Source organism: Eptesicus fuscus, chromosome 1 (assembly GCF_027574615.1).
Source record: "Eptesicus fuscus isolate TK198812 chromosome 1, DD_ASM_mEF_20220401, whole genome shotgun sequence".
In the NCBI taxonomy this organism is placed as follows: Eukaryota; Metazoa; Chordata; class Mammalia; order Chiroptera; family Vespertilionidae; genus Eptesicus; species Eptesicus fuscus.
The window spans coordinates 70,486,646-70,630,824 of NC_072473.1; the positions used below are offsets into that span (position 1 = coordinate 70,486,646).

Genomic DNA, 144,179 nt, shown 5'->3' on the forward strand with positions numbered 1-144,179 from the left:
TGGAGGAGGTTTACTCCAGCTGTCCATATCTAACAGATAGGCCTCAACAGAATCCAGCTTAGTATTATTCCCAGACAGCAGTGGATTCCTAGATGAAGGAAAAAGATGAGCTGGGTATGCAGTGGTATCAAACTTTGAGATAATAGAACCATAGGCCCTGCCTGAAGGATGGTCAGTGCAGAGGGTAGAACTTTGGGCCCTAGTCAGAGCCTTAAATCTCAGTAAGGATAAGTGCACCAACATCTACACTGACTCATGCTATGTCTTCACTACCCTGCATATCCATGGCGCCATATACAAGGAAAGGGGCTCCTGACGGCCAGAGGAAAAGGAATAAAAAATAAGAATGAGATCTTGAAGTTAACAGAAGCAGTCTGGGAGCCCAAGGAAGTAGCAGTCATTCATTGTAGAGGACACCAAAAAGGAAAAGACTCAGTGTCAGAAGGGAACTGTCGCACAGACGCAGCGACAAGGCTAGCTGCTAAGGAGCACGCAGCACCATCGCAGATCATGCTGGTTCCTGAATTACCTGAACTTCCAAAATACACCCCTCAAGAAGAAGAATGGGCCCAGCGAAAAGGGGGTAAAAGGATGAAGGAAGCTCTCAACGTTGCAGGACTGATCACCTGAATCCACCACTCCTGGGTAAAATCAGCCCACCAGCTGGACAATCAGCATCCAGAGTGGAAGGTGACCTCTGACCTGAACCACCCCCTGTGGACCATCTTCAAGAAGATGGCAGATCCAGCTGACCGACCTGAATCTGTCTTCTTCTTTTTTTTATTTCTTTATTGATTAAGGTGTCACATATTTGTCCTCATCCCCCCATTCCCATCCCACACCCCTCCCCACGGATGCCCCAACCCCCTGTTGAACTTAACCATTGGATAGGCTCATATGCATGTACACAAGTCCTTTGGTTGATCTCTCCCCCCTACCCCCACCCTCCCCTATCCTCCCTCTGAGGCCCGATAGTCTGATCGATGCCTCCTTGTTTCTGGGTCTGTTCTTGTTCATCAGTCTATGTTGTTCATCATTTCGCCTAGATGAGCGAGATCATGTGTCACTAGAGATATACTTATAAGAACTGAATGTGAGACGAGCAATAATAGTTATGCTGACAGGCAAATGAATCAGTCTGTAGTGAGTTTCTTTCTGGACCAACAGTTCTTTTGAGACCCAATTTCAATGTCCACCAGTTCCTTATGTGTACATGTCAGCACTGACCTTTCAGCTCTGGATGGTGGACAAATGGTGGTAATGCAGGTCCGACTCCCTCTGGTTTGGTCTCGGCCAGACCCAGGGGCACGGCTTCACCCGGACTCAGGGGCACGTGGCCTCACCCAGACCCAGGGGGCGCGTGGCCTCACCCGGGCCTGGGACCCAGCCTCACCCGGATCCAGGGGCACACAGCCTCAACCGGACCCAGGGGCACGTGGCCTCACCCGGGCCCAGGGCCCAGCCTCACCCGGATCCAGGGGCACACGGCCTCACCCAGACCCGGGATCCAGGTTCACCCGGACCCAAGGGCGTGTGGCCTCCCCCGGACCCAGGGGTGCATGGCCTCTCCCAGACCCAGGGGCGTGTGGCCTCACCCGGACCTAGGTGCGCATGGCCTCACCCGAACACGGGACCCAGCCTCACCCAGATCCAGGAGCACATGGCCTCACCCGGACCCGGGCTCCAGCTTCACCCAGACCCAGGGGCGCATGGCCTCACCCGGACCCAGGGGCGCGTGGCCTCACCCAGGCCCAGGACCCAGTCTCTCCCGGATCCAGGGGCACACGGCCTCACCCGGGTCCAGGGGCGCGTGGCCTCACCCGGACCCAGGGACACATGCCCTCTCCCAGACCCAGGGGCGCGTGGCCTCACCCGGACCTAGGTTCGCGAGGCCTCACCCGGACCTGGGATCCAGCCTCACCCAGATCCAGGGTCACATGGCCTCACCCGGACCCGGGGGCGCGTGGCCTCTCCCAGACCCAGGGGCGCATGGCCTCACCCAGACCTGGGTGCGCGAGGCCTCACCCGGATCCAGGGACACATGGCCTCACCCGGACCCAGGGGCGCGTGGCCTCTCCCAGACCCAGGGGCTCGTGGCCTTACCCGGACCCGGGACCCAGCCTCACCCGGATCCAGGGACACATGGCCTCACCTGGACCCGGGGGCGCGTGGCCTCTCCCAGACCCAGGGGCGCATGGCCTCACCCGGAGCTAGGTGCGCGCGGCCTCAACCAGAACCAGGACCCAGCCTCATCCAGATCCAGGGACACATGGCCTCACATGGACCCGGGAGTGCATGGCCTCTCCCAGACCCAGGGGCGCGTGGCCTCACCCGGACCTAGGTGCGAAAGGCCTCACCCGGATCCAGGGACACATGGCCTCACCCGGACCTAGGTGCGCGAGGCCTCACCCGGACCCGGGACCCAGCCTCACCCAGATCCAGGGACACATGGCCTCACCCGGACCCGGGCTCCAGCTTCACCCAGACCCAGGGGCGCGTGGTCTCACCCGGACCCAGGGGCACATGGCCTCACCCGGGCCCGGGACCAAGCCTCACCTGGATCCAGGGGCACACGGCCTCACCCGGACCTGGGATCTAGCTTCACCTAGACCCAGGGGCACGTGGCCTCACCCGGACCCAGGGGCACGTGACCTCTCCCAGACCCCTGGTTGCGTGGCCTCACCCGGATCCAGGGGCGCACGGCCTCACCAGGACCCGGGACCCAGCCTTACCTGGATCCAGGGGCACACGGTCTCACCCGGACCCAGGATTCAGCTTCACCCAGACCCAGGGGCGCATGGCCTCACCCGAACCCAGAATCCGGCTTCACTTGGACCCAGGGGCGCGTGGCCTCACCCAGACCCAGGGGCGTGTGACCACACCAGAGCCCAGAGGCTCGCAGCCTCGCCCGGACCCGGGTCTTAGCGGGGTTTCGTCTTCTTGATCCCAATTCCTGTTGGTCAATTCCCTCTCAGCAATTCCTTCAGCCATTTTCTCAGAGTTCCAGGGCGGCTGCCGCAGAACTCGTTGGGCGGCGGGCTCGGCGAAGCTCCGTTGTGCCCGGTGCACGGCGGTGGGCTGGTCCGGTGTCACTGCGTCGGCCCTTGGGTCTGCAGCAGTGGCCGGTCGCCGAGAGTGCGCACCTGGCCGCTTCCGGGGCACAGAGATTCTTGAAGGACTCGGAGGTCAGCAAGCACGGAGTCTCCCACCCCATGTCTCCCAGGGGCTCGTCTGTCCATGCTTGGCAGCGAGTGGAGCCGTCCCCTCAGCTGGAGACCGCCGGGGGAACTGCGCCAAGCACGTTCCAGGCCGCCATTGTGTCTCCTGAGCCGTAGTTCTTAAAGTGTGGACTTTGGGTCACCAGCATCAGCATCATCCCGCGTACCCCTCTCTTTTATTCTACTTGTAGAGCATCTGCTCAGCCAGCCCTCTAGTGGTTCTGGATGGTGTCTGCTCTGCTATCCCGTCGTAGTCTCAAAATTGTTGTGGTAGGCAACGATCAGGCTTCTGCCCTATGCCTCCATCTTGGTTCTCCTTTGTATAGTTAAGTCTTGATTGTTGTTGGTGTCACTGGGAGGAATTGTCCTCCAGGCCAATTGGCCATGAGGACCCTCTTTGTCTATATAGGAAGAGTTGCTGTGCAGGAGACATGTTTATTGGCCGGGTCTTGGTGCAGCAAGGCTTTGGCGCTCACTGAGTCTGCCTCTTGAATGTATCCCTTATGCGAGTGGTTGAAATCTGGTGTCATCTCACACCGACCACTAGATGCCCTTGTTTCTGGGTCTGCAATGTAGTGTAGGTCAGCTACTGCCTGAGGCACTCAGCAGGGAAAAGCCTCTGTGCTCAGCTTGGATGGGGCGGAGTTACAGGGTGGAGCCTACAACCTTGGCTTCCTGTCAGCCCCGCCCTATGAGGTTCCTTTGTCTGTGTCCCTCTGTACTCCTTGCAAACACCTCTGAGGGAAACGCGCCCTGGAGTTTCGCCCGCTGCCAAACAGTCTAGTCTCTCCCCTAATGAATCTGGATTCCCAGATTCTCGCTTGGAACTGGGTTTCAGTGTAGTTGGAACTGGGTCTCAGCGCAGTCTGGCGCTTTTGTCTCCTTCCCAGCAGGGCAATTCAGCGGCACAGGCAACCTTCCCTCCTCTGCGCACCTTCCCGTGCGCACCTCTGGAGCTCTGCCTTCCGCCGCTCCTCTGTGCCTGCGCCCCACAGCCCAGATTCATTCCCCCAGCATGCGCCTGGCTTCCCAGGGTTTTGCCCGGAACTGGGGTTCAGTGCAGTCGGAGCTGGTGTTCAGTGCAATCTGGAGCTTTTATCTCCTTCCTGCTAGTGAATGCCGGCCAGGCCGTCAGCCACCCCTTCCTCTCCGGCTCTGTCCTCCCCGCACGCGCACGTGCTCGTGTCTCCGCCCGTGTCTCCATACCTCAGGCTTTTACAGCTCCTCTGATTATCCTTTTGGTTTTCTCTTTCCTTCTAGTTGTGGGCATTTCAGTCCGCCAGCTTTCCTGTGGTTCTGGATGATGTCCGTTTTGACTTTTAGTTGTATTTTTGAAATTGTTGTGCCCGGCTATAGGTTAGGTGTTTAACCTATGCCGCCATCTTGGTTTCCCCTTGAATCTGTCTTCATACAAGTGTTGCCGGAACTCCAGACTGGTACCAGGAGAACTTCTCTGCTCTTGCTACTCCGACGACCCCCTTGGGGAAGATGGGGAAGACTTGGGATACTGAACCCCCTTTTTCATTGCCCTCCCCGCTTCAGCAAGAAGTAGCTAGAGTGATCGTTGACCTTATCCCAAATTCCTGAGTCTTTTGTAATCCCCAAGGCTAAGAATAGCTTGTGGAACAAGAGGGGGGAATGAAAAGGAAAATGGGGTGGCTTGCAATCTAATTCAGTATCTGGTTAAAACTGTAGTCTTACTTCCCCACTCTGACTGACTTGGGCGGAGCTGTGGAGCATGCCCCCAAGGTCCCACCAAGACTGACTTGGGTGGAGTTGCGAGGACCCTCAGGGGCCCGCCACAGAGGAGATACATAGATCAGAGCCTCCCCACGAGTTCAGTTCAGGCTTTGGATCCGGAATTCCCCTGGACTAGCAGGTCTGCAAAATAAAGGTTAAACTTTCCTCCCTCAGAGTGCTAGCTGATCGTTCTCAGGTGCATTCTGCCACAACAGTGGGACAGGTGGGCACAAGAACCCTCAATGGCATACAGGACAGACTGCCTGCAGCCATTAGTGGGGTCTGCTCCCTGCCTTGGAAAGCTATACAGAGAGAGACAGAAAGCAAAATTGGGGCAACTGGGTGTGCAGCCCTAGGAGGGGATGAGGAGGGGATGCAAGCCTGGGACCTGCCATCAGTGCAGCCAGATCCAGGCCATTCCAGGCCCCTCTTCTTTGAGTCCCCAAAGCCCCAAAGCTGCCCAGCCCCTACAAACAGAAATGAGAGGAGAACCAGTGGTCCTTGAGAAGGGGAATGGTCTGCAGAAAACCACCCATGTATCTAGTGCTACCCACTCTTCCCCCAGGGCTGGAGGATCCAAACTCCTGACTCCAACCACCCTGCATCTTGGGTGAAAAAGGAGAGCATCTTCTGCTGTCCCTTCCCCTCAGATGTCCAGGAACCACTCCAATGAAATGCAGACACCCATGCCTGCCACCTGCTTCTGGGGACAGCAGGAGGGTTGAGGCAGAAAGGCTGACCAGGGGTCCACAGGCCTCTCCTTCTCTGAGTACTTTGCTGACATCACCTGGTAAATCTTTACTGATGGCCGAAATTTGGGTTTCTGACAGGAAGGGGTACAGAGAATGAGAGCTGTTATCCAGCTTTCCAGGCCTAGAAATCATCCCTTCATACCACATCATTTTCACAGGTGCACCTAAAAGAACTGTAGCCATGGACCTCTTGACCTGTGCCTTATTCCTTTAGCTATAATCACAATGTCCCATTCCCCTAGCCCAGTGGTCAGCAAAGTCATTAGTCAACAGAGCCAAATATCAACAGTACAACGATTGAAATTTCTTTTGAGAGCCAAATTTTTTAAACTTAAACTTCTTCTAATGCCACTTCTTCAAAATAGACTCGCCCAGGCCGTGGTATGTTGTGGAAGAGCCATACTCAAGGGGCCAAAGAGCCACATGTGGCTCACAAGCCACAGTTTGCCGACCACGGCCCTAGGCCCTTTCTTTCACATCAATCTCTGTGGGCAAGACAGGTGAAGTTGTTCGAAAGAAAGCAGCGGGAAGTTCCTGCTGTTAGCACAGAGACAGTATCAGCTGAGAGTCACAGGAGTCAGGGGGCTTATAGTATCCATGCCTGTTCCCATGAAGTGCCTGGTTTGGGTCCAGGCAGCCCAGAAGGTTCTGCTGTCGGGTGTTGGGCAGAGCCATGTTAACAAAGCACTCAAACTGTGCTGTGCGATGATGACTCAAGGAATCCCACACAATCCCACACTCATGCTAGTTGCCACTTCCAGAAACTAAAATAGACCTCTGGTGCTAAGAGACAGCAGGCCTTTTATATCTGCTCAGAAAAACATAAGCCCCCCCCCCCCAAAAAAAAATAAGCCCAGTCCTAAGAACTACCATGCTATTCCATACAAAGGAATGTCACACCCATCACCATTAAACATGACAATTATGTGCACTGTGTGGGCAGGAACCAGAAAGTGAAATAATGTTAAGTGAAAACAAAAATAGGAAATAGGTACACATGCTGAGCAGTTATGAAAAACATACATAGAAGAGTTCATCCCTAAAGAACTTAAGAGAATGAAGTGCACCAGAGTCCTTATTTACATTCCACCATTCCGCCAACACCTTTTATAATCACACATTTTTAAAAATTGTCATGCTGGTCATACTAACTAATTGAGACACCTGCCATTTAAATGACACCAGTTACCTCTGCAGGTCATTTGATTCAGAGAATAGAGAAGAACTCAATGCTAAGGGGGTTGGAACTTTAAAATGGCCTTCCTCTTCTCACGCCTTCTCACATTCAGGGCACAGTTACCATTTCAGATTTAGTAGTACTATGAGAAATTCCTTCCAAACACCTAGCTGACCAAACTCTAAGATTGCAGCTAGGAAAACATCTACTTGGACCTCTTTTAAATCAGGCTGCTGTGTTTTCAAGCAGGCTAGCTTATACAAAGAGAAGGGAATTATTTTATAGGCTGCCAAAAATTCTTTATTGTTAAAGAATTGCCACATGCTACTCCCTTCCCCTTGTCACCTTGTCAGGATAGTGCTTACATCTGGGTATGTGGGTGAGCACTATTTTCTCCCTAGAGCCCTGGTCTCAACACCTACCCAGACTTAGTTTCTCTAGAATTAGTTTTCAATCAGTATATTTAGGTTTTTTTTTAGCTTCCCCTAACATTAATATCACACACAACTTTGGTATGTTGATCAAAACTATGACATCTATACTAATAAAAGAGTAATATGCTAATTAGACCAGGAGACCTTCCAGACATCCTTCTGGACAAAGCCATGGTGGTGGGGCTGACGCAGAGGCTGTTAGGGGCGATCAGGATGGTGTGGGGGAGGGCAGTTGGGGGAAACCATGCCAGCAGGGGGGAGCAATTGGGGGTGAGCAGGCCAGCATGGGGAGGCAGTTAGGGGTGAGCAGGCTGGCAAGGGGGGCAGTTGGGGGCAAGCTGGCCAGCAGGAGGGGGGCAGTTGGAGGTGAGCAGGCTAGCGGGGGTGCAGAAGGGGGCGATCAGGCTGGCAGGGGAAGGCAGTTGGGGGCCATGAGACCTGCTGGGGAGGGCAGTTGGGGGCCATCAGGCCAGCCGGGGAGGGCAGTTGGGGGCCATCAGGCTGGCCAGGGAGGGCAGTTGGGGGCCATCAGGCCAGTAGGGGAGGGCAGTTGGTGGCCATGAGGCAGGCCAGGGAAGGCAGTTGGGGCCATGAGGCCAGTAGGGGAGGGCAGTTTGGGGCCATGAGGCTGGAAGAGGAGGGCAGTTGGGGCCATGAGGCCAGCAGAGGAGGGCAGTTGGGGGTGATCAGGCCGGCAGGCAGGTGAGCGGTTAGGAGCCAGTGGTCCTGGATTGCGAGAGGGATGTCTGACTGCTGGTTTAGGCCCAATCCAGCAGTCGGACATCCCCCGAGGGGTCCCAGATTGGAAAGGGACAACCCCCCCCCCATGCATGAATTTCATGCACTGGGCCACTAGTTAATATTAATATAATACTATTTACTAAATTACAGACTTTATTCAGACTTTATTCAGACTTTATTCAGTTTTTTCCATCAGTGTCCCTTTTCTGACCAAGATCTAATCCAAGATCCCGTGCAGCATTTATAATATGTTTAGTTTTATAAAAACCCATCCCTAGAAACAAGTTTCCTTTTAGGAGATGGAAAAGGTAAATAAATAGATGTTCTGGTCAATTTATGATCCTGAGCTATGCTACTCAGAAGGGAACTCCATCACTTCTGTACCAAAGCCCTTAATTCATGACACCTCATCACAGTTATTTTACATGTCTTATATTAGCACTTCTCACAGTAGTACAAAGGGATTGGATTTGACAAGCGAGCTATTTTAGCGGCCAATATTATGAGGGTGATAAAATGAGAGGTTTGGCCTTATCTGTTTTCTATGCTTCATTTTTCTTCAAACTGTATTTAAACTTTTTACTAGAAGTTGTAACATTTGACTATAACATAAATGCGGAGCAACACCCACACCAACAGGGAAGGGACTCTTTACAATGTGTGTTTGGTTTTGTTTACCTGAAATTAACTATTGAAATCATATAGAAACTGACTTGATTAGGTTCTTTTTGCTTGATAATCTCAAGAGAGGGAAGGAAAAGCAGACTATGGCATCCATTTATTCCTTCAACAAATAATCAGATTATTAAGAATAACTCTCTCAGCTGGCTGGTTGGGCGTGGCTCAGTGGTTGAGCCTCAACCTGTGAACCAGGAGGTCATGGTTCGATTCCTAGTCAGGGAACATGCCCAGGTTGCAGGCTTGATCCCTAGTGTGAGGCATGCCTTCTATCTCTCTCCTTTCATCTCTGAAATCAATAAAAATATATTTAAAAAATAACTCTCGCATAATGTATGCCAATTATGTATCAGGCAATTTGCAAAGTTTTTTACATATATTGTTTCCCTGAATGCATCACTACAATCCCACGAGGTAAGCACTATTAATACCCTTCTTTCATAGGGAGAGTGGCAGGAAACAGAAGGTTGTAGAGGTTAAGTAACTTGCCCAAGGTCACACAGCATGTAAGTGAAGGAGCCAAGATTCAAGGCCTGGTCAGCCTGATTCCAAACCTGGTCTTCTTGGCCAGTATGCTAAATTGCCACTCTGAGAACCTGCTACTTTTTAGATACAGGGCTGGGTAAATAGGATACAGCCCTTATCCCCTCAAGCCTTATACTCTAACTGGAGGAGAGAGACTAATAAACAGTTAAACTATACAACCCTGTCTTCTCAAGCATTCCTTGAATTGGTTACAAGCAAAGGTGATCAGTAAATGAAAGCAGTGAATGTCCAACACCTTCAAATACTTAAATTCCTTTTCAGGTCCTCACAGCAAAGACCTCTCCCTTCTATGTACCCTGAAGACCCTTAGCACTTAAGAATGGACTTACAGATATTGATATGTTCCTCCATTGTGTGGCTCTGGCTAGATACTGGCATTGCCATCACATTTACTCTCCTTTGAGGAAAAATGATGAGAAATATAATGTGCAAGTACATACAATGATGGAATTTGTCAACGTAAGAAACATTCAAACCTGTAAAGAATTTTTGTGAATTTCTTTGAGCCAAACTGTGGACAACTGCTGGGAAGCAAAATCACAATACCTTGAGATAATGCTCCAGAGAATGGCAGTTTTTCACCTTATTTTATACATTACAGTCAAAAGAGAAGGCTTTACTTAGCCAGTTTGGCTCAGTGGATAAAGCGTCAGCCTGTGGACTGAAGGGTCCTGGGTTCGATTCTGGTCAAAGGCACATGCCCAGGTTGCAGGCTCATTCCCAGTGGAGGGGGGGGGTGCATGTAGGAGGCAGCCAATCAATGATTTTCTCTCATCATTGATGTTTCTATCTCTCTCCCTTCCTCTCTGAAATCAATAAAAATATATTTTAAAAAAAGAGAGAGAAGGCTTAAATGGGTTACATGAAATTCATTGGTGATAGATTAGGGAGGTGGAAAAAAGGAAAGCAGTGAAATCTCTGGAACTGGATAAAAAGAAGGCTATGTCTTTTACATAAGTGGGTACAGGATAGTTAATAGTCAACAAAATAACATCATAAAAATAACTATGAGAGGATTTGTAGGTTCTGTTGTGGTGCATTGGTTGTGCCCTGAAGTGTCTGGAAAATGGAAAGTTATACTGACTTTCCAAAGGTATGTTATGGTAGTTGCAAAAGATAATAGGCTCAGTTAAGGTAAAGATTTTTAAAAGAGTGGACTTTTTAAATATGTTTTTATTGATTTCAGAGAGAGAGAAAGGGAGAGGGAGAGACAGAGAAACATCAGTGATGAGAGAGAATCATCGATCTGTTGTCTCCTGCATGTCCCCTACTCAGGGATTGAGCCCGCAGTCCAGGCATGTGCCATGACTGGGAGTTGAACCATGTCCTCCTAGTTCATGGGTTGATGCTCAACCATTGAGTCCTACCAGCCAGGCTAAAGATTGACTTTTAGCAGGGAAGATTCCAGCCTAGGGCATGATACCTGTCATAAACTGCTTTTAGTTTAAAAGTTTTAAGTTCAGAGAGAAACCAAGATGGCAGCATAGGTAAACACCTCGCACAACCACTTCAAAACTACAACTAAAAGAGAAAACGGGTATCATCCAGAACCATAGGAAGGCTGGCTGAGTGGAAATGATACAACTAGAAGGAAAGAGAAAAGCACATTGAGACTCGGAGGAGGTGCAGAAGTGAAGTGCAGAGGTATGGAGGTGTGCGCGTGTGGAAAGGGCTGGCAACTGAGCACGCTGTTGTCTTTTTCAATCGGGAGGTAGATACAAGTTCCCACCTGCTCTGAACTCCAGTTCCTGGCAAGACTCTGGGGACCCAGACTCATCTGGGGAGAAACTGGACTGACTGACATCGGGTGGAACTCGAGGGCGACTTTCTCTCAGAGGTGCTTGCAGCGATCATTGTTCCTGCATGGTGCTATGGGACACAGAGACACGGGACCTCTTCCAGGCAGGGCTGACTGGCAGCCATTGCGGTTTGCTCCACCCTGGTGATTCCCTGAAACTCTGCCCCACCCAATTTACAACCCCACCCAAGCTGTGCACACAGGCTTTTGCATATGAATGGCCTGGCCCTTTGCAATCTGAAACCTAATGTAATGCAGCAGGGTCAAAGAGCCCCAGAGCCTCCAAAAGAAGACCCAAGCCTTGACAGCAGCTTGCATTGCTTCACAGCTGGGCCTCATCTGGGCACCTCCAAACCCCAAACAAAGAGAAGGAATCTTCAGATCTCTCTGTAGCTCCTGCTGAGCGGCCCTAGAAAGTGGCTGACTTTGCACCTCCTTGGAGATCTAAGAGCCAGTGTACCCAGTGGTCAGTGTGAGACCATACCAGATTACAACTCTTCACATCCATAAGAGACACACTCAAGGGGCAGACTCAGTGAGCACCTAAGCCCCACTGAAGCAAGTCCTGCCCCATAAGGGTGTCTCCTGCACAACAGATCTTCCAGTGTAGACACAGCTGTTCCTCACAGCCAATTGGCCTGGAGGTCAATTCCCCCCAGTGATACCAACAGCAATCAAGGGTTAACTGCAACAAGACTGTGCACACAACCCACAAAGCAGTGCACCAAGAGCGTCCACCTCAAGTGACTGGGGAGGCTGAACCACTGGGCCCTATAGGACACCTACCACACAAGGCCACTCTATCAACTCAAGGAGACTTAGCAGCTACCCAGTACATAGAAACAAACCCAGGGAAGCAGACAAAATGAGGAGATAAAGAAATAAGTCACAAATGAAAGAAATGGATGAAAGCAAAATACTGGATATAGAGTTCAAAACCATGGTTATAAGGTTACTCAAGAATCTTTTAGAAACTTCCAAGGAATTTAATGAGACCCTCAAGGAGATGGAAAAGGACCAGTCAGAAATTAAGCATACACTGACTGAAATAAAGAATAATGTACAGAGATTCAACAGCAGACTAGAAGATCCCAAGAATCAAGTCAAAGATTTGAAATGCGAAGAAGCAAAAAACACCCAACCAGAAAAGCAAAAAGCAAAAAGAATCCAAAAATATGAAGATAGTGTAAGGAGCCTCTGGGACAACTTCAAGCGTACCAACATCCAAATTATGGGGGTGCCAGAAGAAGAGAGAGAGCAAGATATTGAAAACCTATTTGAAGAAATAATGACAGAAAACTTCCCCTACATGGTGAAAGAAATAGACTTATATTTCCAGGAAGCGCAGAGAACCCCAAACAAAAGGAATCCAAAGAGGACCACACCAAGACACGTCATAATTAAAATGCTAAGGGCAAAAGACAAAGAGAGAATCTTAAAAGCAGCAAAAGAAAAAAAGTTAGTTACCTACAAGGGAGTACCCATACGACTGTCAGCTGATTTCTCAACAGAAACGATGCAGGCCAGAAGGGAGTGGCAAGAAATATTCAAAGTGATGAATAGCAAGAACCTACAACCAAGATTACTCTACCCAGCAAAGCTATCATTTAGAATTGAAGGTCAGATAAAGAGCTTCACAGATAAGAAAAAGCTAAAGGAATTCATCACCGCCAAACCAGTATTATATGGAATGCTGAAGGGTATTCTTTAAGAAGAGGAAGAAGAAAAAGGTAAAGACAAAAATTATGAACAACAAAGTGACAACAAATACATATCTATCAACAAGTGAATAAAAAGTCTGATGAACAGAATAAACTGGTGAATATAATAGGATCAGGGGCATAGAAAGGAAGTGGACTGACAATTCTCAGGGGGAAAGGGGTGTGGGGGGTGTGAGAAGAGACTGGACAAAAATCATACACCTATGGATGAGGACAGTGGGGTGGGTAAGGGCAGAGGGGGTCGGTGGGAACCGGGTGGAGGGGAGCTATGTGTGGGGGGGAGAGGAACAACTATAATAATCTGAACAATAAAGATTAGTAAAAATAATAATAATAAATAAAAGTTTTAAGTTCAGGCCCTAGCTGCTTTGGCTCAGTGGATAGAGCATCAGCCTGTGGACTGAATGGTCCCAGGTTCGATTCCGGTCAAGGGCACATGCCAGGATTGCGGGCTCGATCCCCAGTGGGGAGCATGTGGGAGGCAGCTTATCAATGATTCTCTCTCATTGACATTTCTCTCTCCCTCTCCCTTCCTTTTTGAAATCAATAAAAATATATTTTTAAAAAGAGTTTTAAGTTCAGACCATCCTTTGTGGTTACTTTAGGTGCCTGAGTTTGTAAGTCTACCACGCAAGCCTTCCCTGAGCTTGTCAGGTTAGGATGCTCCCCCTATTAGTCCACACATCCCCCTTTTCATCATAAATTAATCCAAAGGATGCACTGATGACAAACTTTTTGGATGGATAACGAGGTTCCACAGTGCTAGGAAGGCTCATTCATAGGAAGTCTCAGTGTTAGTATATGTCTTGCTGAATTATGGACCATTGGGGATGGGGCAAGATCGTAACCTTGGATGAAAGTCAAGGCTGAATTTTTTTTCCTCCAAAGTGAAAAATAGGTAAATGGAAGGCAGTCATATTTTATGAGCCTTTATTAAGAAAACACTCTAGATTATTTCTAAACTACACACTATTATGATCCAGGTTTTGTTGCCTGTCTCACATTTTTATAGTTTGTATCTAGTATAACATTCACTTATACTTTGAGGGCATAACATATACCTTTTCAGTTTTTATAATCTGACCATTAGATGGTTTTCCATTTACTATGGCCCATATACTTCCCATTGGAAACATTTAGGTGCTGTTATTAATTTGATTACTGCTAGTTATATAATAGGAAGCTGAAATCTTACTTTTTAAAAAAAATTGAGGCCAAAGCTATAAGAACATAATACTGTATATTATAATTACTATCCAAATTCAGAGGCCTGGAGGACAGTAAGAGTTTCATAAGTAAATTTCTTGTGTTTTGGCAGCAGTTATAGAGGGCCGTGTTTTTATAGCCATTACAGCTTCTATTGGAATTGATATGGTGGGGATGAAAAGAGGCCACATGCTAACTTGACAAACTCAGGGAAGGCCTGCTTGGTGGCCTTGCAAACTCAGACACCTAAAGTAACCACAAACAATGGTCTGAAATTAAAACTTTTTAATTAAAAGCAGTTTAGGACAGGTAGTCATGCCCTAGGCTAGATTCTTCCCTGACAAAAGTCAATCTTTACTTTGACTCAGGTTATTGTCCTTTGCATCTACCATAACATATCTTTGGAATGTCAGGGTAACTCCCTTTTTTCCAGACTCGTCCAGGCAACAACCAATGCACCAGGGCAGAGACCATAAATCCTCTCATTGTTACTGTTATCATATTAATTGTTGACTGTTAACTATCTGTTATATGTCTATCATATTACTTTTTATCCAATTCCAGAGGTTTCCTCACTCCCCCCGCCACTTTGCCTTCTCTCACCTCCCTAATCTATCATCAATGAAATCATAACCCACTTATGTCTTCTCTTTGGATTGTAATGCATAAAATAAGGTGCAAAACTGCCATTCTCTGGAGCATTACCTCAATGTGTTGAGATTTTGCTTCCTGGCAATTGTACACAGTTTGGCTCAAATAAACTCACAAAAATTCTTTACAGGTTTGAATGTTTCTTACATTGACATTTACTTAGTGTAGTGCAACAGGATTGCAAAGAAGCTCACTCAGGACCACCACTCAGTCCCAGACCTGGTGCTGGGATCCAGAAAAGGGTCCATTGAGCCTTCCAGATGCTGCCACATCAGGTGAACTTGGGTGAGTTGTCTCTTGGATCCAGACATTCCCTTGCTTGTGGTAGAGGGTTTGACTTTATTTGAGCTTGTTTTTTTTTTTAAATCCTCAAGGTGGAACTAAGGTTATGGGTTGAAAGAACCCAGGCTAAAGTGAGACAGGAGGAAAAATGAGTGGCTGGTTTTTAACTTTGGCTTTTCCATTAGCATTACTTTCTTAGGGTCTGAACAAATCCTTCACTGTATAAATTAAAGCTGAAGATTTAACTAAAAATGATATTAACTTAAAACAGCCACAATATAGTTGTCTTTGGGTGACTAAATTAATTTTTAATATACTTTTATTGACTTCAGAGAGGAATGGAGAAAGAGAGGGAGATAGAAACATCAATGATGAGAGAGAATCATTGATTGGCTGCCTCCTGCATGCCTCACACCAGGTATTGAGTCTGAAACCCGGGCATGTGCCCTGACCAGAATCGAACTGTGAACTTCTGGTTCATAGATCAATACTCTATCACTGAGCCATGCTGGCCAGGCTAAATTAAATTTTTTCATGCAACAATCAGAAGAATTATGGCTCTAAAATTAAACTAAATGAATGGGAAGCATATCGTGATTTGGAAATTAGAAGGTTTTAGGAACAGCACAGATAAAAACTTTTTTTAAAAATAAGATTTTGGAGACTGTCTCTCAACTCTTCTGAAGCTAATAATTGCTTACACCCCATTTCTCTGCCTTCTATACCTCCTCGACTTATGTCCATTGCTCTCTGAGCTTCCTTTTCTAGACTTTCACTTCCCCTCCCTTCTTCTTTCCCATTCTATCTCCTCCCCTACTACTCCCTACTGACTTAAGGGAAATTGACAATAGGAATTCTAACAACTCCCTTTGGAAAAAAGCTGGTCTCAGGCAGAGAAGAACCAGCAATTGTTCCCAATTTTCTCCAGGACCCTGATGGGTTCACAAAGAAATTTAACTGTTAGAACATGTAATCCTGCTATTTTAACCTATTCTAATTAATATATCTAAAACCAACAGAATTACTAAATAAGGTTCACAGGAAAACTCCTGTAGAGAAGTGTGTCCACTTTAAGGATAATAGGAAGCAATTCAGATTTAGAAAAACAAAAATAGGAATAAGTATAGGGCTGCTCTGAGGACTAGGAGAAGGTATTTCCCCTTCTCCTTCCTTATTGATAGTTTAGGAAAAATAAAATCTACACTAAAAAAAGAGTAACATGGTAACTGACCGTACCTTCGTGATGCCCACCAGCCAATCAGGAGTGAGAATGCAAATTAACCCAACAAAAAATGGAGGGTTGATTTGCATACGCAGGCGCCGAGTGGCCGGGGGTGGCGGGACGCTTGCCATGAGGACGATGCAGGCGTTCTGCACCATCCCCACCACGCCAGGCCTCTGGGAAGAGTGGTAAGGTGGAAAGACGGCTCCGGGCCGGAGCAGAAAGATAGCTCCAGCCAGAGCTAAGGGAGTGCCGGCAGCCAGGGGAAGGAAGGCCCATTCTTACACGAATCTTCGTGCATCGGGCCTCTAGTAACATATAAAAGGGACAGCTTAAATTACATGTATGAGCCCCTGTAATTTTCCTAACTTTTCAGTAAAGAAACAAAATGGAAAAAGATGGAGATTTGTACAAAGTCTCTGAGCTATAAGTAAGCTAATTATTCCCAGACATCCTGTGGTTCCAAATCCACATACCTTATTATCAGCTATTCCAGTGACTGCCAATATTTTTCAGCAATAGATTCTTGTAGTGCCTTTTCAACATACCCATTCACCTTGGAAAATTACAAGTTTACTTGGACAGCAATGTCCCAGGGATATACAAAGAGTCCCACCTATTGTCTTAGATATTAAAAGCTGGTTTAAATGATGTTAAATTTCCTAGAGATTCAACTCTAATCCTATATGTGGGTGATTTAGTTTTAGAATTTAGAAAATTACTACTCCTAAAACAACACAATATACCTATTACAACAGCTAGATATAAAGGGACACAGATATAAAAGAACAAGTTCTGGAACTGTGGCAACAACTGAAAAGCTGCGAGCCCCAGAACACTGGACCCCAATTAGCGCAAACACGCTAATTCAGAGGAGATCTACACTCCACCATGGAAAGGAGAGAGAGAACTACATAATGATACAGCCGGAGAAGAGAGACCATGGGGAGACAAAGAAACAGCCCTCATGTGAAAGAACAGCAGGCATCACCAAAAAAGGAAGTAAACAAAATAGAGGCAAGCAACCTGTCAGAGAAAGAATTCAGAGAAATGGTCATAAGGTGGCTGAAAAGAATGGAAGACAAATTCGACAATATGAGTAAGAACCAAGAGGAAATGAAGAAGAACCAAGAAGAAATGAAAAATGACATCGATGCTATAAAGAACTCAATAGAACATCAAGAGTAGACTAGAGGACTGCATCACTGAGCTAGAAGACAAGGTGGGGAAAAATACCCAATTAGAGCAGCTTCTAGAAAAAAAAATTAGAAAGCAGGAGGAGAGCCTAAGGGAAATTTGGGACAACAAGAAACAAAACAACATCCGCAGAACAGGGGTTCCAGAAGGAGAGGAAACTGAGCAAGGAATAGAAAAACTGTTTGAAGAAATAATGACAGAAAACTTCCCTGATATAGGAAAGAAAACCCCCACACAAATCCAAGAAGCTCACAGAGTCCCAAGCAAAATGAACCCCAAAAGACCAACGCCAAGGCACATTATAATTAAATTGGCAAACACCAATGACAAAGTAAGAATCTTAAAAGCAGCCAGAGAGAGACAGAAAGTTACATATAAAGGAACCCCCATCAGACTAGCAACTGATTTCTCAACAGAAACTCACCATGCCAGAGGGAATGGAATGAAATATACAAAGTCATGCAAAGGAAGGGTCTGAATCCAAGAATACTGTACCCAGTAAGGCTATCAATCAAAATTGAAACTGAAATCAGGAGCTTCACAGACAAAATAGGACTAAGGGAATTTATCACCACCAAACCAGCAATGAAAGAAATGCTAAAAAATCTGCTGTAAAAAAAAAATTATATATATATATATATATATATATATATATATATATATGTGTGTGTGTGTGTGTGTGTGTGTGTGTGTGTGTGTGTATACATATATGAAGCGAAGAAGGAACAGAGGGGTAAAGAACAAAAATGGTGATAAACAAGTACCTATCAATAATAACTTCAAATGTAAATGGATTAAATGCCCCAATCAAAAGACACAGGGTAATGGACTGGATAAGAAAACACGACCCATATATCTGCTGTCTACAAGAAACCCACCTCAGAAAAAAAGATGCACACAGACTGAGGGTGAAGGGATGGAAAAAGGTTTTCCAGGCGAATGGAAATGAAAAAAGAGCTGGGGTAGCAATACTTATATCTGACAAATTAGATCTTAAAGTGAAGGACATAATAAGAGATAAGGAAGGAGACTTCATAATACTAAAGGGAGCAATCCAACAAGAAGAAATAACTGTGGTAAACATATATGCACCCAATACAGGAGCACCCAAATACATTAAAAAAAACTCCTGGAGGATATCAAGGGAGAGACTGACAGCAATACACTCATAGTAGGAGACTCTAATACCCCACTATCACCAATGGACAAGTCCTCTAAACAAAAAAATCAGCAAAGAAACATCAATCTTAAAAGACTCACTAGATCACATGGACTTAACTGACATCTTCAGAATATTTCACCCCAAAGCCACAGAATATACATTCTTCTCAAGTGCACATGGGTCATTTTCAAAGATAGACCCTATGCTGGGACATAGGCAAAGTCTCTTCAAATTCAAGAAGACAGAAATCATATCAAGCATCTTCTCAGATCACAGTGGCATAAAACTGCAAATCAAATACAATAAAAACAATCCAAAAAAATCAAACACATGCAGACTAAACAGCATGCTATTAAACAATGACTGGGTTACCAGAGAGATCAAGGAAGAAATAAAAAACATCATGGTAACAAATGACAATGAAAACACAACAATCCAAAATCTATGGGACACAGCAAAAGCAGTCTTGAGAGGGAGGTTCATAGCTCTACAAGCCTACTTCAAAAAAAAAAAGAAAAAATGGTAATAAATTACCTAATCCTTTAACTCAAAGAGTTAGAAAGAGAGCAACAAAAAAGCCCAGTGTAAGCAGAAGGAAGGAAATAATAAAGATCAGAGAGGAGATAAAAGACATAGAGACCAAAAAAACAATACAAAAGATCAACAAAACCAAGAGCTGGTTCTTTGAAAGGATAAACAAGATTGATGAACCTATAGCCAGGCTCACCAGGAAGCAAAGAGAGAGGACCCAAAAGAACAAAATCAGAAATGAAAGAGGTGAAATAACAACAGACCCCGCCGAAATACAAAGGATTGTTAAAAAATACTACTAACAACTCTATTCCAACAAACTGGACAACCTGAAGGAAATGGACATATTCCTAGAAAAATATAACCTTCCAAAACTCAATCAGGAAGAATCTAAACAGCTCAACAGGCCAGTAACTATGGAAGAAATTGAAGCAGTCATCAAAAAGCTACCGGCAAACAAAAGCCCGGGGCCAGACGGCTTCACAGGGGAGTTTTACCAAACATTCAAGGAAGAACTAAAACCTATCCTCCTCAGACTATTCCAAAAAATTCAAGAGGAAGGAATACTTCCAAGCTCATTCTATGAAGCCAGCATCACCCTAATACCAAAACCAGATAAAGACAACACAATGAAAGAGAATTACAGGCCAATATCCCTCATGAACATAGATGCCAAAATCCTCAACAAAATTCTAGCAAATAGGATCCAGTAGTACATCAGAAAGATCATACACCATGACCAAGTAGGATTTATCCCAGGAATGCAAGGATGGTAATAATATCCGCAAATCAATAAACGTGATACATCACATAAACAAATTGAGAGATAAAAACTACATAGTCATATCAATTGATGCAGAAAAAGCACTTAACAAAGTCCAACACCCTTTCTTGTTAAAAACAGTCAACAAGGTGGGAATAGAAGGATCATACCTCAACATAATAAAAGCTATATATGATAAACCCACAGCTTACATCATATTCAAAGGGCAAAAACTAAAACCATTTCCCCTAAGAACAGGAACAAGACAGGGATGCCCACTCTCACCACTCCTGTTTGACATAGTACTGGAAGTATTAGCCATTGCAATCAGACAAGAAGAAGAAATAAAATGCATACAAATTGGAAAAGAAGAAGTAAAGCTGTCCTTATTTGTAGATGACATGATATTGTACATAAAAAACACGAAAGACTCCATCAAAAAACTAACAGACTTAATAAAAGAATTCGGCAACATAGCAGGATACAAAATTAACGCCAAGAAATATATGGCATTTCTATACACCAATTGTGAACTTACAGAAAGAGAGACTAAAAAAGCAATCCCTTTTACCATCGCAACAATAAAATTAAGATATCTAGGAATAAACTTAACTAAGGAGGTAAAAGACCTATACATGGAAAACTACAGGACACTGAAAAAAGAGATAGAGGGACACTGAAAAAAGAGATAGAGGAAGACGTAAACAGATGGAAGAACATGCCATGTTCATGGATTGGTAGAATCAACATCATTAAAATATCCATACTACCCAAAGCAATCTATAGATTCAATACACTCCCAATTAAAATACCAATGGCATATTTCACAGACCTAGAAAGAACTCTCCAAAAATTCATGGAATAAAAAAAGACCCTGAATACCAAAGCAATCCTGAGAAAGAAGAATAAAGTAGGAGGGATCTCAATACCAGATTTCAAGCTGTATTACAAAGCCACTGTTCTCAAAACATCCTGGTACTGGCACAAGAACAGACATATAGACCAATGGAATAGAATTGAGAATCCAGATATTGACTCAAACAACTATGCTCAATTAATATTTGACAAAGGAGGCATGAACATACAATGGAGTCAAGACAGTCTCTTCAATAAATGGTGTTGGGAAAATTGGACAGATACATGCAAAAAAATGAAACTAGATCACCAACTTACACCATACACAAAAATAAACTCAAAATGGATACAGGACTTAAACATAAGACAGAAAACCATAGAAATACTAGAGGAATCCACAGGCAGCAAAATCTCAGACATATGCCGAAAAAACTTCTTCACTGAGACTGCTCCTAGGGAAATGGAAGCTAAAGAGAAAATAAACAAATGGGACTACATTAAAATAAAAAGCTTTTTCACAGCAAAAGAAACCATCAACAAAACAACAAGAAAGCCCACTGTATGGGAGAACATATTTGCAAATGTTATCACTGATAAAGGTTTAATCTCCAACATCAACAGGGAACTTATACAATTTAATAAAAGGAAGATAAATGATCCAATAAAAAATGGGCAACGGACCTAAATAGAATCTTTTCGAAAGAAGACAGAAGGAAGGCCAAGAGACACATGAAAACATGCTCAACGTCACTAATTACCCTAGAAATGCAAATCAAAACAACAATGCGGTACCATCTCACACCTGTCAGAATGGCTATTATCAATAAATCACCAAAGACAAGTGTTGGCAAGGATGCGGAAAAAAGGAATCCTCGTGTACTGCTGGTGGGAATGCAGACTGGTGCAGCCACTGTGGAGAACAGTATGGAGTTTTCTCAAAAAACTGAAAATAGAACTCCCATTTGACCCAGTTATCACACTCCTAGGAATATATCCTAAGAAACTAGAAACACTAATCAGAAAGGATATATGCAGCCCTATGATCATAGCAGCACAATTTATAATAGCTAAGATTTGGAAACAGCCTAGGTGCCCGTCAGCAGATGACTGGATCAGAAAACTATGGTACATCTACACAGTGGAATCCTATGCTGCCACAAAAAAGAAGGAATTCTTACCATTTGCAGCAACCTGGATGGAACTGGAGAACATTATGCTAAGTGAAATAAGCCAGTCAATGAAAGAAAAATACCACATGATCTCACTCATTTATGGATAATAAAGAACATTATAAACTGATGAACAAAAAGATAGATACAGAGGCAGTAAAGCATCAAACAGACTGTCAAATTACAGTGGGAAGATTAGGGAGAGGTGGGGGAGATAAGAGTTTAACTGAAGGACTTGTATGCATGCTTATAAGCATAACCAATGGACGCAAAACACTGGGGCGTGAGGGCATGTATGGGAATGGGGTGGGGGGGCAATGGTAAGATATGTACACATATAATACCTTAATAAAAAAAACAAAAAAACAAAAGAAAACAAAAGAAAACAAAGAACAAGTTCTGATTATGTTTACCTCAGGTAAAATAATGTATTTTTTCATGTATAAGATGCCCCCATGTTTAAGATGCTGCACACTTTTCCAACCCAAAATTAAGAAATCAATATTTTAAACATAAAACAGAACACATTTTTATTTAGTAACTACAGGCCCGGTGCACAAAATTCATGTACGGGGGAGGGAGGGATGTCCCTCAGCCCGGCCTGCACCCTCTCGCAATCCGGAACCACTGGCTCCTAACTGCTCACCTGCCTGCCTGCCTGCCTGATTTCCCCTAACCACCTCTGCCTCGGGCCCTGCACATGGGACCCAGGCTTCCCTCCTCTGGCCGGCCACAAGCAACTGGGACTTGGGCTTCCCTTCCTCTGGCCAGCCGCAGGTACCCGGGACCTGGACTTCCCTCCCTCTGGCGAGCCACAGGCACCCAGGACTCCCGGCGGCTTCGCCCAGGCCCCGGCTTTGTCAGGAATGACGTCCAGTCGATCTGGTCTAGTTAGCATATTACCCTTTTATTAATACAGACTAGAGGCCCGGTGCACAAAATTCATGCACTGAGGGTGGGGGTGTCCCTCAGCCCAGCCTGCACCATCTCCAATCTGAGACCCTCGGGGGATGTGCGACTGCCTGCAGGGATTGGGCCTAAACCGACAGTTGGACATTCCTCTCACAATCTGGGACTGCTGGATCCTAACCACTCACCTGCCTGGCTGCCTGATTGCCCCAACCACTCTGCATGCCAGCCTGATCACCCCCTAACTGGTCCCCTGCCAGCTTGATTGACACCTATCTGCTCCCCTGCCGGCCTGATCACCCCCAACTGCCCTCCCCTGCAGGCCTGGTTGCCCCCAACTGCCCTCCCCTGTAGGCCTGGTCCTCTCCAACTGCTCTCCCCTGCTGGCCACCTTGTGACAATGTGGGGGTGGCCATCTTGTGATGACATGGGGGCAGCCATCTTGTGATGACGTGGGGCAGCCATCTTGTGACGATGTGGGGGCACCCACCCATTTTATGACAACGTGGGGACGGCCATCTTGTGACGTGAGGGTGTGAAGGTCAATTTGCATATTACCTCTTTATTATATAGGATTACCACAGGCAATGTTTACATACCAGTACTATAATATTATGCAGCATATCACTTTATTCAGCCTCTGTTACATCACTACTCTCTACTTTATCACTCTTAGTTCCAGACATATCAATTTCTTCAACTTCTGTTGTATCACTGCTGTCTTCTGAGTCAACTGTCTATATATGTGAGATCATCTGCATAAACTGGTGGCATTTTCTGAGCTAACTTTGTTCGTGTTCTCATGGCCAACCCTTCTCTCCTCATGACATTGAAGCACCATTTTTCCTTTCCTGTAAAATCAACAATGTTCATTTCACTTGCAAACATTCTTTCCTGACATTGAATAAGCTTGGTTGACACACATAAGCCACTCTGGCATTGCTCCATAATCCAAGTCTTAAGCCTCTGCTCCAAGTTTGCCCATTTTGCTGGTTTTCCTCTTAAGGCCTCCTTCTTTTTTGGCATCTTAAGTTGTTCTTCCTGTTTTCTCCACTGTCTGATCATACACTCAGTGGAAGGAGGTCCAAATTGTCTCTCTGCAGCTCTATTTCCATGCTCTTTTGCATAGCTTATTACATTCGGTTTGAATTTTGCAGAGTAAGACAATTACTTACCGGTATTTATCTTTTTATTTTTTGACCTCTTTATGGGCTTAGAACACACGAGTTCCTATTACATCTGTGCACTCTCCACCTCCACCTCCAATTACGGCATCAGCTGATGTCAGTGACAATAAGGCTCATTATTGGAGGAAGCCTGTTTGACAAGATATGGACAGCTACACACTCGCTGGGCTCCCTCCTTGGCTTACTTCCATGTATAAGATGCCTCTCGATTTTCAGTCTAACAATTTTAGGGGAAAAAAAGTGTCTTATACACAGAAAAATATGGTACTTTGGCTATTTAATATCTAAAGATAGGCTACTAAGTAACCCTGAAAAACTCTGAGGAATCCTATCTTTTCCTCTTCAAAAAAAAAAAAAGCAAAACACACACACACAAGAAAGCAGCTTAGAAGATTCTTGGTTTGACTGGGTATTGTCACAACTGGGTTCCATTTTTTTCATTAATGACTCAGCCTCTATATGACTTATTTAAATCAAATTGACCTGATCTAATTCAGTGGAATCCAAAAGGGAAACAAGCCATACAATCTCTAAAGAATTATCTAAAGCTTCTACTCTGGGACACCTTAATTATAGAAATTTTAGCTAAAAAATATAGATCATCATAGACCTTTGGCTATTATAGTCACCAACTAGACTCAGTATCCAAAGGCCACCCTCCCTGCATGACAGCCATTTTGGCTATAGACATGTGATACAAACAAACAAAAGATAGTTATGGGCTCTCCTTTGTTTATGTTCCTCATTCTATTAAATCTCCGCTGAATTCTCATCACATTCAACACTTCTGTCAGCCAACTGGCTCTTGTCTTCTTCACCCAATTGCACTTAAACTGGATGTAACAGTCTTAATCCAGCAACTATACTACTTTCTTTGCAGAATAAAGACCTAACTCAGGCTTGTCAACTGGTCCAGATTAAACAGCCATTTACACCGATAGTAGCTATTTCTTTGGTGTAGGCCACAACTTTAGAATGTTGTGAAAACAGCAAGGCTTATTAATTTTCTGATAACCCATAAAGAATGGAAAATAGGTTGCAGATCTAGTAGATGTCATACAGAAATTTAAGCAATTGGTAATTGTCAAAATTTCAGGACATTCTCAAACTATCACCATGGAAGCAAAAGGAAATTATTTAGCTGATGCTACAGCTAGACCTGTTTTACCATTACCAAGGGAAATGGATAGGTTCCATATATCCAAACCTTTATGACAATCAGAGGCTACCCTAAGCTATGTGCTGTCTAACCAAAAAAATGTACCCAAATGTAGAAACATTCCAAAAATTGGTGAATGGATTTGTTAGTCCATCATCAACATTTGGGTGGTAACACAATTGTTGAAGTTAAAAAAACAAACATCCACATCTCAGTAAATCAATTTAACTTATTTCAGCTATTCTTTCTAAGTTAGTAATTTTAATAAAAGTTATTGAATATATAGATATTTTAAACTAACATGAAATACTAAAACATTGATTGCTAAAAAAATCTTGGGTTCACCTGCTTTTGGCTCATGTTTCATAGGGGCTGTCAAGTAAATTTGGAACTGTTGCGTCATTGGAGATGTGTTTCTTGAAAGTGTGTTTGCCAATAGAGGAACACGTGTTTCTAAAGGTTATGAAATGTGTTCATAAAAGTCAATCTAAGCAATACTGGTTGCTTACTTTTTTGGTTGTCATTGGAAATCAAGGTTTCTAAAAGTTAGAAATTATAATTAAGTTTAAAGAAGTATATGGTTTTAGTAATAGAAGGCATAAGGTATGGAGATTCATTTTCGAGGGAAAGGAAAGAAAGTGAGTTGTTCTAAGGATAGTTCTTTCTTTTTTTTAAGGATAGTTATTTCTGAATGCATAACAAGGTTCGTGAAAGTTGTAGAAAGGTTTGTAAAAGGTTGTGAAGGCTACAAAAGTTTGTGAAAGTTTTAGGTTTATAAAGAAAAAAATCCATCCCAGCTCTCTAATGTTCCTTAGATTGGAGGCAAGACTTTTTTTTTTTAAAGAATTCCAGTTTAATTACATCGTTATCAACACCTGAGATGATCAGTCATTTTTTTCCCCCTTAAGGTATGTTTTTATTGATTTCAGAGAGAAAGGGTGAGGGAGAGAGACAGAAACATCAATAATGAAAGAATCATCCATCAGCTGCCTCCCGCATGCCCCCCACATGGGATCAACCCCATAACCCAGGCATGTGCCCTCACCGGGAATTGAACTGTGACCTGCTGGTTCATGGGTCCATGCCCAACCATTAAGCCACACCAGCCAGGCTGGAGCTAAGACTTTGTTTCCACAGTTCATTCATAGCCTTTGAAACTTTTATTGCAAGTCTCAACAGATCTTCCTGCTTGGTAATTGGGACATTCCCTCCCCTCTTCCAGTCTTCTTAAGAATTATCAAGGGCAAATGAAAAAAAAAGAATTTTCTCTGCAAAAAATAGTAATTCAAATTATGTGTATGGTCTTTATGTGATATGTGTTCATCTATATATTATGTGTGGTGCTTTTTCAGTCTCCTGATGGCATTACTAGAGTGTAATCTTTTATTAGCCTAAGGAGATTAAACACTTATATAAATTAAGCTGAATTCTGTAGTCTGGACAAAATATTTAATATTAAAACTACTTTAAGTCTGACAACTTTTTAAAGTTATTACCACAAAAATGGGTTTCTTTTACCCAGGTTTACAAAATGTATGTTATATTTTTTTGGTAAAGTTTGTTTGACAACCTTCCCAAAGTTTAAATTATAAGAAACTTTTTTAACCTAGATGACTTTGAGTTATTCCAATGGGCTCTGGAATACCTCAAGGATTTATTCTATCTCCTTATAAAAGAAAAGTTTTTAAAATAATGAGGCCTATTTATTTTAGTATGCATGAAATTACATGGGAAGCTTTACCAAATAAAAAATAGTAACTTCTACATATATGAACTTTATATTATTCTATGTCATTTTACAGTAATTATTATTTACCAAGAAATTTTTGTCTTAGAATGTTATATCTTAAAGAAAAGCAAAGTTTTTTATCAATTACATTATAATCAAATCTATAACCATGCCACTTTAAGTTTTGTCATTTATAGACAGTCGTTGTTTTACTCTTAGAAAGATCCATGAAAAAAAAAATTTGACTTACGCTAGATTACAGGTTTCTAAGCAGATAATATCTTTGTACTAGATGAAGATTTTATGGAACTCTAAGGAATAACTGAATTCATGAAAATACTGGCAAATAATCAAGATAAAAATGGTTGTGGGACTAAATGAACTGAGGATAATTATTATTCTTATGACTGTTTTAAATATTGTTGCATTTGAAATATTTTCATTTTCCAAATAAAGCATTCTGTATTATTATCAATGGCTCAATTAACAAGGTTATGGGGACTGATAACTTAGTAACATTCATTTCAGAGTGTGTTCCTGGGAGACGAAGACTTCAAAGACAACAACTTACAACCAGGAGATTTTTTTGTCTATTGGGAAAGACATTAATTAAAGGCTCTCTCCAAGAGTGTTGGAAAGAACCTTACCTTATCAGGTGCCTAACTGTGAATGGACATCTGCCCCTATCTTCGACATTTGCCTCCATCTACAGTGGAGATCAAAGACTTTTCAAACCTCAAGCCTCAGAAATAGACTGCCATCCTGAGACACCGACAAGCCTGTATACATTAATATTTCTTTTTCACTAATTTTTAGCAATACCATTTGCTCTAAATTTAAAAAGTGAAACCATAAAAAGAATACTACTGATAATACAAAAAGTTCTATCATGTACCTTCAGTTATTATTAAGATTTGGACTATATACGTAGGGTTTGAGAAAAACCTAAAGGACAAGTATTATTATTATTATTGTAATTATTATTATTATTATTATTAGCAACATTTTTTTAAATTTCACCTTTTTAAAATCTTTATTGTAGAGAATATTATAGATATCCCCCTTCATCACCCCATAGCTCCCCTCCAACCCATTCCTGCCCCACCCCAGGCCTTCACCACTCTATTGTCTGTGTCCATAGGTAATGCACAATGCATATAAGATCTTTGGTTAATCTCTTCTCCCCTCTGGTCCCCCTTCCCTCTGAGATTTGTCAGTCTGTCCCATGTTTCCATGCCTCCAATTCTATTTTATTCATTAGTTTATTTTGTACATTAGATTTCTTATTCGTTTATTTTGATTTTTAGATTCATATATATGTATTTATCGCCATTTTATTGTTCATATTTTAAATCTTTTCTTCTTTTCTCTTTCTCCTTCTCCTTCTTCCTATTCCTAAAGAATACCCTTAAACACTTCATGTAATACTGGCTTGGTGATGATGAACTCCTTTAGCTTTTTCTTATCTGTGAAGCTCTTTACCTGAACTTCAATTCTAAATGAGAGCTTTGCTAGGTAGAGTAATCTTGGTTGTAGGTCCTTGCTATTCATCACTTTGAATATTTCTTGCCACTCCCTTATGGCCCTCAAAGTTTCTGTTGAGAAATCAGCTGACACTCATATGGGTGCTCCCTTGTAGGTAACTAATGCTTTTCTCTTACTGCTTTTAAGATTCTCTTTGCCTTTAACACCTGGCATTTTAATTATGATGTGTCTTGGTGTGGTCCTCTTTGGATTCCTCTTGTTTGGGGTTCTCTGAGCTTCCTGGACTTGTAAGTCTATTTCTTTCAACAGATAGGGTAAGTTTTCTGTCATTATTTCCTCAAATAAGTTTTCAATATCTAGCTCTCTGTCTTCTCTTTCTGGCACCCCCATAATGCGAATGTTGGTACGTTTGAAGAGGTTCCTTACACTATCTTCATATTTTTTATTATATTTTCTTTTTGCTCTTCTGATTGGGTGTTTTTGCTTCCTCATAGTCTAAATCATTTATTTGATTCTCAGGCTGTGAGTTTGATATGCTTTCCCTACTCTACCATTGAATCCCTATAAATTATTCTTTATTTCAGTTAATATATGCTTAATTTCTGATGATCCTTTTTCATGTCTTTGAAATTCTAAAATTCTTTTTTTTTTTCTTTACAGAGAGGAAGGGAGAGGGATAGAGAGCTACAAACATTGATGAGAAAGAAACATTGACCAGCTGCTTCCTGCACACCCCCCACCGGGGATGTGCCCGCAACCAATGCACATGCCCTTGACCGGAATTGAACCTGGGACCTTTCAGTCCGCAGACCAATGCTCTATCCACTCAGCCAAACCGGTTTCGGCAATTCTAAGATTCTTTAAGTGTCACTAAGTCCCTTGAAGCTCTCATTAAGATCCTTGAGAAACTTTATAATCATTGTTTTGAACTCTGTATCCAGTAGTTTGCTCACTTCCATTTCTTTCATTTGTGACTTGTTTGTCTTCATATTTTGGCTGCTTCCCTGTGTTTGTTACTATGTGTTAGGTAGATCTTCTGTGTCTCCCAGACTTGGTAGAGTGCCCTTGTATTGTAGGTGTCCTTTAGGTCTCAGTGGCTCAGCCTCCCAGTCACCTGCACTGGGCCCTCTAGGTGCACCCCTGTGTGGCCTGTGTGCACAGTTTTGTTGTAGTTGAGCCTTGATGGCTGTTGGCATCACAGGGAGGAATTGACCTCTAAGCCAACTGGCTTTCGAGGACCAGCTATGACTACAGCAAAAGACCTGATGTGCAGGAGACATCCCTATGGAGAAGAACTTGCTTCAGTGGGGCTTTGGTGCTCAGAGTCTGCTCCTTGAGTGTCACTTGTGAATGTGTAGAGTTGTAATCTGCTATGGTCTGAAGCTGTCCACTGGGTGCACTGGATCTAGGACCTCCAGGGAGATGTAATGTCAGCCACTGCCTGGGGCCACCTGGCATGAGCTACCGAGCTATCTGGAGATGGCTGCTATTTGTATTGTGCTTGGAAGTGCCCAGGTGAGGCCCAACTGTGAAGCAAGACAGCCTGGTGCTAGTGCTGGGTCTTGGGCTTATTATTGACAGGTTTGGGGCATGCTGACGCCAGCTGCTGCTTGTTTGAGAGATGTTAGAAAAGTCTGAAGTCTGAGCGAGGACAGGCTATTCACAGGAAAAGCGATTGCAAACAGCTTGGGTGGGCTTCAAATTGGATGGGGCAGGGTCTCAGGAAATCACCACTGCAGAGTGAACAGTATGGGTCACCCTGATGGAAACTTAGAAACGGCTCCCAGTCAGCTCTGCGACATAGGAGATCCCATTACAGGAACAATGACCCCTCTCTTTCATCCCCAGGGAGAAAGCTGCCCCTGAGTTCCTGCCCTGATGACAGACAATCCAATTCTTCCCCATATGTTCCTGGACCCTCCTAAAGGCATTGGAGTTCAGAGGAAGTGGGACCCTGTAAGAACTGCCTGGGGCTCTAGCCACCTCCATGTCACTCTGCCAGAATCTCTGCTATATTTTACAGCCCAATGTTACAGGGACTTCTCTTCCCAGCTCTGGAATCCTGGGCTAGGATTTTGGTGTGGGGCTGGGACCCTTTGCTTCTCATGAAAGGCTTCTGCAGCTGAGATATCCTCCTGATTGAAAAAAATCCCACACATGGGTGTCAGACCAGCCCGTTCTGGGCCTCTGCCCCTCCTACCAGTCTTGATATATTCTCTTTACTTCTCTAGTTGTGGGACTTCCATTAAGCCAGCTTTAAGGTGGTTCTGAATGATGGTTATTCTGTACTTTACTTGTAATTTTGATGCGGCTGTGGAAGGTGGCAAGTACCAGCTTTTACCAAACCACCATCTTGGTTCTTCCAACAGCAACATTAATTTGTAGGTATCTTGGGCTTGCTGGTGTCTCAGGACGGCTGTCTATTTTTTTTTTTTTTACATCGATGAGAGAGAAACATCCATCAACTGCCTCCTGCACACCCCCGACTGGGGATGTGCCCGCAACCATGGCACATGCCCTTGACCGGAATCGAACCCGGGACCCCTCAGTCCGCAGGCTGACGCTCTATCCACTGAGCCAAACCGGTTTCGGCTATTTTTGATGTTTGAGCTTTTCATCCTTGAAAAGTCTTTGATCTTCACTGTAGATGAAGGAAAGTGTCAGAGATAGGGGCATATATCAATTTGCAGTTAGGTACCAATAGGGTCCTTTCCAACAATGTTGGAGAGTCTCTAATTTATGTCTTTTCCAATGCACAAAAATCTCCTGGATGTAAGTCATAATCATTGAACCCTTCATCTCTGGGGAGCACCTGTTGAAATGAATGTTACTAATTTATCAGTCCCTATAACTTGGTTATTGAGTCCTTGATAATGATGCAGAATATCTCCTTTTAGTTTTCCTTATATTTGGAAAACAAAAAGATTTAAAATGCAGCAATATTTAAAACAGAGTCATAAGCATAATAATTATCCTCAGTTCATTTAGTCCCATAACCAATATTTTTATTTATCCTGATTATTTGCCAGTATTTTCATGAATTCAGTTATCCCTTAGAGTTCTAGATATATCATCATCTAGAACAAAGATATGACCTGCTTAGAAACCTGTAATTTAGAGCAAGTCAGAGTCCTTTTCATGGATCTTTCTAAAGATGTAGCATATTAATTCACTATAGTTAAGATTTGGAAACAGCCTAAGTTCCCATCAACAGGTGAGTGATTTTAAAAACTGTGGTACATCTACACTGCTGTAAAAAAGAAAGAACTCTTGAGGACCAAGATGGCGGCATAGGGCAGACGCCTGATTGTTGCCTACCACAACAATTTTGAAACTACAACTGGAAAACAGAGCAGACACCATCCAGAACCACCGGAGGGCTGGCTGAGTGGATTCTCTACAACTAGAATAAAAGAGAGGGGGACTCGGGATGATGCTGATGCTGGTGACCCAAAGACCACACTTTAAGAACTACGGCTCTGGCGACACAATGGCGGCCTGGAACGTGCTCGGCACAGTTCCCCTGGTGGTCTCCGGCTGAGGTGACGGCTCCACTTGCTGCCGAGCACGGACAGATGAGCCCCTGGGGGACATGCGGTGGGAGACTCCGCGCTTGCTGACCTCCGAGTCCTTCAAGAATCTCTGTGCCCCGGAAGTGGCCAGGTGCGCACGCCCGGCGACCGGCCGCCGCTGCAGACCTGAGAGCCGTCGCAGCGACCTCAGACCAGCCTGCCGCCGCGCACCGGGCACACCGGAGCTTCGCCGAGCCCGCCGCCCAGCGAGTTCCGCGGCAACCGCCCCGGAGCTCTGAGAAAATGGCCGGAGGAATTGCTGAGAAGGAACTGACCGATGGGAGTTGGGATCGGGAAGATGAGGCCCCGCTGGGTCCCGGATCCAGGTGTGCTCGCCCAGCGACTGGTTGCCGCTGCAGACCCAAGTGCCACCGCAGCGACCTCGGACCAGCCCGCCGCCGCGCACCAGACGCACTGGAGCTTCGCCGAGCCCGCCATCCAGCGAGTTCCGCAGCAGCTGCCCTGGAGCTTTGAAAAAATGGCCGAAGGAATTGCTGAGAGGGAAATGACCGACAGGAATTGGGATCAAGAAGACGAAGCCCCGCTGGGTCCCGGGTCCGGGTGAGGCTGCGCGCCCCTGGGTTCGGGTGAGGCCGCGCACCCCTGGGACCAGGTGAGGCCGCGCGCTCCCGGGTCCAGGTGAGGCTGGATCCCGGGTCCAGGTGAGGCCGCACGCACGTGGGTCCGGGTGAGGCCACGAGCCCCTGGGTCCGGGTGAGGCCACGCGCCCCGGGGCCCGGGTGATGCTTGGTCCCAGGTCCGGGTGAGGCCGCGCACCCCTGAGTCCGGGTGAGGCCGCGCCCCTGGGTCCGGGTGAGACCAAACCAGAGGGAGTCGGACCTGCATTACCACCATTTGTCCACCATCCAGAACTGAAAAGTCAGTGCCGACATGTACACATAAGGAACTGGTGGACATTGAAATTGGGTCTCAAAAGAACTGTTGGTCCAGAAAGAAACTCACTACAGACTGATTCATTTGCCTGTCAGCATAACTATTATTGCTCGTCTCACATTCAGTTCTTATAAGTGTATTTCTAGTAACACATGATCTCACTCATCTAGGGGAAATGATGAACAACATAGACTGATGAACAAGAACAGACCCAGAAACAAGGAGGCATCGATCAGACTGTCGGGCCTCAGAGGAAGGGGAGGGGAGGGTGGGGGTAGGGGGGAGAGATCAACCAAAGGACTTGTGTGCATGCATACGAGCCTAAACAGTGGTTAAGGATAACAGGGGGGTGGGGGCATCCGTGGGGAGGGGTGTGGGATGGGAATAGGGGATGAGGACAAGTATGTGACACCTTAATCAATAAAGAAATTTTAAAAAAAAGAAAGAAAGAAAGAACTCTTACCATTTGCCACAGCATGGATGTACCTGGAGAGCATTATGCTAAGTGAAATAAGCCAGTAAGAGAAAGATAAATATCACATGATCTCATTCATTTGTGGAATATAATGAATAACATAAACTGATGAACAAAAATAGATACAGAGATATAGAAGCATCGAACAGACCCAACAAACCTCAGAGGGAAGGCAAGGGAGGGTGAGGGGTCGGATTTAAGAGATCAACAAAAGGACTTGTATGTATGCATATAAGCATAACCAATGGACACAGACAGTAAGGGGTTGAGGGCATGTGCTGGGGGCAGGAGTGGGTGGGAGAGGTCAATGGGAGGAAAAGGGGACATATGTAATACTTTCTAAAATAAAGAATTTAAATAAAAATAAAGATGTAACATTTGTAAGTGTATTAGAATAGAACAATGTCTATAAATGACAAAACTTAAATTGGAATAATTATAGATTTGATTATAATGCAATTGATAAAAAACTTTGCTTTTCTGTAAGATATTTAATCTTTGTATGCCAATAAAAGACTACACCCTAGTATTGCCTTCAGGAGGCTGAAAACGCACCACATAATACACAGGTGAACATGTATCACATACAAACCATACATATAAAGACCATACACAAGAGAATAACTCACTTTTTTCCTTTTCCTTTAAAAATGCATCTCCATATTTTATATTTTCTATGATCAAAACTATATAATTTATTTCAAAATTAATTAGAATTTCTAACATTTAGAAACCTGAATTTCCAATGATAAACAAAGAAGTAAGCAACCAGTATTCCCTAGATTGATTTTTATAAATACACTAGTGGTCCGGTGCACGAAATTTGTGCATGGGGGGGGTGTCCCTCAGCCTGGCCTGTACCCTCTCTAATCTGGGACTGCTGGCTCCTAACTTCTCACCTGCCTGCCTGCCTGTTTGCCCCTAACCACTCTGCCTGCTGGCCTGCTTGTCCCCAACTGCCCCCCAGCAGGCCTCCTCACCCCCAACTATCCCCCCACCGGCCTGATCACCCCCAAATGCCCCCCCTGCCAGCATGATCGCCCCCAACTTCCCCCCCCCACCGGCCTGTTCACCCCCAACTGTCCCCCCAGCCGTCCTGCTTGCCCCCAACTGCCCCTCCTCTTGGCCTGATCGCCCCTAACTGCCTCTGCCTTGGCCCCGCGACCATGGCTTTGTCCGGAAGGATGTCCAGAAGGTCTCCTGGAAGGTCTCCCAGTCTAATTCACATATTATCCCTTTATTAGTATAGATTTCATAAACTTTGGCAACATAGGTTTCTCTATGGGCACACACTTTTAAGCAACACACCTCTAACAAAGCATTAGACATGAACAATTCCAAATTTACTTGACAGCCCCTCTATAACAAAAGCCAAAAGCAGCCCAGCTGGTATGGTTCAGTGGTTGAGCATTAAGCTGTGAACCAAGAGAGGTCATGGTTTGATTTGTGATCAGGGCACATGCTGGGGTTGCAGGCATGCAAGAGGGAGCTGATCATATGCATATAATGATTCTTCTCTCTCATCATTGATGTTTCTATCTCTCTCTCCCTCTCCCTTCCTCTCTGATATCAATAAAAACATTTAAAAAAAATAAAATAATAAAAAGGCAAAAGCAGGCGAACCCAAGACTTGTGTAGCAATCAATATTTTAGTATTTCACATTGTTTTGAAATATCTAGATATTCAATAATGTTTATTGAAATTACTAATTTAGAAAGGAATAGCTGAAATAAGTTAAACTGATTTATTGATGTATGGCTAAGGTTTTTGTTTTGTTTTTTAACCTCAACAATTGGGTTGCCACCCAAATGTTGATGATGAATTGACAAATCCATTCACCGATTTTTGGAATGTTTCTTACCATTTGGTTACTTTTTTTGTTGTTGTTGTTAACAGACAGCACATAACTTAGGGTAGCCTCTGAGAGTCAGAAAGGTTTGGATATATGTCCATTTCCCTTGGTAATGATAAAACAGGTCTAGCTGTAATATCAGCTAAATAATTTCTTTTTGCTTCCAGGGTGGCAGCTTGAGAATGTCCTAGAATTTTGAAAATTGCCAGTTGTTTAAATTTCTGTATAACATCTAATAATAATGCAACCTGTTTTCCATTCTTTATGGGCTGTCTTAGAAAATGAAGAAGACTTGGTTCTTCCACAACATTCTAAAGTTGTGAGCTACACTAAAGGCATATCTGCTACCAATGTAAATATTGGCTATTTAATCTTTGGCCAATTGACAAGCCCGAGTTAGAACAATTAGGCTTGTTGGGCAAATTTTATTTAGGTAAATAAGAACCTTCAATTATGTTCACTATGGAATTTATTTCACATCCAGCTCAGTAACATTCTTGTTTATCCTTTAAAGATCCATCTGTAAACCAATTAAGTCAGCAAAGAGTTTCCTATTAACCATTCCTAGGAATAAGAAGGTGGTCATTTGGCAAAATGCAATTCTGGAGGTCTTTATTCTGCAAAGAAAGTAGCAGAGTTGCTGGGTTAAGACTGTTACATCCAGTTTAAGTGCAATTGGGTGCAAAAGACAAGAGGCAGTTGGCTGACAGAAGTGTTTAATGTGATGAGAATTCAGTGGAGATTTAATAGAATGAGGAACATAAACAGAGGAGAGCCCATACTATCTTTTGTTTGTTTGTGTCACAGCAGAAATGGCTGTCATGCAGGGAGGGTGGCCTTTGGATACTGAGTCTAGTTGGTAACTATAATAGCCTATAGGCTTATGATGATCTATATTTTTTAGTTAAAATTTCTAATAATCAACGTGTCACAGAGTGGAAGCTTTAGATAATTCTTTAGAGGTTTTATAGCTTGTTTCCTTTTTGGATTCCACTGAATTGGATCAGGTCAATTTGACTTTAATGGGATCATGTCAATTTGATTTTAATAAGACATATAGAGACTGAGTCATTAATTAAAAAACTGAAACCCAGTTGTGACTACTTGCCATAAACTGCTTTTAGTTAAGAAGTTTTAATTTCAGACCTTCCTTTGTGGTTACTTTAGGTCTCTGAGCTTGTAAGGCTGCCAGGCAGGCCTTTTCTGAGCTTGTCAGCATGTGGCCCCTTTTTGTTCACAGATGGAATTAGCTGATTGAAAACTTCTAAGTCTGAGACATAATAAGTATATTTCATTTCAATTGTCCTTTTGCCCTTGCATTAATTGGTAAGCTCTAAGAGAGCTTCAATTGGTTCATGACTGCACTTTATGGGCATGCCATTTTAAAATATATTTCTCAAAAAAATGACCATGACCCTGTAAATTATAAATTGGCAATGTGATTTTGAAGGTGAAGGGTTGAAAGATTTAAATCTCAGCAAATGCCAATCATTCTTTTCTCCCTTCCAACCCCAAAACAATCAAATACCCTATCCCAGGGTTCTCAACACTGGCTGCACATTGAAATCACCAAGGAAACTTCAAAAATTGCCAATACCCAGAGATTGTGATTATTTCATTGGCCTGGGGTGTGGCCTGGGTTTTGGAAGTTTTAAAAGATCCCTAGGGGATTTTACCTGCAAACAAGTTTGGGAACCACAGCCCTAATTGGAGGACCATACTCCTTGCTGCATATTCCAAGCACCTTGGGGGATCATTTAAAAATTCAGATTCTTAGGCCATACCCAGACCAATTAAATCAGAATATCTAGGGGTAGGGCCAAGCCCCAGTAACCAGGATTTTTTTTAAAGTTCCCACAGGAGTCCAATGTTCATCCAAGACTGGGAACCACTGCCATAGGTGAAAATCCCAAACTTCAATAAAGGCAAAATCAGCTACTTGAACATGAACCTAATGAGAAGACAGTTCTGGAAGACAGGTTGGAAGCATGCTGAGGACAAACCCTTAGAGCAATTGTCCTAATTTAATATTAAAATGAGCTCACTTTTTTCTTGTCATGTAGGAAAGTTAATTGTAATGTTTAGCTGGGATTACCAGCAATTGATTGTCTCTAAACCCCACTCTCTACCACAACCATCAAAATAACTGCAGGAAGAATGGGAAAGGGAAGGCTTTAAGGCATGCAAACCTTTAATAAGACAGGCAAACCAGTGCTCAGAGACCCAGGGTGGATCTAGACAAGGAGGAAGTAGAAAAGCAAGCTATAGGCATACCTTGGAGTTATTTTGGGGTCAGTTCCAGACCATTGCAATAAAGTGAGTCCTAATCTTTTTGCTGGTGGAGGGTCTTGCCTTCAATTTGTAAATCAAGATGCAATAAAATGGGGTGTGCCTGTATTTAGTCTATTGGTTAGTATTACCCAACTAGTTAGTTTTTATCTGCAAACTGATGTGCACTTTTACTCATCAAGCCAAATACTAAGCTTGGAGAAAAAAATCCTAAACCATGATTCTCATGCTTACCTGCACATTATAGTTATCTGGGGAACTTCTAAAACAGTGATGCTAGGACCACACCCAAAATGAATTAAATTAGAATATCTGAAGGGATGATGCCCAGAGGACTCATTTAAATGCCCCCCCACAAAAAAACACAGTCCCCCAGGCGATTCTAATGTGCAAGGCTGAGACCAGTGCTCTAAACCAGTGGTTTTCAAACTTGAGTGTGCATCAGAATCACCAGAAGGGCATGTTACCAAAGTTTTCTGGGCCCCACCCAGAGTTTCTGATACAGTTGGGGTGGAGCCTGAAATTTGCATTTCTAACAAGCCAATGCTGCTCATCGAGGGGCCCCACATTCTGAAAGGTAAAGACCTCCTAGGCCACAGGTTCTCAACCTTGGCTGCACTTGAGAATCACTGGGGGCATTTTTAAAATACTGATGCCTGAGCTCCTCCCTAAACCAATTATATTGGAATGGCCAGGGCCCAGGGACAAGCATTTTTTAATTTCTCTCTAGGTGATACTAATGTGTAGTGAAGTTTGTGATCCCCTACCCTAGACCTAGACATTGTACAGCTGGAAGAGATCATTTAGTGCAAACCCTTCAATCTCCTGGGAATTTACAGCTACTTCAGCTACTACTGATTCACATGTCCCAACTCCAATTTCCACTATTCCTCCTTAACCATTACTATGCCTCAACAATGTTATCAACCTAGGTGATCAACTTTTTTCCAGGCTTGCCTGAGATACTCCTTGTTTTAGCTCCAAAAGTCCCAGCTTCAGAGTAAATTGGGACAGTTGGTCCCTGTACTGTTTTACAGCTCACAGACTTGATTGTGGTACTATTAGATTTTGCTTCTAACATCCAGTATCCAAATCTTGGTTTCTAAATAGATTCTCTGTCCAAAGGAACCAGGGCTCCTTGGAAATGACTGATTCCAGGACTAGGACAGGGAAGTGTAAGGTGAAGTTAGAAATCTTTTTTTTTAATATTTTTATTAATTTCAGAGAGGAAGGGAGAGGAGGAGAGAGATAGAAACATCAATGATGAGAGGGAACCATTGATTGGCTGCCTCCTGAAGGTTGGACCAAGCCCGCAACCCAGGCATGTGCCCTTAACTGGAATAGAACCTGGGACCCTTTGGTCCGCAGGCCAACGCTCTATCCACCGAGCCAAACCGGCCAGGGCTGAAGTTAGAAATCTTATGCCAACATCTAAGGAAGTGCTCAAAGACTTGTGGGTGCTTATCAAAGGGACATGGGAGCCAGCCTGAAGGGACTCCACTAGTGAAACTGGAGAAAATTTGAACATTACAAAGAAAATTATTGAACTGAATGTAAAACACTGAAATTAAATAAGAAACACATTACTACAAACTGCCAGTTATAAAATTACCACATAGGACCCTGGCCAGGAAACTCGGTTAGAGTGTTGTCCTGATATGCTAAGGCTGTGGGTTCGATCCCTGGTCAGGGCACATACAAGAATCAATCAATGAATGCATAAATAAGTGGAACAAAAAAATCAATGTCCGTCTCTCTAGGTCTCTCAAATCAATAAATAAAAAATAAAGCACTGTATAGGGAATCCTATATAATAAAGAGCTAATATGCAAATGATCATCACGCCCTAACACCATCATACTGTAACAGTTCAGATAACACTGGGGAGAGAGGAATGGGGACCAGCCTGGCACAAATGAGCCCACGAGAGAGGAATAGGGGCCAGCCAGGCACAAATGAGCTCGCGAGAGAGGCATGGGGACCAGCCAGGCTGTGGCCTGAGAGAAGGACAAGTCGCCTGGCCTCAGTCCTGGGCGCCAATGGCTGCGCCTATGCCTGGGGCCCGGCCCAGGAGAGGGACAAGCCGCATGCCCCGTGGTCCCAGGTGACAGTGGCTGTGGCTGTGGCCTGGGAGAGGGAAAAGCCACCTGCCCCGTGGTCCTGGGTGCCAGCAGCTGGGGCTGCGGCCCAGGAGAGGGACAAGCTGCCTGCCCCACAGTCACAGGAGCCAGCGGCTGTGCCTGCACCTGCGGCCTGGGAGCGGAACCTGGGCACCAGCAGCTGCACCTGTGCCTGCGACCTGGCCTGGGAGAGGGACAAGCTGCAGGCCCCACAGTCCTGGGCGCCTGCGGCTGCAGCCCAGGCGAAGCCAGCCCGGGTCCTGGGTGCCTGCAGCTGGCCAGAGGGAGGGAAGCATGGGTCCCAGGTGCCTGCAACCGGATGGAGGAGAGAATCCTGTGTCCCGGGTGTGGGGTGAGGAAGCGGTGGTTAGGGGCGATCAGGCCAGCAGGGGAGCAGTTAGGGGTGACCAGGCTGGTAGGGGAGCAGTTAGGGGCGATCAGGCAGGCAGGCAGAAGGGTTAGGGGAGATCAGGCAGGCAGGCAGGCGAGTGGTTAGGAGCCAGCAGTTCCGGATTGCTAGAGACAGTTACATCTCCCGAGGGGTCCCAGATTGGAGAGGGTGCAGGCCGGGCTGAGGGACCACACACCCCCGCTCCCCCCATATAGTCAATAATATTGTAATAACTACTGTATGTATGGTGTCAGGTGGATACTAGACTGATTGCAGTGATCACTGAGTAAGTTATATTAATATCTAATCACTATGTTATATACTTGAAACTAATATAATATTGTATGACAACTATAATTAAAATAAATTATAAATAAAAATATTGAGTCAAGTGATATTCAAAAAATAAATAAAACTACTTTGCTACTATTGGAAGTAACTACTGTAACAACTTCTTGCTCTAAAAATTGGTATTCAAGGGGAAAGAATTAAGCTTTTACCTCACCTGTTTGGTTCATATCCTATAGATGAGAAAATGCTCATCTTCACCAAAAAATGCCAGCTAAGAACCAAAGACTGGATGACAGAATTAGGAAATTACCATTTTGCAACCCTCCATTAAAATACCAAGTCAAGAAATACGGTTTAAAAATTAGAAAAACAGTTGAGCTGGCATGGCTCAGTGGTTGAGCATCAACCTATGAACCAGGAGATCATGGTTCAATTCCTGTTGGGGCACATACCCAGGTGGTGGGCTTGATCCCCAGTTTGGGGCATGCAGGAGGCAGCCAATCAATGATTCTCTCTCATCATTGGTGTTTCTGTCCATTTCTCCCTCTCCCTTCCTCTCTGTGAAAAATAAAAATTAAATTTTTTTTTTAAATTAGAAAAACAAATATTGAGTCAGGAAACAATAATCGATGGATGCTAAAATCTTTAGGTGAGAGGTTATTGGGGAACAGGAAAGTAAGTCACATGGTATCAAAATACCACTCCACAGATTTCTTGTTAATTATAAAGAGAAAATCACATGGAGAGTTCTGAGGGCCATCGCCTTAACCATCACCTTTACTAAGAGTGGACACCTGATATTACATGCCTCCTGATGTGATATGACAGTGGCATTTACTAATGAGGCATTCTTGTAAAAAATGGTTTAATCTTAATCTAATCAAGCCTCTAGACCCAACAACTTCAAGTTTACAAGAAATCTGAGGATTGGAGAAGGAGTTACACACACCATAAGGAAATAAACCATCCTGGCTTGCTCAGGAATGAGGGGTGTCCTGGGATGCAGGATCAGGGCTAAAACCAGGGTTGTCCCAGACAAACCAGGACAGTTGGTCACACTACAATCAGACAGACTCCTAGTGTGGAACAGAATTGGTCTCTAAAAGTCAGTGCCATTTTAAGAATTGGGGAGACTGTTCTAGACAGAGACTAAAAAGGATGGAGGGATGGGCAAAACAGGGGACGGGATTAAGAAGTACAAACAACCAGTTATAATATTAGTCTGGGGATATAAAATACAGCATAGGGAATATAGTTCATACTACTGTAATAACTACTAGTATGTATGGTGCCAGGTAGGTACTGAAAATATGACTGTCTAACCATTATGTTGTACACCTCAAACTAATACAAAATAATATTGGATGTAAACTGCAATTAAAAAATAAAAAACAACTTGGCCATAAAAAAGGAAAAAAAATTACCTTTTGTGACAGCATGGATGGACCTCGAGACCACTGGCTAAGTGAAATAAGCCAGTCAGAGAAGTACCATATAATTTCACTCATACATGGAATTTAATTAACAGACTGAATTAACAAGCAAAATAGAGGCAGACTCATAGATAGAGAGCAGGGAGGTAGCTCTGCTGGGGAGGTGTTGGTTGGGGGAGTGGAGGGAATGAGCAAAAAAAAAAAAAAAGAGAAATATCTCATAGATACAAACAACAATGTGGTGATCGCATGGGGGTGAAAGTGGAATACAGTATGGGGGGGAGGGGATAAATGATGATGGAAAAAAATAAAATAAAGAGAAGAAAAGTAAAAGAAAAAAACACTGATTATAAGGATGCTTAGTGAACTCAGGGGAAGGTCAGCTCAGTAAGAACTTCAACAAAGAGCTAGGAAACATAAAAATTGAGATAGAAAATATTAAAAAAATGATCAGTCAGAAATTAAGAATACAATAACTGAAATGGAGAATACAGTAGAAGGAGCCTGGCTGGTGTGCTCAGTGCTTGAGCTTCGACCTATGAACCAGGAAGTCACGGTTCGATTCCTGGTCAGGGCTCAGTCCCCAGTGGGAGGTGTGTAGGAGGCAGGCAGCTGATCAGTGATTCTCTCTCATCATTGATGTTTCTCTTTCTCCCTCTCACTTCCTCACTGAAATCAATAAAAATATATTTTTAAAAAAGAATACTATAGAAGGAATAAACAGTAGCTTAAATGAAGCAGAGGATGGAATCAGTGATTTGGAAGATAAGGTAGCAGAAAATACCCAATGAGAACAGCAAAAAGAAAAAAACTAATTAAAAATAAAATTAAATAAATTAGTTAATAAATGAGAGACTAAAGAGATACCACATCTATATATATAAAAGACTAAGCGACCATTGCATCTGAAACAACCGAATGGATGACCGAACAGGCTGCGTGGGGCAACCAGGCCGGAAGGGGGGTTAGTGAGGGGCGACCAAATGACTGGGCAGCAGGCTGTGTGGGGCGACTAGGCTGGCAGGGGGGTGAGGAGCGACCAAACGACCAAACAGCAGGCTGCATGGGGTGACCAGGCCCGCAGGGGGGGGGGGAGTTGGGGGCAACCAAGCCAGTGGAGTGGGGGGCAGTTGAGGGGTGACCAAACGACTGAGCAGCAGGCTGCGTGGGGTGACCAGGCCAGCAGGGCGGGCAGTGAGGGGCGACCAGGCCTGCAGAGGGGGGCAGTGAGGGGCGACCAGGCTGGCAGAGGGGGGCAGTGAAGGGTGACCAGGCTGGCAGGGGGGGCAGTTGGGGGTGACCACCCCGGTAGGGGTGGCACTAAGGGGAGACCAGGCCGGGGGAGCAGTTGGGGGAGACTATGCCAGCGGGGGGGGGGGGGGGGAGCAGTTGGGGGTGACCAGGCCAGCAGCGAGAGCAGTTAGGAGCGATCAGGTGGGCAGGCAGGTGAGCAGTTAGGAGTCAGTGGTCCCGGATTGTGAGAGGGATGCCCGACTGCTAGTTTAGGCCTGATCCTGGGGATCAGAGGATCGGGCCTAGACTGGCAGTCAGACATCCCCTGAGGGGTCCCGGATTGGAGAGGGTGCAGGCTGGGCTGAGCGGAACCCCCTACTGCACAAATTTTGTGCACCGGGTCTCTATCTAAATATAATATGTGAACTGGAAACAAAAAACATTTAGGGGACAGCTGGGGAAATCTGAATATAGAGCAATACAACTCAGCCAGCCCATCGATGTAAATGAACTATGTCACTAGGCACACCATTTAATTTGGCTGACATTTTTGTGGTAACAAAATGAAGAATATGACTCACTGATGCACACTCTGGTACAAGCTCCTTATCTTTCTGTGAGCCATCAAGCAGTCTGCAGACCACACTTAAGGAAGCATTGGACTAGATATTAGGTAATATTCGTGAAGATCAGTGAAGCACTGTTACGTTTTTTAAGCTGAGCTTGTGAAATTGCTATGTAGAAAAATCTCCTGCTTAGAAGATTTATGCTGCGGTATTTAAAGACGAAGTGTTATGTCTAGAACTTACTTTCAAATGGTTTATCAATGAACAGATACACACACAGATAAAGCAAATATAGTAAAATGTTAAAATTTGTTGAATCTTGGTGGTGGATATACTTGTGTTCATTGTACTATTCCTTCAACTTTCTTGTATGTTTGAAAGTTTTCATAATAAAAATGAATGAAGCAAAATGAACTAGGGAAGAATTTCTATGTTTCAAAACTGGAAACAAAGACCATAGGCCTTTTGCCATGTAGTATTCAAACTAGTCCCAAGTGAGATTTTCTTTTTTATGATAAACTAGAAGCCCGGTGCATGAAATTCATGCACAGGGGTGGAGGGAGTGTCCCTCAGCCAGGCCTGCACCCTCTCCAATCTGTGACCCCTTGGGGGATGTCTGACTGCCAGTTTAGGGGCATTAATTCCAGCCATTAGGAAATCACACAGAATGTCCTTGACATACAAACAGTGTAGTTTTATGAGTTGTTTTAATAATGGCCATTCCTTTAAATAATATCTGCTTACATACAATACAGCTGGTACTATGTGAATTCAGAATGTTAATGTCACAAAATCATAGAAGGTTGTAGTGGAAATAACCTTGAATTGTGTAGTCCAAACTTTTATAAATATTGGAATTCCCTTTTCAAAGATTTTGAATGCTTTTTGTCCTAAGAAGCTTAACCAACTTTTGAGGCAACCCATTTTCTGTGCCTGCTGCCTTCCCCCCATCCCCCGCTGGTGGGGCTGAAAGGACTGGGGGTCTGCGGCAGGACTGAAGGAACTGGCTGCCGCTTTGTGATGGTGTGATGGTCAATTTGCATATTTCCTCTTTATTAGATCAGATTGCTTTCTACTTTTTAAAAATATTTTTTATTTATTTTAGAGAGAGAGAGAGAAACATTGATGAGACAGACCACTGATCAGGTATCTCCTGCACAATCCCTACTGGGTATGGAGCCTGCAACCCAGGAATATACCCTGACCCAGAATCGAACTGAGTGACCTCTCATTGCATGGTACGACACTCAACCTACTGAGCACACTGGCCATGGCAGTTTCTTTTTTTAAATATATATTTTTATTTCAGAGAAGGGAGAGGGAGAGAGAGATAGAATCATCAATGATGAGAGAGAATCATTGATCAGCTGCCTCCTGCACGGCCCACACAGGGGATTGAGCTCGCAACCCAGGCATATGCCCTGACAGGGAATCAAACCGTGACCTCCTGGTTCATAGGTCGATGCTCAACCACTGAGCCATGCCAGCCAGGTACTTCCTATGTTTTTAATTGACATAATGTTGGTTTATACCATTACATAAGTTTTAGGTATGGAACATTATAATTCAACATGAACTTTTCTGACAGCCTAAATGAGTAGTTTAATACTGTTTGGATTTTATATTGGTTTGTAAATGTGTTGTTTCATTTTTTAAAATAGAGAAAAACAAGGAATATTTAGAAGGCTTGCCTGTATCAACTAGCTAACAGTTTAACAATTCATATAGAAATACACACATAAAAATTACACTGTCACCCTGGCTGTTTTGGCTTAGTGGATGGAGCGTTGGCCTGCGGACTAAAGGGTCCTAGGTTCGATTCCGGTCAGGGGCACATGCCCCGGTTGGGGGCTCCATCCCCAGTAGGGGCCGTACAGGAGGCAGCCGATCAATGATTCTCTCTCATCATTGATGTTTCTGTCTCTCTTTCCCTCTCCCTTCCTCTCTGGAATCAATAAAAAAATATATATATTTTAAAAATGACACTGTTGACAGCCACAAAAAATGACAGGAGCATGATTCCAAAACCATCTGATGTACAAAGTATAACTAACAGAATTATCAGGAAGCTGATTATCTACAGTCAATCCTACATTTATTCAGTTGATATCCCTTGGTGACTATCTAAATTAAAAACAGAAAGATGACTAGAATTAGCCAGAAGATGTAAGAAAAAGCATATTCCAAGCTGAGGAAATAGAATGTGAAAAAGACCAGAATGGGAAAGTTGTCTTTTTCAGGGAAAGAAATTCAATGTGTATAGAAATGAGGCTGCCCAGATTATAAAGAGGATTTGAGGCTGCATCAAAAATATTTTTCCTACTGATTTTTAGAGAGAGTGGAAGGGAGGGAGGAGGATGGGAGAAGGAAAGGGAGCTAGAGCTAGAGACAGAGATAGAGATAGAGAGACATCAATATGAGAGAGACACATCAATTAGTTGCTTCCTGCATGCATCCCAACTGGGGCCGGGGATCAAACCTGCAACCAAGGCACATGACCTTTACTGGGAATGGAACCCGCAACCCTTCCTTCGACAGACTGACACTCTAACCACTGAGAAAAACTGGTAGGGCTGCGACTTTATTTAAAAAGCAACAAGATGCCAATGACAGACAGATTTTAAGCATTGGAGAAACACAATGAGATGGGCATTTTAGAAAACTCACTCTGGTCATAGAGGATGAAATGGATCGGAGCAAGAGTGGAGAAAGCAGCAGCAGTTGGGAAGATGGCCCTGTCAGTAATAATCTGGTGAGAAATGATGGTAACCTGCAGGATGGAGACTCGGTGATACATTGGATGTTGGGTAGGAGGTAGAGGAAAAGGACTCAGAATTCCCAGACTTCTGACTTGAGTGACTGAGTAGATTGGTATATTCTTCCAGGTTGGGAAAGATGTGAAACATTCAACATGAGATATGTTGAGTTTGGAGGACCTAAAATATAGCCAGGTGGAATCTACCTTGTAGGCAGTTGGATACAGGAATGAGAAAGATGGGTCTGACTTAGATAACTAATAGATGGGATTGCCATTTACAGATATGGAGAAGAAAGGATGCAAAAATAAGTCGCTCTACATTTAAATATTTTTCAATTATAAAATAATATAACCCCATCACATAAAATGAAATATAGAGAAATGGAAATAAAACTTATATAGCTATCATATATCAACATTTCTTATCATTTTAGATTGTTTTTCTTGTATATGTAAATGGATATTTATATATTAGCTTTAATAGCCTTTTTTTTCTGAGAAGGAGGCTTTTCCAGAAGTATTTAGGATTGATAAGAATTAAAAACACTGATTGGCCTGATATCATTTTGTAAATCAAACAATGTTTGCTAACTTACACGTCCTAGGGCTGCAAGGAAAATCTAAATTGTTGGGCAAGTGTCCAAGAACAACTCCAGAGTTGAATAAAGAAATCATGCACCAGAGAATGTCATTTTAAATATCCAGTTTATTATAGTACATACTAGATCAGTGATGGCGAACCTATGACACGCGTGTCAGCACTGACACGCGTAGCCATTTCTGATGACATGTGGCCGCTGAGGCGGCCGCATGCCGAGGATGAAACATTCGCTGCTCCTGAGGATGAAACATTTGTGAAATAATGTTTTTTCCTCTAAGTGACACACTACCCGAGTTATGCTCAGTTTTTTTGTGAAGTTTGACACACCAAGCTCAAAAGGTTGCCCATCACTGGACTAGATCATTAAGGGGGTTCTGGAGCTTTTTGTCTCTACACTATGCAGCACAATTGTAGGTAGTCAGTCTCTTCTCTGAAGATCTCCTTTCCCATGGGGTCTCTATTAGACCAATTCTCCCTCCACAGGTGAGAACTAATTGGTGCTATTGTTCCTAAGAGTAACCACATTTTAAAAGGGTATTCTGGAAGCCTCAAAGCCTAGAAAACCCAAAGGACTGAAGCTCTACTGAGTTCATGCAGTCACCCTGAAATCACTTTATAGCTTACTCTGCTTTTTGAAAAATGCTAGATTTGATTCTAGTCCTAATTCTTGGTAACTCAAGAACACAGAACATATCTAATAAAATCTCTGGGCAAAGAGAGACCTGAGACAGTATGACGTTATTATGAGATGCTGAGAAAAACTCAGTTGTCGCCACACCACAGGCAGTTTCAGACTGAGGGAGCCAGGACAGGCTGACAACAAAAGGAACAGTCCAGATCCAGGGGCAAGGAGTGGTCACAGCAAACAAACACACATGAAAACAAGGGAAGCTGAAAACGAAGGTAATAAATCTGGCTCATGTAGGAAGGTTTACTATATGCTTCCTACTCATGATCCAAAGATTATTTTCCCCAGGAACCCTCTCAGGGTCTGCAATGTAACAATATGCCAAACCTGGAAGTTAATGAAATTTCAGCCTTAATGAAGAGCCCACCATCTTGAAGGAGGCTGCTTATCGAGTAAAGAAGAACACCAGCTCACAGTGTAGGGTGTGGGGGAACAGATCCACAGGCACAGCTTGTCTCAGGACAAAAGGCTTGCCAGGAAGCTTCTTAGCAGAGTTTGGGGGGCAACACAGCCTGTAGAACAAGATGGAAATAAGATCAGTTCCTAGAAACCAAGGAGAACTTCCAGTAACACAATTTCTTACATTTTAAGCTCTGCCTCTGTGTTCCCACAGTCCTTTGTGTTTTTCTCTATAATAGCATCTATCATATTTAATGTAACTACCTGTTTTTTAAAGCCATCTTCCTCACTGGAGTCTAATCTTTTTGAGGTAGAAATGAGGTGAAAACTGCTTATTATTCATCTCTATGTTCCCAGTATGTGACACAGACTCGGGGTTAAATGGTGAATGGAACAAGGGACCTAGGTCATATACTTTTCTATATGATTTTCACACAATAGGTAATTAATAAATATGACTGAGTTAAATTATTCTATTGAAATGTTTCAAAGTAGATTACTTTTCCCCTCACTTCAAAGGCAGTCAAGCAAAAACTGAAAACAGCAATTCACCTATAAATTCACCAGAGAGGATAAACACTGTTAACATTGCAGAATATACCTTTCCAACAATGGATACTTAACCTGGTTTCTTAAAATGGAGTCACACTGTGTAATATTGTACATATTCCTTTACAACCAGTTTCTTCAGTTAATAATACATCATGATCATCTTAAAAAAAAATCCTCACCTGAGGATATGTTTTTATTGTTTTAGAGAAAGAAGAAGAGAGAAAGAAGCATCAATGTGTGAGAGAAACATTCATTAGTTGCCTCTCATACGTGCCCCAACCAGGATCGAACCCATAACCCAGGTATGTGCCCTGACTGGGAATTGAACCAGCAATCTTTTAGTGTATGGGACAATGCTCCAACCAAGTGAGCTACCCGGCCAGGGCCATCATGAGCATTTCTTCACTATATTATTATGTGTAAATCTACCTCACTTTTTTTGGCTATATGTTATTTCATTAAGTTAACTGAACACAGTCTAGTTATCTAGTTCCTTGCTATTGGAAATTTAAGCTGTTTCTAACTTTTGGCTATTTAAAAAAGTCACTTCATAAATACTCTAGTTATATCTTTGCATACATTTTTAGTTATTTAATGGAACTGCTGAGTTGAAGGGGCTATATGTTTTTAAGGCCCTACAACATATCCCATTAAGTTGTTCCAAAAAAGGTTGTACCAATTTACACTCAAACCAACAAAGCAGAAGAGTTATTTCCCTGGCTAACACTCACTAGTTTAACTATCATTGTCCCATTAAAGTCAGATTTAAGTTTGTTTAAGGTCGTTTCTATAAATGTTAATGTTATTAACAATGGCTATTAATAACTGTTACTTTTATAATGTTATTAACAAATATTTCCTCAATAAATTTAATTTTAAAAATGAACTCTTAAGGTAAAATTTGGACATTAGTTAATAATAATGTAGCAATAATTTTATCAAATGTACAACACCAATGCATGATGTTAAATGGGGGAACGAGCCCTAACCAGTTTGGCTCAGTTGATAGAGCGTCGGCCTGCGGACTGAAGGGTCCCGGGTTCGATTCCGGTCAAGGGCATGTACCTTGGCTGCGGGCATATCCCCAAGTAGGGGGTGTGCAGGAGGCAGCTGATCGATGTTTCTTTCTCATCGATGTTTCTAACTCTCTCTCCCTCTCCCTTCCTCTCTGTAAAAAAAACAATAATATATATATATTTTTTAAAATGGGGGAACTATTGGCAGAATGGGGTGAATATATGGTAACTGTATTTTCTGCTTATCTTTTCTACATACCTAAAACTACTCTAAAAATAAAGCCTACTGATTTAAAAAAGTAAAAACAGATAAGGAACAAGACAAGATTTTCACTAATACTCCTACAACAGAACATTTTTATCCAATGTAACCAGGGGAAAAAGTATTGGAAGAAAATAAACAAAACTTTTTTTTTGTGGTGATCATATGACCAGCTACCAAGAAAACCCAAGAGAATAAACTGGAAAACAAACAAAACTAATAAGCTGAAACTAAGATTGACAAATAGTCAGTTAGAAAATGCCACAAAAAAGATCCCATCCATAACAGCAATAAAAACTTTATAATATCTTCTCTTAACCTTAAGAAAGACCTCTGTTGGAAAAAATGTGTGTGTATGTGTGTGTGTGTGTATCTTTAAAATTACATAAGACTTGAGTAACTGAAGAAACATACCACATACCTAGACAGAAAAAAATACTGTAAAGATTGTAATTCTCCCTAAATTAATTAATAAATTCAGTATTCTTGTAATCACAATCCCAAAAGGTTATTTTTGATAAGTTGATTCTACTACAGCTCTGTTAGAAAACACACAGAAGAGGAATGGCAACATGAGAGATCCTCTTGGGCTCTCCCCTTGAAATTTCAACTAGTTATCCAACTATAATTCAACAAAGAAATCCCTGCTTAATACAGACACCTGAGAGACCTGTGCATTGAAACATTTGAAGGTGGGAAACGGAATAAATGGGAAGAGGACAAGGGAGGAAAGCGCAAATGGCCTACAGATGAAGCCCTGGAGAGGAGAGAAAACTGGTAGTAGCAGGTGCTTCCTTTGGCTAGCACTGCAAGCCTACCTCAAAAAAAAAAACACAAGAAAAATCAACAATAAACTAACCATACAACTTAAATAACTAGAAAGAGAACAACAAGAAAAGACCAGAATAAGTAGAAGGAAGGAAATAATAAAGACTAGAGCAGAAATAAATGACATTGAGATTTTAAAAATACCAAGAAAAAATCAATGAAACCAAGAGCTGGTTCTTTGAAAGGATAAACAAAATTGATAAACCATTAGCCAGACTCAGCAATAAACAAAAGAGAGAGGACACAAAGAAATAAAATCAGAAACGAAAGTGGACAAGTAACCACTGATACCACAGAAATACAAAGGATTTTAAGGAAGAAAGAAAACACACACACACACACACACACACACACACACACACACAAAAAAAAAACCACAATGGAGTAAAGAGAGTCTCTTCAATAAATGGTACTGGGAAAACTGGAAAGCCACATGGAAACGAATAAAAGTGGATTAAAGTTTGTCCCTAGGTACAAAAATTAATTCAAAATGGATCAAAGACCTAAATATAAGACCTTAAACAATAAGTTACATAGAAGAAAACATAGGTACCAAACTTATGGACCTGGGTGGTAGAGAACATTTTATGGACTTGACCCCAAAGGCAAGGGAAGTAAAGACAAAAATAAATGAATGGGACTATATCAAACTGAAGAGCTTCTGCACAGCAAAAGAAATAGACAACAAACAGGCAGCCAACCAGATGGGCGATGATATTCACAAACAGTAGCTCTGACAAAGGTTTAATTTCCAAAATATATAAAGGATTCATAAAACTCAACACAAAACAAACAACCCAATCAAAAAGTGGGCAGAAGACCTGAACAGACAACCTCTCCCAAGAAGACATACAAACAGCCAATAGATATATGAAAAGATGGTTGACCGCACTGGCAATCAGGGAAATGCAAATCAAAACTACAATGAAATACCACCTCACACCTGTTACATTGGCAATTAGCAACAAAACAAGCAATATCAAATGCTGGCGAGGTTGTGGAAAAAAAGGGAACCCTCGTTCATTGCTGGTGGGAATGTAGACTGGTACAACCACTGTGGAAAGCAGTCTGAGGATTCTTCAAAAAAACTAAGAATAGAACCAACTTCTGACCCAGCAATTTCTCTCCTGGGTATATATCCGAAAAACTCAAAAACATGTATCTGCAAATATACACTGAGTGGCCAGATTATTATGATCTCTGAATGCATAATAATCTGGCCACTCAGTATATATATATTAGAGGCCCGGTGCATGAATTTGTGCATGGGTGGGGTCCAGCCAGCCTGGCCAGGGAGAGGTAACATGGGCGGTTGGCCAGCCTGCCTGCTGGTTGAACTCCTGGTCGAGGGGACACTATGCATATTAGCCTTTTATTATATAGGATATACACTGAGTGGCCAGATTATTATGCGTTCAGAGATCATAATAATCTGGCCACTCAGTGTACATGCACCCCTATGTTCATTGCAGCATTTTTCACAGTGACCAAGACAGGGAAACAACCAAAGTGTCCTTTGATAGAGGACTGGATAAAAAGAAGTGGTACATATACACAATGGAATACTATTCAGCCATAAGAAAGGATGAAATACTGCCATTTGCAACCATGTCGATGGACCTTGAGAATATTATGCTAAGTGAAATGTCAGTCAGAAAAAGCTGGGAATCATATGATTTCACTCATATGTGGGATATAAAACTGAAACTCATGAACACAAACAGCAGTGTAGTGGTTGCCAGAAGGAAGGGGATAGGTAGTGAATGGGGTCCTAACATATAGTGATGGGAGAAGATTTGACTTTAGGTGGTGGGCACACAGTGCAATATACAGATCTTGTAACATAGAAACCCACACCTAAAACCTATATGATCATATTAACCAAAGCTACCCCAATAAATTTAATGAAAGGGGGGGAATAAAACACATGGAAATATTAAGAGTATATAGATCCTTTAACCTGGCAATTCCACATCAGGGATTTAATACATATACTATCACATACACTTACTTATTCATCACATACACATAACATTCCACATATGTGCAAAGATATATGTACAAGGATATTCACTGAGAAAGGGTGGTAAAAAATAGAGTACAAACAACCTTAAAATTCACTAGTAAGGGACTAGATAAATGACATATTTGTGAGAAGAATGTTTACAAGCAAGTTCATTAATTATTTCATATCTGGAACTTGGTTTCATTTTTTAATAGTGATAAGAATGGTGCAGGACTAGGAAAGTTATGGAAAATGCTGTCAATTTTACTTTAAAGTGAGAATCTGGTGTCTCTGTATTTTATTGTTTTCAGTAAAACTTCATATGTGTTTTGGACTTTTTGAGAGAAAAAAAAAACTATATAGCCTATTTTAAAAATCAAGTAGACCTATAAGTATTGATGCAGATTCTACATCACTGTAGAAAAAAACGCCAAAATTTTTAACTGAAAAGCATGGTGCAGATGGTGTTAACAGTCTGTTTCTATTTTTTTGAAGAGAGAAGGATGGTATGTACACATACATGTATGTGTATACACACACATACAAACACTTGTATAGTCACAGAATATCTCTGGTAGACTACACAAGAAACTGGTATGAGTGGTGATATCTGAAGGAGAAGGGGTCAGAAGTAAAAAAGAGACTCACTGAATTTATTCTACCATATGCATCTACTGGCTTTTCAAAATAAATATTTCTTGCCTTTTTGAAGGCATGTTTATTGTTTTATGCAATATGAATGTTAGGAGAAATAAAATGGCGGCTGTATAGACAGACATGTCCTGAGGCTTGTCCCTAACAGATAGAAAGAACAGCTGAAGGTCGCACGGGGAGTGTTTGTTGGTAAGTTGAGGGACAGCTATACTCCAGGCGAAGGTGGGGGACTGCTGGACAGGGGTCCCCTGACCAGGCAGCCCCCACTGCAGCTGGGTTCCCTCCCAGAGCCACCAGCTCAGATGCAGAGACCGTGCCATCTTGAAGGGGAAAGTGGATGTTATCGGAAGCCTGAAAATCTACAACTGCGGCACCCACCGAACAGCTGCGAACACCAGAGCACCGGTCCCCAATTGGCGCAAACATGCGGATTCAGAGTAGCTCCACATTCCACCACAGAAAGGTCATATTTCACCTGGGATAAGGTGAGGTCTCTGATCCTGGCAGAACAGAGAAACACGTGCACTGTGGGAGCTGGAGGACCAGGGGAAGTCTGCACCTAGAAAAATCCGTGGCTGTTGGGGCTGGCGTGATCCGTGAATGTGGAAGGGGGTCCTCAGAGCTGCTAACAGAGGGGATCTCTAAAAAGAAACCCATTTTGATCTGACGCAGAAGGACAGCCTAAAAATTTTAAAAGTGTGCGGGCTGCTTGGACACAAGGCGGGAGGAAGGTCTGCGCAGACTTGTGCGCGGCCCCGGAATTCACACACTTGCACATTTTCCTCTTTAAATCTTTGCTTCTGATTACTAAGCCCAATACATAGGATCACCCAGTTGGGGACACCCTAGGAGACTGCAGGGGAAAGTTGTTTTTCTGGAACCTGGGGATCAGAGCGGGGAGTGACCTTCGGAGAACCAGCTCTGGGGCAGCCCACTCCCACAAACTGGTATTGAGTGCCACAGGGAAAGCAGGATCTAAGCACTGGCTAAGAGGACCTGTAGATCTGCAGGTCAATCCAGAAACACTGCCACCCAGGGGCTGAATCACAAATTAACACTTGTGTAATCACAAATAAAGGAATACAAGAAATTAAGACACACTGCCTGCTTAAAAATCAGGACTGGCTTATAACACTGAGGAGCAGTGGAACGCAGGGAACTGCAACACTGTCCTGACTGGGAAACAGGTGTGCCAAACAGAACAATAGAGTAAGTGAATGACCTTCACTACTGCACATTTTATTTTTTATTTTTATTTTATCATCTTTTACTTAACAAACTAATTTTTTTCTTTTTTCCTCACTTAATTTTACCTTTTTAATTATTACATTTTTATTTTCAATCAGTATTATTAGTACTACTATTTTACCTTTTTTTTTTAAAGTGTCCTTTTATTTTCTCTTTATTTTACTTTGGGATTAGTGTTCTACATTCTATTTTCATCTTTCCTTTAACATCATTCTACTCTATCTCAACTCTAACTTTATGACATCACTCGCTTCCTAACTTTTCCCCTTTTGTTGTCCTGTTTCTCTTACCCTTTTCCTGCTTTAGATTTTCCCTATTCTGTCTTTTTGCCCCCTGCTAAAATTTCATCCTACTTATATATCTAATTTCCAATCCCCTGCTCCAAGTCCATACACACCTCTCTCTTCTCTGTCTTCACTATCCAAAAATTGTTTTTCTCTCTGTCCTTTTGTTGTTGTTTGCTTGAATGTTGATTATATCGATTTTTATGCTTGTTTGTGAGATTGTTTTGCTTAGTCTTTTTTTGTTTGTTTTGTTTTTTGCTTGTTTTCCCTCATCTTGCTTAATATTAGTTGTTGTTTGTAGTTTGTATTCATCTCCAGGCACTTGTTGTTGGCATTAGTGGCTGTTCTATTGGAGTTTTCTCCTCATATACATAATTTGTTCCCTTTTTCTTTCCTATTCCCTTTCTTTTCTCTCTTACTTTTTTCCTTTTCCTAATTTCATTTTCGCACTCATTTCTTTTTTTTCTCTTCTTCTTTCTCTTCTATCCTCCAATTTGCCTTTCTCTGGTGGTCACTGTTATTTGGGGTTATTAATATCGTGAATACATTTCTGTTCAGTGCCTTGTGTGTTGTACCTGGTTGTATTGTATTTTGTGCCATTAAATCAATGCAGGAGAGAGAGAACTAACTAATCAGACATCTGCAGAAGAGAGACCATAGGGAGACAAAGAAACAGCCCACATATGAAAGAAAAGCAGGCATCACCAGAAAAGGAAGTAAACTAAATGGAGGCAAGGAACCTGTCAGAGAAAGAATTCAGAGAAATGGTCATAAGGTGGATGAAAAGAATAGAAGACAAATTCGACAGTATGAGTAAGAACCACGAGGAAATGAAGAACCAAGAAGAAATGAAAAATGGCATCGATGCTATAAAGAACTCAACAGAAAGCATCAAGAGTAGACTAGAAGAAGCAGAGGACCACATGAGTGAGCTAGAAGACAAGGTAGGAAAAAATACCCAAGTAGAGCAGCTTCTAGAAAAAAAATTAAAAAGCAGGAGAAGAGCCTACAGGAACTTTGGGAAAACACGAAACGAAACAACATCTGCATAATAGGGGGTTCCAGAAGGAGAGGAAACTGAGCAAGGAATAGAAAACCTGTCTGAAGAAATAATGACGGAATACTTCCCTGATATAGGGAAGGAAAAACCCACACAAATCCAAGAAGCAGACAGAGTCCCAAGCAAAATGAACCCTAAAAGACCGGTGCCAAGGCACATTATAATTAAATTGGTAAACACCAACGACAAAGTAAGAATCTTAAAAGCGGCCAGAGAGAGACAGAAAGTTACATACAAAGGAATCCCCATCAGACTAGCAACTGATTTCTCAACAGAAACTCATCAGGCCAGAAGGGAATGGAATGAAATATACAAAGTCATGCAAAGGAAGGGTCTGAATCCAAGAATACTGTACCCAGCAAGGCTATCAATCAAAACTAAAGGTGAAATCAGGAACATCAAGACAAAAAAGGACTAAGGTAATTTATTACCGCCAAACCAGCAATGCAAGAAATGCTAAAGGGTCTGCAATAAAAAGAAGAAATAGGAAGCAAAGAAGGAACACAGGGGTAAAGAATAAAAATGGGGACAAACAAGTACCTATCAATAATAACATTAAATGTAAATGGATTAAATGCCCCAATCAAAAGATATAGGGTAACGGATTGGATAAGAAAACATGACCCATAAATCTGCTGTCTACAAGAAAGAAAGAAACCTCAGAAAAAAAGACGCACACAGACTGAGGGGGAAGACATGGAAAAAGGTTTTATAGGCAAATGGAAATGAAAAAAAAGCTGGGGTAGCAATACTTATATCTGACAAATTAGATATCAAAGTGAAGGACATAACAAGAGATAAGGAAAGCCACTTCATAATACTAAAGGGAGTAATCCAACAAGAAGAAATAACTGTGGTAAACATATAAACACCCAATACAGGAGTACCCAAATATATAAAAAAAAAACTCCTGCAGGATATCAAGGGAGAGATTGACAGCAATACAATCATAATAGGAAACTTTAATACCACACTATCACCATTGGACAAATCCTCCAAACAAAAAATCTGCAAAGAAACATCAATCCTAAATGACTCACTAGACTAGATTGAATTAATTGACATCTTCAGAACATTTCACCCCAAAGTCACAGAATATACATTCTTCTCAAGTGCACATGCGTCATTTTCAAAGATAGACCATATGTTGGGTCATAGGCAAATTCTCTTCAAATTCAAGAAGATGGAAATCATATCAGCCATGTTCTCAGATCACAGTGGAATAAAACTGCAAATCAACTACAATAAAAACAATCCAAAACAAATCAAACACATGGAGACTAAACAGCATGCTATTAAACCATGACTGGGTCACCAGAGAGATCAAGGAAGAAATAAAAAACATCATGGCAACAAATGACTATGAAAACACAACAATCCAAAATCTATGGGACACAGCAAAAGCAGTCATGAGAGGGAAGTTCATAGCTCTACAAGCCTACTGCAAAAAAACAAGAAACAATGGTAATAAATTACCTAACCCTACAACTCAAAGAGTTAGAAAGAGAGCAACAAGAAAAGCCCAGTGTAAGCAGAAGGAAGGAAATAATAAAGATCAGAGCAGAGATAAACGACATGGAGACCAAAAAAACAATACAAAAGATCAACAAAACCAAGAGCTGGTTCTTTGAAAGGATAAACATGATTGATGAACCTCTAGCCAGGCTCACCAAGAAGCAAAGAGAGAGGACCCAAATAAACAAAATCAGAAATGAAAGAGAAAAACCAAGATGGCGGCATAGGTGAAACACCTAACCTGCAGCCGGGCACAACAATTTCAAAGGCACAACTAGAGGTCAGAACGGACATCGTCCAGAACCACAGGAGAGCTGGCGGACTGAAATGCCCACAGCTGGGGGGAAGGAGAAGGCCACGGGGACAATCGGGGGAGCCGTAAAAGCCTGAGGTATGGAGAAACTGGCGGAGACACGAGCACGCGCGCCTGCGGGGAGGATGGAGCCGGAGAGGAAGGGGCGGCTGACGGCCTGGCCGGCGTTCACTGGCAGGAAGGAGATAAAGGCTCCGGAGTGCGCTAAGCGCCGGCTCCGACTGCACTGAGCGCCAGTTCCGGGCGAAACCCTGGGAAGCCAGGCGCAGGCTGGGGGAATGAATCTGGGCTGTGGGGCGCAGGCACAGAGGAGCGGGGGGAAGGCAGAGCTCCAGAGGCGCGCACGGGAAGGGGCGCAAAGGACGGACTGTTGCCTGCGCCACTGAACTGCCCTAGCGGGAAGGAGACATAAGCTCAGGACCGTGCTGAACCCCAGTTCCGACTGCACTGAACCCCAGTTCCGGGCGAAACCCTGGGAAGCCAGGCGCACGCTGGGGGAATGAATTTGGGCTGTGGTGGCGGAGGCACAGAGAAGCGGCGGCTCCAGACGCGCGCACTGGAAGGTGCGCAGAGGACGGACTTTTGCCTGCGCCACTGGGTGGCCCTGCTGGGAAGGAGACAGGGACGCCAGACTGCGCTGAGACCCAGTTCCAACTGCACTGAAACCCAGTTCCAGGCGAGAATCTGGGAGTCCAGATTCATTAGGGGAGGGACTGGACTGTTTGGCAGTGGGCGAAACTCCAGGGCGCGTTTCTCTCAGAGGTGTTTGCAAGGAATACAGAGGGACACAGACACAGGAGCCTCATAGGGCGGGGCTGACAGGAAGCCAAGGTTGTAGGCTCCGCCCTATAGCTCCGCCCCAGCCAAGCTGAGCAGAAGCTTTTTCCTGCTGAGTGCCTCAGGTAGTGGCTGACCCACACTGCATTGGAGACCCAGAAACGAGGGCATCTAGTGGTTGGTGGGAGATGACACCAGATTTCAATCACTTGCATAAGGGAGGCATTCTAGAGGCAGACTCAGTGAGCGCCAAGGCATTGCTGCATCAAGACCCGGCCCACAAACATGTCTCCTGCACAGCAACTCTTCCTATATGGACAAAGAGGGTCCTCACGGCCAATTGGCCTGGAGGACAATTCCTCCCAGTGACACCAACAACATGCAAGACTTAACTGTACAAAGGAGGACCAAGATGGAGACATAGGGCGGCAGCCTGATCGTTGCCTACCACAACAATATTGAGACTACGACGGGAGAGCAGAGCAGACACCAGCCAGAAAGACCGGGGGGCTGGCATAGCAGATGCTCTACAACTAGAATAAAAGAGAGGGGTACGCAGGATGATGCTGATGCCGGTGACCCAAAGTCCACACTTTAAGAACTATGGCTCAGGCGACACAATGGTGGCCAGGAACGTGCTCGGCGCAGTTCCCCCGGCGGTCTCCGGCTGAGGGGACGGCTCCACTCGCTGCCGAGCACGGACAGACGAGCCCCTGGGAGACATGGGGTGGGAGACTCCGTGCTTGCTGACCTCCGAGTCCTTCAAGAATCTCAATGCCCCGAAGTGGCCAGGTGCGCACGCTCAGCGACTGGCCACCGTTGCAGACCCAAGGGCCGACGCAGCGACACCGGACCAGCCCACCGCCGGGCACCAGGCACACCGGAGCCTTGCCGAGCCCGCCGCCCAACGAGTTCTGCGGCAGCCGCCCTGGAGCTCTGAGAAAATGACCAAAGGAATTGCTGAGAGGGAATTGACCAACAGGAATTGGGATCAAGAAGACGAAACCCCGCTGAGACCCGAGTCCAGGCGAGCCTGCGAGCCTCTGGGCTCAGATGTGGTCACACGCCTCTGGGTCTAGGTGAGGCCTCACGCCCCTGGGTTTGGGTGAGGCCACGCGCCCCTGGGTCCAGGTGAAGCTGGATTCCGGGTTCGGGTGAGGCCAGGTGCCCCTGGGTCCGGGCGAATCTGAACCCTGGGTCCGGGTGAGGCCGTGGGCCCCTGGATCCGGGTAAGGCTGGGTCCCGAGTACGGGTGAGGCCGTGAGCCCCTGGATCCGGGTGAGACCACGCGACCAGGGGTATGAGAGAGGTAACGCGCCCCTGGGTCCGGGTGGCTTCGTGCACCTAGGTCCAGGTGAGGCCACGTGCCCCTGGGTCTGAGAGAGGCCACGCACCCCTAGGTCCGGGCGAGACCATGTGTCCCTGGATCCGGGTGGGGCCTCGTGCACCTAGGCCCGGGTGGGGCCGCGTACCCCTGGGTCTGGGGGAGGCCAGGCGTCCCTGATCCGGGTGAGACCGTGTGTCCCTGGATCCGGGTGAGGCCTCGTGCGCCTAGGCCCGGGTGAGGCCACGTGCCCCTGGGTCTGGGGGAGGCCAGGCGTCCCTGGGTCCGGGTGAGACCGTGTGTCCCTGGATCCGGGTGAGGCCTTGTGCGCCTAGGCCCGGGTGAGGCCACGTGCCCCTGGGTCTGGGGGAGGCCAGGCGTCCCTGGGTCTGGGTGAGACCGTGTGTCCCTGGATCCGGGTGAGACCTCGTGCACCTAGGCATGGGTGAGGTCACGTGCCCCGGGGTCTGAGAGGCCAAGCGTCCCTGGGTCCGGGTGAGACCATGTGTCCCTGGATCCGGGTGAGGCCGCGTGCACCTAGACCCGGGTGAGCCCAAGTGGCCCTGGGTCTGGGAGAGGCCAAGCGTCCCTGGGTCCGGGTGCGACCATGTGTTCCTGGAGCCGGATGAGGCCTCGTGCACCTAGGCCCGGGTGAGCCCAAGTGGCCCTGGGTCTGGAAGAGGCCAAGCGTCCCTGGGTCTGGGTGAGACCATGTGTCCCTGGATCCGGGTGAGGCCTCGTGCACTTAGGCCCGGGTGAGGCCACGTGCCCCTGGGTCTGGGAGAGGCCAAGCGTCCCTGGGTCCGGGTGAGACCATGTGTCCCTGGATCCGGGTGAGGCCTCGTGCACCTAGGCCCGGGTGAGCCCAAGTGGCCCTGGGTCTGGAAGAGGCCAAGCGTCCCTGGGTCCGGGTGCGACCATGTGTCCCTGGATCCGGGTGAGGCCTCGTGCACCTAGGCCCGGGTGAGGCCACGTGCCCCTGGGTATGGGAGAGGCCAAGCGTCCCTGGGTCCGGGTGAGACCATGCGTCCCTGGATCCGGATGAGGCCTCGTGCACCTAGGCCCGGGTGAGCCCAAGTGGCCCTGGGTCTGGGAGAGGCCAAGCGTCCCTGGGTCCGGGTGCGACCATGTGTCCCTGGATCCGGATGAGGCCTCGTGCACCTAGGCCCGGGTGAGCCCAAGTGGCCCTGGGTCTGGGAGAGGCCAAGCGTCCCTCGGTCCGGGTGAGACCATGTGTCCCTGGATCCGGGTGAGGCCTCGTGCACCTAGGCCCGGGTGAGCCCAAGTGGCCCTGGGTCTGGGAGAGGCCAAGCGTCCCTGGGTCCGGGTGAGACCATGTGTCCCTGGATCCGGGTGAGGCCGCGTGCACCTAGGCCCGGGTGAGCCCAAGTGGCCCTGGGTCTGGGAGAGGCCAAGCGTCCCTGGGTCCGGGTGCGACCATGTGTCCCTGGATCCGGGTGAGGCCTCGTGCACCTAGGCCCGGGTGAGCCCAAGTGGCCCTGGGTCTGGGAGAGGCCAAGCATCCCTGGGTCCGGGTGAGACCATGTGTCCCTGGATCCGGGTGAGGCCGTGTGCACCTAGGCCCGGGTGAGCCCAAGTGGCCCTGGGTCTGGGAGAGGCCAAGCGTCCCTGGGTCCGGGTGCGACCATGTGTCCCTGGATCCGGATGAGGCCTCGTGCACCTAGGCCCGGGTGAGCCCAAGTGGCCCTGGGTCTGGGAGAGGCCAAGCGTCCCTCGGTCCGGGTGAGACCATGTGTCCCTGGATCCGGGTGAGGCCTCGTGCACCTAGGCCCGGGTGAGCCCAAGTGGCCCTGGGTCTGGGAGAGGCCAAGCATCCCTGGGTCCGGGTGAGACCATGTGTCCCTGGATCCGGGTGAGGCCGCGTGCACCTAGGCCCGGGTGAGCCCAAGTGGCCCTGGGTATGGGAGAGGCCAAGTGTCCCTGGGTCCGGGTGCGACCATGTGTCCCTGGATCCGGATGAGGCCTCGTGCACCTAGGCCCGGGTGAGCCCAAGTGGCCCTGGGTCTGGGAGAGGCCAAGCGTCCCTGGGTCCGGGTGAGACCATGTGTCCCTGGATCCGGATGAGGCCTCGTACACCTAGGCCCGGGTGAGCCCAAGTGGCCCTGGGTCTGGGAGAGGCCAAGCGTCCCTGGGTCCGGGTGCGACCATGTGTCCCTGGATCCGGGTGAGGCCTCGTGCACCTAGGCCCGGGTGAGCCCAAGTGGCCCTGGGTCTGGGAGAGGCCAAGCGTCCCTCGGTCCGGGTGAGACCATGTGTCCCTGGATCCGGGTGAGGCCTCGTGCACCTAGGCCCGGGTGAGCCCAAGTGGCCCTGGGTCTGGGAGAGGCCAAGCATCCCTGGGTCCGGGTGAGACCATGTGTCCCTGGATCCGGGTGAGGCCGCGTGCACCTAGGCCCGGGTGAGCCCAAGTGGCCCTGGGTATGGGAGAGGCCAAGTGTCCCTGGGTCCGGGTGCGACCATGTGTCCCTGGATCCGGATGAGGCCTCGTGCACCTAGGCCCGGGTGAGCCCAAGTGGCCCTGGGTCTGGGAGAGGCCAAGCGTCCCTGGGTCCGGGTGAGACCATGTGACCCTGGATCCGGATGAGGCCTCGTACACCTAGGCCCGGGTGAGCCCAAGTGGCCCTGGGTCTGGGAGAGGCCAAGCGTGCCTGGGTCCGGGTGCGACCATGTGTCCCTGGATCCGGATGAGGCCTCGTGCACCTAGGCCCGGGTGAGGCCACGTGCCCCTGGGTCTGGGAGAGGCCAAGCGTCCCTGGGTACGGGTGAAGCCAGATCCTGGGTCCGGGTGAGGCCGTGCGCCCCTGGATCCATCCGGGTGAGGCTGGGTCCCAGGCCTGGGTGAGACCACGCGCCCCTTGGGTAGGGGTGAGGTCACGTGCCCCTTAGTCTGGGTGACGCCGTGCCCCTGGGTTCGGCCGAGACCAAACCAGAGGGAGTCGGACCTCCATTACCACCATTTGTCCACCATCCAGAGCTGAGGGGTCAGTGCTGACATGTACACATAAGGAACTACTGGACATTGAAATTGGGTCTCAAAAGAACTGTTGGTCCAGGGGGAAGCTCGCTACAGATTGATTCATTTGCCTGTCAGCATAACTATTATTGCTCGTCTCACATTCAGTTCTTATTAGTATATATCTAGTGACATATGATCTCGCTCATCTAGGGGAAATGATGAACAACATAGACTGAGGAACAAGAACAGAACCAGAAGCAAGGAGGCATCGATCGGACTATCGGGCCTCAGAGGGAGGATAGGGGAGGGTAGGGGGAGGGTGGGGGGGAGGGGGAGAGTTCAACCAAAGGACCTGTATGCATGCATATAAGCCTATCCAACGGTTAAGTTCAACAGGGGATTGGGGCATGCGTGGGGAGAGGGGTGGGATGGGAATGGGGGGATGAGGACAAATATGTGACACCTTAATCAATAAAGAAATTAAAAAAAAAAAAAAAAAAACAGAAATGAAAGAGATGAAATAACAACAGACCCCACCGAAATACAAAGGAATGTTAAAAAATACTATGAACAACTCTATTCCAATAAACTGGACAACCTGGAGGAAATGGACATGTTCCTAGAAAAATATAACCTTCCAAAACTCAATCAGGAAGAATCTAAACAGCTCAATAGGCCAATAACTATGGAAGAAATTGAAGCAGTCATCAAAAATCTTCCAGCAAACAAAAGCCCGGGGCCAGACGGCTTCACAGGGGAGTTTTACCAAACATTCAAGGAAGAACTAAAACCTATCCTCCTCAGACTATTCCAAAAAATTTAAGAGGAAGGAACACTTCCAAGCTCCTTCTATGAAGCCAGCATCACCTTAATACCAAAACCAGATAAAGACAACACAATGAAAGAGAATTACAGGCCATTATCCCTCATGAACATAGATGCCAAAATCTTCCAACAAATTCTAGCAAATCGGATCCAGCAGCACATCAGAAAGATCATACACCATGACCAAGTAGAATTTATCCCAGGAATGCAAGGATGGTACAATATCCGCAAATCCATAAACATGATACATCACATAAACAAATTGAGAGATAAAAATCACATAGTCATATCAATTGATGCAGAAAAAGCATTTGACAAAATCCAACACCCTTTCTTGATAAAAACTCTCAACAAGGTGGGAATAGAAGGATCATACCTCAACATAATAAAAGCCATATATGACAAACCCACAGCCAACATCATACTCAATGGGCAAAAAATAAAACCATTTTCCCTAAGAACAGGAACAAGACAGGGATGCCCTCTCTCACCACTCCTGTTTGACATAGTACTGGAAGTATTAGCCATTGCAATTAGACAAGAAGAAGAAATAAGAGGCATCCAAATAGGAAAAGAAGAAGTAAAGCTGTCCTTATTTGCAGATGACATGATATTGTACATAAAAAAAACCAAAAGACTCCATCAAAAAACGAATAGATTTAATAAATGAATTCGGCAATGTAGCAGGATACAAAATTAACACCAAGAAATCTATGGCATTTCTATACACCAATAGTGAACTTACAGAAAAGGAGAGTAAAAAAGCAATCCCATTTACTATCACACAAAAAAAACTAAGATACCTAGGAATAAACTTAACTAAGGAGGTAAAAGACCTATACACAGAAAACTACAGGACACTGAAAAAAGAGATAGAGGAAACGTAAACAGATGGAAGAATATACCATGTTCATGGATTGGTAGAATCAACATCATTAAAATGTCCATACTACCCAAAGCAATCTTTTCGAAGGAAGACAGAAGGAAGGCCAAGAGAAACATGAAAACATGCTCAAAGTCACTAGTTATCCGAGAGATGCAAATCAAAACAACAATGTGGTACCATCTCACACCTGTCAGAATGGCAATCATCAACAAAGGACAAGTGCTGGCGAGGATGTGGAGAAAAAGGAACCCTCGTGCACTGCTGGTGGGAATGCAGACTGGTGCAGACACTGTGGAGAACAGTATGGAGTTTCCTCAAAAAACTAAAAATGGAGCTCCCATTTGACCCAGTAATTCCACTTCTAGGAATATATCCTAAGAAACTGGGAACACCAATAAGAAAGGATTATATGCACCCCTATATTCATAGCAGCACAATTCACCATAGCTAAGATCTGGAAACAGCCTAAATGCCCATCAACAGATGAGTGGATTAGAAAACTATGGTACATCTACACAATGGAATACTACGCTGCTATAAAAAAGAAGGAATTCTTACCATTTGCAGCAGCATGGATTGACCTGGAGAGCATTATGTTAAGTGAAATAAGCCAGGCAATGAAAGAAAAATTCCACATGATCTCACTCATTTATGGAAAATAAAGAACATTATAACCTGATGAATAAAAAATAGATACAGAGGCAGTAAAGCACTGAAGAGATTGTCAAATTACAGTGGGAAGGCTGGGGAGTGTTGGGGAGGGAGGGAAATAGATCAACCAAAGGACTTGTATGCATGCATATAAGCACACCAATGGACACAAGACACTGGGGGGTGGGTGGTATAAGGGCATGCGACAGGGGGTAGGGGAGGCTGGGGGAAGGTCAATGGGGGGAAAAAAGGAGATATATGTACTAATATATGTAATACTTTAAATAAAAAATATGAATGTTAGCTGAATCCTAGGTTTACTCTTTTTTTTATTTTTTTTTTTCCTTTTTTTTTAAATTTCTTTATTGATTAAGGTGTCACATATTTGTCCTCATCCCCCATTCCCATCCCACCCCTCTCCCCACGCATGTCCCAATCCCCTGTTGAACTTAACCGTTGGATAGGCTTATATGCATGCATACAGGTCCTTTGGTTGAACACTCCCCCTCCCCCCACCCTCCCCCTACCCTCCCCTATCCTCCTTCTGAGGCCCGATAGTCCGATCGATGCCTCCTTGCTTCTGGTTCTGTTCTTGTTCCTCAGTCTATGTTGTTCATCATTTCCCCTAGATGAGCGAGATCATATGTCACTAGATATATACTAATAAGAACAGAATGTGAGACGAGCAATAATAGTTATGCTGACAGGCAAATGAATCAATCTGTAGCGAGCTTCCCCCTGTACCAACAGTTCTTTTGAGACCCAATTTCAATGTCCAGTAGTTCCTTATGTGTACATGTCAGCACTGACCCCTCAGCTCTGGATGGTGGACAAATGGTGGTAATGGAGGTCCGACTCCCTCTGGTTTGGTCTCGGCCGAACCCAGGGGCACGGCGTCACCCGGATTAAGGGGCACGTGGCCTCACCCATACCCAAGGGGCGCGTGGTCTCACCCGGGCCTGGGACCCAGCCTCACCCGGATGGATCCAGGGGCGCATGGCCTCACCCGGACCCAGGATCTGGCTTCACCCGTACCCATGGACGCTTGGCCTCTCCCAGACCCAGGGGCACGTGGCCTCACCCGGGCTTAGTTGCACAAGGCCTCACCTGGATCCAGGGACACATGGTCTCTCCCGGACCCAGGGACGCTTGGCCTCTCCCAGACCCAGGGCCACTTGGGCTCACCCGGGCCTAGGTGCACGAGGCCCCATCCGGATCCAGGGACGCATGGTCTCACCCGGACCCAGGTACGCTTGGCCTCTCCCAGACCCAGGGGCACGTGGCCTCACCCGGGCCTAGGTGCACGAGGCCTCACCCGGATCCAGGGACACATGGTCTCATCCAGACCCAGGAACGCTTGGCCTCTCCCAGACCCAGGGCCACTTGGGCTCACCCGGGCCTAGGTGCACGAGGCCTCATCCGGATCCAGGGACACATGGTCTCACCCGGACCCAGGGACGCTTGGCCTCTCCCAGACCCAGGGGCACGTGGCCTCACCCGGGCCTAGGTGCACGAGGCCTCACCCGGATCCAGGGACACATGGTCTCACCCGGACCCAGGGACGCTTGGCCTCTTCCAGACCCAGGGCCACTTGGGCTCACCCGGGCCTAGGTGCACGAGGCCTCACCCGGATCCAGGGACACATGGTCTCACCCGGACCCAGGGACGCTTGGCCTCTCCCAGACCCAGGGGCACGTGGCCTCACCCGGGCCTAGGTGCACGAGGCCTCATCCGGCTCCAGGGACACATGGTCGCACCCGGATCCAGGGACACATGGACTCGCCTGGACCCAGGGGTGTGTGGGCTCTCCCAGACCCAGGGGCGCTTGGCCTCGCCCGGGCACGGGATCCAGCGTCATCCGGGTCCAGGGGCACATGGCCTCACCCGGACCCGGAGTCCGGCCTCACCTGGACCCAGGGGCATGTGGCCTCACCTAGACCCAGGGACGTGAGGCCTCACTTATACCCAGAGGCGTGTGACCAGACCCTAGCCCAGAGGTGCGCAACCCCGCCCGCACCCGGGTCTCAGCGGGGCCCCGTCTTCCTGATCCCAATTCCTGCCGGTCAATCCCCCCTCAGCAATTCCCCTGGCCATCCTTCCAGAGCTCCAGTATGGCTGCTACAGAACTCGTCGGGCGGCGGCTCGGCGAAGCTCCGGTGCGCCCGGTGCATGGCGGTGGGCCGGTCTGGCGTCGCTGCGTCGGCCCTTGGGTCCGCAGCGGTGGCCGGTCGCCGAGCATGCGCACCTGGCCGCTTCCGGGGCGTTGAGATTCTTGAAGGACTCGGAGGTCAGCAAGCGCGGAGTCTCCCACCCCATGTCTCATAGGGGCTCGTCTGTCCGTGCTTGGCTGCCAGTGGAGCCGTCCCCTCAGCCGGAGACCGCCGGGGGAACTGCGCCGAGCACGTTCCAGGCCGCTGTTGTATCGCCTGAGCCATAGTTCTTTTGTGTCGCCTGAGCCGTAGTTCTTAAAGTGTGGTCTTTGGGTCACCGGCATCAGCATCATCCCACATACCCCTCTTTTATTCTAGTTGTAGAGCATCTACTCAGCCAGCCCTATGGTGGTCTTGGATGGTGTCTGCTCTGCTCTCTTGTCGTAGTCTCAAAGTTGTTGTGGTAGGCAACAATCAGGCTTCCGCCCTATGCCTCCATCTTGGTCCTCCTTTGTATAGTTAAGTCTTGATTGTTGTTGGTTTCACTGGGGGGGCTCTCTTTGACTATAAAGGAAGAGTTGCTGTGCAGGAGACACGTTTATGGGCCGGGTCTTGGTGCAGCAAAGCTTTGGCGCTCACTGAATATTCCTGTTGAATGTGTCCCTTATGCACGTGGTTGAAATCTGGTGTCATCTCCCACAGACCACTAGATGCCCTCGTTTCTGGGTCTCCAATGGGGTGTAGATCAGCTACTGCCTTAGGCACTCAGCAAGGATTACAGCAAAAACTGTAGTTTCTTCCTCCTGTCTGAGTGGCCCTGGAGCAGTCCAACTAGAACAGCAGTTCATCTGGTCCGCTGCCAGAGGGCAGGCCACCCACATGCATAAGCCGTTGCTTGGGGCGCAGGTGTGCCTGCAAGACTTGCGGGGCAGGTCTTCAAACGTGCGGGGCGGGTCCCAGGGCGGGGCGGGGTCCCAGGGCGCCAACAGGCCATGGTGCGGCGAGCCGCGATGGCTGTGAGTCTGGTCCTTCTGCCTTCCACGTATCTAAGTCCCCTCGTTCCGCACTCCAGCGCAGCAAACACTGATTGCTGGGCGCACCTCCGCAAGAGTCCCGCCTCTCCCCGCAGGCATCTGGGTCTCCCGCGGTTCGCCAGAAGATGGATTTCAGGGTGATGGAGAGCTAATCTCCCCTAGGTTTGGAACAAAAGTCCCTTTCCCCCGCCACCAGCCAGACCCACGCGCCTCCACACCTCATCCCCTCCGATTTCGCTGGGTGCGAGGCAACAGAACAGCCTTTAACCTCCGCCGCCATCTTTTTCAAACTTCCCAATTTGTACTTCTTAATCCCTTCATTTCAGTCAACTCTACTGAAGTCTAGCGCCGCCGGGAGGTGCACGGAAAGGGCGCCCGGGCCTCCGTCCGGTGCGCGGTGCGCGTGTCCCGCGGAACCAGGCGCGCGATGGCCGCGCGGCGGGGACGGGCGCTGGGCGGCCGCCGAGCTCCAGGCACCGCCATCGCCGCGTTCCGGGCGTCGCCGCCGCGGCGTCCCCCCAATTTGTACTTCTTAATCCCTTGAATTCAGTCAACTCTACTGAAGTCTAGCGCCGCCGGGAGGTGCACGGAGAGGGCGCCCAGGCCTCCGTCCGGTGTGCGGGGCGCGCGGCCCGCGGCACCAGGCGTGCGGGGGCTGCGCGGCGGGGACGGGTGCTGGGAGGCCGCCGGGCTCCGGGCGCCGCCGCTGCGGCGGCGTCCCCAGCGTCCCGGGCCGGGCGGCCTGCGGGGGCGGCGGAGTTGCGAAAGTGAGTGAGTTTCCCAGGGTTTCGCCCGGAATGGGGTTCAGTGCAATCGGAGCCGGCGCTCAGCGCACTCCGGAGCCTTTATCTCCTTCCTGCCAGTGAACGCCGGCCAGGTCATCAGCCGCCCCTTCCTCTCCGGTTCCATCCTCCCCGCAGGCGCGTGTGCTTGTGTCTCCGCCCGTTTCTCCATACCTTAGGCTTTTACGGCTTCCCCGACTGTCCCCGTGGCCTTCTCCTTCCCCCCAGCTGTGGGCATTTCAGTCCACCAACTTTCCTGTGGTTCTGGACGATGTCCGTTCTGACCTCTAGTTGTATTTTTGAAATTGTTGTGCCCGGCTGCAGGTTAGGTGTTTAACCTATGGCGCCATCTTGGTTCCTCCTAGGTTTACTCTTAACCATTGCATTTTAAAACCTGTTTTGCACAGTGAATATTTTCATTTTATTTGAAAATTAAGTAACATAAAAAGGTATACTGTAAAGTCTCCTTCCCACCTGTGACTCCCATCTCTGCAGTTTTCCCCCACCAGAGATAACTACTATCATCAGTTTCTTATATAACTTCAGTTTCTCTATGCATATACAAGCAAATACAAATCTCTACTATCTTCATCCTTTGCCCTTTTTTCACAAAGATAGTTTACTATTACATAAACAATTTTTGCATATCTGGCTACTTTCACTTAGTAACATACCTTAAAACCAAAATCACAAGGCACAAAAGAAAAAAAACAATCTGGACATATTCAAAATTAAATACTCTGGGCTTCAAAGGATACCATCAAAAAAGTTAATAGAGAACCCACAGAATAAGAAAAAATATTTGCAAATTATTTATCTGTTAAGGGACTGGTATCCAGAAGCCAGACACAAAAGGCCACATATTATATGATTCCATTGATAGCAAATGTTCTGATTAGGCAAATCAGTAGAGAAATAATAGGTCTGTGGTTGCCTAGGGTGAGGATGGGGAGTTTGGGGAGAAATGGGTGCATGATATCTTCTTGGCTTAATGAAAATGTTCCACAATTGTGACAGATGCACAACTCTGGAAATATGCTAAAAACCAATGAACTATATAAATGGGTGATCTATATGGTAATTATATCTCAGTAAAACAGTTTAAAAATTAATAACTTGTATGATACAAAGCACCAAAGCAAAGACAGGAGACAACATACACACTGGAAATAAAATTGCAGTTCACATGAAAGACAAAGCCTTTTTTCCTTAATTTATAACAAATTCCTGGAAATTGATAAGGACAAGAACCACAGCCCAAAAGAAAAATGAACAGGATATGAAAAGAAAATATTATAAATGTTTGTGAACCATGAAAGGGTTTGCAGTACAAAAGTTTAACTTTGATGATGTCTAATTACAGACACATACACACAGAGACAACTTATTTATTTATGTGTTTTTATTTATTTGTTGTTGTCATTGGGTTTTTGATGTCATATCTAAGAAACCTTTGCCTAACCTAAGGTCACAATGATTCACACCCATGTTTTAGCTCTTACATTTAGTTCTATGATCCATTTTGAATTCATTTCTGTACATGGTATAATGAAGAACGAAGTTACTCTGTATGTAGCCAAATTTAACAACCTTTTATTATATGGCTTCTGAATTTTCACAGTTAGAAAGGGCTGCTGCACTCCAAGATTATAAAGAAATTCTATGATTTCCTAGGGTACACTTATGGTTTTCCCTTTTTACATTTAAATCTCTAACTCCTTTATAATGTATCCTGGTATACAGTGCGAGACACATATCCAACTTTTCTTTTCACCATGGCTTGCCAGTTGTCCATTGTCATTTATTGAATAGTCCATCTTTTTCCCATTGATTTGAAATGCTGCCTTTATCATATATTTTTTAAAAATTAAAGAGTATAATAAAAATAAAGTATAAATGGAAGAGTAAATGTGCAAGAGCAGACAAGGAAATAAGACTGAAAACAAATTGGCCTCATGCTATCATTTGGGGTAGAAGCTCTTTCACAACTTTTCCAATTTTGTTTCCATGGTTACTGGCCTATTTAGATTTACTATATCTTCTGGAATTAGTATTATCCATTGCATTTTCTCAGAAAATCACCCATCTAGGCTTTCAGATGTATTGCAAGGGAGTTGTACAAAGTACTTCTTATCATTTTATAAAATGTCTTCTTATTACTAGTTATGCTCATTTTCTCATTTAAGATTATTTTTTAAAATATATATATATTTTATTGATTTTTTACAGAGAGGAAGGGAGAGGGATAGAGAGTTAGAAACATCGATGAGAGAGAAGCATCGATCAGCTGCCTCCTGCACACCCCGTCCTGGGGATGTGCCCACAACCAAGGTACATGCCCTTGACCGGGAATCGAACCCGGGACCCTTCAGTCAGCAGGCCGATGCTCTATCCACTGAGCCAAACCGGCTAGGACTTAAGATTATATTTTTATGTTTTAGTCCTTTATATTCTTGATTTGGTTTATATATCTATTTTCTTTTCTTTTTCCAATAACACCTACTTGTTTATTTGTGGAGTCCACAGGATTTAGTTTTGTAGTTAATTAATTTATGCATTTTTTTAACATTATTGATTTATTCCTTCAGTTTCCTCTAGGTTTATTATTCTTTTTTCTAGCTCATTGACTTCAAAGCTCAATTCATTTACTTTTATTTTCAGTTTTAAATTATTTTTATTGAATTTATTGGGGTGACATTAGTTAATAAAATTATATAGGTTTCAGGTGTACAATTCTATAGCACATCATCTCTATATTGTATTGTGTGTTCACCACCCCAAGTCAAGTCTCCTTCCATCACCATTTATCCCCTCTACCTTCCCTACTCCCTTCCCTCTGGTAATCACCATATTGTTGTCTGTGTCTGTGAGGGTGGTTTTTTTGTTTGTTTGAATTTGCTTAATCCCTTCAATTCATTTACCTTTAAATCTCACTTTTTTATCCAATCATATCATATGCACTTTATACCCACCTATGTGGTTTGAATTTACAAAAAAATTGTATTACTTATATAAAAAGAGGGAGAAGAAAGGGAGAGAGAGAGAAAGAGAGAGAGATTATAAGAAGAAAACATTTCAAAAAATCAAAATAATTGACCAGGGCCAGAAGGAAGAGGCATTCACTTTGGATGCAAAATTTAATAGGATGCCAAAAACAAACAAACAACTCAGTAATCAAGACACATAATATTTTTATGCAGTATTCTGGAAAATCAAATTAGAAAACTATGTCCTGCAGGCTGGTTGCCTATTTTGTCAATAAAGTTTTATTGGAACCAGGGCCAGGATTACTGTAAGGTGAATGAGGCAAGGTTTAGCAAGTAGAAGAGTGGATCTCACCTTTCTAAACAATCTTAATATTTTGTTCATCATCGATTTGTGTACTAATTTTTATTTTTGAAAATATGGCATTAAAAATGTATCTCAATTACTGAGATTTTGGGCATCCTTTAAGTTATACACAGAAGTGAGTTGCTTCACTTGCCTCACCCAAGACTGGACCCTATAATTGACTCTTAGTGGCAGTATAATAACTTTTTTCTATTTGTTAACACTTCTCTGTATTTTCCAAATTCCTCAAAATAAGCATGAATTACTTTGATCATCAGGAAAAAAAATAACTTAAAAAAGATGTCAAGACTCACTCAATGATGTTCCTAGTGGTTTCACCATAGGGCTTGCAGGAAATAAAAACTAGTGTGCGGATGGCCCTGCAGTTTCGAATGGCTTGAACCACCTGGTAATCTGAAGGCAGAAAGACATTGCTATTAATATAATTAAAATATCATGATCTGGATTATCACAAACTCTCAACTGGCCAGCTCCTAGAATTGGTGAGGAATAGAGGAGAAAAAGGGTTCAGAGCCAGTCAAATGGGGGCACCGTTAACGTGGTGTGTGAATGGGGCTAACATTAGGGGAACATCCAAATAGTTCTATAGTAGGAAAGCTATTCATCCTTACGCAGTCCTGCCCAGGCTGGGTTAACCACAGCAACAATTAACTGCCCATTTTCCTTTGACTTTAGCTATGGCAAAATCTTCTCTGCTTGACCAGCATAGAATTCAGTTGGTGATGCCTGCAGAAGAGAGGCCCACATGACATATATGAAAACTCATGCCCAACAGTGGGGTGCAGGGAGCTTTAGCTTTATAGAAATGTACAGGAGCCAGGGCTCTGCCATCTTCCTTTGGATCAAGCATACCTCTGAATAACAATGAAAGAAATGCTTCTGGACCTGTTTCATTTTTCCAACGTGCTTTCCCTTGCAATATCTCAATAGGCCTTTCAGCTTGAGAGGCTAGACAGTGTTATTTTACAATTGTGTGACTCACACAGCACATAAGTAGCTATCCCAAGAAGAGAACCTTGACTTTCACTCAAGTGCTCTTCTGTTATTGAAGGTTTTCACACAGAGCCATCAGAGTTGTGTGAAGCTGTGATGGAGGGACAAAGGGATCTGTTTTCTAAATTGCAATTTGGCATAAGATTTTGTTCAAAGAAAAGGTTCTGTTACTAAAAATAGTTTGAAACCTACTGTATTATGTTCTAGTGCCTCCTGAGTCTAATTTCAAGAGGCTCTTCTATATTATCCAATGTTGTGACAAGTTCCCCTGCTAGCAGTTAGGCTTATTTCTTCCCTCAGGCTCCGCTTCTAGATAGAAAAAAAAAAGATTTAGCTATTGGGATCTCTTTCAGAAAACCATCAGGACCCAACTCTGATCACTCCAGAACACCCTCCCTTTCTCCCCACAGGTCATGGATACAGTATATGTCCTTTCCCCCAAGTAACCGTTTTCATAGCACAGAAACAACTGAAGCTCTTCATTTCTCCCCAGACTGTGAGCAGTGTACCATTGAAGGCTGCAGTCCACCTGGCGTCCTCTACCGCCTGCTCCACCAACTCAATCCCAAGGACCTGGGAGGTATATTTAGCCAGAGAGAGACCAATCGCAACTAGGGAAGTAAGAGAGAATGAGAGGAGGGTATTTTAGTGTTTCAAACTAATGAGTTTATGCCTGCACCACTACCATCACCTCCCCACCCCGGGACCTAGTGTGCTGGGTGAATGGAGTTTGGGAGCTAGGCAGCATGTAGATTCGGCCCTGGGCTACCACTTGCCAGTTCCACAGCAGATATCAAGGAGGATGGTGTTAGAATTCACTCCACTCAGCTTCCCCATGGTCCGATACAGCATCTCTGCACCAGCAGTGTTAATTTGGAAAAAGGCATCTGGAGAGATGCAGACCTTCAAGCCCAAGAGCTCTTCAAAGATGTGGGGTTCCCAAAAAGGAGCTGGAAGGGGGACTGCTGATGGCTGCAGTGGGTCCTGGTGCTGGAAAAGAATAAAAGAAAAAAGCATCTTGGAATGGTAGACCATTTTATCTCTAGTGGTTGGTTGGAGAGAGAGGCCCTAGCATCTCATTTAGGAGGTACAAGCTCTATGGCATGGCCCTGAGAGCTCTGTAGGAGTTCCCCTCTCATGGGATGGAGGTACATGCAGACACTGTCTCATCTACAGTCTGGCCTGGGTTCCTGGACCTGCATGGTGTACGAGGGCCAATACCACTTAGCCCTGATCCACCATAATCAGCAGCCCTGCCTCAGCAATCCCCAACCCAGACTATGGCAAGCCATCCGCCTCGTGCTTGTTTGGATGTCTCAGATTTACCTTTCCTGGAAGTACAATGATGTCAAGTTACAGACTGCTCCTGGGCCTTTGATGAAAAACTCCTTTACAGTTTTCTTCTGAACACAGAGCTCCTCCTGCCCAGACCACAAAATCAGGAATCAAGCAAAGACTCATCTCTGACAAGTTTTCTCTCCTAGCTCAACAATCATCAGCCCTGCAGTGGTCACACAAGAGGGCACATTTCTCTAATTTTATTATAAATAACACTTAACATAAAGCAATGTTCTATAGGACAAAAAATAAGTTATTTCACATCTCAGTAGAAGCATCACTTTCCTTACTGGCTTTTGACAAATCCTATAACATAGATACACACTTTCTCTATTCTGAGCCCCTTTAAAGAAAGTATGAGTTATTCTTGTAAACAGGAGCTAAACTAAGCTTTTGTCCCATCCCAAAGAAGCAATAACCTTTCAATTCCCTTCATACTTCTCCATTTCAAAGATCCCAACCACTCACAAACACCACCTCAGAGGACATGAGTGATAGGAGAATGAAAAGTGCTAGGAAGAGAATGAGCATGGTAACTAACTACTTTATTTGAGTTCAGAATATTTGAAAATGCTTACGTCACTATAGAGAGTCTAACCATTAGCTTAACACAAGTATATATCACAATAAACTATGTTGGAGCTATAGAGTTAAAAGGCCAGGAATTAATGACTTGGGTTCAAACCCTACCATGGCTATTTCCTGGCTCTGTAACCTTGGGTACTTATATGCCTCTATTTGCCCATTTGTGAAATGAGGATAACAATACCTCTCCTTCTCCCATGTACTTCACAAGTGGGTTAAGATGATCACACAAGTACAGGAATATTTTAACATGTGAATGTTTGAAAGCTCCAAGTGCATTAAAAATGTAAAGTATGATTTGGGTTATGAAATTTTGACTATATTCTATTCTCTATTGAATTGGTTTTTGGATTTAGTAGAGCACCTACTAACTTCCATGGAATTTAAGAATTTTTCATAAAATTCTTATGAAAATACGTAGGGTTCCTAAAAAATACTTAGGGGTCCTCACGTGATAATTAACTTGGTAACCTGGCCTCAGTCTCCATGGTTTGGCATTATCAACCCCTCTTGTCAACCCACACAGATATTCTGTGGATGTGCAGTTTCTGCTATCTGCTCTGAAACTTCCAAAAGCCAACTGCAGCATAGTAGTAGTAGGGGTTGCTATGGAAGCTGCCCAGTATCATCCTGTGAGTCTCACCTGACTTAATTCCTAGGGATGGAAAGTAATGATGGCCGTTGTGTGCCCTTGGCTATTGGTGCAGACTGTGAGCTCACGCCAGTGTCCACCTTCATGAAACAGAAGGCAGGGCTCCAATGGGGACTGTCGAAGGAATACTTCGTAGTACTAGGAAGAAAACACTATAATTACACAGGCAAAACTAACAAGTTATACAGATGATTATTTATGCTGAGTGATTGTTATGGACTGCATTGTAACGCTCCCCTCCAATTCATATTGAAGCCCTCCCAGTACCCAGAATGTGACTGTATTTGGAGATAAGGTCTTTGAATATTTTTATTGATTTTAGAGGGGAAGGGAGAGGAAGAGAGAGATAGAAACATCAATGATGATGAGAGAATCATTGATCAGCTGCCTCCTGCACACCCCACACTGAGGATGGAGCCTGCCACCCAGGCACGTGCCCTGACCAGTAATTGAACCATGACCTCCTGGTTCATAGGTAGACTCTCAACCACTGAGCCACACTGGCTGGGCTAAATTGCCAACATCTTGATCTCAGACACTGCCTTTAGAACTATGAAGAAATAAATTTCTGTTGTTTAAGCCACCTAGTTTGTAGTATTTTGTTATGGAAGCCCTAGCAAACTAATACAGTAATGTAAGAAACATGATCCCTGCCCTTTCACCTTACAGGACATAATCCATTGTTTTCCAAACAGTAAACTGCAGGAAGGCTTAGAGTTGTATCCTTAGTCTGGCACATAACAGTTGCTCAATAATTATTATTGAAAGAAGGCATGAATGAACAGGAAAGGTATTTTATTTGTATGTACAATCTAAGGTTATTCTATATACTAGTGGCCTGGTACACAAAATTCATGCACATTAAAAGGGGATTAATTAGAGGAAATATTTTAATATTGTTAGTTGCCCTTTCTCTATAATAGAAGTGTCAAGAGATGAAAGAAAATTTGTAAAATGTATATAAAAATCTGCCTCCTGTCAGAGTAGGGGGTGCGCCACAGGACCTAGAGCCAAGTCCCCACTCACCACCCGCACACGCTTTGAAAACGCAGGAGACCCAGACCCGGCCAGCCCCACCCCTATTGGGTGAGACCCAGACTCAGCTGACCCCACTCCCGTCAAACCCCTCCAGGCGGGGGGAGCAGTCTCAGGTCCCCTGGCCTGGCGCCGGGTGGGGGGCACAGTCTCAGGTTCTGCATCAAGCCCCACCGGGTGGAAGGCGCTGCCTCAGGTTCCCTGGCCCAACGCCAAGATGGGGGGCGTGGCCTGAGGTCCCCTGTCAAGCCCAAACAGGCGAGGGGTGTGGCCTGAGGTTCCCCATCAAACACTGCCAGGCGGGGGGCACGACCTGAGGTCCTCTGTCAAGCCCTGCCAGGCGAGGGGCACTTCCTGAGGTCCCCATCAAGCCGTGCACGGCAGGGGGGATGCGGCCTGAGGTCCTCTGCCCCAGCCAGGCGCCATGCAGCCTCAGGTCCCTGCTGTTCGGTCGTGATGTTACAGCATCCTGGTTAATTTGAATATTCCTCTATTATTAGACTAGAAGCCCGGTGCACGAAATTTGTGCACCGGCGGGGGGGGGGGTGTCCCTCAGCCCAACCTGCACCCTCTCCAATCTGGGATCCCTCTCACAATCTAGGACTGCTGGCTCCCAACAGCTCGCCTACCTGCCTTCCTGATTGCCCCTAACCGCTTCTGCCTGCTTGCCTGATCACCCCATAACCACTCCCCTGCCAGGCTGATTGATGCCTAACTGCTCCCCTGTCAACCTGTTTGCCCCTAACTGCCCTCCCGTGCAGGTCTGGTCACCCCTAACTGCCCTCCCCTGCAGGCTTGGTTCCCCCCAACTGCTCTCCCCTGCAGGCCTGGGTCCCCCCCAACTTCCCTCCTCTGCCGGCCTGGTCACCCTTAACTGCCCTCCCCTGCAGGCTTGATCGCCCCCAACTACCCTCCCTTGCAGGCCTGGTCCCTCCCAACTGCCCTCCCCTGCTGGCCTGATCGCCCACAACTGCCCTCCCTTGCAGGCCTGGTCCCTCCCAATTGCCCTCCTCTGCTGGCCATCTTGTGGTGGCCATCTTGTATCCACATGGGGGCAGCCATCTTGTGTGTTGGTGTGAAGGTCAATCTGCATATTACTCTTTTATTAGGCAGGATAGAGGCCTGGTGCATGGGTGGGGGCCAGCTGGTTTGCCCTGAAGGGTGTCCCAGATCAGGGTGGGGGTTCCCTTGGGGCATGGGGTGGCCTGGGCGAGGGGCCTGTGGTGGTTTGCAGGCTGGCCACGCCCCCGGGTGACCCAAGTGGAGGCCCTGGTATCTAGGATTTATTTATCTTCTATAATTGAAACTTTGTAGCCTGGAGTGGAGGCCTAGGCCAGCCAGGGCTGCAGAAGCTTGGTTTCCTCCTTCACCGGGGGCAACCCTAGTCTCCTGCTCTCTCCAGCTCTGTGGCTGCCGCCATTTTTGTTGCGATTTATTTATCTTCTATCATTGAAACTTTGTAGCATTGAGTAGAGGCCTAGGCTGGCAAGGGCAGGCGGAAAGCTTGGCTTCCTCCATCACCAGGGAAACCCAAGACTCCCTCCTGCTCTCCGTGGCTGCAGCCATCTTGGTTGGGTTTATTTGCATATTTGCTCCTGATTGGCTGGTGGGCATGGCTGGTGGGTGTAGCGGAGGTACAGTCAATTTGCATATTACTCTTTTATTAGATAGGATAGTATGGAATACAATAATCTTCCATTTCTGTGAATTTCTCCTGGCAGCAATTCCTAATTTACTACTCAGATGCTGTGATTCTATTTCTACCAATAATTTCCTGATGTAAGCCCACGTTGCTGCCACAATAGGACACATTTTCTGATTGACTAGGTCCTTTTGTTTTTAAAATACATGTATTCTAGGTCCATTGTATTTTCAAACAATCCCAAAATTATGTATAGAAGGGGGAGTTATACCAAAAAAAAGTGCTGCCTTAGAGGGTAAAATTCAATTAAGGCTACACTTCATCACTTTTGCTGTATCACATAAATGCAATATAATATATGCCTATCAATACTGAACATATTTTTCAAATTTTAAGGTTGGTGATTTAAAGAAAAACTGGTTCAATTGGTGTTTACTGGCTGGTGGGTAAATAATTTTTTATTTTTGGAAACAAGATTCAATGTCACTGAGGTCCTAGAAGAACAAGAAATTTAAAAACTGAGTCAGACCTGGAAGATAGTGGGTAAGTTAATATGAAATACAGCCTCTCCACGGTATGAGCTCAGGCCTTGGTATCTTCATTTATAAAATAGAGACTGAGACTCCTATTCTCATATGGAAATAGGTATTAATAGTGAGGGGAACTGTAATCATATTGTAACATATAAATGTATCAAATCAATACATTTATACCTTAAACTTACCAATGCTATATGTCAATTATATTTCAATAAAAATAAATTTTAAAAGGAGTGAAGGAGCCGTCTAGTTAAAAAATAATAATAACCTCCTAAAAATCCTACTAAAATGATATAAAGGAATAAAAAACCATAAGCTTATTTAAACTCATTTCTCCATCAATTCTCCCTTCTTTCTTTCCTGCACCATCATTTTCCTCCCTCCCTTATATTCTAAGGTTATTCTATATACAGGATAGTATGGAATACAATATAATATAATAGGATTTCAACATATGAAAACCTGGGGGGCACATTCAGACCACAGCCACACTTATCATTTTCTAACATACCATATACCTATAATTTACTTTATTGTGTGTGTGGTTTTTTAAGTCTCTCTTTCCCTACTAAAATGTAAATTCTACGAGAGGAGGAATATTTTCTTCATTATTGTATCTTAAGTACCTAAGAATAATGTCTGGCACTTGTAGGTATTCAACAGTATTTTTTGAATGAATAAATGAAATAAATAACAAATATAAAAGAGAACAAGGGCAAACTATAAAGTCTTCAAAGATGGAAGGCAGACTGGAATGACAACTGACTTGTTAAAAGGCCAGGAATTAATGACTCTCTTATCTACAGTCTGGCCTGGGTTCCTGGACCTGTATGGTGTACGAGCTATCTGGATTGCCTATAAAGGGGGACCTAATGAGATGTAAAGCTTACCTGCTCCAAATAACCCTGGGAAGTCTCAAACTTGAGGGTGCAAGGCACTGGAGGAGACAGATATAAGGTAAGATATGAGGCTAAAAACAAGGTTTGGTTGAAGTATAGACACAAAACTGGCAAACATCCTCATCCTACCAAGAATGATCATCCTCCTCTAGCAGGAGACTGGATTGTTTTATTCTAAGAGAAAATGAACCCACAAAAGCTCTGAATTTGGAGCTTACCAAGCACAATGGTGGTGGCGGTGGTGAAGTAGAAACAGAAAGTTTCAATGTAAATCTTCATTTTTAATAGTTGGAACCAAATCCCCCTTCCATACCCAAATTCTAGAAGGCCAGGAGCCAGGCAGGAAACTTGGAGATGATTTTCTCATGAAACTGAATATCCCCAGAGTAATGACCTCCTGAAAGAGACACGCAGGGGCACCCCCACACATACAATTCACAGCAGTGAAGCCAAGAACCAACAAATCCACTCAAGCTGAATTGCTAATCAGTTTTTTAAGGCCTCACTCTTAAATGAGGTCAGCCAACTATCACCAGCTATTTGATAAAGCCTCCATTGTGAAAGACAGTGCCCAAAACAAACAGCAAAAAATCCTGAAGGAAACAATTCAAAGAACAGAAAGCCCTAGCTGGTTTGGCTCAGTGGCTAGAGCGTCAGCCTGTGGACTGAAGGGTCCCAGGTTTGATTCCAGTCAAGGGCACATGCCTAGGTTGTGGGCTCAATCCCCAGTAGGGGGCGTGCAGGAGGCAGCCAATCAATGATTCTCATCATTGATGTTACTATCTCTCTCTCTCCCTCTCCATCCCTCTCTGAAATCAATAAAAATACATTTTTAAAAAAGAACAGAAAAATACACACACATTACATTACTAAATTCTACTACTAAAAAGAACAAGATATTATACAAAAGGAACAATCAGAGAACAAGAAAAATCTTTTGAAAACTAAAGTTAGGGTAGTAGAAAAATTATATAAAGATGCTGGCATTTATGTCAAGAAAATTTCACAAAAAGGCAAAGAAATAAAAAATAGTAGAGGAATCAATACTTGGAATAAAAATCCAAATAATAGAAGATATAGAGAAAAAACAGAAAAACAAAAGGAGGTAAAAAAAAATAATACAGGAAAATTTCTCACATCTGAAAGTATGCATTTCCAGAGTGATAAGGCCTAGAAAGTTACCCACCACAATGAATTTTAAAAAGGTCCATGTGGTCATGAAGTTTCAGGGTTAAAGAGATTCCCTAAAAGCTTCTAGAGGAAAAAAAGAGGGGAGACAATATCTACGACGTTGGAGGCTAGATGACAATGAAACCATGTCTTCATATTTATAAAGACAAATGATTCAAACTCAGAATTTGAAACCTAGAAAAATCTCAGTCACGTGTCAGGAAAGAAAGAAGACATTTACAGACATGCCAAGACACTAAAACTTTACCTCCTAGGCACCCTTCCTTGGGAAGCTAACGGAGGTTGTACTCCAGCTAAATGAGGTGTAAACCAAAAAAAGGAAGACAGGGGATCTAAGAAACAGGGGAGATAGGACAGAACAGCAAGAGGAGTCCCAGGATAACAGCCATGCGGAAGACCATGGGAGCCTAGGATGGAAAACTCCTAGGAAAAGGTCTTCAGGGGAAAAACTGAACTCAAGTTTTTAAGCATATGGAGATTATTGATGAATGTTTGAAAAAGCTTTTAAAGCATCTGGGGATAGGTTCATAGAAAACTAAGCCAATTGAAAAATGAGATAATTATTCAGGCCAATATAAACTAAAAGTTGCTGGGCCAGTGAGGCTCAGTGGTTGAGCGTCGACCTATGAACAAGGAGCTCATGGTTTGATTCCTGGTCAGGGCACATTCCCAGGTTTTGGGCTCAATCCCCTGGAGGGGGCGTGCAGGAGGCAGCCCATCAATGATTCTCTCTCATCATTAATGTTTCTATCTCTCTCTACCTCTCCCTTCCTCTCTGAAATCAATAAAAATGTATTTAAAATGACAACAAGGAAAACCTAAAAGTTGTAAAATCCATCATACCATATGGAATTATGCAGCTATAAAATGAAGTATTTTATTATATAAAAGAAACAAGGTGCAGAACAGTGTCCACATTAAGCTACCTTTCAGCTAAGAAAAGGGGAAATACAAATATGGTTTTGTTTCTTAAAATAAGCAAAAATGAATAACAATTGTAACCCATAGAAGGAGGGTTGTAACTCAATAAAAGCTACAGAGATGAAAGACCACTTTAAATGAATCTTTATTTTGCAGATTTGTCTTTGGAACCATGTAAACATATTTTTTAAATTATAAAACAAAACTTAATCAAAATGAAAAAGAAAAAATCAACCCATACAATTTGAAACCAAGCAAAATGAAAACAAAACACTTATGTATCAAGTATCAAGTTAGTGGCTTAACTACAAAGAAATTATTGCAAGAGGCACAATAATTTGACACTGGACAGAAACCCTGAGCTCTTTTCAGTAATCGTTTTCTGGTAATAATATTGGTACTGTTATTCTGAAATTATATATATGAATGAAATAAAAAAGTAACTGAACTAATCTTGTCAGGACTAAAATTATATTGTGAGAGACAAGAAATAAAAACATAAAGCAGCCCTGGCTGGTGTGGTTCAGTTGGTTGGGTGTCATCCCATGCACGGAAATATTGCAGGTTGGATTCCCAGTCAGGGCACATGCCCGTGTTGCAGGCTAGATCCCCAGTAGGGACACGGTGTGCAGGATGTTTCTCTCTCATCAATGTTTCTATCTCTCTATCCCTCTCCATTCCTCTCTCTCTCTCAAAATCAATAAAAAGTTATTTAAATATACACATTTAAAGAATATATATAAAAGCAAAGGCTTTAAGTAAAAGCTACCATTCTAAATTTTATTTCACTAATTTGATATCATTATGAACTCATGATATGTTTTCCTCTTTAAAAATATTCCCTAACTCTGTCTACTACAAAGGTCTTTGAAATATGACCAACTCAATATAAATGAGTACCCCCTAGCACCCATACTGTGAGCTTCAAATACAATTTCCCACTAAAAGAAATGGCTGACTGCAAGTCTAAGGCAGAAAATAGTCTTAGGTGGGCTAGAACAGTGGCTGGCAAACTCATTAGTCAACAGAGCCAAATATCAACAGTACACAACGATTGAAATTTCTTTTGAGAGCCAAATTTTTTAAACTTAAACTTCTTCTAACGCCACTTCTTCAAAATAGACTCGCCCAGGCCGTGGTATTTTGTGGAAGAGCCACACTCAAGGGGCCAAAGAGCCGCATGTGGCTCGCAAGCCGCAGTTTGCTGACCACAGGGCTAGAATTATCATTCCAGAACTATCAGAGCCATCTAGGGCTCTGAGGCAACTTAAAGAGGTTCCAAATGGCCAAAAATGGAACAATTTGAGTACCAAAAAATAGTACCTGCAGTAGACTGAAACATATCAATTATATTAATAGTCCATGAGTTCATAATGATACCAAAACAAATGAATAGGACATGATAGACTCAGAATATCAATGCACTGCAAACCCTCATGAAATAATGGATCTAGACAGTGATTACTAGTAACTGATAAAACCAGTAAGTGAAAAGTTGACAGGGAACTTTTTAATGATTGAGAACAGGCTGATGACACCTGAATCCACTCTTCAATCTTAACATCACCAATAGAGAGCCCATGAGACACATATTAACAAAAACAATCACACCAAAAAACAACAACAACCTAAATCTAATCAACACACCAGATCCACCAGTTTATAGGAAACACAGGAGACAGAGTAAAAAAGTGACATCATGGGGATTCAATCAGCAAAATCCAGAATGTGAGAATCTCCACAGGAAAATAAAACAGTTTCTTCAAAAAAATAAATTACAAGGACAAAAAATAAATTAAGGGATTACTTACAAATTAAGAGACTGAAGAGACATGTTAATTAAACACAATCTGTCTACTCTATTTTGACTACTGATTTGAACAAACCAACTATAAAAATCAAACCATTTATGAGATAAATCAGCATAAAATCTGAACATTTACTGGATGTTTGATGATATTATAGGATAAATATTTATTTCTAGTATGGAATTACATTTAAAAATCAAGTCCTTTCTTTTAGAACTCACACTCAAGCATAGTATTTACATTTTTCATAATATAACTAGAGGCCCGGTGCATGAAATTCATGCACGGGGCGGAGGGGGGGGGGGTTGTCCCTCAGCCCAGCCTGCACCCTCTCCAATCTGGGACATCCCTCTCACAATCCAGGACTGCTGGCTCCCAACCGTTTGCCTGCCTGCCTGCTTGATTGTCCCTAACCGCTTCTGCCTGCCAGCCTGATCACCCCCTAACCACGCCCCTGCCAGTCTGATTGATGCCTAACTAATCCCCCGCCGGCCCGATTGCCCCTAACTGCCCTCCCCTGCCAGCATGGTCACCCCTAACTGCCCTCCCATGCTGGCCTGGTACCCCACAACTGCCCTCCCCTGCAGGCCTGGTTGCCCCTAACTGCCCTCCCCTGCAGGCCTGGTCGCCCCCAACTGACCTCCCCTGGTCGCCCCTAACTGCCTTCCCCTGCAGGACTGGTCACCCCCAACTGCCCTCCCCTGCAGGCCTGGTCACCCTCCAACTGCCCTCCCCTGCCAGCCTGGTCACCCCCAACTTCCCTCCCCTGCAGGCCTGGTTCCCCCCAACTGCCCTCCCCTGCAGGCCTGGTCACCCCCAACTGCCCTCCCCTGTAGGCCTGGTCACCCCCAACTCCCCTCCCCTACAGGCCTGGGTCCCCCCCAGTTGCCCTATCCAGCTGGCCTGATCGCCCACAACTGCCCTCCCCTGCCAGCCATCTTGTGGTGGCCATCTTGTGTCCACATGATGGTGGCCATCTTTGACCACATGGGGGCGGCCATCTTGTGTGTTGGAGTGATGGTCAATTTGCATATTACCTCTTTATTATATAAGATGTCTGGAATTTGCCTCAAACAAATCCAAAGGTAGAAAGTAGATTAGAGTATAGATAAAATAAGATTAGACACATATTGATAAGTTGTTGAATCTGGTAATGGGTATATTTGGTTCATTATTCCATTCTCTACTTTGATATATTGTTAATTTTCCATTATATAAAATGAAAGAAAAATTTTTACAATAATGAAAAATAAAATCTTAGTATACCTAGTTGGCTCAGGAGTGAATACCTACATAGTCATAACAATATAAACACTAAATATTAATTCAACAAGAATTGTGCTATAAAAATAGAAGACAGGTAGTTTAGGAAGGAGGAGAGACAAGATAAGAGAGATAAATTCTTACATGTCATAACTGGAAGTCAACACATAATCTGTAAATTTGACAAATCATGATATACTAGAATAGAATAATGTACTAGTTTAGAAATATGAACACCAGAAGACATAGCTACAATATGGCTTTTGTTTCTCAGGAGCAAGACTCAAGAGTAAGAGGGGTGGGACAGAGGAGCACCATTTTTCCTTTCTAAACTATTAGTATTATTTGACATTTAAAACTATGTACTTGTATTTCTTTGATGATATTTAAGACCCCTTTCTAATTCTTGGTGCTGTGACAGCTCCCATAAAACTCACATTCTGACTTAAGCCTCGAGTACATATTTAAACCTCAAATTGGGGCAGACTAGGGTTACTCTATGATCTTAATGGAATGGAATGACACGACCAGTAATAGGGAAAAGGAAACGAAGGTACAAACAAATTGAGAACAGCACAGCATATGCTGTCTGTCTGTCTGTCTATCTGATACTGTTATTATTTTAATGGGCATCTGGCCTGTATTTAAGTATCTACTGGGTTGGATCTTAGGTCCAAAACAAATTCTGCAGGGAAGAGGGATTCGACTGGATGGATGTGGAGGGTAGAAATTTGCCCAACAAAAGCTGAAAGGGCTAGAAACTTGGGTAAATATTGCAAAGAGATATTCATTCACCAAACACTGATAAGCACCAATTATGTGTTTGAATCTGTTTTAAATGCTAGGCTACAAAGTTAAATAATACACAGCTACTACCTCCACATCCATCGTGGGAAGCACCAATACACGACAATGCAATATGGTGTAACAAGTGCTATAACAGGAGATATGCAATGAGATATAGGGGTGCAAAAGAGGGGAATCCCTAATCAGACTGAGGAGTCAAATAAAATTTTCTACAGAATCTGATGCTTTGAATGCTAGAGCATAAGTAAAAACCAGGCAAAGAAAACTGAGGGCATTCTAGAAAGAGGAAAGCCTAGGCAGGAATAAGATAGGCTGGCAGTATACCTCTGGTTCAATACGAATGGAAAGAGGAAAGCATGTGAGGATGTGACAGAAGATGAGGCTAGGGACCTTATCGTGAAGATCCTTAAGGGAAAATGTAAGGAATTTAAAGTTTATTTTAAACTTTATCAGGGCCCTGTCTGGTGTGGTTCAGTATCTAACAGTGGCATCCCATGCACCAAAAGGTCACTGGTTTGATTCCTGGTCAGGGCACATGCCTAGGATGCTGGCTCTATCCCCAGTAGGGGGCATACAGGAAGCAGCCAATCCATGTTCCTCTTTCACACCGATGTTTCTCTCTCTCTCTCTCTCTCTCTCTCTCTCTCTCTCTCTCTCTCTCTCTCTCTCTCCCCTTCCTCCCTCCCTCCCTCTCTCTAAAATAAAATAAAAAATTTAATTTTTTCAAAAGCTATTGGGCAACTGCTCCAGAATTTTAAGAAAGAGAATGGTATGATCTCACTTGCATTTTAAGGATGGCTCTGGCTGCAGTGTGAAGACATGGAGGCAGAGGGTTGGAATTAGTGGAGCCAATTTGGAGGCAAGAGAGGATAGTAGCTTGGACTAGAGTGGGTGGTAGTGGTTATGATGGCGGTGGAAACAGAGAAGAGGTATTTTTAGAAAGGAAAACTGATAGGACTTAGAGAATAATTAAATGTGGCTGAGGAGGAAGGGGGGATTAAAACAGAGAAGGCAAAAAATAATAATAGAACAGGAGACTTGACACATGTTTCTAGTACACGGTGCTACCATTTAATAAAGTGAGAATAAAAGAAGCACATCTGGAAAGGGAAGAATATAACTTTAGTTTAGGGACACTGGTTCTCACCTACAGATGTCTGTGCCCCCCAAAATACATCTGGAAACATTTTTGGTTATCACAACTAATGGCATGTAATGGGTAGAGGTCAGGGATGCTGCTAAACATCCTACAATGTACCTAACAGCCCCACACAACAAAAAATTATCCAACCACCCTAGCTGGTTTGACTTAATGGATAGAGTGTTGACCCTCTGACTGAAGGGTCGCAGGTTTGATTCCAGTCAAGGGCATGTACCTCAGTTGCAGGCTCGATCCCTGGTCCCAGTCAGGGCACATGTGGGAGGCAATCAATCAATGTTTCTCTCTCTGTCTCTCCCACTGCCTTCCACTCTCTAAAAATCAATGGCAAAAAATATTCTCAGGTGAGGATTAACAAGAATAAAATTATCCAACCCAAAATGCCAATACTGTGGAAGTTGAGAAACTTTTATCTAAAGCAATGCTGATTTGAAGGACACTGCAGGACAGCGAGGTGAGGACGTTCAGCAGCCTCCTAAAGCTTAAGAGGGAGCAGGAATGCAAATACAATTGACCCTTAAACCACACAGGTTTGAACTGTGTGGGTCCACTTATATTCAGGTTTTTCTCAATAAATATATTGGAAAATTTGGGGAGATTTGAAACAATTTGAAAAAAACTCACAGACAAACCTTCTGATTTTTAAAAATAACCTTTTCTTTTTTCTAGTTTACTTTATTATAAGAATACAGTATATAATAATACTACATACAACTATTTATGTTATTGGTAAGACTTCTGGTCAACTGTAGGCTATTAGTAGTTAACTTTGGGGGAGTCAAAACTTATATGTAGATTTTCAACTGCATGGCTGGTCGGTGCCCCTGATCCCCACATTATTCAAGGGTCAACTGTATAAGTTTAGGACTTGTCAATTTACCGTGGTCATTCCAGTCATCAGCTATAGTTGGGTACCATCACCCATCAATATATTAAAAAAGAAGGTCAAGGACAGAGCCCTGGGGGACACTAACTTATAGTGGGAAAGGAGAAGAGGAAAAGATTCCATGAGAAAAACTAAGAAGTAGCCAGTGAGATAGGAGGAAAGTCATCATAAAATGTTATCATAGAAACCAAACAAAAACAGTGTGTCCAGGAGGGAAGTGAGAATAATAAGTAGTGCCAACGGCAGAGAAAAGCTGAGCAAGTTAGGATTAGAAAGTTTTCATTGGATTTGGCAAAATGGAGGTCACTGATGACTTTGGTGAGATCAAGTTCCACGGAGTGTTGGGGGCAGAAGTAAGAACCATCAGATTAAAAAAAGACTATATATATTTAACATGTCTATGAACTAAAAGAAAGGAGCAGATAGAGGTGAGGGGAAGGAGGTAAAGAAACAGGAGAAAGAAGGTATGTTATGAAGGAGCAAGATCTTAAGAAAGGAGAAGATGATTTCAAGTTGGTGTTTCAAGGAAGGACAGCATCAGACAGGGAAAGGACCAACAGCCTTCCACTGTTGGGAGGAGAGGAGGGATAAAATTTCAGCAAAGTTGGTGGATGGTAGGAGAAGCAGCTAAGGGAGTTATCATCCCTTAATTTTCTTTTTTAAAAATAAGTTTAATCTTAATTTTTTATTTTATTTATTTATCTTAAGAATAGTTTATTGGTTTTTAGAGACAGAGGAATGGAGAGGGAGAGAGAGAGAGAAACATCAATGTGAGAGCACAACATGGATCAGCTGCCTTCTGCATGACCCCTACTGGGGATCGAGCCCACAACCCCTTGATAGGGAATCAAACTGGCAACCTCCTGGTGCACGGGACAATGCCCAAACAACTGAGCCACATTGTCCATGGCTGATGGCCTTAATTTTCCAGGGAAAAATCAAGAATGCTCATCTTCCAAGAGCAAGGGTAAAGGCAATGGGATAGGAAATTTGAGGGGAGGTTAAGAGTTTACAATAATTCTTGAAGAGAATGGGAGAAGAAGCTGACAAGGGTCATGTAGGAAGATTTCTAAAGGCTATCTTACCAAGGGAGCTGTGTCCCAGCAGGGAAATCTTGGAAGTCATGTTGTATTCTTCAGAAGGCATTACCCAAGTGTCAGAAACCTGAATTATTAAGAGGGTGGGTACTGGTAAGAATTATCTATATATAGAAAAGCCCAGCGACTGTTACAGCGCAACAACTGGTCGCTATGACGTGCACTGACCACCACGGGGCAGATGCTTAATGCAGGATCTGCCCCCTGGTGGTCAGTGCGCTCCCACAGTGGGAGCACTGCTCAGCTAGAAGCCAGGCTCACAGCTGGCGAGCGCAGCAGTGGTGGTGGGAACCTCTCCCGCCTCTGCGGCAGCACTAAGGAGCAGCGAGACAAGTGGCAAGAAGTGAGCAGGTGGGCGGTAAGGAGCGAGCAGGCAGGCAGTAAGGAGTGGTGAGACAAGAGATAAGGAGCGAGCAGGCGGGCAGTTAGGAGCAAGCAGGCAGGTTAGGAGCGAGGGGTCCCGGATTGCAAGAGGACACAGGCCGGGCTGAGGGATACCCCCCCATACATAAATTTCGTGCACCGGGCCCCTAGTCAGGTAATAAGAATGTTAGCTGGGAGTTAGGTTTAGTCATCACGAGTAGGACTTTTGCCTTAAGTTCCATGAGGGCAGCCACCATGTCTATTTGATCCCCAGTACCCAGCACAGTGCCCAACACATAATAGGCACTCAGTAAATAGTGGGTGTATGAAGCAAAAGGACATAAAAATATATCAGAGGCCAGCCTCCTGATGGAAACGCCTTACCACCACTCCCACATCTCTTAATGATAGTTCTCAATTCTGTTCTGCTGAAAATACTAGCCTTTCAAATATTTCAGATACCTGCAACTTGCTATACTGCCCTCAGCAGTACCTCTCTTTTGTAATAATTTCCTTTTAAAATTCCTCAGATGTCTGACATTTGTGGTAACTGATGCAGTTTTCTCTTCTCCTTTCCACCCTCCCTGAAATGAAACACTAGCAATGTTCTCTACACATTAAGAAGTATGCTTTCAGAACAGAGCCTCATCTCCCTGAAGCAGCTCTATTATTAAAATGTCAGGGAGGCTGCTATTCCAGACTGCAATGCCCTGGGTCATCTTCAACCAGCCCTAATTCCTTATTACCTGGGCCACTTGACTATGTTTCTCAGGGATGTTTTTCAGATGGTTAGACCGCACACAGACGATGTTTCTGTCTATAGAAAGAAAAATAATTTGATTTATACATTTTTTAACCTAAAGTATTATTTAAAAGAAAGTGTCTGGCAACTCAAATTCCCTTCTTCAAAGAGGCATATACAGATATGGAGAAGCAAAGTACCTACTTCAAGCTCAAAGCCATTATTTAGAGAAAACTGTTTCCCAGTCTAGACATTAAGAACCTTATTCTTAATGAAGCTAGTATGCAATATTTTATTTCATGCTATAGATAAGCAATATGAGAACATCTACTTTGTTTAGAATTTAAAATGGAAATAAAATATAATGGGATTTTTTTTCCTGTTACTGAAAAATAGAATAACGTCATATGCTCATTTAATTCTGTACACAGGTGGTGGGGGGAGCCAAGTGCCTGCCCTAACAAACTGTAGTTTAAGACATATGGATATTAAACAGTGTGACTAATATAAAACGATGGTGCTTCAAGTGGATTTATTGAAAATGGGGAAATAGAAAGTTCAGGAATGGAATCTGGGAATGGATAATGGAATTAAGTCTTAGAAATATGCCATTATGATTTTCTTCACCAACACTTCCCCTATTTATTCTTTTAAGGACAATTTATCAGAGAAAGCTCTAGTTTTCAGGGATAAGGGGCTATCCTACCTAATAATAGAGTAATATGCAAATTGACCGTACCTTCGCTACACCCACAAGCCACGCCCACCAGGAAACCGTTGCAGGGACGCTGGGTGAGGCCGAGCCCAAGGCTGGGAAAGCCTCCGCCCTTAGGCACCAGCGGGGAACCTGCACGGATCGCAGGCAACGACCAGGGGTTCGGCTCCTACGATCCCTAGCTGAGACGCTGGGTGCGGCCGAGCCCAAGGCCGGGAAAGCCTCGGGCGGAGGCTTTCCTGGCCTTGGGCACCAGCGGGGAGCCTGCACGGATCGCAGGCAATGACCAGAGGGTCAGCTCCTACGATCCATAGCAGGGAAGCTGGGGTGCAGCAGAGCCAAGGCTGCCGCCCGGGGCCAAGCCCCGACCCTGAAAGAAGGCAGAAGGCGGTGGCCACAGCCAAGGCCTGGGTCCTCGGTGCCGGCAGAAAACTGGTGCAGGCAGCCAGGTGAATGAAGGTCTATTGCACGAATCTTCGTGCAAATGGGCTGCTAGTGAAATATAAAAGACATTTCAATAAGGAGGAGATTGCTTCCCACTACAGAAAGTAGCACAAAATAATGACGATGACAATGATGATGAGAGAGCAGCAACAGCAATATTAACATTTACTAAGTACTTACTAGGTTTCAAGCATATTCCTTTTAGAGGGAGAAAGAATGAGGGTTGTGATTCCTATCACTATAATGACTACCCACAAAAAAATATCCAAAATTAACCTTGTGATCAAATTTGGCATCAAAGACTTCCAATTTGATCTAGTCCTTTAAGACCACTGCATTTCCTACTCCTCGACACTTCCACTGACACTGTTATCTACACCATTCCCTTCCTCTCAGTCCTTGGTTTGTTATTTCTACTAGTCATGGCCATTGACTGACCTCTTCAAGTTCCAAGGTAGTACCCCACGGTCTTCAGATTGCCATCTGGACCTCGGTTCACAGAAAAAGTGGACTTATTTCAGTAGCCATCGATGACAGGCTAGAGGAGGCAGAAGAGCAGAAAAGGGAAAACAGGTCAAATGAGACCAAAGAGGGCAACAATACAGGGAATTAAATAATGTTCTCTGGATAAGGACAACTAAGTGATGCTTGCTTGGAAAGTAAGGCATAGGTGAAAGTCCATGACTGAGATCAAGACCCTCTATAGAAACTTCACAGTAAAAAGGAGTTCCAACCTGGCCATAAAGCAGGAGTCAGCAAACTTTCATTAAAGAGCCAGATAGTAAATAATTTTAGGCTTTGCAGGCCATATGATTCCCATCACAACTACTCAACTCTGCCATTATAGTGTGAAAACAGCCATAGACAATCCATAAATAAGAAGTTCAACTGTTCCAATAAAAGCTTATTTACAAAAATCAAGCAGTAAGACAGACATGGAAAAAGGTCCATAGTTTGCTAACCTCTGCCATAAATTAAATGTGCCTCTCTGAGGCCTCTTTAGGTTTCCAAAGTTGGAATTTTTCCAAGGAGGTAGTAGTGTAGTGGTTTAGAAAGTGGGTTTTGCATCAGATATGCCTGAGTGTGAATCTCAGTTCTGCCACATCTAGATATGTATCATTGAGTGAATTACTTAATCTATCAATGTCTTCATCTGTAAAATGACAGTGCCTACAACCCCAGAGTGACTGTAAACAGTAAACAAAACAATAATGCATGCTAATCACTTAGCAGAAGATCTGGTCCCCAGCAACTGACCAGGAGGTGAGTGCTTCCAGAGGGTATAATAGGATGGAAAAGACAACAGAGTCCCTCCGATTTGGGTGCAGCTGTTGTCACTTTGACTCCATTGAACATTTGGAGTTAAGGCTCTAGTCTTTGTAAAATTTTCTTCTGAGCTTCAAATTTCACCTGCAAAAGAATATAAGCAATAAAACAAAAGACTTTTGGAGACTCAAGATGGCGACCGGCAAGAAGGTAGGGAGGGAGAGTGTGTGAGAGAGTGAGGGAGCAATAGAGGAGTATGTGGACGTGGTGTGTGTGTGTGTGTGTGTGTGTGTGTGTGTGTGTGTGTGTGTGTGTATGAGCTAGGGACAGTTAAATCCTGCAGGTCTTCCAAGGGGCTGCCAAACTGGGCAGTCTTAGATGGCAAAACCCCGCTGCCACTGCAAACACTCTGGGGGCAGCCAGAGTGGGCACAGAGACCATGCCATCTTGAAGAACAGAACTGCTTGAGACTAGGATTCTAACCTCGCCACTACCCAATCTGGTCTCAGATGCAAACCAGGACCCTACAGCCACTCAGATAAAAGACCTCTGACCACAGTTGCAGACCCATGGACACCAAGACCCCAGGCACCCCAGCCTCAGATTTCTGTGAGTTACAGAGCCACACCCCTCCCTGCCAGCCCCTCGGCAGTGGCATAGGAACTGCCAGACCCTCCCCGCTCAAACAGGCCTCCTGCCCACACACAGCAGCGGTGGCTTTACCTGAATTTGAGCCTGGGTGTGCGGACACGGGAAGTTTGTTTCCCGCAGCCAGACCCCGGGCCCTCGCAGAGAGGCTGCGTTGAATTTGACCCTGGGTACAGGGACACAGGGAGTTTGTTTCCCACAGTGCACACCCGAAGGATCAGACCCCATGCCCACACAGGACAGCAGAGCCGCCTGACTTTGATTCAGGGCAAGCACACACAGAAGGCTGTTTCCTGCAGGGCAGGAGTGGACCTCCTGCCGACACAGTGTGACTGTGCAATCCGGACCCCCAAGCAGATCAGGGACGCTGATTCTCCACGTGAGGCAGTACTGAGCACCAGTGACTTGACTCTGTTTCTCATCACGCATGCCTGGGATCCCTGATTCCCAGTGCATTCACACTAAGAGCCAGTGACTCCAATTCTTGGCGCATGTGCACACAGAAACCCTGATTCTCAGCGAGAGACTGCACCAAGCAACAGAGACTCTGATGCTCAACTCTCAGCATGGGCACAGGGGGTCTCTGACTTCTAACACATGCTAGGGGACTCTGATTTTCGGCACATGCCAGCAGGGTCTCTGTTTAAGCGTGGCGCAGGCAGGGTCCCTGATTCTAGGTGCGCACACGAGGCCACACTAAGCGCCTGTGACTCTGATCCTGGGCGAGCGTGGCCCCACCAACCCACGGCAGCCACACGTCTTGGGGTCAGAGCTCTTCAGTGACATGAACAAATGGAAGAATATACCATGTTCATGGATTGGTAGAATCAACATCATTAAAATGTCCGTACTACCCAAAGCAATCTATAACTTCAATGCAATCCCCATTAAAATACCAACAGCATACTTTAAAGACCTAGAACAAATTCTCCAAAAATTCATCCTATATAATAAAAGCCTAATATGCTAAGTGTCCAGTCGTCCATTCAACCAATCAAAGTGTAATATACTATTGATATGCTAAGGCCGCTCAACAGCTCACTATGATGTGCACTGACCACCAGGGGGCAGTCGATTGGTCGACCAGTCGCTATGACATGCATTGACCACCAGGGGGCAGATGTTTCGTCTGGTAGGTTAGCTTGCTGCTGGGGTCCAGCTGATTGGGACTGAGTGAGATGGGCCAGACACACCCTGGAGCCCTCCATGGGCTAGACACTCCCTGGAGCCCTCCCACAGTCCTTCCCTGGCTGGCCAACCTCCTGCATCCCTCCCTGGCCCCGATCGTGCACCGGTGGGGTCCCTCGGCCTGGGCTGCACCCTCTCGCAATCCAGGACCCCTCAAGGGATGTCTGAGAGCCGGTTTTGGCCCAATCGCACAGGCCAGGCTGAGGGACCCCACTGGTGTACGAATTCGTGCACCAGGCCTCTAGTCTGGAATAAAAAAAGACCCTGAATAGCTGCAGCAATCTTGAGAAAGAAGAACAATGTTGGAGGGATCACAATACCAGATATCAAGCTATACTACAAAGCCACTGTTCTCAAAACTGCCTGGTACTGGCACAAGAACAGACATATAGACCAATGGAACAGAACAGAGAACCCAAAGCCATTTTGCTCAATTAATATTTGACAAAGGAGGCAAGACCATACAAGGGAGTCAAAACAGTCTCTTCAATAAATGGTATTGGGGCCCTGACTGATTTGCCTCAGTAGATGGGAGCGTAGGCCAGCGGACTGAAGGGTCCCGGGTTTGATTCCAGTCAGGAGCATGTACCTTGGTTGCAGGCTCCAGGGCGAGTTCAGGAGGCAGCTGATCAATGTTTCTCTCTGTCTTTCCCTCTCTCTTCCGCTCTCTCTAAAAATCAATGGAAAAATACCCTCGGGTGAGGATTTAAAAAAAAAAGATGTTGAAAAACAAACAGATAAGTAATAAAATAATTTTAAAAATAAATAAATAAATGGTGTTGGGAAAACTGGACAGGTACTTGCAAAAAAATGAAACTAGACCACCAACTTACACCATACACAAAAATAAACTCAAAATGGATAAAGGACTTAAACATAAGATGGGAAACCATAAAAAATCTTAGAAGAAGCCATAGACAGCAAAATAACAGACATTTGTCGTAGCAATATATTTAACGATACAGCTCTAGGGCAATGGAAACTAAGGAGAAAATAAATAAACCATCAACAAGACAACAAGAAAGCCCACTGCATGGGAGAACATATTTGCCAATGTTATCTCCGATAAGAGTTTAATCTCCAACATTTACAGGGAACTCATACAACTTAACAAAAGGAAGATAAACAACCCAATCAAAAAATGGGCAAATGACCTAAATAGACACTTTTTGAAAGTGGACATTCAAAAAGCCAAGAGACATATGAAAACATGCTCAAAGTCACTAATCATCCGAGAGATGCAAATCAAAACAACAATGAGGTACCACCTCACACCTGTCAGAATGGCTATCATCAACAAATCAACAAATGATAAGTGCTGGAGAGGACGCGGAGAAAAAGGAACCCTCGTGCACTGCTGGTGGGAATGCAGACTGGTGCAGCCACTGTGGAAAACAGTATGACGTTTCCTCAAAAAATTAAAAATGGAACTGCCATTTGACCCAGTAATACCACTTCTAGGAACATATTGCAATAAACAGAAACACCAATCAGAAAGGATATATGCACTCCTATGTTCATAGCAGCACAATTCACCATAGCTAAGATTTGGAAACAGCCTAAATTCCCATCAGCAGATGAGTGTATTAGAAAACTGTGGTACATCTACATAATGGAATACTACGCTGCTATAAAAAAGAAGGATTTCTTACCATTTGCAACAGCATGGATGGAACTGGAAAGCATTATGCTAAGTGAAATAAGCCAGTCAGTGAAAGAAAAATACCACATGATCTCACTCATTTATGGATAATAAAGAACATCATAAACTGATGAACAAAAATAGACATAGAGGCAGAGAAGCATCAAAAAGGCTGTCAAAGGATAGCGAGAAGGCTGGGGAGGGTTGGAGGGCGGGGTGGGTAAGAGATCAACCGAAGGACTTGTATGCATGCATAGAAGCACAACCAATGGACACAAGACACTGGGAGGGGGATGAGGGCATGTGCCGGGAGGCTGGGGGAAGGTCAATTGGGGGGAAAAAAGGAGACATATGTACTACTATTTGTAATACTTTAAACAATAAAAAAAAAGACTTTTTGCAGTATCACCTCAAAAGATGGAAAACAAATAGGATAAAAGAAGGTTATCCCCACAGATACTTGGGTCATGATCTCAGCAGACAAGGAATCCAGAATGATGGAAAAGCAACAGACCTAATAAGGTATTGGGGAAAGGTCAAGCGTGAGCTCTTGTGTAAGCTCATCATTTTATCTGAACTTCCAGTAGAACTTAATGTGGTAATGGAAACATTCTATTTTGGTGTTGTGTTCTATGTAATATGGCAGCCACTAGCCACGAAGACCTGAAATGTGACTCATGTGACTGAGGAACTAAATTTCTAACCTTTTTTTTTTTTTGCCTTATTTAATTTTAATTAACTTAAGACAGTCAGCTCTGCTATAATGTGAAATAAGCATTCTTACACCATATGCAAAATCATCCAAAAGAAATCACAGGGCTCAGAGGAAAAATATGGTTAGGTGAACACATTCCCAAACTTTATCAGTAATACACACAGAAAAGATAGGAACCTAATAAAAGACTAGTATAGTTTTACATATGAAATGGTTATAAAATGCATAAATACTACAATAAGGACAGCACTTTGCCCTGACAAAGACCTGAAGTTTGCTTGTGGATGTAGCTGTCCACTTGTGAGTTATCATGAGGTGGTGAAAGGAGGGTCATGTGAATGGGATGGAAATTTCTCACAGCAGATGTAAATGGGTGTGGCTCATAACACACTCATGGAACTGAGAGAGCAGCAGATGTCTGAGGTGTGTGTGTGTGTGTTCATTTTATGGATTCTCATGCAACTCAGTTCAGCTGGGTGCAGTTTCCTTCTTTCATCTGTTTCTCGCAGACCAAATCACTCCTAAGCAAACATGAAATTTGTATTATGTTCAAATTGTTTCCTAATATATCAATCCATTGGAAGAAATTTCCATTTTCAAAACAAGCATTATAGCAAAACTGAATGTACTTAAATTTAAATAGCCACATGTAGCTAAAGCTGTAAGAACAACAAAAAAGCAAGCAATGATGGAAACAGGCATTTTTATATATGGCTTTAGAGTTTGGAAGACATAACTGGCCTAAAGTTAAAATTTCAGAGTGTTAGCATACTGAGTTTAAGGACTCCTTGGGTTGTCTGGATAGACCTGTCTGGTCAAGCTTCTTACAAGTCTAACACCATTCAACTGATGGAACAGAGGAGTGAAGACAAGCTGGGTACCAACCTTGAGCTGTTCTTCATAGCTGAGCCTCCAGAATGGCGTCACACCATCAGCCAGCCTTGAATAAAATAATTCAGGCACTTAGTTCATTATATAAATACTAGAGGCCCGGTGCACGAAATTCGTGCATGGAGGGGGGTTGTCCCTCAGCCCAGCCTGTACCCTCTCCAATCTGGGACCCCTCAAGGGATGTCCGACTGCCCGTTTAGGCCCGATCCCACCGGGCAGTCGGACATCCCTTTCACAATCCAGGACTGCTGGCTCCCAACTGCTTGCCTGCCTGCCTTCCTGATTGCCCCTAACCGCTTCTGCCTGCCAGCCTGATCACCCCCTAACCACTCTGCTGCCAGCCTGTTTGCCCCCAACTTCCCTCCTCTGCCGGCCTGGTTACCCCTAACTGCCCTCTCCTGCAGGGTTGATCACCTCCAACTGCCCTCTCTTGCAGGCCGGGTGCCTCCCAACTGCCCTCTCCTGCTGGCCATCTTGTGGTGGCCATCTTGTGTCCACATGGGGGCAGGATCTTTGACCACATGGGGGCAGCTATATTGTGTGTTGCAGTGATGATCAATCTGCATAGTACTCTTTTTTTTTAATTACTTTTTTTATTTATTATATTGATTTTTTAGAGAGGAAGGGAGAGGGATAGAGAGTTAGAAACACCGATGAGAGAGAAACATCGATCAGCTTCCTCCTGCACACCCCCTAATGGGGATGTGCCTGCAACCAAGGTACATGCCCTTGACCGGAATCGAACCTGGGACCCTTCAGTCCGCAGGCCGACGCTCTATCCACTGAGCCAAACTGGTTTTGGCTGCATAGTACTCTTTTATTAGATAGGATAGAGGCCTGGTACAGGGGTGGGGGCCAGCTGGTTTGCCCTGAAGGGTGTCCCGGATCAGGGTGGGGTTCCCTTGGGGCATGGGGTGGCCTGAGCGAGGGGCCTGTGGTGGTTTGCAGGCCAGCCATGCCCCCTGGCAATGCAAGCAGAGGCCTTGGTATCTGGAATTTATTTTCCTTCTACAATTGAAACTTTGTAGCCTGGAGCAGAGTCAAGCCTGGGGCTCCCTCCGAGGCCCAAAGCCATTTGTGTTGGGGTTATAATTGAAACTTTGTTGCCTTAAGTGGGTGGGCCCGGCCAGGGTGTGCGGAAAGCTTTGCTTTCCCTGTTGCCGGCAGGCAACCCTGGCCTGCTCTCTCAAGCTCCATTCTGCCGCCATTTGTTTGAATTTGTTTACCTTCTATAATTGAAACTTTGTAGCTTGAGTGGAGGCTTAGACCTGCAACGGCTGGCAGAAAGCTTGGCTTCCTCTGTTACCTAGGAAACCTTGCTCTCTGTGGCTGTAGCCATCTTGGTTTGGGTTAATTTGCATACTCGCTCTGATTGGATGGTGGGCGTGGCTTGTGGGCATGGTTTGTGGGTGTGTCGGAGGTATGGTCAATTTGCATATTTGTCTATTATTAGATTAGACTAGCTTTCCCGTTGCAGGAAAAATCCTGCAATAGGATTTCCTGCTGCACTCTACCCCGCCTCCGTTCCTCCCTTGTTCGCCTGCCTCACCTTCTCCTCCAGCCCGCCCGTGTTTCCCTTCGGCCCCGGCCCCGCCTCCGCTCCGCCTTTATCACCCGCCTCACCTTCTCCTCCAGCCCGCCCGCATTTCCCTTCGGCCCCGGCCCTGCCTCTGCTCTGCCCTTGTCACCCACCCCGCCTTCTCCTCCAGCCCACCCGCATTTCCCTTTGCCCCCGGCCCCACCTCTGCCCCGCCCTTATCCTCCCCCCACCCCCCCGGCAGCTCTTGACTTCTTTGGACGCTGTCTTGATATGCAAATTAGCCGCCATCTTTGTTGGGGAAATTTGCATACTCGTCCTGATTGGTTGGTGGGCGTGGCTTGGCTGGTGGGCGTGGCTTAGGTGTAGCGAAGGTGCAGTCAATTTGCATATTTGTCTATTATTAGATTAGACTAGTGACCTGGTGCACAGATTCGTGCACATTGAAAGGATATTAATTAGAAGGTGGCCAGCGGGGCGGGACTGGGCAAACCAGGCCGGACACGCCCTGGAGCCAACCTCCCACAGTCCCTCCCTGGCCAGCCACACCTGGGATGGCACCATGGCTTGAAGGGCATCTGCAGAGAAAGTGGAGTCCCTCTGGCAGGTGGGGTCCCTCGGCCTGGCCTACAGGGTTTGGGCTGAAACCGGCTCTCCAACATCCCCCCAGGGGTCCCGGAGTGTGGGAAGGCACTCTGCAAAGTTGCTGTCATACAAGGTGTGGAATGCAAACGCAAGTTTGCAGTAAACCAGATTCAGGATGACAATGCTCCAGCAACAACATAAACTATGGTCAAAGGTGGAATTGTGCAGCCCCGCAAGGACATATCCCTCCTTCTCTGGTTTCGGGGTATGTCACTTGAGAACCGCCGCTGCCAAGTCACTGCAGCTCGGCAGCTTCTGCATTGAGCGTCTGCCCCCTGGTGGTCAGTGCACTTCATAGCAACCAGTTGGACAGTTGTACACTTAGTATATTAGCCTTTTATATATATAGATGTACTAAGTACCTACACTATGCATAAGTATTTCCTGCCACCATTTTCTCTGGCATTTTTCATATTATTCAAAAGACTTAACTCTTATACCCATGGGGAGATGAGTCTGGCAGAAGAGCCCATTTTGGTGCTGTCTACTAACAGCAAAACAGATAGGCAAACCTATTATGAGAAAAATCAAGATTTATCAGGAGGTAATTAGTCATATTAAAAAAGTCTTCACTGTTGTGTTCCTTTAATTAGCCCACCTCCTTAATGCTTTTTAAAATATAATTTGATTTAGAAAATACATTTGTTGCATAAAATAAAGTAACTATGTGTATGCATAGCTGCAATGGGACTATTCATTTCTAGTCCATCTAATATCTTTCTGGGTCTCCAGTTTTCAGTACACCTGCCCTGGACCTTTTTAGAGACAAGGTCCAAGTTTAATATCTCCTTTCTGTGAAAACCACACTCAAAGACAAGGAGAATATTTTCTGCAATCCCAAAGCATTTCCCACAATATTTCTCAGATGTTTTCAAGTTCACCTTGGTTATCCTACCTGAGGCGCCCCTTTGAATCCTTGCCATACCACATTAGTTACATCAGGAACACAGAATTTCAGTAGGCTCAGAGATTCAGATTTGCTAAGAGGAAGGAACATCAGCCTTAGTCTTACCTTTCCTGCCAGGAACTATCTAGTGTCCCAATATGGCTTCGTTTCCTCTGACTTTTCTGTCCCCTTTGACACCTCTTGGTGAAGGTTCCCTTACATGCTGAGCCCAATAAAAGCTGTGACCAATATGGAGGTTTATGGGACACCAGTAGAGCAGTCCTGATTTGGAGAAGAAACCCACCATGGAGAGGAAGCATCTAGGTTTGTGTATTGGGACTCTTAATACCTGCCAACAACAGAAACATTGAGATTCACTTGCATGAATGGTGAACAAACAGAAGCTGGGAAATGAAGGCACAACTTACAAACCCCTTCATTCATTTACAAATCCTTACAGAAGCTCAGCACCAGCACAGAGTCAACACTTCATAAAAGCAGGTCTGCTGAGCAGAACTGAACTACTGATGGCTAGGCACTGGCTTAAGCTCCCAAAATAATAAGATGAGGAAAATATAGTCTTTGTTCTCCAGAAAAGAGTTGAACTCTTTGGATACACTTCTATGGCTAGTCTCTCTCCATATTCTACACTCCTACCTAACAACCAACAATCCTACCTTATAATAGACAAATATGCAAATTGACCATACCTCTGACACACCCACAAGCCACGCCCACAAGCCACGCTCACATCCAATCAGAGCGAGTACGCAAATTAACCCAAACCAAGATGGCTACAGACACAGAGAGCAAGGTTTCCTAGGTAACAGAGGAAGCCAAGCTTTCTGCCAGCCGTTGCAGGCCTAAGCCTCCACTCAAGCTACAAAGTTTCAATTATAGAAGATAAACAAATTCAAACAAATGGCGGCAGAATGAAGCTTGAGAGAGCAGGCCAGGGTTGCCGGCGGCAACAGGGGAAGCAAAGCTTTCCACACAACCTGGCCAGGCCCACCTGCTTAAGGCAACAAAGTTTCAATTATAACCCCAACACAAATGGCTTCGAGCCTCGGAGGGAGCCCCAGGCTTGGCTCTGCTCCAGGCTACAAAGTTTCAATTGTAGAAGGAAAATAAATTCCAGATACCAGGGCCTCCGCTTGCATTGCCAGGGGGCGTGGCCAGACTGCAAACCACCACAGGCCCCTTGCTCAGGCCGCCCCATGCCCCAAGGGAACCCCACCCTGATCAGGGACACCCTTCAGGGCAAACCAGCTGGCCCCCACCCCTGTACCAGGCCTCTATCCTATCTAATAAAAGAGTACTATGCAGATTGATCATCACTGCAACACACAATATAGCTGCCCCCATGTGGTCAAAGATCCTGCCCCCATGTGGACACAAGATGGCCACCACAAGATGTCCAGCAGGAGAGAGCAGTTGGGAGGCACCCAGCCTGCAAGGGAGGGCAGTTGAGAGGGACCAGGCCTGCAAGGGAGGGCAGTTGGAGGTGATCAACCCTGCAGGAGAAGGCAGTTAGGGGTAACCAGGCCGGCAGAGGAGGGAAGTTGGGGGAAAACAGGCTGGCAGCAGAGTGGTTAGGGGGTGATCAGGCTGGCAGGCAGAAGCGGTTAGGGGCAATCAGGAAGGCAGGCAGGCAAGCAGTTGGAAGCCAGCAGTCCTAGATTGTGAGAGGGATGTCTGACTGCCCGTTTAGGCCCGATCCGAGGGATCGGGCCTAAACGGGCAGTCGGACATCCCTTGAGGGGTCCCAGATTGGAGAGGGTACAGGCTGGGCTGAGGGACAACCCCCCTCCGTGCACGAATTTCGTGCACCGGGCCTCTAGTTCATATAATAAAAGGGTAATATGCAAATTGTCCCCTTAACCAGGAGTTCAACCAGAGTTCGACCAGGGGGCGGGACCAGCCCCCCAAATGCCAGTGGCCCCTCCCCCCAGCTGTCCCCCTCCATCGCGTCCCCACCAGATCAGGGGCAGGACCGGCAGGCCAATGTCCCACATCCCCTCCCCCCGGCCAGCCTGGCCCTATTGGCCCGCACCTATGCATGAATTCATACATGGGGCCTCTAGTTAACTAATATTTACAAAGTATTTACTATATGCAAGGCAGTGTGTCACACTAGATACTGAAGGGGTTATAAAGGTTACAATCTAATTGAGGAGATCCAGTGCAAGCCCAGGAAAATATAATAATTAACACCATATTCTTGGTTCCTGATAAGTGCTAAGGAAAGGCTTCCCAGAATCAGATAGGCCTTGTACCAGGTCTTAAGGGACAGCAGGAAGGTGAAGCAGGTACCTGGAGGACAGTGACTTAACTGATCTGGCTAAAATTGTAGTTCATTTTAGGAGATAAGACTAAAAAGTTACATCAAAGTGAGACTTTGGCTCTGGAAGAACTTTAATGATTAAATAAAATACAGACTTTATTATGAAAAAAATAGTGAGTTGATGGAGGCTTTATGTAGAGAAATAAAGATAAAATAGGGAGGTTAATAAAAAGCAAATTCATGTTTGAAGCATGTGTTTGAAATGGTAGGGAAACCACCAAATGGAAATCTCTAACAAGTAGAGAAGCAGTACTACATGTCAGGAGAGAAGTCAGGGCTAGAGATTTGGTCAAGTGTCTATAAAGAGTACAAGCTGGCCGAAACCGGTTTGGCTCAGTGGATAGAGCGTCAGCCTGCGGACTGAAAGGTCCCAGGTTCGATTCCGGTCAAGGGCATGTACCTTGGTTTCAGGCACATCCCCAGTAGGGGTTGTGCAGGAGGCAGCTGATCAATGTTTCTAACTCTCTATCTCTCTCCCTTCCTCTCTGTAAAAAATCAATAAAATATATTATAAAAAAAAACAAAAACAAACGAGTACAAGCTGTAACACTTTTTTAAAAAAGAGCCTTTAACCCTAGCTGATGTAGCTCAGTGGATAGAGCACCGGCCTGTGGACTGTAGGGTCCCGGGTTGGATTCAAGGGCATTTGCCTCCGTTGCAGGCTCCTCCCTGCCTGGGTCCTGGTCAAGGTGCATGTAGAGGCAACCAATTGATGTGTTTCTCTCACACTGATATTTTTCTCTGTCTTTCCCTCTCTCTACATTCCCTCTAAAAATCAATGCTAAAATATCTTTGGGTGAGGATTAAAAAATAATCTGATATAATAAAAGGCTAATATGCAAATTGTCCCCTCAGGAGTTCAACTGACCACTCCCTATGATGTGTGCTGACCACCAGGGGCGGCGCAGAATGAAGGAAGGCCCCAGTCAGCAGCTGGCAGCCAGGGAAAGGAAGGCCCCGATCGGCCCTGAATGCCGATGGACCCTACCCATGCACGGATTTTTGTGCACCAGGCCTCTAGTAAAAAGAAAGAGCTTTCAAGCCCAGCCAGTGTGGATCAGTGGTTGAGCATCAACCCATAAACCAGGAGGTCATCATTTGATTTGTAGTCAGGGCACACGCCCAGGTAGTGGGCTCGATCCCTAGTAGGGGACATGCAGGAGGCAGCAATCAATAATTCTTATTGATGTTTCTATCCCTCTCTCCCTCTCCCTTCCTCTCTGAAATACACAAACTTTTTTTTAAGTGCTTTCAAGGGACTAGCAAAAGGCCAATGACTAAACCTGGGAGAAAGGCAATAGTTCAGGAGCAAGAAGAGATGCTGGTGACTCAGAATCACTAGAGTGTGGAGCTTGGAGGCCAATGTCTTTCAGGAAGGCACTGGCATGTACAGTAAGTCTGAGGCCAAAGAAAGAAGGGAAATATGACAATGGGAAGTGGCAGGCAATAGGGACATATGAGGTTTGAGATCTTAGGTGTGCAGATCCTAAAGTCAGGCAGAGATGGACAGTCACTTGGCTCATTCACTGACTAAGTAAGTGGCCTTTGACAAGTTAATCATTCCCTCTGATCTTCCTTTTTTCATCTATAAAATGGAGATGATAGTAACTATCTCATATAGTGGTTGTAAGAGTTAAATAAGGGATAATAAAAAATAAGCAAAAGATTAATGGAAATGTTTGTAAAGCTCTAAGCACACTGTCCAGTATCTAGCCAAAATTCAGTACGTGTTTATTATAACTATCACTAGAGGCCCAGTGCACGAAAATTCGTGTACTCGGGGGGGAGGGGGAGATCCCTCAGCCCAGGAGCCCTTGGGAGATGACCACCTGCCAGCTTAGGCCCGCTCCCCGGGGGATTGGGCCTAAGCTGGCAGTCAGACATCCCTCTGGCAGCCCAGGAACCCTCAGGGGATGTCTGACTGACAGCTTAGGCCTGCTCCTTGTGGGGAGCAGGTCTAAGCCGCAGTCGGACATCCTAAGCACTGTGGAGGAGGCAGCAGAGCTCCCCCTGTGGGAGCACACTGACCACCAGGGGGCAGCTACTGCATTGAGTGTCTGCCTCCTGGTGGTCAGTGCACGTCATAGAGACCAGTTTTTCCCAGTCATTCTGCCTTTAGGGTCAATTTGCATATTACCCTTTTATTATATAGGATAATGCTTAAAGATACTATGGGACTGAGTGACAGTAGCAATATTAAAGGAGGGCAGCAGAGGGAAGGAATAGTGGGAGTAACTAAGGAAAAAAGCTGGAAGAGCTAGAACAGGGGGAGGGTGCACAACTGGAGTGGCTCAGTTGGTTGAGCATCATCCTATGTACCTGCGTACCAAAGGATTGCTGGTCAGGGCACATACCTGGGTTGTGGGTTTGGTCCCTGGTTGGGGCACATATGAGAGGCAACTGATCAATATTTCTCTCACATTAATGTTTCTCTGTTTCTCTCTCTCTCTCTCTCTCTCTCTCTCTCTCTCTCTCTCTCTCTCTTTCTCTCTCTCTCTCAGCTTGTCCTCAAGTGAGAATTTTAAAAAAAAATTGTCAGAACTGGGGGAAGGCACTTTAGAAAAAAGGAAGGAATCCCTCTTCCTCCAACACAAGAATTTGTTGTTGCCTTTTTGTTTTGTATTGCTTGATCATTCATTGCTGCATAACTTTTTTGAGTATCCAGGACATGTGAATGGACCCGACCAGACACCTTACTGATCTGCTGTGAAACTGCCTTTTTGCCCTTGCTCTCTACCTCGGACTTCATCCCAATGTAAATCATACCTTAATTCATAATGCTATCTATTTAAAAGTCCAATATATGTAATAGATTTATTAACTAAAGTTCTTCCATGGCTCCCTCTATTACTGTGAAATTTGTATGCCATGATCACTAGGTAACTTAGAGGATGCTGACATGGGTGCTGTAATATGTCACCATTTTGTATGTTTACAAAGTACTAAAAAATTAATTGTCACCCTAGCCGGTTTGGCTCAGTGGCTAGAGCATTGGCCTGCAGACTGAAGTGTCCCAGATTCGATTCCAGTCAAGGGCACATACCTCAGTTGCAGGCTCGATCCCTAGCCCTGGTTGGAATGCTTGTGGGAGGCAACCAATTGATGTCTCTCTCTCACATTGATGTTTCCTCTGTGTGTCTCTCCCCCTCCCTTCCACTCTCTAAAAATCAGTAGAAAAATATCCTCAGGTAAGGATTAACAACAAAAAAAGTAATTGTCATAATATGAAAGCATTTGAGGGTAATTTCTAACAGAATAAATTTAAGCTGGCCCAGGGTTCAGGTGTTATTGATAGCATACTCCACCTAACTCCCAGGAAGAGGCAAGTCCTGAAGAATATGGACTTTGGCCCAGCGGTGTGGTTCAGTGGTTGAACGTCAACCTATGAACTAGCAGGTCACGGCTGAACTCCCTGTCAAGGCACATGCTAGGTTTCGGGCTCGATCCCCAGTACGGGGCTTGGGGAAGGCAGCCAATCAATGATTCTCTCTCATCATTGATGCCTAACTCTGAAATCAATAAAAACATACATTTTTTTTAAAAAAGAACATGGACTTTGGCCCTGGCCATTGTTTCTAAGAGGGTAGAGCATTGGCCTACACACTGAAGGGTTGAGGGGTGGTGGGTTCCATTCCAGGTCAAGGGCAGGTACCTGGGTTGCAGGTTCCATCCCCGGTGCCCGTTGGGGTGCTTGCAGGAGGCAACCAATCAATGTGTCTGTCACATTCAATCACATCCATGTCTGTCTGTCTGTCTCTCTCTCTCTCCCCCGCCCTTCCACTTTCTCTAAAAGGTGAGAATTAACAACTACAAAAAGAAGAACATGGACTTTGCCTAGCTGGCATGGCTCAGTGGTTGAACACTGACCTATGAACCTAAAGGTCACAAAACTTTTTTTGGAGTGTGTGGGTCCTCTCACTGGTAACTGCCACCATGAGACTGTGGTCAGGGGACATGCCTGGGTTGCAGACCCTACTCCCAGCAGGGGTGTGCAGGAGGCAGCCAATCAATGATTCTCTCTCATCATTGATGTTTCTCTCTCTCCCCCTTCCTCTCTGAAATCAATAAATAATTTTTTAAAAAGAACATGGACTTTGAAGCCATATTCTATTCCTAGCTCTGCTTCTCACTAGATCTGTGACTTTGTGCAAGTTACTTAAGCACTATGAATCTCAGTGTCACCATCTATAAATATAGGAATGATAACACCTACCTTTCAGGGTTGTGGTGTGAATTAAACAAGCTCATATATATAAAATACTCAGAACTGCTTAACACAGAAAGTGTTCAACATGTGTCACTGCCCTTCCTTACACTCTGATTTGAAGCATGTCACCTGACTACCTTGTGTCTCAACGTGTCCAACCTGCAAAACTGGAGAGATGTAATAATCTATTCTAGTGGTGTGAGGATAAATACTATTATGCCCCGTGTTCAGAATCCCCAAAAACCCACCAGGAAGGAGCCAAGGCCCGCTGTAACTGCAAGAGAACCTTTATTCGTGCTAGCACGAGCTCTCATCTCCAGCAATCACCTGGGGAAAAGAGAGCTTTTCTTGCCAGAACAAAGGCTTTAAAGGGGGTCCAAAGCAGTGGGCAGGGAGAGCGTTTATGGCCCCCGTGATTGGTCAGGGGCAGGATGAGGGGTCCAGTTACACAGGGGCACACTGGGCAGTTTGCCTAAAGTGGACTGAGTCCACCTCTCTACATTCCTATTGGCAGGTATGTGTAACTGTTACATTCTCGCAGTTTACAGGGAGGGGCAGCACGGCGGGTACAGAACAAAAGCAACAGAGAAAGGACTTCATGGGATCAAATTAATTTGGCTCTATCAGTACAATTATGTGGGAAACTTAAAAACAACACACAAAAACCTTTCCTAACCTTCTGGAGCATGGTGAGCTTAAGGCCTGCCCTGGACCACCCGCTAATACTATCAAAAGTATGAGAACTGTGATAGACATTTTTCCAGGGTGAGACAAATGTACTTAATGTGTTGTTTTTTTTTTTTAAAAAGCAAAAGCCATTGAGAGGACATGAGTGAAAAGGCAGGAGACAAAGAAGAAAGAATGGTTGGGGGGAAGGCATGAGGAGGCCCAGACCATAGGGGGAGGGAGTGGTGCTGGTCCAGGAAAGGGGCCCTGCCCCTCCAGCTGGCAGGGAAGAATGAAGGAAGCTCCAGGCCCATTTTGGGGTTGGCAAAGGAGGGACAGGGGAGCTGAGGAATTTGGAGACAGCTACATTTACACTTTTAAACTTTTTGGGGGAATGGGAGGGTCCTCTCACTGGTAACTGCCACCATGAGACTGTGCTCTACTTTCCCTGTACCCCAGCAGAAGGCCCCTTGTCAATCTAGGTTTATTTCTCCAAATTACCAGGTATTGTCTAAAATAGGATCCTACTATTTTATAGAGTATCAACCAGCCATTTCTCACAGTAAAGAGCCTTTCATCATAGTTAGCAAATTCTGTGATGAAATATATTTTTCAAGGCAGCAGAGTAACACTAGTCAATGTGAGTTATGTTTTTTTTTTTCATGTCAGAGGGAGCATTTGGTCACAGAAAAGACTATTTTTATGGTTTTTCCTGTTTTAAATAAATACTTGGATTATTTTTAAGTGTGACAACAGCTTTATTTCTGCCTCAGGAAGTGATCTGAAAGGGACCCAGGGTCCAGAGCTGCTAGATAGGAAGGTAGGCTAACTCTCTAGGGCTGGAATGGCTAACCTACATGAAATGCTCCAAGTTCAAATCAGACTAAGTGATAGGTAAATTTGAACTGGGCCAAGGATCTCCTTGAGGCAAAACGTTCACCCACAGGCAAAGTCCTGCTTACACTCTCAGTCCACCCTTCCTTCAGTTGGTCTGGCTCCAGGCATGGTTCCTGGCTAAATCAGACAGATGGGTTTATTGCTTGATCTTGGCTGCAACCCACGAGCAATTGGGTCCTTCCTTTCCCCACCAGACCCTCTCACCAGCTCCTCCAGCCCCCTTTCCTTTGCGAAAGTTCTGCCCTCCACATCTGTTGAAAGGGTTCACTAGGAAAGACTGCCACTGTACTTAGGCGGGCTGCAGGGCGTGGGGAGGTCTGGAACGATAGGGTGGAGGGTTTGGGGAGGACGTCAGCGCACGAGGGGACTCAGGCTAGACGCGACCTTGAGGAGGCAGCATAGAGTCGGGTTAGTCCCAGTCCCCAGCCCCGCCAGCCTCCTCAATTCCCGGCCGGAGGGCAATTTGGCGCAGTCAGCAGTTTTCAGTACAGTAAGAATTAAAACGGATTTTCTGGGCTCTCCACTTATCCCCCTTACCTTCTAACCAATAAATCCTCTTAAAGGCCATAGGTGGCAAACAAAAACCTGCGAGTGGCCTGGATCGCTGCCGCTGGGAAGAGTCACTTCCTGGTGCGCCAGGCGCAGGCGCAGGCGCAGCTGTGGGGCGGAGGTGGCGAGAGGCGGAGCTCCTCCTAGGCGTCTCAGATGCGGCGGCAGCCCTTACTCTGCAGGGGGCGCTTCTCTGGAGACCTTCTTCAAAAGCACATCTCGCCCTAGGCCCGGCGCTTTCCTTTCCAAGCTCTTCTCCCCTCCCCGCGACCCAGCCCACCACCTGCTCTTTGCACTGTCCCATGGATGAATCTGGATAAGCCTCGAAAATCACAAAGAAATTCGCACTGTAGTGTTAATAGTGTTGACCCTCTCTTGGGTGCTTGTGGCTTAACTCTTTCAACTGAAAGAATAGATTTCTAATGGTAGAATTGCAGGTACCATATCCAAAATGGGGAGAAAGACTAGGAGATGAAGGGGGTTTTCTCAAGTCGCAGCCTTTTATAAATAAGGCAGCCCAACCCTGGTCGGGTGGCTCAGTTGGTTAGAGCGTGGTCCGGATATGCCAGGTTGCAGGTTTGATCCCTGATTAAGAATTCATAAATAAATGGAATTTAAAAAATCAATTTCCACCTCTCTCTCTTTCTCTCTCACTCTCTCTCCCCCTACCTCAATAATTTTTTAAAAAAGCAGTCCTATTTTGGGCCACAGACTTTTCCAGGCATTCCTTCTCCCTCTATTTTATAATGCATCCTAAAAGTATTATGTTATGACAAGATAAATATGGTTTCTTAAGTGGATCCCAGTCAAGGCTACTAAATACTAAAACCTCAGGGAAATAATTTTTTTCTTCAACTGCAGAACTCAGAAGGAGGCCAGAGACAACTAGTTCATTTACCAGCTCCTAGACTACATTCAATGAGTCCTCTAATTTTTTGAGGAGTCACGCGCCCAGCCAAATGAGTAAGAGAGAGAACACTGAAAGATTCACACATGTATGTGCTGTAAAAAATGTTTCTTTAATGGAATAAAATTTACAGCAAGTGAACCTATCTTTAATTATACTTAATTTTTATGCCCAATAGTAATTGGGCTTAAATGGAAAGCACTTGATAGTCAACATTTCATTTATTTATTTATTTATTCAGAGCATAATATGCATGTTATATGCTAGGCAATGCATTAGCCCTAGTGAGTACAGCAATAAATTAAACATGGACCAGCACCTCAAATAACAGCAAACATTAAGTCAACTAGACCAAGGCTCAACGCCCAGATCTGCCACTTATAAGCTGTGTGAACTGGGGCAAGTTACTTAATTGTTCAGTTTCCTCATCTGAAAAAAAAATGTCCATAATAATTGCACCTACCTTGTGATAAAGATTAAATAATTTAATGCATGCAAAGTGCTTAGAGCAGAGTAAGCATGCACTCAATAAATGTTAACTAGTATCATTCAAAAATAATTTTATATACTGTGTATGCATATACACACATGCAGGCACATGCATGTCTACCTTTTTAAAAAAGAGAGATCCTTTACTTCCCATTGTAAAGGCTTGACCTGGTAAATGCTTGACTCAAATTCTGGTCTTCCTAACTGCTCTCATGGCTCTTAAGCACAATTTGGGTTTCTTAGCCTGAATAGCCCTATCAAGTGAGACCAAGCTAGAGAATGCACCTTTGGATCCCTTTTCCCTTTCTCTTCTTTTAGTCCCCACTTATGGGGATAGCCAGCTCTACTCCTTTCCTTGCCCCTTCTTCCCCTTTCTTCTCTCCTTGCCCTTCTGCTCCTTTAATATTTCTCATCTTGGATTCCTTTGGTGTGCCTTGCACAGAGACAGGTGCCCAGTAGGAGCTCAATAAATAACTGATTAATTGAACTGAATCCCACCTTGTCTACTGAAAGGGAAAGGGCTTGTTTTCACTCACCCCTCCTCCCCACTTGTTCTGGGCATCCAAGCAAACTTATTTAAAGCAGGTATGTCATTGGAGAAGGCAGACCTTGAAGGGTAAAGAGAGAACAGATATTAAGGAAGCTATAATGTAATCATTTAGCCATTAACCCTTTTATATTCATTTAATCTGATAAAGCAATTTTTTTTAATAAAAGAGAAACCATTACATTTGTAAGAGGGGAAAGAAATACCCCATATTATACAAAAGGTTAGACTCTTCAACCAGTGACAAGTGAATTAATGGATATATCATAGCGTTATTGGTGGGGAGCGCTCTGTGTCCCCATCTGCTGTCAGTAGAAGTGAGCTTCTTGCAATGTCATCAGAAAAGTAATTTTCTGAGACTCACACAGGAGAATGAGTGGTATTTATTTGCATGAAATTAAACCCCTGAGTTTCCAAGGTCCATCTCCTTCTGTCCTGCCAAAGAAAAGGTCCAGCTGTGTCTTTAGCAGAGCTAGGATTAAAGCCATTCCCACTCCATATTTGCAGAGACCAGACTAGCACAAGGCTAGCTTTGTTTGTGTTCCCAGCTGTAGTCCATTGCATGTGGGGTCTGCATGGCCAGGGGCCATGTGGGGTCTAGGGCCACATGGCTATGGATGGAACAGGCATGAGTGCAAGGAAGCAGGGGCAAAGGCAGAGGAACAAGAGAAAAAGAATTCCTTTGTCTGGGGATTTTAATCTGAGATTTCCCCAGTTTGTAGTGGCTCCACCCACTTGGCCAATTATCTTTGTTCCAGGGCAGACTGACAGGCAAGTATCTTCCCTATATCACTCCAACTTCACTGCACTTTCATCCATCTTCCCCTTACCCCAGTAATATGCAGGGAATAGACCAGTGGTTCCCAGGGGAATGTGAAATTGCTATTTCCTGGTGAAGTTGCCCAGATGACTGTTCTTATAATGTCTGGCCTTCTCTTTGCTCCTTCCTATTATTAACTAGCTAATTACAACAGTAACAATAGGTGCTAAATGATATTATTAAATTAAATAAGAACTGAAATGTTAAACTGCTTTAAAAAATTAAATAAGAACTGAAACCAAGATAACCTTTGCTTAACTTTATCAGCAAATCAAATCACAACAAAATGAGGACTCTAGAAATTTGTCAAACATGCTCCTTTTTGCCCTAGCCAGTTTTGCTCAGTAGATAGAGCATCAGCCTTCGAACTGAAGGGTCCTGGGCACATGCCCAGGTTATGGGCTCTATCCCCAGTGCGGGGCATGCAGGAGGCAGCTGAACAGTGATTCTCTCTCATCATTGATGTTTCTATGTCTCTCTCCCTCTCCCTTCCTCTCTGAAATCAATAAAAATATATTTTTAAAAAACATGTTCATTTTTGTTCAAGCAAAACATTTCTGAGGGCTATAGCATTAGCTCTCAGAAATAACATGTATTAAAATCACTTGGAAGTTATTTTTATTGGCCAGTTATGGCTAGTTTGGTTCCACTAACCACTTTCCTCAGGTGTGCTTCCCTTCCAACTAGGACTGTATTAAAGGCTAAAGGGCATAGACACACAGACCATGCCCTCTCAATTGTGGGGGCTGATGGAAAGATAAGATACACAAAGTGAGAATATGCAACAATGGATTTTGATAATTCTAGGAAAGCAGTGGTCTTCTTGGTAGTCAGAGAAGGAAGAGAATGTAAGAAGTGAGTTAAATGCATACGTTTGAATAACCTGAAAGGAGGTGGGGACAGAAGCATGAAAACAGAAATGAGCAATATGTGCCCCAAGGCCCAGGAGGAGGCAAGTCTGACTGGTTGAGAGAGTGGTTCCGAAATAATTGGAGATCCAGCTGATCAGATGAATAGTTCCAGGAAGATAATGAAGGTTTTAGAGTGCTGAGCTGAGGGGTTTGATCTAGTTCCTTAACAATCGGCAGCTAATGAAGAGTTTTTCATGAGATGTTCCTGGAAGAGAATCCTAGTAGCTGTGTGTAGAACAGATTTTAAGGTACAGTGACCTGGAAGCTGAGGAAAACTGCTGCAGTCATCCAGATGGGAGGAGCTAATTCTCTGTAGTAAGGCCGGCCACACAGCATCTACAAGAATTTCTCAAAATGTGGGTGGGAGCTTTTCTGCAATGTAATTGGCTGGGTGATTGAAACAAATGAGGGTTCTTGAACCCAATCTCACACCTATAGAATCCAAATCTCAGGGGGTAAGGCTCAGGAATATCTGGGTTTTTAACAAGTACCCCAGTTGATGCCCATTCAAATTTCAGCCTACCACCATGCATCAACTGAAATTCCAGATGAATCAGTTGAAGGTAAAAGAACTCAAATCATTAAAGCCCTAAAATAAAATATAGATGATTATGCTAAAATGTGGACGGAAGAGGACTTTCTAAAATGAAAAGAAGTTTTTTTAAAAAAACAAACCTATCATGTAGGTAGATTTTAATACATAAACCTTAAACACTTCTATATGACAAAAATGTAATTAACAAATTAAATAATAAACAACAAACAAACAGAACAAGATATACAGGTATGGCAAAGGGTCATTATCTTTACTATATAAAGAGCTTATATACACTGATATGAAGAAAAAGACCTCAATAGGGACCTTGGCAAAGGCACCAAGAGATAATTTCCAGGAAAATAAATACAGGGTAGGCACGCAGTCCTTGGGGCACACCCACTCAAATCTCCTTTTTGAGTAAATTATATTTCTCCTAAACTCTAAGGGTCCCCAGGAGACTTGCAACCAGGGGAGCAATGGGCAGCAGCAGCTTGTCCTGGGCTAACCCCCTATCTCCAAGGCGACCTTATCTCTGACTTTCCAGTGAGCCAATGCAGCCTCGCCTAGGCTCTCTCCTGTTGCTTCTTTTTTTTTTTTTAATATATTTTATTGATTTTTTACAGAGAGGAAGGGGGAGGGATAGAGAGTTAGAAACATCGATCAGCTGCCTTCTGCACACCCCCCAAGGGGGACGTGCCCGCAACCAACGTACATGCCCTCGACCGGAATCGAACCCGGGACCCTTGAATCCGCAGGCCGACACTCTATCCACTGAGCCAAATCGGTCAGGGCTCCTGTTGCTTCTTTTATTGTAGGCCCTTCCTTGTTTCACTGTCTACAGCTTTTAAAAAAATGTACTCTCAAAAATAAAAATAAAAAAAAAACAAGAAATATAAGGTAAAGTGCTTTGTTCTACCTCACTGGTAAGAACAGAAGATGCAAATTATATCAAGTAGATAATATTATTTTACATATCAAACTGGTGAAGATTTAAAAAGCACTGATAAAAAACTAAAAAATAAAAAAGCACTGATATTCCTCAAAGTGTATAGACAGTGACGCAGGCACTCTCACACATTGCTGGCAGGATTGTGAACTAATACACCCTTCTCAGAAAGCAATTAGAATCAAGAGCCTTTAAAATTGTCATAATATTTGTCCCAGAAATCTCTAGGAATCTATTCTAAGGAAGTAGAGATGTGGATAAAGAAATATGCCCAAATGGTTTCAGGGTTAAAAATAAAAAGCATCTCTAAGATTTTAAGAGAAAAGTGGTGGCTGAATAGGCAGAAGTATTGTGCACCTCCTCCTGGGGCCAGGCTGGAAAGGCAACTAAATCATAGAACATCCACCCAGAATTAACAAATTAGACACAGCTGAGGAGATAATTTTCAATAAGGAAGGGCAGAGGATGCCTAGAGAATGCTGCTTGCCAATCATAACCCATGTGGAACCAGCACCGTGCCCTGGCACTGAGTAGTGCAGTACCTCCCAGCAGGCTCCCAGACATCGGCGGTGAGCACTCACCAGAGTGACCTCCCACACCAGGCCTCCTCAATAGTCTTTGGGACCCAACATCCATCTGGCTCCAGGACCCTACAGTGAGTGAAATCCAGGGGGACTCATGTGCCCCGCCCCTGCCCTAGGCCCCAGAATCATGCTGCCAGCCTGACCCAGAGCCATCTGGTGCTTAGTCCACCCAAAGCCCTGGGACCTGCTGCCAGGGTGACCCAGAGCAACCCAGCCCATGCCCCACTCTGGGCCACAGGAGAGCACAGATTGTGTGACCCAGAGAAACCTGTGCCTGCTTCACTCAGGGCTCCAGGAGGGGTGATCCAGAGCAACCCAGCATGTGCCTCACTCCGGGCCACATGAGAGCACTGCTGGGGCAATCTGGTGTGCCCAGCCAGGGGCCACAGCACTGCGCTGCATGTGTGCTGCCAGAGGGACCTAGGGCACCATCCTGCTATGGGTGCCAGGGCCCCACAGTGAATTGCATACCAGAGGGTGCTGGGTCCTGACAGGGAGTTGCACACCAGAGGAACTGTGCATGTACATCCACCACCCCAAGCATCTCAAGGGGACAAATGAGCGACCAGATCCGTGGGAGAAGGGATACAACTCAGAGCAGAAACAATAAAGACGTGAGACTCAAGGTAGACCCAACCTCTGAGCTAACGATTTCTGGACCATTGGCCTGATAGAGTCTTCAACCTCTCAAACCTTAAGCAGGGTGCCCAGGGCCAGAAAGAGACAACAAAAATGGGGAGACAAAGAAACAACCCTCCCCAAGGAAAGAAAAGGAGGAAGAGCCAGAAAAGGACTAAATGAAATGGAGGCAAGCAATATGCCAGAGAAAGAATTCAGAGTAAGGGTCATAAAGTTCCTAAACTGACTGGATGAGAAAATTACCAACGTAAGTAAGAATCAAGAGAAAATGTAGAATGATATAGCTACGATAAAAAAAAAAAAATACAATGGAAGGTTTCAACAGTAGGCTAGAAGAAACAGAGGACTGAATTAGCAAGTTAGATGACAGGGTAGAAAAAAAAAAGACTCAATCTAAACAGCAATTGGAGAAAAAACTAGAAAGCAGAGGAGAGCTTAAGTGAGGTTTGGGACAACATGAAACGAAGTAACATCCATATAATTGGGGTGCCAGAAGGACAAGAAGAGGAGCAAGAGAAAGAAAATATGAAAAGACAAAAAAAAAAAAAAGAGAGAGGAACAAGGATTAGAAAACCCATTTGAAGAAATAATGACAGAAAACTTCCCTTATTTGGGGAAGAAAAAAGTCACACAAGCACAGAGGGTCCCAAAAAAGATCAACCCAAAAGACCCACACCAAGACACGTCATAATTACAATGGCAAATGTTAGCAACAAAGAGAGAATCTTAAAGGCTGCAAGAGAGAGACAGAGCGTAATTTACAAGGGATCTCCCATTAGATTATCAAATGATTTCTCAACAGAAACACATCAGGCCAGAAGGGAATGAAATGAAGTATACAAAGTGATGCAAAGCAAGGGACTGAATTCAAAGCAAGGCTATCATTCAAAATTGAAGGTAAAATCAGGAGCTTCACATACAATAAAAGACTAAGGGAGTTTATTACTACCAAGACAGCAATGCAAGAAATACTAAAGGGACTGTTGTAAAAAGAAGAAATAGAAAGGTAAGAAGGAACACAAGTATAAAGAATAAAAATGGCTACAAACAAGTACTTATCAATATAACCTTAAACGTAAATGGATTAAATGCTCTAATCAAAAGACATCAGGTGGCTGAATAGATAAGGAAACATGACCTATATATATACTGTCTACAAGAGACCCACCTCAGAACAAGGGACTCACACAGACTGAAAGTAAAGGAATGGAAAAATATTTTTCAGGCAAACGGAAATAAATAAATAAATAGATAAATAAATAAATAAATAAATAAATAAATAACTGAGATAGCAATACTTATATCTGACAAAATAGACCTCAAAGTGAAGGCTATAACAAGAGATAAGAAAGGCCACTTCATAATAATAAAGGGATTGATAAAACAAGTGGATATAATTCTGGTAAACATATATGCACCCAATACAGGAGCACCCAAATACATAAAAATACTTCTGGAAGATATCAAGGGAGAGACTGACAGCAATACAATCATAGTAGGGGACTTTAATACCCCATGGACATCACTGGATAAACCTTCTAGACAAAAAAATCAACAAAGAAAAAGCAATCCTAAACAACTCAGTAGATCAGATGGAACTCATTGAATCTTCAGAACATTTCATCCAAAAGCAACGGAATATACATTCTTCTCAAGCTCATATGGGACATTATCAAAGATAGACCACATATTGGGACACAGACTAAGTCTCTTCAAATTCAAGAAGATAGAAATCATATCAAGCATCTTCTCAGATCACAATGACATAACATTAGAAATCAACTATAATAAAAACAATTTAAAAATCAAACACTTGGAGGCTAAATATCATGCTATTAAACTATGATTTGGTTACCAAAGAGATCAAAGAAGAAATAAAAAACATCCTGGAAACAAATGACAATGAAAACACAACAATCCAAAATCTTTGGGGCACAGTGAAAGCAGTCCTGAGAGGATAAAAAAAGTTTATAGCTCTATAGGTCTACCTAAACACACATACACACACACACACACACACACACACACACACACACACACACACGAAAAACTGGTAATAAATTATCTAACCCTACAACTTAAAGAATTATAAAGAGAAAAACAAGAAAAACCCAAAGTAAGCAGAGAGAAGGAAATAATAAAGATCAGAGCAGAAATAAAGGACATAGAGACAAAAAAAAAAAAACATACAAAAGATCAATAAAACCAAGGGCTGGTTCTTTCAAAGGATAAACAAGATTGATGAACCTCTACCTAAGCTCACCAAGAAACAAAGAGAGAGGACTAAACAAAAACAAAATCAGAAATGAAAGAGGTGAAGTAGCAACTGAACCCACAGACATACAAAGAATTATTAAAAAATACTATGAACAACTCTACTCCAACAAACTGGACAACCTAGATGAAATGAATATAATGCTAGAAAAATACAATTTTCCAAAACTTAATCAGGAAGAATAAAAAAATCTGAATGGGATGATAGCTACTGATGAAACTGAAGCAGTAATCAAAAAACTTCCAGCAAACAAAAGCCCTGGTCCAGACAGCTTACAGGGGAGTTTTACCAAACATTCAAGGAAGAACTAAAACCTATCCTCCTCAGACTATTCCAAAAAATTCAAGAGGAAAGCACATTTGAAGCTCTTTCTATGAAGCCAGCATTACCCTAATCCCAAAACCAGATAAAGACAACACACACACACAAAAAGAGAGAATTACAGGCCAATATCCCTGATGAACACAGATGCTAAAATCCTCAACAAAATTCTAGCAAATCGGATCCAGCATTACATTAGAAAGGTCATACACCATAACCAAGTAGGATTTATTCCGAGGATGCAAGGCTGGTACAATATCAGCAAATCAACAAACGTGATACAGCACATAAACAAACTGAGAGACAAAAAATCACATAATCATATCAGTTGATGCAGAAAAAGCATTGACAAAATCCAACACACTCTCTTGATAAAAACTCTCAGCGAAGTGGGAATAAAGAGATCATACCTCAATATATAAAGAAGCCTTATATGACAAACCTATAGCCAACATCATAGTCAATGGGCAAAAACTAAAACCATTTCCACTAAGAACAGAAATAAGACAGGGATGCTCACTTTCACCACTTCTGTTCAACATAATACTGGAAGTGCTAGCCATAGTGATCAGACAAGAAGAAGAAATAAAAGGCATCCATCTTGGAAAAGAAGAAGTAAAACTGTCATTATTCACAGATGACATGATATTGTACATAGAAAACCCTAAAGACTCCATTAAAAAGTACTAGACTTAATAAATGAATTTGGCAATGTAGCAGGATACAAAATAACATCCAGAAATCTATGGCATTTTTATACACCAATAATGAACTCACAGAACAAGCAAATTTTTTTAAAAAGCCATTTACCATTGCAACAAAAAAATTAAAATACCTAGGACTAAACTTAACTAAGGATGTAAAAGACCTGTACTTTGAAAACTACAGATGTAGAAAAAAGAGATAGAGGAAGTCATAAACAAATGGGAGAATATACTGTGTTCATGGGTTGGTAGAATCAACATAATTAAAATGTCCATACTACCCAAAGCAATCTATAGATTCAATGCAATCCCCATTAAAATACCAATGGCATATTTCGCAAACTCTCCAAAAATTCACATAGAGCCCTGGCTGGTTTGGCTCAGTGGATAGAGCGTCAGCCTGTAGACTGAAGGGTCCCAGGTTCGATTCCGGTCAAGGGCACATGCCCGTGTTGTGGGCTCAATCCCCAGTTGGGGGCGTGCAGGAGGCAGCCTATCAATGATTCTCATTCTCTCTCTCTCTCTCTCTCTCTCTCTCTCTCTCTCTCTCTCTCTCTCTCTCCCTTCCTCTCAGAAATCAATAAAGAAATACTAAAAAAAATTCACATAGAATAAAAAAAAAAATATCCCAAATAGCCACAGCAATACTGAGAAAGAAGAACAAAGTTGGAGGGATCACAATACCAGATATCAAACTATATTACAAAGCCACTGTTCTCGAAACTGCCTGGTACTGGCACAAAAACAGACATATAGACCAATGGAACAGAACAGAGAATCCAGAAATCGACCCGAGCCATTATGCTCAATTAGCATTTGACAAAGGAGGCAAGAGCATACAATGGAGCCAAGACAGTCTCTTCAATAAATGGTGTTGGGAAAATTGGACAGATACATGCAAAAAAATGAAACTAGACCACCAATTTACACCATACACAAAAATAAACTCAAAATGGATAAAAGACTTAAACGTAAGATGGGAAACCATAAAAATATTATAAGAATCTGTAGGTAGCAAAATATCAGACATATGTCCTAGCAATATTTTTACCAATACAGCTCCTAGGATGATGGAAACTAAGGAGAAAATAAACATATGAGACTACATCAAAATAAAAATCTTCTGCACAGCAAAGGAAACCATCAACAAAACAAGAAAGCCCACTGCATGAGAGAACATATTTGCCAACATTATATCTAATAAGGTTTTAATCTCCGAAATGTATAGGGAACTCATACATCTTAACAAAAGGAAGATAAACAACCCAATCAAAAAATGGGCAAAGGACCTAAATAGACACTTTTCGAAAGTGGACATACAAAAGGCCAAGAGACATATGAAAACATGCTCAAAGTCACTAATCATCTGAGAGATGCAAATCAAAACTACAAGTTACGCCAAAACCAGTTTGGCTCAGTGGATAGAGCGTCGGCCTGCAGACTCAAGGGTCCTGGGTTCGATTCCGGTTAAGGGCATGTACCTTAGTTGCGGGCACATCCCCAGTGGGGGGTGTGCAGGAGGCAGCTGATCGATGTTTCTCTCTCATCGATGTTTCTGACTCTCTATCCCTCTCTCTTCCTCTCTGTAAAAACTCAATAAAATATTTAAAAAAAAAAACAAAAAACTACAAGTTACCGTATTACACCTGTCAGAATGGCTATCATCAACAAATCAACAAACGACAAATGCTGGTAAGGATGTGGAGAAAAAGGAACCCTTCTTCACTGCTGGTGGGAATGCAGACTGGTGCAGCCACTGTGGAAGACAGTATGGGGTTTCCTCAAAAAATTAAAAATGGGACTCCCATTTGACTCAGTAATCCCACTTCTTGGTATATATCCCAAGAAATCATAAACACCAATCAGAAAGGATATATGCACCCCTGTGTTCCTATCAGTGCAATCTACCATAACTAAGATTTGGAAACAGCCTAAGTGCCCATCAGCAGATGAGTTGATTAAAAAACTGTGGTACATCTACACAATGGAATACTACACTGGTGTGAAAAAGAAAGAACTCTTACCATTTTCAACAGCATGGATGGCCATGGACAGCATTATGCTAAGCAAAGTAAGCCAGTTGGAGAAAGATACACATCATATGATCTCACTAATTTGTGGAACATAATGAACAACACAAACTGATGAACAAAAATAGATCCAGAGACATAGAAGCATCAAACAGATTGTGAAAACTCAGAGGGAAGGCAGGGGAGGATGGGAAGAGGGCTAAGAGGATGGGAAGGGGACTAAGAGATCAACCAAAGGACTTGTATGCATACATGTAAGCATAACCAATGGACAGAGATAGTAGGCGGGTGAGGGCATGTGCTGTGGGAACAACCGCGGAGAGGTCAATGGGGGAAAAAGGAGACATATGTAATACTTAAAACGATAAAGAAATAAATAAAAATCAAAAGCATCTTCAATGTCCAACATTAGATAAATAAGGAATCTATATATATAAAGAGGTAATATCCAAATTAGCTGGGATGCTGTAACAGTCACGACCGGTTCAGGAGGAGGCTGTGCACGCAGATGGGCCTGGAGCAGAGACACAACACACAGAGGGGCCTGCCCTTGCTGGGAGACAGCATGCCAGCAGTCCTACCTCTGCACATGAGCTGCAAAGTAAACACCTTTTCTTACAGCTCATTGGCTAAGCTCCCTGTATGCCACTCACAGTATTCTTGGTAACTTGGGTAATAAGAATCCAAGAAGGCGATCTAGGGTTTTTCCACCTCACTCCTGGAGGAAAAAACTAAGGTCCACTGCTGGGGGGGCTAAGAAATGTCATATCCTGTCCTAGCTGGTTTGGCTCAGTGGATAGAGCCTCGGCCTGTGGACTGCAGGGTCCAGGTTCGATTCTGATCAAGGGCATGTACCTAGGTTACAGGCTTCGCCCTGGCCAGGGCCCAGATCAGGGCTCATGCAGGAGGCAACCAATCAGTGTCCCTCTCACATTGATGTTTCTCTCTGTCTTTCCCTCTCTCTTCCATGCTCTCTAAAAGTCAATGGAAAAATATCCTCAGGTGAGAAAAGAAAGCAAGGAAGGGAGGGAGGGAGGGAGGGAGGGAGGGAGGGAGGGAGGGAGGGAGGGAGAAAGGAAGGAAGGAAAGAAGGAAGGAAGGAAGGAAGGAAGGAAGACATTTCATATCCTAAGCCGTCAGTAGGACATCCCCTGAGGGCTCCTGGATTGTGAGAGGGGGCAGGCTGGGCTGAGGGACCCCTCCCCCAGTGCATGAATTTCGTGCATTGCGCCTCTAGTGGATACATAAAATATGGTCTATCTATGAACTATTGCAAAGCCACTAAAAATTACATTCATGGTATGGTGTTAGAAGTCAGGACATCACCATTACCTTTATTTTTTAAATATCTTTTTATTGTATTATAGATGTCTCCCATTCCCTTCCATCTTTAACCCTGTCCACCCAGCTCCTACCTACCCCCAGGTCTTCACCACCCTCTTTTCCATTATTTTAAAAAATGTTTTTATTAATTTTTAGAGAGAGGAAGGGAGAAGGAAAGAGAAAGAGAAACATCAGTGTGAGAGGGAAACATCAATCTGCTTAGGCAGCCCCCTACCAGGGATCGAGCCTGCACCGGGGCATGTGCCCTGACTGTCAATCTAACCAGAAACTTTTTGGTGATTGGGACAATGCCCAACCATCTGAGCCACATCGGCCAGGGCCATCATTACCTTTAGGGGGTGGGGTGATTGGCAGAGGGCAGTAGGGGGCTTTTGAGAGCTGGTAATATTCTGGATGCTGGTTATACAGGTGTGCTCACTTTGTGAAAATTTATTGAGTTGTACTCTTTGGATATGTATACTTTTCTGTATGTATGTTATTCTTCAATAAAAATGTAACTTAAATTGTGTCTTTGAAAGTTTGTAATAACATGGAAATATGTGAAAAAGGCAACCTTAAGTAAAAAAGGTAAAATAAAGAATTGTGCATTCAACTAGGAATGCTCAGGACCTACTCAAGAAGGCAAATAATCCCTTCCACTAATATTTACAGGGTAAAATAAGATTGTTGTTAGAGTAATAAATTTGACAGTAAAATAGTAGTCAAGTTTTCAGGCAAATTTAAATTGGCTAGTTGAAATAAGCAAATATTCTAGAAAAATTAATTGTACTGGACAAAAAGGTGTTCCTAAAGTGTTAACTAAAATTTTTATTGGTACTTCATCTCATGATAAAATTGTGCAGCAAGTAATGAACCTAAAAACAGTAATATTATAGTGCAAAAAATTAAAATTTAAAAGCCATCAAGACTACATTATAAAATTTTCAAAAGCCTCCTAACATTTAAATCAAAAAAGGGGGGGGGGATAATAGAAGAATATCATGTAAGAAAAAATATCCTGTAAGTAAATTACATCTAGAAAATTAATACTTTAGAAAATTAATTGTAAGGCTAAAAGCAAGACACCCATGAAAAACACACAAGGTGTCAAAACAAGCCAGAGGAAAATCATTTGGGCAAAAAATGAAATAGGATCCCAAGTCAAATTTATAGAAAATATTCCTTTATTAACTTTTGGTAGAGAATATGTTTGTATATTTTCAGAAAACAACTCTGAGACTATGTGGATTCCAGCAACAGAGAGGAATCGACAGGACTACTCCAGCCATGAAGACAGAAGAGAAGCAGTCCAGAGATGGAAGACGCTGACATGGCCTTCCCATAGTAGCAGTTAGCAGCTGTGCATCACTGCAGGTTGCCCAGGACCAAACCAGAGAGGGTCGGACCTGCATTACACCATTTGTCCACCATCTAGAACGGAAATGTCAGTGCTGACATGTACACATAAGGAACTGTTGGACATTGAAACTGGGTCTCAAAAGAACTGTTGGCCCAGAAAGAAACTCACTATAGACTGATTCATTTGCCTGTCACCATAACCATTATTGCTTGTCTCATTTTCGGTTCTTATAAGTATATTTCTAATAGCACATGACCTCACTCATCTAGGGGAAATAATGAACAACATAGACTGATTAACAAGAACAGACCCAGAAACAAGGAGGCATGGATCAGACTGTTGGGCCTCAGGGGGAGGGTAGGAGAGGGTGGGGGTTAAGGGGAGAGATCAACCAAAGGACTTGTGTGCAAGCATATGAGCCTAACCAGTGGTTAAGGACAACAGGGGTGTGGGGACATGTGTATGGAGGGGTGTGGGATGGGAATGGGGGGATGAGGACAAATATGTGATACCTTAATCAATAAAGAAATTTAAAAAAAAAGAATTGTGCATTCAGTGTAATCTGAAGTTTGCAAATAAAAAATGCATTAAAAGGCAATATGCTGACTGTTTAATCTAGATACTGTTTACTCAAGAACCTAGAGTCTAGATAGTGAGTTTGAGGGTGATTCATTTTTTCACTTCTTTTCCATTTCTATACTTTCCAACTTTTCTTCCATGGACAGGCATTACATTGATAATAAGAAAAAGTAAAAGATCAGAGGAAAATGTGAGTTGGTGAATCTTGGTGAAAACCCCATAGTCCAGGCTGTAAAACTGAGAACTAGATTTGATCAATTCCTGTGGAAGTGATTTAGACTCTTAGGGACTAAGATACACAGAGGATTTACAGGAGACTGGCTTACAAGCCAGATGCCAGTGAAAAATAGTTTTTAGTGACTGAAATATTCTTTTCTCCTTTCTGGGGTTATACCTACCAGCTATTAATGTACCTGAGAAACCAAACTAGCAATAAGAAGGTCACTTGCAATTTGAACACATGGAGCTGAATGGTTTTGAGGGCTCTTTGACTGGGTTATTTGTGGCACATCTACCAGACCAGTGTTCCAGTTACTTGAACAGCACTGGACAAACACTGACTCTCCCATGTTCTTTTTTCCACTGTCTCTAACTAGTTACCAGAATCTTCTATCATTACAATATTACCTGCCTCCTATCCTCATTACATGCTACAGTTGCCAAGGTAACAGCTCATTTTACATGAATTACATTCTAAGTTGGAAGCTCCCAGGTGAGATATTGGGAAGCATCTTAATTTCATTGGCAGAATATCTACAAATTGTATTTACAAGAAGTTGCTTGGGGGAAGAGTTAAAGATGGCTAGTTTCATCCACTGTGAGCTTTAAAAATATTTTTCAATTAAAGGGTCTATCGTTTCCTGATTTATGTGTCTAAATCAGGAAATGTATCTCTTAGGTGTGGAGATGCATATTACTTTTGGGGCCTTTCGGTTCATGATAAACATCAAGGGTTTTTTTTGTTGTTGTTGTTGTTTATTTGTTTGTTTTGTTCATTTTTATCAAAGGTTTTGACAATAGTACTTAGGAAAATGGCACTGGCACCTAAAAAATAGGAAAGTCATAAAGGGAGTCTTTTGGGAGAGGGAGATGATAGTGAAACATTGAGTGAAGGTCCAGTGGGCATATAAAGAATGAGTTAGCATAATAGAAAAACTCTTATGTTGTATGTGGGATGAATTACCCTGGAAACCATCACCAAACTACCTAGCTACCTTTATGTTCTGGTTTCTAGGGTAACAAGATATTTACGACCTCAGATGTACATGGCTGGTGCTGATGTTCAATTTCTCACTTAATAAGATCCCAATCCTTTGCTTTTTATAGTGCTGAAATTTGTAATTCAATGTCAACAGCATTCTGACTATGGCTGCTCATCCCTCAGAGCTAGATATAGATAAATAACATGGAGACATCTATCCCAGGTCCTGCTGCACACCAGAATGCTATCAGTATATGGTCTTCAACTTCATGCCTTGACTCAGCATCAAGGGCCCAAATTCTATAACAACGGAGGGGCTATAATTTCACTCCTCTCCAAATCACCATCTCCAGCCGCTTATCTTTCTTTCCTGATGTTATGCACCTGTTATTTCTTTTAAAAGCAATTGTTAGGTTGAATGGAATGGTATGACTAGATTGCTTTTAAAGTGCACCCCTTTATGTTCAACAATTCTGTGAAGAAACTGGTAGATTGAGTTTTAAGGTGCATTTTGGTTTTTGATCTTATAGTAATTAGGATATTTTCCAAAGGAATTCAATCACATTGGAAATGAAAATGATTATCCAGAACTGTCCTTATGATAATAATACAGATTCAACATTTATTGAATCCTTAATCTGTACTTCGTGCTGTGCTCAGTGATCTATGTGCATTATCCCATGTCAGTACCTATTTTATAGATAAGAAAATTGGTTGTATTTTACAGATGAGGTAACTGAGACTTAGAGAGGAATCAGTAGTTTGCCCAAGGTCACATAGTAGGTAGTAGAATTGGAACTTGAATTTGGCTGTCTGGTGCCTGTGTCTCCACTTTTAACCTTTTTATTTCTAACCAGCAGTTCTCAAATTCCAGTGTGCATAAAAATTCCCTGGAGAGCTTGTTAAAACAGATTGCTGGGTCCTATCTCCAGAGTTTCTGATTTAGTGGGTCTAGTGGGCAAGGCCTGAGAATTGGCATTTCTAACAAGTTTCTAGGTGTTGCTGATGTTTCTGGAGTAGAGGACCTTCACTCTGTACTCCATGGCGTCCAGTCAAGGGCAAAAAAGACTACAGGTACAATGAAACGAAGCAGGCTTGCTCTCTCCTCATGGCTCAGTGCTCAGGGATCCTGGTAAAGTTCTGACGTTTGGGTTTCAGTCGCTGCCTCTGTTTCTCCAGGAAGACCAGACAACTGACTAGAAACTCCACCATGGGAGAGAACACAGCACATAGGCAGTGCTCATAGAACATAATATATTTAGATAGGGCTGGATGTATCTGGGTTAGGCTCAGATTCCAACGTAGTCCTGACAGCTACAAAAAGCTGATGCATATACAATATGATGTTGGTTTTCTTTTAGAAGCAAAGAGTTAAAGTAGAAGAACAGTATTTGCCGAGTATAGCTGCTTGTCAGTTGGAATTATGATATAACTGACACATTCCATCTGATGCCCGCGTAGGGTCTGAATTAGCACTACCTGTGAAGCTGAGGAAAGAGCCACTGTGGGGCAAACTCTCCTCAGAGCTTGTTGTTCACACTTACCTTATAAAGAACATATGTTGCCTTCAGCAGACAGAGAGAGGCATAAGTAGAGCATAACACTCACCCCCCCATAAACTTGTTTCTCTCACTTTTCACTCATTTCCCACCAGGTGCCTTGTATTTCCCTGAGGTCGCTGAGTTTTGAGGCAATAAAGCAGATTGCAGTGTTCATTAGTGTGGCTGCACATTAGAATAACTTGGAAAGCTTTTTAAAAATACAAGTGCTGGCACCCTACTCCAGACCAATTAAATCAGAATCTCTGTAGATGGGCCCTACTTATATGCATTAAAAACAAATTTGTAGGTGATTCTGTCAGGCAAGGTTAAGAATCAATAATGGTACAAAAAATAGGCTCTGCTGTTGTATAGACTCAACTGCTAGCTCTGCCACTAATGAGAAGATGACCTACCCTCTGGTAAATGGCCTACCCTCTCAGAGCCTCAATTTTCCCATGGGTAAAAATAGGCATAACAATAGAACCCATTGGACTTGTTTCATAGTGGATTTGAGGATTGAATGGGCTGGTGTATGTATTGCATTATAATTGTACAATGCCTAGCACCAAATGATCACTCACTAGATGGTAGCTAGTAATAAAATTAAGGCATCCCACTTGAGCCTACATATATCTCCCAATCTTTCAGTTAGGACCACTATGATAAGGTAAATGACTCTGCAGAACATCTACCTTGCAAACCTCTCCCATAACAAATGTGAAAATTGATGCTTCTTTGGATAAGACAACAAGTAAAAGCAAACCAAAAACAAAGTAACCCTATTACTCTAAGAGACCAACCCACAAAGTACCTCAAGGAAATAATAGACCACTTGGGATTCTCAGACCACATTTTGACAACCACTGAAGAATGCAAGATGGTCTGCACTGTAACTGGTGGCCTCATTAGCTGTTACCAAGAATTTCTAGAGTATTCAGGGGTCACAATACAAAAAAACAAAAACAACCCTTAATATCTGTTGCCTATTACCTTACAGGATTTACAAATTTATATTAACTCTTTACCCTCTGGTGGCATATGAGTTTGTGACACCTGGTGCAGAAACCACTCAGAGACCTTTACAGTTGAAGCAAAAACCTATAAATATCTAAGTGGTAGAAAGGATTTGAGAAGAAAGATGTATCAAGAACAGAATTTCTGCCCTGGCCCGGTAACTCAATTGGTTAGAGCAGTGGTCGGCAAACTCATTAGTCAACAGAGCCAAATATCAACAGTACAACGATTGAAATTTCTTTTGAGAGCCAAATTTTTTAAACTTAAACTTCTTCTAATGCCACTTCTTCAAAATAGACTCACCCAGGCTGTGGTATTTTGTGGAAGAGCCACACTCAAGGGGCCAAAGAGCCACATGTGGCTCGCGAGCCGCAGTTTGCCGACCACAGGGTTAGAGCATCATCCTGATACACCAAGGTTGCAGGTTCAATCCCCAAGGAATTCATAAATAAGTGAAACAACAAATCTCTCTCTCTCTCTCTCTCTCTCTCTCTCTCTCTCTCTCTCTCTCTCTCTCTCTAAATATCAATAAAAATTAAAAAAAAAGAAAAACAAAGAACAGAATTTATCAGGCCCTAAGAGACATCAAAGAGGGCTATCTCTTCGTAGGGACCAGGTGTTAGATCTCAGTATAGTTTCAAGTCAAGTTTAAAAATCTAGTATTCTATCTTACCTCCAGAGCCAAATAAAGATAAAATTGCATTCTCATGGTGAGTCTGTTAGTAGCCAAATATAAGGCACATAAGAGTCACATTCATTACACCTGGGAAATGCCTTTCAAAACAGATCTGGTTTACGTCTATAAGCATAATTCTTTAACCCTACCTAATAAAATGGTAATATGTAAATTACCATCACTCCACTACGCCCACGATTGGGCCAGTGGGAGGTGCAGGGGGCGGGACTCGGGGTGGCCGGGGTAGCCGACTGGGCCAGCGGGACGCTGAGATTCAATCATGCACTGGGCCTCTAGTATGATAATAAAATGGTCCAGGGTCAATGTAGAGCCTCCAGTTGAGGGAGGTGCAGAGGGGAAATTAAAGGAGGCTGCTGGAGAAAGGACAAGGCACTCACTTCCATCCCCACCTGCTTGTTGAATGGGATTCCCTTCTGTTCTTATAGAGCAAAGACAGCTGAATATCCACCCTATACAGGATCCCTGAATTCTTACCCAGGGTTTGGTATAACTCGGTCATATTGGGATGGTCCCAGCATGTGGTCTGAGCCTGGTGGCTACAAACAAAAGCATCAATAGCACCAGGGGCCACACTACCCCTTACCCCCCTCACACATGTGCACACCACTCAGTGGTAGGTTGGATGCAAGGAACTGCAGGATCCAGGGGTGAGCCCTGAAGACCCCAAAGCACCAAGGGTTTACCTTTACCCAGGTAAAATATATTTTTTAATTTATTTGATATTTATTTATTTTCATTACCATTTATACCCCCTATACCCTCTTCCACCTCCATCTACGCCGCCTCTCCACCCCCTGCAATCACCACACTGTTGTCTCTGTCCATGAGTTCTTTCTCTTTTTTTCCTTTTTTTCCTCAATCCCTCCACACTCCCCAACACCACCACCTCCAGAATTGTCTGCCTGCTTTCTATCTATGAGTCTGTCTCTATTTTGCTTGTCAGTTCAGTTTGGAAATGACATATACCATATGATTTCACTCATATGTGGAATTTACCCAGGTAGAATCTTGAGGTCTTGAGATGAGGAAGAGGAAAAACAGGACTGGATGAAGGAATCCCAACAGGGACAGGTAGAAAAAAGATAGGCGAGGAAGGGGGTGGGCAAGTGACTGACCTCTTCTGTCACTCACTTGATGTAGGGAATTTTATTGGGTGAAATTGCTCTTTTACTAGAGTCAAAGACAAAGCTAGGCTGCTGCCATTTAAAAGTGCTTAGTAGTATCCTGAGTAACCAGTATCATTTTTTAAATCCTCACCCGAAGCTATTTTCCTATTGATTTTTAGAGAAAGTGGGAGAGAGGGAAAGACAGAGAGAAATATCGATGTGAGAGAAGCACATTGATTGGTTGCCTCCTGCGTGCACCCTGACCAGGGCCCAGGCCAGGAGGAGCCTGCCACCAAGGTATGTGCCCTTGACTGCAATCGAACCCAGGACCCTTTGGTCTGCAGTCTGACGCTCTATCCATTGAGCAAAACTGGCTAGGGCTCCAGAATCATTCTTAATCCCCAGGCAAGAGGGGCTTCTGCTCTTGGACCCATAAGCAAAAAAAAAAAAAAAAAAAAAAAAAAGTTATTAAAAAACACATGTACACCTGTGTCACTTGGATCCACAACACAACACAAAATCCTAAATCTCTGCTCTCATGATTAACATCATTCAATCGTAAGGGGAATATTTTATATCTCTTGTCCTATGTACTTGAAACAAAAGGCCATGAAGGTTTATGAGTTATGCTACTGCTGAGGTCAGACCCTGCTTTGATGTGCAGGTTGAATTTGAGAAGTGCTTAGTAAGAGAAAATTAATTTGGCAAGTTCCTTCTCTCTCAAAGGTGATAAATTCTTCCATAATATTGTTTCCCAGTAGTAACAAGCATTGGCTTTCTTGCTTCTCTTTGTGTTCCAATTCATGGTTCCTTGACAGTATGGTAAGTGGGCTTCCATTTTGTACTCTTGCCCCAGGCCAAGCACATGTTAGAAGCTGGCCTGTAGCTAGCACAGTAAATGTGAGAAAAGAAATGTGGTATAACTATTGGAAGGGAGACAAAATCATCATTATTTGCAGCTGATTCAGTTGTCTATACAGAGAACACCCAAGAGAATCAATTGAAACACTCATAGTTTTAACAAGAGAGTTTAGAAAAGAGTTCAGCAAAATGGCTGAATACCAGTCAATAATTTTCCTGTAAGCCAGCAGCAACCAGTTAGAGATATAATAGATTAAAAAATCCATCCATGATTAAAAGAAAATAGCATAAAATCCCTAGGAATAACTTTTAAAAAATGAATAGACTATACAAAGAAAAAACAAGGATATTTGTATATCTCTCAGCAACCAAGATTTGAATAAATGGACATTGATACCATATTTCTGGATGGGAAAGCTGTATTTTGTAAGTGAGCAACTTTTAAAAATTACATGTTTAATTCAAGCTAGTCAAAATTCAAAGTTATTTTACCTTGATAAAGTGATCTAAAATTCACCTAAAAGAATAAATAGGAGCCCTCCTGGAGCTGCGGGCTCGCCGGGCGCCTCGCCATCTTGCAAGGAAAGGAGGATTTTATTGGAAACCTGACTTTCCGCGACAACTGCAAACACTGAACTGCTGGGAGCACCAGACCACCGGTCCCCTATCAGCGCAAACATTTGGATTCAAAGAAACTCTTCACTGCACCACGGAAAGGTCAGATTTTGTCTGAAATAAGCTGCGGTTTCTAATCCCCGCGGTGGGTGAGGGAGGCGCTGGGTGAGGGAAGCGCGGCAGCCGCAGGACCGGCAGGAGCCGGGAGGTCTGTGCCTAGAAAAATCAGCGGCAGTTGGAACTGCCGTGATCCGTGAATGAGGAGGGGGGTCTTCTGAGCTGCTAACAGAAGTGACCTCTTGAAAGCAACTCATTTTAATCTGACGAGGAGGGTCAGACTAAGAATTTTCAAAGGAGTGCAGGCTCCTTAGTCTGGGGCACAGACCCACGGTCCGCACACCTGGGCTCTTTCCGACTCTGATTGCTAAGCCCAATACAGAGGTAAACCCAGGTGGAAACCCTGAAAGACTGCAGGGGGAAGGTGTTTTTTCGGAACCTGGGGCCAGAGCTGCGTGTGACCATCAGAGAGGCAGCTCTGAGGCGCACATCTCCACAAACCGGTAGTGAGTGCCATAGAAGGGGGAAAAAAAAAAAGAAAAAAGAGCTAGAGAGGCCCGGAAGTCAATTCAGAAACACTGCCACCCAGGGGCTGAAACGCTAATTGTCTCTGGTGTAATCAAAAATAAATACGAGAAATTAAGATAGGGCTGGCTTAAAAAGCAGGACTGGCTTCCAACACTGAGGAGCCCTGGAATGAAGCTGAACTGAAATACCGCCCAGACTGGGAAAAAGGCGTACCAAACAGAATAATAGAGGAAGTGAATGACAGCCGCTACTGCACATTTTAGTCTTCCTATTTTTTAATTTTCAATTCTTTTTTCAATTTTTTAAATTTTTTATTCTCATATTTTTTTATTTTCATTTTTTGCATCTTTTACTTAAGAAACTAATATTTTTTTCTTTTTCCTCACTTGATTTTCACCTTTTTAATTATTACATTTTTATTTTCAATCAGCACTATTATTACTATTATTTTACTTTTTTTTTTTTTTAATGTCATTTGATTTTCTCTTTCTTTTATTTTTGGATTAGTGTCCTACATTCGATTTGCATCTTTCCCTTACAATCGCTTTACCCTATCTCAAAGCTAACATTATGCCATCACTCTCCTAACCTTTCCCTTTTTGCTCCCAGTTTATCTTAACCCTTTCTGGCTTTAGATTTTCCCTACTTTTTCAGTTTACTCCCTGCCAAAACTTCACCCTACTTATATATCTAATTCCCAACCCCCTGCTCCAAATCCATACAAACCTCTCTCTATGCTACCTTTAAAAAATTATTTTTCTCTCGGGCCTTTTGTTGTTGTTTGCTTGAATGTTGATTAGATTGAATTTTTATGCTTTTTTATGAGATTGTTTAGATTATTCTTTTTGTTGGTTTGGTTGGTTCTTTTGTTTGCTTTGTTTTTGTTTGTTTTTTACTTTTGTTTTCCCTTGCCTCACTTGATATTAGCTGCTGTTGCAGTTTGTATTAATCTCCAGGCTCGTGTTGCTGGAATTTGCTGGGAATAGTGGTTGTTCTAGTGGAGTTTACTCCCCATATATATAGTTTGTTCCCCTTTTCTCTCTTAGTATCATTCTTGTCTCTCTTACTTTTTTTTTCTTTTCTTTTTCTTTTCTGTTATTTCTTTTCTTTCTTTCTGCTCTTTTCCCAAGTTCAGATTCACACTCTTTGTTGTTGTTTTTTTCTTCGTTGTTGTTCTTTCTTTTTACTCTCCCTCTTCCACTCCTATTCCCTAATTTGTCTTTCTCTGGTGGTTACCTCTATTGGAGGTTATTAATATCGTGAATACAATTCTGTTCAGTGCCTTGTCTGTTGTGCCTGGTTGTGTTGTATTTTATACCTTTAAATCAACGCCAGAGAGAGAAATCTATATAACCAGACATCCGGAGAAGAGAGACCATGGGGAGACAAAGAAACAGCCCCCACAGGAAAGAGAAGCAGGCATCACCAGAAAAGGAAGTAAACGATTTAGAGGCAAACAACCTATCAGAGAAAGAATTCAGAGAAATGGTCATAAAGTGGCTGAAAAGGATGGAAGACAAATTCGACAATATGAGTAAGAACCAAGAAGAAATGAAGAAGAACCAAGAAGAAATGAAAAGTGACATCGCTGCTGTAAAGAACTCAATAGAAAGCATCAAGAGTAGACTAGATGAAGCAGAGGACCGCATAAGTGAGCTAGAAGACAAGATGGAAAAAAATACCCAATTACAACAGCTTCTAGAAACAAAAATTAGAAAGATTGAGGAGAGCGTAAGGGAACTTCGGGACAATACAAAACAAAACAACATCAGGATAATAGGGGTGCCAGAAGGAAAGGAAACTGAGCAAGGAATAGAAAACCTGTTTGAAGAAATAATAACAGAAAACTTCCCTGATATAGGGAAGAAAAAACCCACACAAATCCAAGAAGCTCACAGAGTTCCAAGCAAAATGAACCCCAAAAGACCGACGCCAAGGCACATTATAGTTAAGTTGGCAAACACCAACGACAAAGTAAGAATCTTACAAGCGGCCAGAGAGAGACAGACAGTTACATACAAAGGAACCCCCATCAGACTAGCAACTGATTTCTCAACAGAAACTCATCAGGCCAGAAGGGAATGGAATGAAATATACCAAGTCATGCAAAGGAAGGGTCTAAATCCAAGAATACTGTACCCAGCAAGGCTATCAATCAAAATTGAAGGTGAAATCAGGAGCTTCAGAGACAAAAAAGGACTAAGGGAGTTTATCACCACCAAACCAGCAATGAAAGAAATGCTAAAGGGTCTGCTGTAAAAAAAAGAAAGAAAAAGGAAGCAAAGAAGGTACACAGGGGTATAGAATAAAAATGGCGTCAAATAAGTACCTATCAATAATAACTTTAAATGTAAATGGATTGAATGCCCCAATCAAAAGACACAGGGTAACAGACTGGATAAGAAAACAAAACCCAGATATCTGCTGTCTACAGGAAACCCACCTCAAAAAAAAGGATGCATACAGACTGAGAGTAAAGGGATGGAAAAAGGTTTTCCAGGCAAATGGAAATGAAAAAAAAGCTGGGGTTGCAATACTTATATCTGACAAATTAGATCTCAAAGTGAAGGACATAACAAGAGATAATGAAGGCCACTTCATAATACTAAAGGGAGAAATCCAACAAGAAGAAATAACTCTGGTAAACATATATGCACCCAATACAGGAGCACCAAGATACATTAAAAAACTCCTGGAAGATATCAAAGGAGAGATTGACAGTAATACAATCATAGTAGGAGACTTCAATACCCCACTATCACCATTGGACAAATCCTCTAAACAAAAAATCAGCAAAGAAACATCAATCCTAAATGACTCACTAGAACAGATGGAATTAATCGACATCTTCAGAACATTTCACCCCAAAGCCACAGAATATACATTCTTCTCAAGTGCACATGGGTCATTTTCAAAGATAGACCATATGTTAGGACATAGGCAAAGTCTCTCCAAATTCAAGAAGATAGAAATCATATCAAGTATCTTCTCAGATCACAGTGGCATAAAACTGGAAATCAACTACAATAAAAACAACCCAAAGAAATCAAACACTTGGAGACTAAACAGCATGTTATTAAACCATGACTGGATTACCAAAGACATCAAGGAAGAAATAAAAAACATCATGGCAACAAACGACAATGAAAACACAACAATCCAAAATCTATGGGACACAATGAAAGCAGTCCTGAGAGGGAAGTTCATAGCTCTACAAGCCTACTTCAAAAAACAAGAAACAATGGTAATAAATTACCTAACCCAACAACTCAAAGAGTTAGAGAGAGAGCAACAAGATAAGCCCAGTGTAAGCAGAAGGAAAGAAATAATAAAGATCAGAGCGGAGATAAACGACATAGAGACCAAAGAAACAATACAAAAGATCAACAAAACCAAGAGCTGGTTCTTTGAAAGGATAAACAAGATTGATGGACCTCTAGCCAGGCTCACCAAGAAGCAAAGAGAGAGGACCCAAATAAACAAAATCAGAAATGAAAGAGGTGAAATAACAACAGACCCCGACGAAATACAAAGGATTGTTACAAAATACTACGAACAACTCTATTCCAACAAACTGGACAACCTAGAGGAAATCGACATATTCCTAGAAAAATACAACCTTCCAAAACTCAATCAGGAAGATTCTAAACAGCTCAACATGCCAGTAACTATGGAAGAAATTGAAGCAGTCATCAAAAAGCTTCCGGCAAACAAAAGCCCGGGGCCAGATGGCTTCACAGGAGAGTTTTATCAAACTTTCAAGGAAGAACTAAAACCTATCCTCCTCAGACTATTCCAAAAAATTCAAGAGGAAGGAACACTTCCAGGCTCCTTCTATGAAGCCAGCATCACCCTAATACCAAAACCAGATAAAGACAACTCAATGAAAGAGAATTACAGGCCAATATCCCTCATGAACATTGATGCCAAAATCCTCAACAAAATTCTAGCAAATCGGCTCCAGCAGTACATCAGAAAGATCATACACCATGACCAAGTAGGATTTATTCCAGGAATGCAAGGATGGTACAATATCCGCAAATCAATAAACGTGATACATCACATAAACAAATTGAGAGATAAAAATCATATAGTCATATCAATAGATGCAGAAAAAGCATTTGACAAAATCCAACACCCTTTCTTGATAAAAACTCTCAACAAGGTGGGAATAGAAGGCTCATACCTCAACATAATAAAAGCTATTTATGATAAACCCACAGCAAACATCATACTCAATGGGCAAAAACTAAAACCATTTCCCCTAAGAACAGGAACAAGACAGGGATGCCCACTCTCACCACTTCTATTTGACATAGTACTGGAAGTATTAGCTATCGCAATTAGGCAAGAAGAAGAAATAAGAGGCATCCAAATTGGAAAAGAAGAAGTGAAGCTGTCCTTATTTGCAGATGACATGATATTGTACATAAAAAACCCAAAAGATTCCATCAAAAAACTAATAGACTTAATAAATGAATTCGGCAATGTAGCGGGATACAAAATTAACGCCAAGAAATCTATGGCTTTTCTATACACCAATAATGAACTTACAGAAAGAGAGACTAAAAAAGCAATCCCATTTACCATCGCACCAAAAAAATTAAGATACCTAGGAATAAACTTAACTAAGGAGGTAAAAGACCTATACGCAGAAAACTACAGGACACTGAAAAAAGAGATAGAGGAAGACGTAAACAGATGGAAGAACATACCATGTTCCTGGATTGGTAGAATCAACATCATTAAAATGTCCATACTACCCAAAGCAATCTACAGATTCAATGCACTCCCCATCAAAATACCAACAGCATATTTCACAGACCTAGAAAGAACTCTCCAAAAATTCATCTGGAATAAAAAAAGACCCCGACTAGCCTCAGCAATCCTCAGAAAGAAGAATAAAGTAGGTGGGATCTCAATACCAGATTTCAAGCTGTATTACAAAGCCACTGTTCTCAAAACAGCCTGGTACTGGCACAAGAACAGACATATTGATCAATGGAACAGAATAGAGAACCCAGATATCGACCCAAACCACTATGCTCAATTAATATTTGACAAAGGAGGCATGAACATACAATGGAGTCAAGACAGTCTCTTCAATAAATGGTGTTGGGAAAACTGGACAGATACATGCAAAAAAATGAAACTAGATCACCAACTTACACCATACACAAAAATAAACTCAAAATGGATACAGGACTTAAACATAAGACGGGAAACCATAAAAATACTAGAGGAATCCACAGGCAACAAAATCTCAGACATATGCCACAAGAACTTCTTCACTGACACTGCCCCTAGGGCAATGGAAGCTAAAGAGAAAATTAACAAATGGGACTACATCAAAATAAAAAGCTTTTTTACAGCAAAAGAAACCATCAACAAAACAACAAGAAAGCCCACTGCATGGGAAAACATATTTGCAAATGCTATCACTGATAAAGGTTTAATCTCCAACATCTACAGGCAGCTTATGCAACTCAATAAGAGGAAGATAAATGATCCAATAAAAAAATGGGCAACAGACCTAAACAGAATATTTTCAAAAGAAGACAGAAGGAAGGCCAAGAGACACATGAAAACATGTTCAAAGTCACTTATTATCCGAGAGATGCAAATCAAAACAACAATGAGGTACCATCTCACACCTGTCAGAATGGCTATCATCAACAAATCAACAAACAACAAGTGTTGGCGAGGATGCGGAGAAAAAGGAACCCTCGTGCACTGCTGGTGGGAATGCAGACTGGTGCAGCCACTGTGGAGAACAGTATGGAGTTTCCTCAAAAAACTGAAAATGGAACTCCCATTTGACCCAGTAATCCCACTCCTGGGAATATATCCGAAGAAACTAGAAAAACCAATCAGAAAGGATATATGCACCCCTATGTTCATAGCAGCACAATTTACAATAGCTAAGATTTGGAAACAGCCTAGGTGCCCGTCAGCAGATGAGTGGATCGGAAAACTGTGGTACATCTACACAATGGAATACTATGCTGCCATAAAAAAGAAGGAATTCTCATCATTTGCAGCAACCTGGATGGAATTGGAGAACATTATGCTAAGTGAAATAAGCCAGTCAATGAAAGAAAAATACCACATGATCTCACTCATTTAGGGATAGTAAAGAACATTATAAAGTGGTGAACAAAAAGATAGATACAGAGACAGTAAAGCATCAAACAGACTTTCAAAGTACAGGGGGAAAGTTTGGGAAAGGTGGGGGAGTTATGAAATCAAACGAAGGACTTGTATGCATGCATATAAGCATAAACAATGGACGCAAAACTCTGGGGGGGGAGGGCATGTGTGGGTGTGGGGTGGGGGGGGTAATAGTAAGATATGTACACATATAATACCTCAATAAAAATATTTAAAAAAAAAAAAAAAAAAAAAAAAAAAAAAGAATAAATAGGAGAGAATGGCAAATAATTTTTGAAAAAGAATAATAATGATGGGAGACTTGGCTAGTAAAATGTATACTAGACAAGATAGTAAAATGTATGTATATATAAGTTACAATGTCTAAAACATATTAGTGCTGTAACAAGGATCCAAAAAGAAATCAGTTGGACAGAAAAGAAAGCCTCGGGACTGATCTAGTAAAAAGACAGATTCATGTACTGGTGGGGTCCGTTGGCCTGGCCTGTGGGGATCTGGCTGAAACTGGCTCTCTGACATCCCCTGAGGGATCCCAGATTGTGAGAGGGTGCAGGCCAGGTCGAGGGACCCCACCAGTGCACAAATCCATGCACCGGGCCTCTAGTATTTTATAAATGTGGAAATGGCCCAGCTGGCATGGCTCAGTGGTTGAGTGTTGACCTGTGAATCAGGAGATCATGGTTCAATTCCTGGTCAGGGCACATGACTGGGTTTCAGGCTCAATCCCCAGTGTGGGGTGTGCAGGAGGCAGCCAATCAATGATTGTCTCTCATCACTGATGTTTTTCTCTCTCTCTCCCTCTCCCTTCCTTTCTGAAATCAATAAAAATATGTTTTTTGAAATGGAGGCTCAGGTAAGTTATGCAACTTATCTGCCACAGAGTTAGTGGCAGACCTGAGATTTAATCCCTGGACCTTCTGAGTCTGACTCTGGACTGTTCTCTCTCCCTTAATGTACACTGCCTATCAAAAAGGTGTGTGTGTGTGTGTGTGTGTGTGTGTGTGTGTGTGTGTGTGTGTAATTACAGTGCTAAGCAATATCAGGTAAGTGCCATACTGATTATGTAAATTATTATACAAAGAGGCAGTAGAGCAATGGTTAAGAACCCAGGCTCTGGAAATGACTGCCTAGGTTGGAATTCTGGCTCTCCATTTACTAGCATATACTCTTGGGCAAGTTGCTTACTTAACTTCCTTATCCTTCAATATTTCATACATAAAATGGGAGCTCATACCTAGCTCATGGTATTGCTGTAAAGATAACTTAGTTAATACAATTAAAGGGTAGTGTCTACCACTTCCAATAAATAAACAGCCAATAAATATTGGTTATTATAGGAAATCAGAGGAGAAAGAAATAAAATCCTGCTGAGAATGGGTCAGGGAAGTCTTTATGGATGAAGTGACATTGAAGAAAAGATTGAATGTTAGTGAAGAGTGGGGAAGCAGTGAAAGGGAATGTAATGGAGGTTGGAAAGCTCAGGTTGTATGGGGCCATGAGTAGAGAGGAGATGAGGGGTGGCACTTGGCAGTGGGAGCTATTGGCAGATAAGCCAAGGGTCTTGAATGAAAAGCTTAAAACTCTCGAGTTAAACTAATGGGCAATGGGAGCCATGAAAGGTTTTAGAGGAAGATAAAGAGAAAGTCTTTGGCAGCAATCAAATCTGACAACTTTGCAGTTTTATCCTTGAGTGTTACCAACTGCAGAAAACAGCAACTCTGAGGACTGATGATTTGATTGAGAGAAAAGAAAGGGGAGAAAATGAGAGAGGTTGGAAAAAAGAATAACAGAGGACTACAAAGATGAAACATGCACCTGGTGGGCAGTGGTAGGAATGAGGTCATTCCTAATCCTCATCCTAGAGGCAGCTCAGGAACTGAGCTTGAAGCCTAACCTACTTTTTCCGCATTTAAGACTTGAAATTTCCATCTCAGTTTAGGGCTTCTTTTAACTTTGAGACTGTGCTTTTGGCCAGTGAGGAGCTGACGTAGGGCATTAGGACCCAGCAATTGTTGTAGTGAGAGAGGTAGAATCTGGATCTCAGTTTTTCTCTCCAGCTCCCTCCTCTTCCTTTGTCATTCTAGCTGCCTGCTGCCTCTGCAGCGTCCCTCTTGTTTTCTCTGTGTTAACTGCCAGCGCTTTAGACACACAGGGTGCGAAAAGCAGAGCATTAGTTGGGACCTGTCTTGGTGACTCCATGGCATCCCCCAGAACCGTAACTGTCGTGGCCCTCTCAGTGGCCCTGGGACTCTTCTTTGTTTTTATGGGGACTATCAAGTTGACCCCCAGGCTCAGCAAGGATGCCTACAATGAGATGGTAAGTGAAGCAAATGGGTGATGAGGAACGCACCCCCAAGGGATAGTGAATTCCTCTCCCGTCCTTTTCTTCCTAGTCCATAGTCCCATCCCCTTATCCCCCACCCTACCCGGACCCTCCCGTCTTCCCAACAACTTTGCAGCTCGGAAGAAGCAGCTGGACAGCAGCGATTTCATTTTTTGCGGGCTCTGCCGAGAGCAACTGCTCTTCAGCCACTGAATGCCTGTTGGGGGAGGGGTTACCCAGCGAGTACCCCTCAACCCCCAAGCAATCCAGAAGGCTGAGACCTGCCTAACACCTGTCACCAGCAGGAACCCTTCCCTTCTTCCAGCACACCCAAAGTCTGGCAACCAGTCTGCAAGTCTGATTCCTTCCCTTGGAGCTAAGAGTTTAGCAAGCTGGAGAGTTTATCTTCGGGAAGAACAAAGGGGGAGAAGGGAAAGGGCTGGGAGAGAATGGGCTACTAAAACAAAATTTTAGGAGTGGGAAAGGTATTCTTCATCGCTGGCAGAGAGCTGATAGTATTCCCCTAGCAGCCTGGGTGTGTGTCTGTATCCTTGAGACAAAGCAGACTTGGCCCAAATAAAGGTCACCAAGAGCTTGCTTCTTCACCTTCTCTCAGGGGAGAGCTGGATGTTTTGTTTTATTTTGTTATGTTTGTGGGCTAATCTGCACAATCTGCAACGTCTGCCTTTTCTATCCTGCAATAGTCCTTAATCCCCACCTTGCCTCCCATGGATGCCCAGAGCCAGGCCCTCTGAAGGTTTTCCCCTCTGCAGAGTTTGAATCACAGAAGGTGACTAGCCAAAACATCTCCTCTGCAAACTGGGGGCTGGGCTCCCCAGTTGGCGTGAAGAGGACTTGTTCTTCTGCCTTAGAGAACGAGGAGATGGCAGGGGATGTTTCCAGCACTTTCAGTTTCTGGACTCACCCCTGTCACTTTGACTCTTTGTTTCCCAGCCTCAGCTGAAAAGAATCTGGTTCTCACTCTCTCTTTTTGCCAGACTGCCAGTAATAAGAGGGAGCCCATTACTGGGTTCTCAAGGTCAAGAAGAAAAGGAGCTTAGAGAAGGAATAAGGAGAGAGAGAAGAGAGAAAAGAGGGACTCCTCTTTAGGGCTGTGGCAAGGAGGAATAGCCCCACAGCTTGATAGGAATACATAGCAATCCTGGAGCCCACTGTGGAACCTTCAAGGGCCCCTCAACGTGAGCTGCATGTGGATGGAGACTGGCAAATAAATTGTAGATGTTCAGCAAATGTTTGCAGGTAGCTCTGGCTTCTGTCTCAGGGTTAGAGCTGGTGCTTTCCATGTCTCCCTCACCACAGGATCACCCTGGGATGGGGGAGGGTAGCTGGTACTCAAGGGCCTAGGTCTAGCTCCAGTGGCAAATTCTAATAAGTTTCTCCCTCTTCCTTTCCCTCCTCCAACATATTGGACCAGATTGAATTAAAATCAGGTCAAAAAGAATATCCAAGGCAGCCTGCAGAGGAGAGATGAGGTATCAGAAGCCACTAAAGGCAGAGGGACTGGGTGGAGGGGGAAGGCCACTACATTTTTGTCTTGGCAGTAGTAGTATAGTGTTAGATTACAAATAAATGAATATGCTCTTATTTTTCTTTACTTTGCATATATTTATATGTTTTTGTGGCACCTTAGGTATTTTAAGCTTTCCCTTTCCTTGCGGACACAGTACCCTTCTTCAGTATATTCTCCCCCAGACCCTGCTTAGCTGCTTTCCAGCCCCCATCCCCTGAGTTGCACTCTACATACAGTGTTAGGTTCTGCAGGCAATCCAACTAAAATGGAGTCACCGGGAAGCTTTCTACAGCTTAGCAGGAGCTCATGAGGAGGAGCAGCCACAAATGGGTTTACAGTAGGTTCCTTCCTAGGGAGTGGAGCTGTCTATTGCGATCTAATGAAAGGCAGAAGAAACAAATGTGAAGATTTCATATCTTACAAAGGAACATATTCAAATAGATATAATCTAAAACAGCAGTAGAGAACCATTGTGTGTGTGTGTGTGTGTGTGTGTGTGTGTGTGTGTGTACGTGTTTACACATAATTATGTGCTTCTGTGCTCAGGGGTATCTGGAGCGAATGGAAGAACTATATCTAGCTGGGAGATAGACTTCACAGTAGTACTAAGCTTGAGGGGGATTTTTAGATTGTCCTTTTCCAGATTCCCCTCCTGTATTGAGCACTGTGCCCCAAGCTGGAGATGGCTATCTGAGGTAGGGCCCACTGAATACTGCCTGGACTGACTTAGCTCTATTCTTGAACCCATAGGAAATGGAGAAAATTCAGTTATAGTACAAAGAAGGTGCTTAATTTATATTTGTTGAATGGATGGGTGAATGAATGAATCACTGTAGCACTGTCTTGGCTGGTCACCACCCTTCAGATTTCTCTCTTTGATTCTCAATTATATAGTTTAAGAGCTATTTCCTGATTCTTAGAAGGGAGCTACAGCCCCTCAGGACCCCAACCCTAGATCAGCTGAGATGATTATCTGAGATTTTCTGTTTTCAATTTAGAAATGATTCCTCTGCATCAATGGAATTAGTCTTATATTGACAGTGGTGGCCTTTATTAATAAGATCTCAAAATATTGTTGCTGTTGTTTTAATATTATTTGTTCTTTAAAACAACTCTGTGAAGTGTTTTATTATTTATTATTATTTTCATTATTATTTATTCTTATTTTACTGATGGATAACTGATCCAAGATCATAGGGTAAGCTATTGTTGGAGCAGATTCCGTGATTCAGTACTTTCAATAGAGGAGTCACTAAATGGTTACAACTGCTATTTTGGATGTCAGAATTTACAACAGATTCTTGAAATAATCTGGCACATTCTCTCTCCTTTTTCTGTATAAATTCAACTGTCCCAATTCATACCTTGGGGTTTCATTTTACTTTGAAACCAATTTTTCAAATTCAATTTTTTTCTTTTCTGCCAACTTCTTTTTATTGTTCTAAAGCCATTAGTGCAATGCTTAGGTGTTATCACTGCTAAAAAACAAACAGACAAATGACTATGAACTTCTTTCCTGTCTCTACTCGGGAAGGAGAGAGAAATTAGTAGGAAGAATATAGGCTTTGAGTCATATACTTTGAATCCTGAGTTAGTGTCTCAATTTCCTGATCTATAAATTGAGGATAATAATACCTACCTCAGAAGGTTGTTGTAAATATTAACTGAGATTACATATGGAAGCATCTGGTACAGTGTTTGTATATGATAGGTGTTCCAAAAATGTTCTGAGTGAGGTGATATTGATAATTGATTCTATTTTATGCAGTGAATTCCTCAATTGAGGGATTTCTAAATTGAGGGATTAAAATCAGGCATTTTGAAGAGCAGGATGTTATTTTCATTTGCCCTGGTGAATAGGCTTTAAGCAATCAGCTAATATTGAAAACTCCACACTTGCTGATGGGTAATGCACAGTGGATCCCATGCAGAATTTCCAGGTGCCTTTCTTGAATAGCCCATGTTGTGTGTGTTGTCCTATACCTCCTCCAGATTTAGGAAGTTGTCATTATAGAGTATTCTAAATCCCATG

At 43.8% G+C, this 144,179-nt stretch overlaps 2 protein-coding genes across 2 annotated transcripts in view; one reads left to right on the top strand and one right to left on the bottom strand.

The window, feature by feature from the left end:
- Window positions 1–46,888: 46,888 nt before the first annotated feature.
- TRMT2B (tRNA methyltransferase 2 homolog B) lies at window positions 46,889–115,251 on the bottom strand. The gene is given in 14 exon segments (XM_054719124.1): window positions 46,889–47,988; window positions 72,663–72,762; window positions 72,981–73,095; window positions 73,858–73,973; window positions 74,139–74,300; window positions 74,303–74,352; window positions 74,689–74,783; window positions 75,929–76,075; window positions 90,294–90,364; window positions 91,887–91,986; window positions 92,706–92,858; window positions 97,793–97,847; window positions 109,518–109,536; window positions 115,230–115,251. Coding segments are annotated over 14 exon segments (1,332 nt in total). The 3' UTR covers window positions 46,889–47,861.
- Window positions 115,252–140,490: 25,239 nt separating this feature from the next.
- TMEM35A (transmembrane protein 35A) overlaps window positions 140,491–144,179 on the top strand; it is an 11,970-nt gene continuing 8,281 nt past the window's right edge. Inside the window, exon 1 of the mRNA XM_008156549.3 lies at window positions 140,491–140,610. Coding sequence (XP_008154771.1) covers window positions 140,491–140,610 — 120 coding nt within the window. The remainder of the gene's footprint in view (window positions 140,611–144,179) is intronic.